Source organism: Peromyscus leucopus, chromosome 13 (genome assembly GCF_004664715.2).
Source record: "Peromyscus leucopus breed LL Stock chromosome 13, UCI_PerLeu_2.1, whole genome shotgun sequence".
In the NCBI taxonomy this organism is placed as follows: domain Eukaryota; kingdom Metazoa; phylum Chordata; class Mammalia; order Rodentia; family Cricetidae; genus Peromyscus; species Peromyscus leucopus.
This window is the reverse complement of record NC_051074.1, coordinates 21,434,069-21,577,611: the sequence shown is the minus strand read 5'-3', so window position 1 is coordinate 21,577,611 and position 143,543 is coordinate 21,434,069. Positions and strand designations below refer to the sequence as shown.

At 45.9% G+C, this 143,543-nt stretch overlaps 3 protein-coding genes across 9 annotated transcripts in view; 2 read left to right on the top strand and 1 right to left on the bottom strand.

Annotated features, from left to right (window-relative positions):
* Window positions 1-43,583, top strand: part of Ralbp1 (ralA binding protein 1) — a 46,928-nt gene extending 3,345 nt beyond the window's left edge. The window contains exons 2-10 of the mRNA XM_028873979.2: window positions 23,560-23,856; window positions 27,031-27,489; window positions 31,041-31,390; window positions 33,005-33,166; window positions 34,253-34,384; window positions 38,278-38,385; window positions 39,441-39,562; window positions 39,786-39,909; window positions 41,982-43,583. Of these exons, the coding sequence (XP_028729812.1) occupies window positions 23,613-23,856; window positions 27,031-27,489; window positions 31,041-31,390; window positions 33,005-33,166; window positions 34,253-34,384; window positions 38,278-38,385; window positions 39,441-39,562; window positions 39,786-39,909; window positions 41,982-42,227 (1,947 nt within the window). The 5' untranslated portion in view covers window positions 23,560-23,612 and the 3' untranslated portion in view covers window positions 42,228-43,583. The remainder of the gene's footprint in view (window positions 1-23,559; window positions 23,857-27,030; window positions 27,490-31,040; window positions 31,391-33,004; window positions 33,167-34,252; window positions 34,385-38,277; window positions 38,386-39,440; window positions 39,563-39,785; window positions 39,910-41,981) is intronic.
* An 8,539-nt stretch (window positions 43,584-52,122) lies between these two features.
* On the bottom strand, window positions 52,123-108,165 carry Ppp4r1 (protein phosphatase 4 regulatory subunit 1). Of its 7 annotated transcripts, none has more exons than XM_037210174.1 (20): window positions 108,133-108,165; window positions 107,164-107,208; window positions 87,070-87,154; window positions 86,321-86,427; window positions 81,448-81,590; window positions 80,791-80,937; window positions 78,704-78,811; window positions 78,510-78,575; window positions 77,633-77,791; window positions 76,171-76,298; window positions 70,755-71,269; window positions 63,687-63,844; window positions 62,198-62,293; window positions 60,046-60,231; window positions 58,322-58,483; window positions 57,176-57,276; window positions 55,474-55,594; window positions 55,251-55,385; window positions 54,452-54,593; window positions 52,123-53,225 (listed from the first exon to the last, which is right to left on the bottom strand). In XM_037210174.1, exons 3-20 carry the CDS (start codon window positions 87,126-87,128, stop codon window positions 53,062-53,064), a joined length of 2,697 nt encoding a protein of 898 aa, XP_037066069.1. In that variant the 5' UTR covers window positions 87,129-87,154; window positions 107,164-107,208; window positions 108,133-108,165; the 3' UTR covers window positions 52,123-53,061. The 7 variants fall into 7 exon arrangements, with proteins under 7 accessions (XP_037066069.1, XP_037066068.1, XP_028729813.1 ...); XM_037210173.1 differs by lacking the exon at window positions 108,133-108,165 and adding an exon at window positions 107,854-107,888; XM_028873980.2 differs by lacking the exon at window positions 108,133-108,165 and adding an exon at window positions 107,382-107,477 and having other exon boundaries at window positions 87,070-87,205.
* An 8,402-nt stretch (window positions 108,166-116,567) lies between these two features.
* The window catches only part of Rab31 (RAB31, member RAS oncogene family), a 129,792-nt gene continuing 102,816 nt past the window's right edge, over window positions 116,568-143,543 (top strand). The window contains exon 1 of the mRNA XM_028873986.2: window positions 116,568-116,727. Within this exon, the coding sequence (XP_028729819.1) occupies window positions 116,689-116,727 (39 nt within the window). The 5' untranslated portion in view covers window positions 116,568-116,688. The remainder of the gene's footprint in view (window positions 116,728-143,543) is intronic.

Genomic DNA, 143,543 nt, shown 5'->3' with positions numbered 1-143,543 from the left:
CTGGGTCCTTGAGAAACAATGATAAGATATCCGAGACAGAGAATTCAGGAAGGGGAGTAAGTGTGAGGAGGAACTGAATGTTGGCTTCTGGCTTATTGAGTGGGTGTTATTTGTGAACCTCCAGGGAGAATCATCTGCTTCAGAGTTTTTCAGTGTGTGTGTGTGTGTGTGTGTGTGTGTGTGTGTGTGTGAGAGAGAGAGAGACAGACAGACAGACAGACAGACAGACAGACAGACAGAATGAGCGGTCAGCACACGGTATCGTCTTTTTAGGTGTGAGCCTTTAGTGGTTGAGCCTTCCCATCAGTCTCCTCCCAGTATACTGTAAGTGGTAGCTGAAGCTTTGTTCAGAGACCACCCACGGGAAGAGTTTGCCGACAGCAATCAGTTCTAAAAATAGACCCCAGAGACCATTTAAATCCAGACAGAGGAGGATGTGTTGGAAAGAGACATTCAAAAATGTTTGATTGGCCAGGTGGTGGTGGCCCATACCTTTAATCCCAGTGTTTGGGAGGCAGAGGCAGGCAGATCTCTGTGAGTTCAAGGCCAGCCTGGTCTACAGAGAAACCCTGTTTTGAAAAGCCAAAAACAAAGAAAGTTTGGTGATGTCGAGGTATCCATAATGAAATGTCATAGAAGCCAAAAGAGGGTCCTTTTTTTTTTTTAAAAAAGTTTTTTTGAGATAGGGTTTCATTCTGTAGTCCAGGCTGGCCTTGACCTCAGAAGGAGTATTCCTTCTGCCTCAGCTGTCTCAATGCTGGGCTTAACGGTGTGAATCACTGTGTCCAGCTGAGAGGGTTGGGAAGGCTACTATCTTCACATCTAACTCCAGAAAAGAAAATAAGAGGAAAGCCCTGTCAGGTGTGGGGTCAGTACCCATAATCCTAGCACCAGGGAGACTCTGCAGGAAGTTTGAGACCAGATAGCAAGACCTATCTCAAAATACAAAATGAAACATCAGCACCAACAAAAAGATGAACGCTTTATTTGAAATTCTCTGAGCAGGGGTTAGAGAGACAGCTCAGCAGTGGAGAACTCTCGCTGCTGTCCAGAGGCCCTGAGGTCGGTTCCCAGCAGCCATATTGAGTGGTTCCTAACTGCCTGTGACTGCAGCTCCAGAGGGAACCAACACCTCTGGCCTCCAGGGGCATCCAAACTAACCGACACCTTTTTTTCTTATTTTGAGACAGGGTCTTTCCGTGTGGTCTTGGCTATTCTGGAACTCACTGTGTAGACCAAGCTGGTCTTGAACTCAAAGAGAATCCCCTGCCTCGGCCTCCTGAGTGCTGGGATTAGAGGTGTGTGCCACCATACCTGGGTACATAATTAAAAAAATAATAAATGCTCTGAGTAGTTGGTCAGAATAAGCATTATCAGAATCTTTTGAGTTTGATAAATAGAAAGTCATTGAATTTGATAAAGATTCTTAGTGTGTTGGGTTAAATTTGTGGCAGTTTGGTAGGATAATTGAAGAAGAAACTTCATTGAGTCAAGAGGTCAGACAGTAGAGAAAGCAGATTGGCACGGCCCCCAGCACTGACTGGAGTGGGCAGCAGGAGGTGGTGAAGGTCAAGGCAGGGATTTTCAACATGCTGAAGACTGGAACCTACTTTAGAAAATAATGCCTTTTCTGAAACATAATTCCTGTGTAATAAAATAACCTTCCTGTGTGTGTATGTGTGCACATGCCTATGGAGGCCGGAGGTTGAGTTTGGATGTCTCCCTCAGTGGCTCTTCACCTTATGTTTTGAGGCAGGGACTCTGTGAACCTGGGGTTCACTGATGCAGCTGGATGGCTGCAGAGGTCCTCCTGACTCCCCAGCAGGGTGCTTAGAGCTTGTGCCGCACCCAGCCTTAGTGGTTCTGGGGGACTGAACTCTGGGTTTCAGCCTTTCACAGCCAGGAGCTTAGGGAACAGGCCATCTTCCCAACTCATTTAGCCTTTTAAAAAGTTACTGTCCAGTGTTTCTTAGTGTGACCATGATAACACGATTACGTTTTAGAACGTTGTCATTACTGCCCCCTCCTTCCTCCGAAGCCTGCCACCTGTCTGCAGTCACTCACTGTTCTGTTTGCCCATTCACCTACTTCTGTGCCTGTTGATCGCCCGTTTCGGGAATTTAATGGCAATGTACTCCGGTGATCGTCCATTACCGCCTTCACCCTTGTACAAGGATCATGGGTATTGTAGCCGGTGTCAACACTTTGAAACATTTCTGAATAAAGCCCCAGATAGACGGCTTGAGCATCCCAGTACCAGAATCCGAACCTTTGGAGAAGCTCAGATTTTCATCATAGGTCTGTCCATTGGGATATTTCCCTCAGTTCAGTGTGTCAGCTGAATATGCTACCTGCCCGTTACTCATTTGTGGTTATGTTAGTTACCTTTCATTGCTGTGATAAAAATACCATGACCAAAAGCAACTTCTGGGACAGTTTCTGACTTACAGTTCCAGAGGGGTAAGAGTTCATCATGGCAGAGAGGTGTGGCCGCAAGTGACATGTATGATGGTCGGAACAGGAAGCTGAGAGATCACATTTCCAGCCACATACAAGGAGCAAAGAGAGTGAACTGAAGTGGGGGTCAGGCCGTAAACTCTGAAAGCCCAGCCCAGTGACACCAGCCGGCACAAGTGTTGAAATGCATGGGCCTGTGGGGACATTTCTCACCCAAACTGTCACAGTGGCCCTCGGTTACTGGCTCTCCTGATACAGTGTCTTGTCATACTTGTTGCCTTTCATCATTACTTACTGTTACTAATCTCAATAAATTTGTAGGTGTGCACAGTAAAATACAGTGGAGGCTTTGGACCTGTTTTTGTTCCAGAAACCCACTGGGGGAGGGGTCTTACCTTGACACATGTTTAACTCTTTCAGTCATGCTAAGTTTCTGTGAATGAAGCAATGATTTGCTCAGAAAGGGGGTAGGGAGCAGGCATAACTTCAGGCTGGGAGCTGTTTGCCAGATGAACCAGCTACATACATGATTTACTGTTGGAATTTTTTGTCCTAGCTGGGAGTAGGGTGAGAAGGGAAAGCTGCAAAAAATTGTGTTTGGTGACCAATGGCCGATGATCATACCTTTGAAACGAGACCTCCATAAAAGCCCTTCAACAGCTGGAGAGAGAGTGCTCAGCAATTAAGAACATACTGCACCTGTCAAAGACCCTAGTTCAATTCCCAGTGCTCATACCAAACAGCTCACATCCTCCTGTATCTCTAGCTCTGAGGATCTGATGCCCTCTTCTGGGATCATTGGGTACTGCACTCATGTGCACAAACTCCTTCCCCCCCAGAGATACACATAATTAAAATCTTAAAACAAACAAACAAAACCCTCAACAGTGGGGTTCGGAGAGATTCTGGGTTGCTGAATACGTCCTTGTACTAGGGGAGTTGTGCATAGGGCAGAGGCCTCTGCACTCGGGGCCTTTCCTTCTCAACCTCGTAGGGACTTCATTTGGCTGTTAATTTATGACATCTACTACCACAAATTGGTAAATGTGAGTGAGGTATTTTTTCAAGATGTATAAAAAGTGTGAAAATATTCTTACAAAATACTAAACCTGGACTGGTGAGATTGGTCATCGGGTAAGGGTGCCTCTGGCCAGGACCGATGACCTGACTTTGATTTCTGAAGCCCACAGGGTAGAAGGAGAGGATGAACTTGTTCTCTGACCTCTAGCATAACATAAGTGCACCTGAGATGGAAGTTGTGAGAACACGGTTGGTTGTATAGCTGCCTAGTCAGATACACAGGAGGTGTATAGGGCTTGTGATCGACATCCCAAGTGAGCGCTGTCTGTGGGACTGAGCATTTAGAATTATGGAGTCTGACACTAACTCTTGACGATACTGTCAGAATTAGATTGAATTACAGAGCATCCAGCTGGTGTCTGGAGAATTGGGAAAAAATAGATTTGATATAAGAAGTGCAGTCAGGAGCCAGATCGCATGGTAACTTAAGCTAGGGTCTCAGGAAACCGCAAACCAGTTCCTCCAGGGCCGCACCATTGTTTACAGCCCAGGCCTCCAGTGTCTGTCATCATGGCCAACACTTGCTGTTTCCTTTCTTTCCTTTGTGGACTTGAGTTACATTTTCCCCGTGGCTAATGCTTTTGAATATCTTTTCTTCATGTGTTTGTTGGTCATTTGTATATCTTTGGAGAAACAGCTGTTCAAATCTCTTGTCTGATGGGTTGTCTGTCTCTTGTTGAATGGTAAGAGTTCTTTGTATATTTTGGATACAAGACCCTTATAAACTATATGATTTACAAACATTCTCTCATTCTCTGGTTGTCTTCAGTTTCTTGAGTCCTCTGAGTCACAAATATTTTGGTTTATAAGTTCCTGTGTTGTTATTTGTTACACTTTTGATGTAATACTTTTGAATATTTATTCTTATAATTGTATTGTTTTAGTTCCTGTATCTGAGTTGGAGTCTTATAATTTACAGTGTGAGATAGGAGTCTCTTTATGGCACGTAGTAATTCAATTGGCCTTGTTCCCTTTTTTGTTCTGATTGGATAGTTATGCCATCCTTATTGAAACCGTTTGACCACAGATGGATGGGTTTATGCCTAGACTGTCAGCTTGAGTCATCAGTCAGCCTGTGTACCCTTACATGGTAACCTGTACTTTTCTTTAAAGACTCAGATGTTTTTATTTTATGTGTGGATGCTTTGCCTGCTCGTATGTTTGTGCACCATATATGTGCTTGGTGCCCTTGGAGGCCAGAGAGGGCGTTGGATCCTCTGGAACTGGAGTTATAGATACGATGGTTATTGATCTGCCGTGGGGTATTGGGAACTGAGCCTGGGTTCTCTGAAGAACAGTCAGTGTTCTTAAGCGCTGAGCTGTCTTTTAGTCCACATGCTGTTTTGATTATTCCAGCTTTATAGTACATTTTAAAAACCAGGAAATAATGAGTTCTTAACTTTGTTCCTTTTTTTTCCTCCAATTTTTGGTTGTTGTTGCTACCATGGGCCCCTTGCAAATTCATATGAAAGTGAGATATCTGCAAAAAAAGGCCATGACATTTTACAATGAAATTCTTTCTGGATAAACCCACATAGAGTTAAAACAAATCTGTGTTTATTAACAGAGACTTCTTTTCATAAACTGTGTATAATTTCTTCCAGCAATGCTTTATAGTTAGCATTGTACAAGCCTTTTACTTCCTTGATTAAATTTATTCCTATTTACTCTTGTATGTTATTGCAAATGAAATTGTTCCTTTTCATTTTTTGTGATGTTCATTGTTAAATGTCTATACTTTACTAATGTACATGAATATACAACTTGTTTCTGTCTTCCTAAGGTTTTGAACTTCATTGCTCCATTCATTGGAGTTTTCTGTCAGGTCCTGCCCTTCTGCAAATAGAGGGGATTTTGCTACTTCCTTTATTTATAATTCTTATTTATTCAGTCTTTTTCTTTCCTAATTCCAGGCAAAAATTTCTAGTGCAGAGTTGAATGACGTTGCAAGAGCAAACCTCCTGGTCTTGTATGTGATCTTGGGAGGAGAGCTTGAGTCTTTCATCGTTAAGTATGATGTCAGCTCTGGGTGTTCAGTGGCATTCTTAGTTTGATGACTGCATGCGTGGCTTGATTTCTATGTAAGTTTTAAGTTTCTACATTCTCAGTGTTTTGTCTGTTACTTATTGGTGAAATTATTAAGGCCACTCCACGTAGTTAAAAGGAAGATTTATTTAGTGGGTAACTTACAAATGAAGGGATAAGTAGGTGGTGGGTTCTGGAAAAGACACAGCGCAGTCGGAGGTGTTCTCTGGAGAACTCCCCTTGGTCTACCTCTAGCGTCCAGGTCCAGGAAACAAGAGAGCGCTGTGCGTCCTGATCTTGGGTCTTCAGGGCCGAGTTACCTGTTACCCACTTATTACATAAATTCAATTCTTTATGTTATCCACTTATTACATAAATTCAGTTCTTTATGTTACGCTGCATTCTGGTCTCCATGGGATCTGATGTGGTCAGATGTCATTGTTTGAGGAATTCCTGTCATTTGATTCGAAGACTGTGCCTGTCCTTTAACTACTGAGGCTGTGTCTTGATGTGGATCTATGCAGGTTTATCCTGTTTGGAGCTGAATGTGTTCATTAAGTTGGGAAGTGTGAGCCATTGTTTCTTAAATATTCTTTCTGTTCCTCTCTTCTTTTAGGATGTCTGTAACTTGTGTTTTGGCAAAAAATCATGATGTTCTTTCATGAATCACTTGGGCTCTGTTCCTTTTTTTTTTTTTTTGAGATGGTTTCTCTGTGAAACAATCTGGACTATCCTGGAACTCCCTCTGTAGACCAGGCTGGCCTCGAGCTCACAGAGCTCTGCCTGCCTCTGCCTCCTGAGTGCTGGGATTAAAGGTGTGCACCAGCACTGCCCGGCTGGGCTGTTACATTTTCATTCTTTTTTCTTTCTGATCAGGAGGCTGCCCTAGCTGTCTCAGTTGATCTACATATTTCCTGGTTCCTTAGTCTGTGCCCAGATCAGTTGTTGGGGCTAATGAACTTTTTGTATTCCTATCCTTTTCAACTTCAGAATTACATAGATTAAAGTGTTGAATCCACGTGGGTGCTGGGAATTGAGCCTGAGTCCTCTGCAGGAGCAGCAGGTTCGCTTACCTGCTGAGCCTTCTCTCCACCTCCAGCGCCTTGAACTTCAGAATTTCTATTTCATCAATTTAAAAAAACAATTTCTGTCGTTTTATTGCTATTATTTGGTGAGGCAGAGTCCTAATGTTTTCCATTAGGCTTTTGTTTCTAACTCGTTTTCTTTAAGTGACATAGTCTTTCTGTATAGTCTGTATAGACAGATCATATTCAGACTTCATCCTCCTGCATCAGCCTGTGGAGTGCTGGGGTTGCAAATGTTCTAGTATACCAGCTTCTTTCTGTCAGGTGTGTTCCACGTGGTTCCTTTTTAGCATGTGAATTTGCATGAGATGTCTGACTGAAAGTTTTTATATAGTCCAGTAACTTGGCTTTCTTATAGATCATTCCTGTGAATGTTGTTTTGTTTGTTTGTTTGTTTTTTTAAGCCATCTGGGCCTAGTGAACTCTTCAGTATTCAGGAACTCAAAGTTCTTACCAAGGCTCAGCTCCTTCTCCTAAGTAAGCCCTGTCTGGGTTGTTGTAAGTTTTTGATTAGTTCCCAAAAGCATGCTGCTCACCAGCTTATATTTAGCAAGCTTTCTTTCTTCCCTCCCTCCCTCCCTTCCTCCTCCCCCCCCCACCCCCCCACAGGGTCTTTCTGCATACCATTGGCTGTCCTGGAACTCACTCTATAGCCCAGGCTGGACTTGAACTCACAGAGATCCACCTGACTCTGCCTCCCAAGTGCTGGGATTAAAGGTGTGCACCACCATGCCCTGCTCTTAGTGAGCTTTCTCATACAGCCCAGGACTACCACCAGCCTAGGGATAGTGCTGTCTACAGTGGGCTGCCAGGCCCTCCATCAGTTAATCTTTAAAACAATCCCCTACAACCTGCCCACTGGACAATCGGACCTCGGTATGTCCTCAGTTGAGGTGACTCTGGCTGTGTCAAGCTGACAAGGCTAACTAGAATACTATCCTTTACTCATTTTTCTGTTTCATTGAAGTTAATTTTCCAGATTGGGGAGACAGCTCAGTCAGTAAGGTGCTTGCTGTCTGAGTGTGAAGACTTGAGTTCAGTCTCCAGAACGCATAAAAAAGTTGGGTGTGGTGGTGTGTACGTGTGATCCCACTGCTGGGGAGCAGAGACAGGATCCCTGGAGTTCACTGGCTAGCCAGCCTGGCCTAATTGCTGAGCTCCAGGCCCCAGGGAGAGACATTACTTTAAAAAAAAAAAAAAAAGGCAGACAGCACCTGAGGATGACACCTGAAGTTGACCTGTAGCTTCTGTGTATATATGTGTACACAAACACACACACACACACACACACACACACACACGAATATACACATAAAATTAATTTTAGCTGACACATGACTGTAATCTCAGCACTTAGGAGTCTGAGGCAAAAGGATCTTGAGTTTGAGGTTAGTCTTCACTATGTAGTGAGAACCATCTTAAAAAAAATAGCTGGTGTCTTAGGTTTCTATTGCTGTGAAGGGACACCATGACCACGGCAGCTTTATAAAGAAAAACATTTAATTAGGGCTGGCTTACAGTTTGAGAGGTTTAGTCCATTATCATCATGATGGGAGAAACATGGCGGTTGCAGGCAGACATGGTGCTGGAGAGGTAGCTAAGAATTCTACATTTGGCATACAGGCAGCAGGAAGAGACTTGGAGCTACTGAGCCTGGCCTGAGTTCCTGAAACCTCAAAGCCCATCCCCAGTGACACACTTCCTCCAACAAAGCCACACCCACTCCAGCAAAGGCCACACCTCCTAATTGTGTTGCTCCCTGTTAGCCTATAGGGCCGTTTTCTTTCAAACTACCACAGCTGGACATGGGGGCATACATTGTGAGGCAGGAGCATCCAGGAGTTCAAGACAAACCTCAGTCACATAGCAAGTTCAAGGCCAGCCTGGGCTACACGAGACCTTGCCTTCTCCCCCTGCCCCCACCTTGTCTTTAAAAAACAATTTAAGACAGTGGTTCTCAACCTTTCTAATGCTTCGACCCTTTAATACAGTTCCTCATGTTGTGGTGACCCCCCCAACCATAAAATTATTTTGCTGCTACTTTATAACTAATTTTGCTACTGTGATGTAACTATCTGATAGGCAGGCTATCTGATATGCGACCCCAAAGGGGTTGTGATCCGTAGGTTGAGAATTGTTTATTTAAGAGAAAAATCAGGGAATGAAAGAACAGTGAAACCCTTTCCTTTTCAAACTTTCAGATGTGGGATCTCTATTTCCAGAGAGTTTAGTATACTTGCTTTGTGTATAGATAAGCGCACAAAGGTTCTGGGACTTGGACCCACTACTGTGCTCGGGGGCTGAGGTTTGAATCCAGACCATGGACTGACAAAATGACTTAATGGATGAATGCTTGCTGCCATTGCTTATGACCACTCGTACATACAGCATGGATGCACACACTTATATACATATACAGATTAAATAAATAAATGTAATGAACCTACATCTTCCAGACTCGAAAGCCTCTTTGTTTACCAGCCTAACTTATCATTTTCCAATTTCTGTATAAATTAGTGGTGGTCTGGTTGAGATGGAAAAATGTAATTTGTATTTTTAATTTAAAGCTTTAGCATTAGTGTATTAATGTTTTCTTAGCACATATTAATTATACACAGTGGGTCTCATTATGACATTTCCATACCATATATTATATGTTTTGACCCCACGTGTACCGGTCACTCTAGTCTCCATCTCTCCTAGTGATCCTCTTCCTCTTTTCAACTATCCCTCCTCGTTTTCCATGTCTCTCCACTGTGACCCAATGGTTCTTATTGGGAGTGCTTGCTGGAACCTGTGAGGAGGTCATTATAGGGGCATGAGCAGGAGACCACTGGTGCCATCACTGCAGAAAATGGAAGAAAGAAATGTTACCATCTGCCAATTATAAGCTGCTGTTTTGGTTGGATCACAACTTTTGCCTTAAGCTCATTCATCAATAGTGGCCTCCCATACTCTGTGATGGGTGCCTTCAGCCAACAACCTTCGTTGTTCAGACCCAGGCTACAGTGAAGTCACAATTCAACATGAGCAAGCGCTAGCAGAAACACTTGGGGTCCTTACCCACTGACTCTGAGTGAACGTTGGGTGGGGTGTCTCAGGGGTTCAGAAGCCTCTGCCTGCTGCAGGTTTTCTAACTCCACAGCCAGTTCCACAGCCCAGTTTAAGGAGCTCTTCTGTAAATCTGACTCACAATACCTAATGCACGTAAACAGTTATATTCTCAAAGACTTACTTTACTTGTACTTATGTCTTCATGAATATGTCTGTCTGTAGGTTTGTGCACATGTGAGTGCAAGTGCCCTCAGAGCCCAGGAGAGGGTATCAGGTCCCCTGGAGCTGGCATTACAGGCATTTTTGAGCTGCCCGATGCGGGTGATGGTAATGGAACCCGGGTCCTTCTGGAAGAGCAATAAACACTCCTAACTGCTGAGTCATTTCTCCAGCCCCATTATGATGTTTTGTTTGGGGAATAATGACAAGAAGCATCTGCTCTCGTTCTACTAACACAGTGTTTTACACCCAGTGGGCTGAATCCACAGATGTGAGACCTGTAAACATAGAGGGGCCAATTGGGTGTAAAACTTCACTGTAGCCTGGGTTCTGAACAACGAAGGTGTTCGTTCATCTTGCCCGCTGTCACACCCTGCAGTGTTAGTGAATGCCCCTTAAAACACCTCTGCTCAGATTTGGGACTACTGTGTGTTATGAACTGCAGTGTTTTTTATTGGATATGCCCAGTTTCTGCTCTTAGAGAGACTTAATGATTTCATTACTGGAAATGAAGACTTTTTTTTTTTTTTTCCCGAGACAGGGTTTCTCTGTGTAGCTTTGCACCTTTCCTGGAACTCACTTGGTAGCCCAGACTGGCCTCGAACTCACAGAGATCCGCCTAGCACTGCCTCCCAAGTGCTGGGATTAAAGGCGTGCGCCACCACCGCCCGGCCGAAATGAAGACTTTTAATGGTTTCCTACCATCATTTTTCTTTCTTTCTTTCTTTTTTTTTTTTTAAAGATTTATTTATTTATTATGCATACAGGAGGGAGTGCCAGATCTCATTACAGATGGTTGTGAGCCACCATGTGGTTGCTGGGAATTGAACTCAGGACCTCTGGAAGAGCAATCGGTGCTCTTAACCTCTGAGCCATCTCTCTAGCCCTCCTACCATCATTTTTCAACATGTAAATATCAAAGCAGTACATCCTTGGATTTTATTGTTTCAGAATATTTGATTTTAAAAATTGGGCCTGGTGAGATGGGTAAAAGTGACTACCATTCAAGACTTCAACCAGAGTTCCACCCCTGGAATCTGTAGGTGGAGTTTTCCTGTCCTGACCACCTGCTCCCAAATAACCAACATGGAGACTTATATCAATTATAAATGCTCAGCCAATACCTCAGGCTCGTTACTAACTAGCTCTTACAACTTAACCCATTTTTATTAATCTGTGTGCTGCCCCGAGGCTTGTGGCTTTTATACCTCTCTCCCATTTTGTGTGTTTGACTCCTCCATCTGGCTGGCCACTCCTCTGATTCCGCCCTTCTTCTTCCCATCATTCTCAGTTTGGCTTTCCCACCTAACTTTATCCTGTTCAACTATTGGCCAGTCATCTTGTTTATTAAACCAGTCATATTGACATATATTCACACAGTGTACAGAAGGATTATTCCACAGCAAGAACCCACTTTGGAAGAAGAGAACCAGTCCCCCAAAATTGTTCACTGACCTCCACACACATGCTATGGCATGTGTGTGCCTGCACTCACACATGCATCACACATACACATATACAATAGTAATTTTTTGAAAAACAACAGTACTTGAGAGTCTTGAGAGATAGCTCAGATGATGGACTGCTTCCTGTGTAAACATGATGACCCAAGTTCAAATCCCTGGCTTCCATGTAAAAGTGGGCATGATGGCATGTGCCTGTACCCCATGCAGGGGCAGGGAGGGCATGGTGACTCAGGCCAGCGCTCTCATGCCGGGGCAACGGACAGGTGGACTGCTGGAGTTTACTGACTGGCCAGTTCAGGGTCAGTGATTGGTTCTGTTTCAGAAACTAAGGTGGAGAGTGACTGTCTTCTAACCGATGTGCACATATGTGCGTGTGTACCTTCATGACACATACATGTACCCTCCACACACAGTTGCTGCAGTTACGACTTGAGTTTCATAAATATCAAATGTTTATTCAAGATTTGATTCTTTTTTTAATAATTTATTTAACTATTTTTACATGCATTGTGGTGAAGGTGTCTGATCCCTTGGAACTGGAGTTACAGACAGTTGTGAGCTGCCATGTGGATGCTGGGAATTGAACCTGGGTCCTCTGGAAGAGCAGCCAGTGTTTTAACCACTGAGCCGTTGCTCCAGCCCCAAGATTTGATTCTTTATGCAAAAATAAACAAACACATCCATCTTGTTAGTGTGTAGAATTGCTTTTGTCTTTAATATGTGGTAAAATTGTGTATACACCCCAAAAAAGCTTGAAAATGATTTGTTGTGTGTGCGAGGGTTGGTGTCTCAGAGAGCCTGTAATATATCACTTTATAAAAAGCACTTGGATACTCTCAGACTTGGATGTCGACAGGATCTTTAGAATCAGATCCTGTGTCTATAACAGGGTCTCAGCACCTTAGTAGCTGCTTGAAAAGTAATATACTTAAGTTGAAGAAAAAACATTTCATTTCATTCTTAATAGCTAAAATTTCTCGTGGCTTGTGTGTGTGTGTGTGGGGGGGGGACTCCCACTTTAATCTGTGAGGTCAGACTGTCTCTAATTTCCGGTTCTGTTAACTTTTACAGAGTATTATTTTTTGTTTTTGTCACACTGCCCCAGAAAACGAGTATTTGCAGAGTCATTAAGAGGCATGTAGACCTGTTGTTGAAAAGGAACTGCTTTTAGCTAGAGGTTTATGCAGTACCCAGCAGACACTGTGATCACTGTTTCCCTCAGACTTGAGATGCCCTTAGCTGCCTCAGATCTTTGCGGCTATCCTTGGGGGTACCTTGATGCACTATTGGGAAACCATAGGGAGATTTTTTTTTTTTTTTTTTTTCCCCGAGACAGGGTTTCTCTGTGTATCTTTGCGCCTTTCCTGGATCTCACTCTGTAGACCAGGCTGGCCTCAAACTCACAAAGATCCGCCTGCCTCTGTGTCCCAAGTGCTGGGATTAAAGGCGTGAGCCACCACCACCCGGCGAGATAATTAAAAAAAAAATTTTTTTAGGGAGATAATTTTATCCAGTTCTAGTCTAACCAGTAATGTGAATTTTATTTTTATTAAAGTGTGTTAGTCCTCTCCTCGTGAAATCTAAATTTCAAGTTTACTTGAGAATATATGCCGGGCGGTGGTGACGCACGCCTTTAATCCCAGCATTCGGGAGGCAGAGGCAGGAGGATCTTTGTGAGTTCGAGGCCAGCCTGGTCTACAGAGTGAGTTCCAGGAAAGGCACAAAGCTACACAGAGAAACCCTGTCTCGAAAAACCAAAAAAAAAAAAAAAAAAAGAGAGAGAGAGAGACTATATGAGATCATGACATTGTGTCAGTAAGAGGTCTCCCATAGAAGGGTATGATATTTCTTCAAAAATGCTTCACCGTGCCAGGCGGCAGTGGCACATGCCTTTATCCCAGCACTTGGGAGGCAGAGCCAGGCAGATTCCTGTGAGTTCCAGGCCAGCCTGGTCTACAGAGTGAGTTCCAGGACAGGCACCAAAACTACACAGAAAAACCCTGTCTCGAAAAACAAAAACAAACAAGCAAGCAAACAAAAAAGCTTTACTGTTTAGTTCCTGGTGATGATAATTATTAGATTTTAAAAACATTATTATTATTTTCTTTTTTGTTTTTTCCAGACAGGGTAGCCCTGTGTAGCCCTGGGCTGTCCTGGAACTCACTCTGTAGCCCAGGCTGGCCTCGAACTCAGAGATCCACCTGCCTCTGCCTCCTGAGTGCTGGGATTAAAGGTGTGCGACACCACTGTCTGGCCTATTTTTTACTATTTTTAATTATGTGTGGGTGTGTTTGCATTAGGTATGTATATGTGAATACAGGTCCCCAAGGAGACCAGAGGCTTCAGATCCCTTGAGCTGGAGTAACAGGTGCGTGAGCCGCCTGGGGCGGGTGCTGGGGACCAAACTGAGTTCTCCTGGAAGAGCAGTAAGTCTTAACTGCTGAGCCATGTCTTCAGCCCCTTGCTTATTACATTTACATATATACGTGTACACACCCCCTTTTCTCCAAAGGAGGCCTTTTAGTCTTCTGTACCGAGCTAGTGATGGAGGCGAGAGCCCAGTGTGGGTTTTTCCTGAGATACTCTTGGCAGCAGTTAGCGGTGCTGCATTTGCTCCCTTGGGCAGGCTGCAGTATGGGGTGCCGCACTTGCTCCTTCTGCAGGCTGCAGTATGGGGTGCTGCACTTGCTCCTTCTGCAGGCTGCAGTATGGGGTGCTGTGCTTGCTCCTTCTGCAGGCTGCAGTATGCAGGGCTGCGTTTGCTCCTTCTGCAGGCTGCAGTATGGGGTGCTGTGTTTGCTCCCTTCTGCAGGCTGCAGTATGCAGGGCTGCATTTGCTCCCTTCTGCAGGCTGCAGTATGCAGGGCTGTGTTTGCTCCCTTCTGCAGGCTGCAGTATGCAGGGCTGTGTTTGCTCCCTTCTGCAGGTGGTAGCTGCAGGTGTCAGGTGCTGTTGGTTTCTCTTGTTGAGTTTTCAACATCTAATATCCGGACTCTCAGCGTTTAAACTTCCACATAGGCCACAGGACATGTGTTCTTTAGATTGTAGCTTCTTGAGGTTAATTTTACACTGAGAACAGTTCTCTCTGCTCGTTAGTCCGTTATTAGTTGCTGTTAATGAGGAGGAAAGTATATGTTGGTACCTGTTGTAATTTTAGAATGTCATATTTGTTGGGATGATTTCTACCTGTGTGGCTTGCTTTAGGCATGTTATTTTACTCTGCCTCAGGATGCTAGGAAGCTGTGCGGGAAACAATTATGTAGCTCAGGGAATTTCTGTGAGTCACATGTGGGGACTCTAATTAAAAGTTTATTTGTTTGGATAAGCACCTGGGGGTAGAGAAAAGCTAAGTAAGAGATTAAGGCTAATGATTTATAAGGAAAAAACTAAATGGGTAAAGTGTCTGTTAGGTCCCACCTAAATGACGTTAACAGATTTGAGAGGATTAACTGTATAGCAGCTCAATTAGATAATAATTGGTCTGTGGGGATGCTCATAAGGAATTATTCCCCTGTAAATGTGTTGTCATATGCTTGACACATGTATGTGATCATGGGAGACTCTTCAATGCTGCTCAGTCTGCAGGATTATTTCTGACCCACTTCAAGGTTAACGAAGTGTTTATATTCTAGAGCACGTTTCACCGATCTTAAAAGATTTATGTTTTTTTTTCTTGTGTGAAACATGGATTTTATTTGTTATGTTTTTAAGTTGAATCCAAGTCATTAGGAAGGGTAGCTAGGAAGTGATGTGTGCTTGTGCAGGAGCTCCTGCAGCAGACCTCAGGCCAACCTCAGGCCTGCTGGAAAGCTGCAGACAGGCTCCTGTCGTGTGTCCCCACCCTGTCAGGTGATAGAAAACATTCCCTGGGGGCCAGAGCGGTGCACTGCGCCTGAACGGAATGGTTTCTGTAGACACCCGCTTTCCTGCAGCAGTTAGCACATGGAGGAGGAGGCGCCTGACCTTGGGCTGGGTCTCTGAGCGCCCCTTGAAAGAAGAAGAGCCTCTGGCCAGAGCTGTCTATGGCTGCAGTCTCCTGGGAAGCTTGGGCCATTTCCTCAGGCAGTCACCCAGTTCACTTCACCTTTGCTGCTTTGTTTATATCCTTTTGCACAATAAATCTAGCGTGAGTACAGCTTACATGGCAGTTACATGACTTCCAGCAAGGACAGCCTGGGACATCTCTGGGACCAGAACACAGAATCAACAGTGTTTCTGCCTCAACCTTGAACCTGCCAGTTGTAGGATTTTTCTTTTAGCTATTTCTTCTGGAATTTTATTCCGTCCTCAATATACTTAAGTTAGTTAGTTTCTTTCTTTCTTTCTTTCTTTCTTTCTTTCTTTCTTTCTTTCTTTCTTTCTTTCTTTCTTTCTTTCTTTCTTTCTTTAGCTATTTCTTCTGGAATTTTATTCCGTCCTCAATATACTTAAGTTAGTTTCTTTCTTTCTTTCTTTCTTTCTTTCTTTCTTTCTTTCTTTCTTTCTTTCTTTCTTTCTTTCTTTCTTTCTTTCTTCCTTCCTTCCTTCCTTCCTTCCTTCCTTCCTTCCTTCCTTCCTTCCTTTCTTCTCTCCTCTCTCTCTCTCTCTCTCTCTCTCTCTCTCTCTCTCTCTCTCTTTCTCTCTCTCTCTTTCTTTTTTGTTGTTGTCGAGACAAGGTCTTGCTGTGTACATAGCCAAAGCTGCTTTGATGCCCTCCCCTCCCCCCAGGGCTGGGAATTACAGGTATGCACCCATGGTCATCTCTTAAACTGCTATTTCTTGAGACGCTGGTTTTACAGATCCCTGGTGGACACTGTCAGGTGGAGATTCCTGTCTCTTTACCTTTGCTCCGGTCTGGTCCCCTACTGTGGCAGATCCCACGTTTGGTTAAGTCAACACTTGTTGTCGTGACTGGACGGCTATTTTACCCAGGCAGGCAGTGGCTGCAGTTTGGTTTCTGTGTTGCCCTGAGGTGATGGTTGTGTCTCACTTCACCTGCTGTATTCGCTCTGTTCTTACCACGTGGTTACCTGCAGCCCAGCGTCTCTTTGACATGTCAGCACATGTATGCCACATCCCTAGTTCTCATGTGTCTGTGGACTAGGTGGGCTCAGGCTTGCTTTCCCGCTGCCTCCCCTGGGGGCTCTCCATGGACTCACCAGTCTCCTCCTGCTCAGTCTGTGGCCTGGGTTTTTTGGGCTTCTTGGGAAGCATGTGGGAAGCAGGTTCTTGAGGTCCTGCTTGAATACAGCTCCGTTTACCGGTATTCTGGGATGACTTTTGGAACCGACCAGAGGTTTTAAGATACTGCTCTAGTGTCCTTAAGCTGCAGTGCTGTTAGCAAGGTGGACCTGGTGTTTGTGTCTTAGCTGCTCCCACAGCTCCCCTGCCCACAGGAAACTTGCCTATCTGTGCTCAGAAGTTTCATGAAAGGCTTTGCTGGGGTGCATGTGTGTGCGTGTTGTTAGAAACACTTTAACGGCTTTACCATTTAGACTGTCTTGTTCTGGGACAGTCTCCTTTCTTTATTTGAAAATAGACATTCCTGAGAAGGGTGACCCAAGGCTTTGGCAGGTTGATTGGCAGGAATGAAGATCAACCTGTGCTCCAGGCCAGGGTGGGCCACAGAACAAGATCCAGAAAAGCAACAACCAAACCCCCACAAAAAGTGCCCCAATAATACTCTGAAACATGAGTCATATTAGTTAATGTTTAATATACAAGGCCTTGGCAAACCAATGTTTAGATCCCTGGTAGATAGGTTAGATACTTCTAATTTATAGATTTATTTTATTTATTATATATATGTACAGTGTTCTGTCTGTATATTTACCTGCAGGCCAAAAGAGGGCATCAGATTTCATTTTAGATGGTTGTGAGCCATCACGTGGTTGCTGGGAATTGAACTCGGGACCTCTGGAAGAACAGTCAGTGCTCTTAACCTCTGAGCCATCTCTCCAGCCCCATAGATTATTTTCAAGAACCATGAAAATGAAAAAAAGTGAGCAGGAGAGATGACTTGGTTAAGAATATGTGCTGCACCTGTGGAGGACCTGAGCTTGGTTCCCAGCTCCTCTGCCAGGGGCCTCATGGTTGGTTGCCTAAGTCACTCTAGCTCTAGGGGGTCTGATGCTTCTGACCCCCCCTTCCTCTCCTAGACCTCTCTCACTCTCACAAACACACCTAATCATTCATTTAGAAAGGGAAACCTTTAAAGAGAAAAGCTGCTTCTAGTGTATTTAAGGGTAATACTTACTAATAACGGACTTCTATGAAAAATTGAATCAGTTAACTTGTAGTTGGCTGAGCAAACTGTTGATTCTCCCCAACAGGGTTTCTCTGTTTTAGCTCTGGCTGTCCTGAAATTCACTCTGTAGACCAGGCTGGCCCAGACACAGAGATCCTCCTGCCTCTGCCTCCTGAGTGCTGGGATTAAAGGTGTGCTCCACCACCGCCTGGCACCATCTTTTTAATAACTCATCAAATACTTACGGTCTTTTTATTTCTTCTTTACAGTTTATATTCAATGAAATACAACATTTGATAACTTTTAGCAGTTGCATACTCTAGTCCATGTGCCTGTCAGAACAGAATGTTCTCTCATGCTCCTGTTTACACAGTCCCCACGTCTTCTAAATTCTCAGTACCTGGATGACGGCTTGTTTTAGAACCTCACCTACGTACAGGTTGATCCTACGTTTGGCTTTAGCGCAGAGATTGGGAAGTAATAATGAAATATGTAGGGTGTCATTTATCTGAAATGCTTAGGACAGAAGTTTTTTTTCTTTCAGATTTTGGAAAATTTGCATAACTGCAGTGAGATGTCTTCAGGATTGTGCTCAAGACAATGTGTTTCTTATTTACCTCAAAGCATAATGCTGTTTTCAGTGTCTGGTTCTGACTGACCTCTCAGAGATCAGACCAGAATCTGTTAGTTAGGATGTTGTCAGTGTTCAAAGTTTCTTGTAATGTTTCTAGTTTTGACTGTTGTTTTTTGTTTTTCAAGACAAGGTTTCTCTGTGTAGCCTTGACTGTCCTGGAACTCAGAGCGATATCCCCCCCCCCCCCAAAGTGCTGGGCTTAAAGGCTAGTTTTGGCTCTTAACAGTATCTCAGTATCTACTCTGATCATTTTTGTCTTTTGTCTCTAATTCCCATGGGTGGATATTATTCATGAGTGGAATTGTTGGGTCATGTGGGAAGGTATGTTGACCCAGATACTGGCAGCTATCCAAAGTGGTTAAACTATACAGTCCCAGCCAGGCGGTGGTAGCGCAGGCGCTTAATCCCAACACTCGGGAGGCAGAGCCAGGTGGATCTCTGTGAGTTTGAGGACAGCCTGGGCTACAGAGGGAGATCTAGGACAGGCACCAAAAAAACAAAACAAAACAAAAACCCTTTACATTCCCACACTACATCATTAGTATTTAGACTTTTGGATGCTCCAAATCCACATCAGTATTAGAAATTGTCATTCCTTTAAAATGTTAGCCATTCTAGATGATGACTATGATAGCTTAAGATATTTTAATTTGCATTTCTTGGATGGTTAGTGATATAGAGCTTTTTTCCTTGAATTTATTGACCACTGGTATACTTTCGTTGGTGAACTGTACAACTCAGTATGTTTTTGGTTTGGATTATGCTATAATTTAGATTTTTGAGGGTTCCTCAGAAAGCCATTTCCTAAAGGTTTGGTTCCTAGGTTGGCATTATTCGGGAGGTGTTAAAGCCTTTAAGAGATGGTGTTTAGTGAGAAGTTGGGTTGTCCCAAGGGGTAGGGAGTAGGACCGCAGCCACTCCTGCCTCTCCTGATTTCTGGCCATGGTGTGAGTGAGTGTCTTTACCCCGTACATAGTCTCTTTACATGGTGTACCGCCTCACAGAAGGCCTGAAAGAACACAGCCAAATCCCTTGCAACCCCGAGACACAGTAAGCTGCTTCTGTAAGGAATACCTCAAGAATTTGTTATAATGTGGTCTTCGAGTTTCTGTTGCTGCTGTAAAACACCATGACCAAAGCAGCTTGGGGAGGAAGGGGTTGATTTCAGTTCACACTTGCAGGTACTAGTCCATCACTGAAGGAAGTCAGGGCAGAATTTAAGACAGGAACCCAGAAGCAGGAGCTGATGCAGAGGCCATGGAGGGGCAATGCTACTGGCTTGTTCCCCATAGCTTGCTCTGCTTGCTTCCTCTAACCCAGGACCGCCTGTGCAGGGTGGAACCGCCCTCAGTGGGGTGGGCCCTCGGAGCAGTCACTAATGGAGACAGTGCGCTGCAGACTTGCCCAGGGGCAGGTCTTACGACAGCATCTTACCAATGGAGAGTCTCTCTTCCCAGCCAAATGGGGTACATTCTGTACACACACACACACACACACACACACACACACACACACACACACACACACACACACACACGGGCGGTGCCCACCATGGGGAGAAGAGGAGGAAAGGGGGGAGGATGGAAGAAGGGACAAAAGCTTGGGAAAGTCACCCCAGGTCTCATCTGTCTTTAGGTTCGTAACCGGCCTGTCTTCCTTCCATTTTCTTTTCTTTCTGAAAAATCTGCTTTCTGGAATTTTTAATTGTCTTACTAGGAGGAATATGTATAAATTCTATTCAAATTAAGAAAAATACCAGATTTCCTTTTGCATTAGAAATAGGAATTTCTGGGGTCTGTTATTTATTATCTTGCCTTTGGATATTTATACTTAAATTACTGCACAGAGACCATTTGAATTCTTTCTCTTCTACTCAGCTGTGGAGTTCCAGTTTGCTGCGGCTCTCTTCTGAAGAAGCACGTTGTTCTTCTTTCCTTCGCATCTGCTTGTGACTGCAGCTCTTTCCAGCTGCATTTGAGTCGGGATGTCTTGTCATATGCTAACAGAGGCCAGGCTGGTGCTGCTCATTGCTGTGGAGGCCGGGCAGTCTGGGAGCCAGTTCTGGCTTCCCAGTCAGTGTCTTGGGTCTGCCTGCTGGGTTCTGCAGCGAACAGTGAGCCTGAGCTCTTCAGTCCTTGAAGATTCGGATTGCCCTTGGTGAGGGCCCTAATGACATAGGCCCCTGCAAAGCATTGCAGCTCCTAATTAATGCTTTCACTTTGGAGGTGATATTTCTATGGAGGGGTTTGGAGAAGACATACTTAGTCCATAGTACAAATTAATTCTTCTTTGGGATAGCTTTACAAGGTAGCTGTGGTTTTATGAACAAAACTCTTATTTTTGTCAGTTTAGTATGGAAACTTAATAAAAATAACAGTAAGCCAGGATTATATGTAAATGTAGGTATAATTTTAAAATACTTCAGGAGCACAGGGGATTGAATGTCAAAATCTGGCATTGTATGGGACTGGAGGGCTCAGTGGTTAAGAGCACTTGATGCTCTTGCAGACAACCCACGTTTGGTTTCCAGCAAGCACATTGGGTAATTCATAGTTGCCTGTAACTCCAGTTCCAGGGGATCTGATGGACTCTCCTGGCCTCCATGGGGATTAACATGCATTTCATGCAAATGCATAGACACTTTTCTCACACAGGTATACATCAAATAAATAAATCTTCCAAAAAAAGAAAAAAAAAAAAAAAGCTGGCATTGTCTTCCTGCCCTTCGGCTGTGCTCATACATTTGTGCTTCTTAGCTTTTGCATTAATTGGTTACCTGGAGCTTGCTGCCCTGCAGCCCTGGCCTCTTGAGTTTGGGAGTCACAGGTTACTACCTCCTCCCCATCTTGTGCTTCAGGAGCTGCTGCGTTTGGAACAGTGTCCTCATCTTCTCCCGAGTCCCATAGACTCCTGTTTGTGTCTTTTCTTCTCATTCTGGCTTTTGTAAGTGTATATGAGGGCGGTGTGGTGGAAAGACTGTGTCTTTTATCTTTATCTAGCTGTGGGATTTAGGAAGTTACCTAAACTTTCTGAGCCTTAGTTTTTCTCTTTGTAAATAACAACTGATTTCCCCGTAGGCTAAGTGTATTAAGTATATGATTTCCCAAAGCCTGAGGAACTCCTGTAAAGGCCCCCACGCACACATCTTTTTCTTTTTCTTTCTGAACTGGAATTGAAAACCAAGGGCAAGGTTTGTGGCTTCTTCATTTTATCAGCAGTACACATGTTGGGTACAGATAATAGTTTATTAAGTAGACGTTTGAATATTTGGGTGCTTTGGGTTCTACTAAGTAAGCAAGGCCAATAGATACATGAATATAATTCAAATAGGTATATTCAAGTTGCCACGGCCTGTGGATGGAGTGGCTTACTAGGGAAGAGACTACTGACTTACCCAGGGAAGGGCTATTGATGCTTTGTTTTTTTTTTTTTAAGTTTTTTTTTTAAGCTTTACTAAGATCTAATTTACATACCATAAAAATTACCAAGAGCCAGGTCTGGTGGCCCATGCCTATAACCCCAGCACTGGGGAGGTAGAGGCAGGAGGGCTAGAAGTTCAGGGTTATCCTTGGCCACATAAAGAATTTGAGGCCAGCCTGGACTACATGAGGCTGTGTTAAAAACAAAATGAAAGAAAACCAAGCCAGGCATGGTTGGACATGCCTTTAATTCCAGCACTCATGAGGCAGAGGCAGGAACTCTGTGAGTTCAAGGCCAGCCTGGTCTACATAACAAGTTCCAGGCCAGCCAGGGATACATAGTGAGACTCTGTCTTTAAAAAAAAAAAAAAAAAAAAATCAAAGGACTTGGTTGTTGTTTGTTTTTAAGGGCAGTGTGTCACTGTACAGCCCACGTTGGCCTTGAACTTGCTTCTCTGTAACCCAGACTGGCCTTAACCTTGGGATCTCCTTGGCTCTGACTTCGGAGGATTAGGGTGACAGGTGTGCATCACAGCATTTGAACAAAGTACTTTGTGTGTACTCCGTCTAGGAGAGGAGAAGCAGCCAACTTGAGCGTTTCTTACGCTTGTCTCTCGTAGTGAAACCACTTCCTGTGGGGGTTGATAAGTGAACCTGTTGTTTCTTTCAGTGTAACTGCCGTACAGAATAGATCAGCAATGCGTCTTACTAAATGGTCTTATTAATAAAAATCCCGAGCCAGACAGTGGGGTGAAAACTGAGATCAGAGAAGCAGAAAGAAGCCATCCACCTTCTTACCACTTGGAAATCCTCAGCCGAGAGAGCTACTTCCTGTATACCCATGCTTTTGTACACACACACACACACACACACACACACACAAACACACACACACACACCCCTTTCTGTGTTCTGCCATCTTACGTCCTTTTTCTGCCCAACTACATCACTTCCTGTCTATACAGACCTCCAGATCTCTGGTTAGTGATGGGATTAAAGGTGTGTGTTCCCAGTGTGGCCTTGAACTTACAGAGATCTGGATGGGTTTCTGCCTCCCGAATGCTAGGATTAAAGGCGTGTGCTACCACTGCCTAACCTCTACATTTAATATAGTGGCTGGCTCTGTCCTCTGATCTCTAAATAAACTTTGTTGGGGTGCACAAATAAAATATCACCACACCTGACACAAGAACTATCTGATTACACACAACATAGAATTATAGTTAGTGAGCTGCTATTATGTGAGCCATTAAACATTGTTTTAGCCATTGTAAATGATAATGACATATATGAACTGTTCTTGTGTATTGGTTATTGATGGTTGCTTGGATAGAGTGCAGTTTAAAAATAAAGGTCTATGTTGAATAACAATTAAAATGAAGAACATTGATGAGTTCTTTCTAAAAAATAATTATTTTTTAAAGACAGGGTCTCTCTACATAACCCTGGCTGTCCTGGAACTAACTATATAGACCAGGCTGTCCTCAAACAGACCTGCCTGTCTCATCCTCCTGAGTGCTGGGCTTACAGATGTGCATCACTACATCCTGAGATGAGGTTTTTTTTTTTTTTTTTTTTTTTTTAAGGAAACTCATTATTGTATTATTATTACTGTTCTGTCTGAGACAGGGTCTTACTCTATAGCCCAAGATAGCCTGAAACTCGCTGTGTTGCTCAAGTTGGCCTTAGACTTGTAGCTTGGCTTCTGACTGCTTGGATTACAGGCACCTGTGTGCGTCTCCCTAGAGACTCTCGGTTTTCACCTGCTGTGCCTAAGCTCCGAGAACCTGGGATGTAGCTTGTGATAGAAGACCAGGGTTCTTGGTGTCTGTGATGTTCTGATTCTTGGGCAGTGTGTGCTGATGCTTTTTTTTTCTTTCTTTCTTCCATGCAGGTGATGGATAGGTAACAGAGAAGACCGCGTCCCTTTCTTGTCAGGGCATCAGCATGACCGAGTGCTTCCTGCCCCCCACCAGCAGCCCTAGTGAACACCGCAGGGTGGAGCATGGCAGCGGGCTGACCCGGACCCCCAGCTCTGAGGAGATCAGCCCTACAAAATTTCCTGGATTGTACCGGACGGGCGAGCCCTCGCCTCCTCATGACATCCTCCATGAGCCTCCTGATATAGTGTCGGATGATGAGAAAGATCATGGGAAGAAAAAAGGAAAATTTAAGAAAAAGGAAAAAAGGAGTAAGTACTGGTTTTCATTTTGTTTATTTAAAAAAATTGTAACAGTTTTTATTGAATCTTTGGGAATTTCACAATCTGCATCCCAATCCTACTTTTTTCCAGGCCTTCCATGTCCACCCTCCACCCTTGTAGCCTCCCCTCAAAAGTAAATAAAAAAATGAAGTAAGGGGCTGGAGAGATGGCTCAGAGGTTATTAGCACTGTCTGCTCTTCCAGAGGACCTGAGTTCAATTTCCAGCAACCACATGGTGGCTCACAACCATCTGTAATGAGATCTGGTGCCCTCTTCTGGTGTGCAGGCATACATGCAGGCAGAACACTGCATAGTAATAAATAAATATATCTTTAAAAAAACAAACAAACAAAAAAACCAAAAACCAAAAAACCAAAAAACCCAAAGCATCTGTGGACTCCTGGGCAATGACCTGCTCCCCGTCAACCGCAGTGTTCTGTGATGTCCCGTTCTGCTTCTCCACCACATTCTCATTTGGTCATTGTAGGGTTGTTGGGAGTTGTGGTGTATCACACAGTATATATACCCTTTTGCCCAAACAGCTTTACTTGTGAATGTTCACTGCAGTCAGGCAAGTCAAAGCCTCTGGCTTCTGCAATGGCGTCAATACTGGACCCTCATGGAGATCAGATATCCTGCTCTTGCCCTGATTCATGAGGATCCTGCAGCCGTGGACCCAGAGGGCCGGCTTTCCCTGGCTCCAGCAGCTCCTAGATGGGGAGGATGTTAGGGTGGGCCAACTCGAAGCCCGGAGCTAGGCCTGGGCGGCAGCGAGTTGGTCCACCTGCCAGCTTTCCCACAGTTCACGTCATCAGAACCAGCTCACTACAGGTTTTCTTTATGCTTTTGCTATACTGATGTTTTGCCTCAGCCTTTTGAAGGAACAGACACATGCCAACATATCCAGCTTGGTATTTTAGATACGCTTCTGCCCTAGTCACCTGCTCCCGTTGTCTTCTGGAAATAGTCTAGGCGGACACTCCTATTTGCCATTTCTGTTCTCTGTGTTTCAGGGTCTTCATTTTTCTTAGTGTCACAAATAAAGACACCAAATTTCCAGAAATGGTGAAAGTTTTCCAGTCTATATTTTAAAAGTGGTGGCTCAAAATAATGCATAAAAAGTAGAAATTGGAATTTTACCCAGACCCTTTAAGATTTGTGGTCATGTGGGCACTCATATTGGAACTGTGAAAAAAGCCATTGGTCCTAGCATTTCATTCCAGGTGCCTCTTCCTAGGGAGGATCAGTTGCCTAATTTTGGCTGTTTGGTATCTTAAAAGCAAATAGTTATTTAAATATTACTTTAAAAAATCCATAGTGTTTTAAAATTATTGCCTGGGAAGCATAACACAGATTTATGAATGCTGTGCAACTTAATGGTGAATTGGACTGTGTAAACACCACAGGGACCTGGAAATCAAGATGATTGGAATGTCCTGTCCTTTCACGGCCAGCCTGGTCTACACAGAGAGTTCCAGGACAGCCTGGTCTACACAGAGTTTTAGTTTTCAGCTACTGGGTGTAGGGCTTCTGTGAACATTATTGTTGGCTTTGGTTTATATGTGCTGGATTTTGTTATGTGGTACCTGGGTGTAGAATTGTGCTGGGCCTTTCAGCTTCAGTAAATCCTGCAAAAGAATTTTCCAGAGTGGTGGTACCAGTTTTCACTTTCCCATTGATGCTGTTTCCCTGAATAGCCCTGGCTGTCCTGGAACAACTACATAGACCAGGCTGGCCTCCAACTCAGAGATCCACCTGCCTCTGCCTCCCGAGTGCTGTGGTCAAAGGCCTGTGCCACCACCGCCTGACTTGCCCTTACGATTTCTGCCATTCTGATTAGTAGTGCAAGGTTCGTGGTGTTTGAGTTAAAAGGTAACCTGTGAATTGCTTTTACTCCGTTATAAAGTAACTTGTAAAGTGGTTGGCTACTGAGAAGAAGAGTTGTGGCTGTTAAAAAGAACAGTCCAGTAGGGCTGGGGTGGCTCAGCAGTGCAGAGTGCTCTCTGCTCTTCCGGAGGACCTGCGTTTGGTTCCCAGCACCCTTGACCTTGTAACCGCCCATGTAGCTCCTGGGACCTGATGCCCTCCTCTGCCTTCCACGGGCACATGTAGCACACACTGATGTGGACACACACATAAAATAATAATATGAAAAAGTTTGCCGGGTGTGGTGACGCAGGCCTTTAATCCCAGCACTCAAAGGCAGAGGCAGGTGCATTCATTTGAGTTGGAGGCCAGCCTGGTCTACAGAGTGAGTTCCAGGACAGTCAGAGCTATGTAGAGCTATAAAAAAGCCAGGCGCAGTGGTACATACATGCCTGTAGTTGAACTATTCTGGAGGCTGATGCAGGAGCATTATCTGTGCCCAGTTTAAGCCAGCCTAGGTAACTTAGTGAGATTCCATCCTAAACAAACAAAAACAAAGCAAACTGGCAGTTCTGAAGTGGTGTTAAGGTAACTATAGTGTCTTTGTCAGAACGCAAATATTCCTTCTAATGTGTCAGCCAAAGTGAGGGAATAATCCCATTCAGGCTCCAGCCAGGCTGGGAACGGGAGGAGGGAGAGCAAAGGGTGATAGAGGAGTAACGGGAGCACCTAAAAGCTGTGCGGTCTGTGCTGTGCTTCACGAGTGCCTCCAGTTAAGGGACCAACAGGCAGGATTCTTCTGTCAGTGCTCTCTGCTCGGTGCTCCCTGGGTGTCCATGCTTGTTTCCCAGTGCTCTCTGCTTGGTGCTCCCTGGGTGTCCATGCTTGTTTCCCAGTGCTCTCTGCTCGGTGCTCCCTGGGTGTCCATGCTTGTTTCCCAGTGCTCTCTGCTCGGTGCTCCCTGGGTGTCCATGCTTGTTTCCCAGTGCTCTCTGCTCGGTGCTCCCTGGGTGTCCATGCTTGTTTCCCAGAACTCTGCCTGCACGCATGCATTCGTGGTGAGATACACAGCTGCTTTCCTCTCCCCAGTGCTTTTGCAAGGACAACTGCCGTCTGTTGCCCTCTTGTGGTCATTAGGTGCCACCACACCATTGTTTCTTGGCTGGTTTTCTGGAGGCCCCAAGGTGAAAAGCAAGGTGCCCAGCTGCTGCCAGGTGGCACCTGTTGGTTCTTTTTAGGAGCATGTGGACGTTGACATTAGAAATGTAACTTCTATCTACTGCATTTCTTTGGCAGCTGAAGGCTATGCTGCCTTCCAGGAAGACAGCTCTGGGGATGAAGCCGAAAGTCCGTCCAAGATGAAGAGGTCCAAGGGAATCCATGTGTTCAAGAAGCCCAGCTTCTCTAAAAAGAAGGAGAAGGATTTTAAAATCAAAGAAAAACCCAAAGAAGAAAAGCATAAAGAGGAAAAGCACAAAGAGGAAAAGCATAAAGAGAAGAAATCTAAAGACTTGACGGCAGCTGACGTTGTTAAACAGTGGAAAGAGAAGAAGAAAAAGAAAAAGCCAATCCAGGAGCCGGAGGTGCCTCAGGTCGACGTGCCGAGTCTCAGACCCATTTTTGGTGTTCCCTTGGCTGACGCGGTCGAGAGGACCATGATGTACGATGGCGTCCGTTTGCCCGCTGTCTTCCGGGAGTGCATCGACTACATGGAGAAGCACGGCATGAAGTGTGAAGGCATCTACAGAGTTTCAGGTATCGGGGACACACGGTTTGCTTGGTGGTTTAAAAAAATTAACCTCATTGTTAAGTAAGGAAAGAATGTTAACTTTTGGTGAGGGACATTTTGGCTTGGATCCTAAACCTTATCACGTCCTTGGTCCTTCCAGTTGCCTAACCCCGTCTGCCATATTTGGTTTTCACGCTGTCTCCTTCCATTAGGATTAATCCGAGGTCATTCCAGCTCCCAGCAGCTGGGCAGAATGAGGCGTAGGGGCTGTATCACCTGTCAGGATGGCGCGCCAAGCCTTGTCTTGACTTCTTTCTAAGCCTAGGTCTAGATGGGGAGGCTGAGATCTGTGTGAAGGAAGCTTCTCAGCCAAGAGATACAGACACAGCCATGTTCTGTTTCCTTAGCCTGACTAAAGATGTGAAGTGCTATTTCTAAGTAGCCGGGCCCTAAATGTGAATGCTTTGTCAGCTACGAACAGCTACTGTACGCCAGTGAAACTGATGACCCGTTCATCTCCATAGAGTTTATGTGGACCATCGTGGTCGTCCTTGGTCAGAATGTGTTTCATATTGCATCTCTAAAATCAAGCAGCGTATAATTATTCAGAAGTTCTCCAAAGCAGCATGAGTTTCGTGCTCACATGGGATTCAGGTCCCAAGCTGGACAGTGGCTGTACATCAGTCACTGTGTTCCCATAGAGGGCTATTTTTATGAAGTCCTTTGACCACACCTCTCTTCGTGTGTGTGTGTGTGTGTGTGTGTGTGTGTGTGTGTGTGTGTGTGTAAGTCATACACATTTAGAACAAGGAGAATGATTGAGCAAGTTTTGTACTTAATTGGTTCATATTCTTTTCAGCTGATAGAGTTGATATTTATGATAACATTGATATGACCCAGTAGATAAACATCTGCGTTGCTACTGTTTTATAGAAAGTAAAGCACACAGTGTATTGAAATGTATAATTTCTTGCTTCCATATAAAATTAAACACAGACTTGCAAATTTGATTTTTGAGCATTTGTTATGTATTGAAATGTTTTGAAGGTTTCAACAGTGATAGAAGCTGTTTCCCACATGATCTTGATAAGCATGGAGACATTTGGAGGGTGGGGTGCAAGTTTCTCCAAAGATTTTCTGTAGCTTTCTTCAAAAAACCCTTTGGTTTCTGACCTGTTTTTGATATTTGCGTCTTTTGGATAATCACATCGTTCCTAATAGATAGTCTCCTGTTTGTGAGAGCAGTCAGTGGTTCCTACACTGACTCCGTGATGGAACAGTGGAGCTGTGTCTCCTCTCTGCCCTCCTTGTCTGTACGAGGGATTCCGCCCAGGGCCCTTGTACACGCTAAGCCACGGCTCTGCCACTCAGCTGCATCCACAGCCCCTAACCCTGGCTTTGCCGTTTGAATGCCTATCCTGTAATGGTTTTTTGCTGGAGATTTTTGGTTCTCATAAGTTAGTTCCAATTAAAAACTAATGTGAAAGGGCCTGGAGAGAGAGCTCAGCTGTTAAGATCACTGGCTGCTTTCCAGAGGACCCTGCTTCAATTCCCAGCACCTGTATGGCAATTCACAACTCTGTAACTCCAGTTTCAGGGGATTTGACACCCCCTTCAGGCCTCTGGGCACCAGACATGCACTTGATGCATAGACTTAGGAGGCAAAGCACCCATACACATATAAACAAACAAGTAAATGCTAACATGAAATACAATTTCAATAATTTTCTGTATTTTATTATTTTATAAATTATTATATAATAACTAAATTATTTTATAATTTTCTTCATTATACTTTCTAGATTAAAGTGTACCTTTATACACCAGGCAGTGGTGGCTCACACCTTTAATCTCAGCACTCAGGAGGCAGAGGCAGGCGGATCTCTGTGAGTTCGAGGCCATCCTGGTCTACAGAGCGAGTTCCAGGACAGACAAGGCTACACAGAGTAACCCTGTCTTGGGGGAAAAATATACTTTATACTACTGTATTTCTCAATGGAATTCCTTATTTGAAGTTTCCAGTTTTTAAAAGACAAACGTTTTTATAAAATTGTCTATGGGGAGGAATAAATGAAAAGTGTGTGTGGTGGAGCATGCTGGTGAACCTGGTATCAAGAGGTAGATGCAGGAGGGCTGTGAGTTGTTTAAGGCCAGCTTGGGCCACAACCTAGTGAGACCTTCTCTCCCCCAACCATGGCCAGCAACGTAATACACGAGAGGGAGAGGTGCGCTCTGGCTAGTCGCGGTGAAAGTTGCTCTTAATCTTGTGTTATCCAGATTGTTATAAAAATAAGAAAAATGGGGCTGGAGAGATGGCTCAGTGGTTAAGAGCACTGGCTGTTCTTCCAGAAGTCCTGAGTTCAATTCCCAGCAACCACATGGTGGCTCACAACCATCTGTAATGAGATCTGGTGCCCTCTTCTGGCCTGAAAGGATACACGCAAGCAGAACACTGTATACATAATAAATAAATCTTTAAAAAAAAAAATAAGAAAAATGGAAATTCTTTTCTATCTCAAAATAAAGACCGTCGAAATAAGACATGCTGCTATCTTCATATTTAGTGCCATTGATTTAGTCTTGTCAATCTAGGTAAGGAACAGACTTATTATAATGCCGTTGAAGGTCTCTGCACATACGGTGGAAATGTCAAGTCCAAATGTGAGCATCAGATTGATTAAAGTGTTGGGATTAGATGACAGTCTGCACTTGACACTGTCAGCTCTAATCTGTAGCTTGCTCTGTGTAGTTGGTTTTAAGTGTTAAAAGAACACAAAGCTGTTATCACCATCACTGAATTATGTCACTTAATACAATGGGACTGAAGTCATAAACTCTGAAATAGATGTTACTTTTTCAGTGCAATATGAAGAACCAAACGGTTGTGTTCTAGAAGCCCTGACTATTTTCTTGTTCTAGCTTGGTTCAGATTAAGAAAACACTTAAAGAATTCAAACTTTAAAATGGAAATTCGGTGGGTGTTACATGGTGGAGACAGTTTCCAGTGAGTCCGTTAAGCTAGGAAACTTTGTTTTACATTACAGAATAACTCTTATTTACAAAGAAGCAGCTGGTCTGCTGACCTGGGGATAAGCTACACGTGAGAGAGCTTAGCTTCATTTTACATTGTCTGTCTCGTGAGGATGTAGAAAGTTGGCTTTCTATGTACAGTGTATATGCTTGGATTATAGCTTCATTTCCCCCTGAATTTTTATCTAATTGCCATTATTATTTAAATTTTTCCTGGAAAGCATAATTTCTTAATATACCATGACTTCTGCGAGTATTAAGTTTTGCAGTTCGGGTTTTATGTGCTTGTGTTTGTTGGGAGGTCCTCATGTGCAGTCCTGATTCCTCCCAGGAGGGCTCTTCCTTAGTTCTGAGCAAGGTCTTGCTAGGAGCCCAGACTGGCCTTGAACTGGCACAGTCCTCATGCCTCAGTGCTGAGATTGCGGGGTAAGCCACCACACCGGCTCCCAGAGGTGGTTACTGGCAGTCCCAGAGTCTCTGCGGCAGGTGTGTGTAGTGATGAAGAAAGCAGTCTGATTTCTCTCTCGTCTCAATTTCATTTTTTAAGGAATCAAATCAAAGGTAGATGAGCTAAAAGCAGCGTATGACCGAGAGGAGTCTCCAAACTTGGAAGAATATGAGCCTAACACTGTAGCCAGTTTGCTGAAGCAGTATTTGCGAGACCTTCCAGAGAATTTGCTTACCAAAGAGCTTATGCCCCGTTTTGAAGAGGCTTGTGGGAGGACCACGGAGATGGAGAAAGTGCAGGAATTCCAGCGCTTGCTCAAGGAACTGCCAGAGTGTAACCACCTTCTGATTTCCTGGCTCATTGTGCACATGGACCATGTCATCGCAAAGGAGCTAGAAACGAAGATGAACATCCAGAACATCTCCATAGTGCTTAGCCCAACCGTCCAGGTATGGGAAGGAGTCAGCTGCTGAGCTGTGTGTGAGACAGTGAATCCAAGGAGGTGAATAATGGATAAGCCTGACAGAGCATCTCTGGTTTCTGTGTGTGTGTGTGTGTGTGTGTGTGTGTGTGTGTGTGTGTGTGTGTGTGTGTGTTCGTTCGTTCGTTCGTGTGTTCAGGCCTGACAGCATCTCTGGTTTCCCTTTGTGTATGTGTATTCAAGTTCGTAGGTGGGAATTGCATGTGTGTGTGTCTGCACATGTGGGTACATGCATACTTACCTGGAGGTTGTAGGACAAACTGAGGTATTGTTCCTTTGACACCAACCATCTCCCCTTTTTTTCTCCTTTAGACAGTTTCTCACTGGCCTCAACTGACAAACAGGCTAAGCGGGCTGGGCAGCTGTTCTGCCCTGCCTCCCACTGGGATTGCAAGTGTGTGCCCCATGTGGATTAGGGAGGCTGCACTCAGGCCTTGGTGTCTGCATGATGGGTTTCTGACTAAGCTGTCTTCCTGGCCTCCTGTCCCTCCTCATTACTCAAGGATGTTGTCAGAGACTGTGTTTGCCTTTACAGTAAAGGATATTGTACTGTGTCAAAAAAAAAAAAAAAAAAAAGACAATAGGTCGAATTTTTTTGTTCGTTTGTTTTTGTTTTCTGAGACAGGGTTTCTCTGTGTAGCCCTGGCTGTCCTGGAACTCGCTCTGTAGACCAGGCTGGCCTTGAACTCACAGAGATCTTCTGCCTCTGTCTCCCAAGTGTTGGGATTTAAGGTGTGTGCCATCACTACCTGGCTCTAATCTTTAACTGAAGCCCCTTTTTCGGTTGGTATGTGAGATCCTGACTGTGTGTCATTGTTACTATTATAAGAGGCTATTTTCTCTGATTAAAGATTTTTCATTAGTTAGTGGTTTTGAAAACAAACTGTTTCTTTTTCTTTTTCTTTTTCTTTTTTTTTGTTTTCAAGTCAGGTTCTCTGTGTAGCCCTGGCTGTCCTGGAACTCACAGAGATCCGCATGCCTCTGCCTTCTGGGATTAAAGGCATACACCATTACCGCCCAGGGAAACAGTTGTTAAATTTATCAGCTAAAATTTTTGTTAGCCTGGGTTTCAGAATTTGGGTTTCATAATGTGATGCTTTTACCACAGAAGCTCCAGGAGGATTTTAAGAGAAAGTTTGAGCAGGAAAAACCTGCCTTCTCTTAGTTGTCCAGCCATCCTGCAGCCCTGGCTTCCGAGTCTGGGAACATCCTGGAACACTGGTGCCTGTGTTACGAGAGGCTGCCAGCTCTGTGCATACCCTGAAGGTGCTCCACCCACCTGGGTGTAGAAAGGTCTCAAAACAATGGAAATGCTCACTAGAGAGTTAAAGCCTGTCAACGGGTGACTGGAGAGTGCAGATGGGTGGTAATGTGTGTCGTGTCCTTTATGGTTCTTGAGTACATTAAGTCAGGCTTTCGTATTGCCTTCTTAAATTGATCATGAATTCGGAAAGCCCCTGTTGTCCCTCCTGTGGAGAATTCCCTCTTCTGTGTCCAGGATTAGAGGATGCGCCTGTGACTGATGCAGGGGAGTGAAAGATGGCTTCTGCAGTTTTCTGCAACTCTGATCTATTTTCTGCAGATCAGCAACCGTGTCCTGTATGTGCTTTTCACACATGTGCAAGAACTCTTTGGCGCTGTGGTCCTAAAGCAAGTAACAAGGCCTCTGCGTTGGTCCAACATGGCTACCATGCCCACGCTGCCAGAGACCCAGGCAGGCATCAAGGAAGAGATCAGGAGACAGGTGTGTACTTGGCCCTGCCCTTCCGCCGCCCTGACCCCGCCCTCTCTTTACCCTTCCCTGCCTGCTTCTTCGCTGGCCCTCCTTACGCCGTATGAGTAAACAACCATGGTGGAAAGGCCATAGGATTTTAAACTGTAAGAATTGGTTTTAAGTTCCTGTGCTCATTCCTGACATGCCAATTTTAGGCAAATTGTTCAACTTTCTTAAGCCTTGGAAATGCTTAAGAAATGAATGAGCTCTGGAATTAATGTGGGAGATAATGCATGGGAAGGACTTAGTCCCACAGCCAGGATCTCAAAAATGTTTGCTTTTCAGCCGGGTGGTGGTGGTGGTGAATGCCTTTAATCCCAGCACTTGGGAGGCAGAAGCAGGCAGATCTCTGTGAGTTCGAGGCCAGCCTGGGCTACAGAGTGAGTTCCAGGAAAGACTCCAAAGCTACACAGAGAAACTCTTGTCTCGAAAAACCAAAAAAGGAAAAAAAAATTGTTTTTCTAGACAAGGTGCTGTTATCCATAATATTTTACAGCTAAAATACTGGAAAGGGGATTTTAGTAATTTACTCTGTGGCATAATTTCTAGACTGTGTAACTAAGATTTAGTTCAAAACCTGAGTTTTCCCATAATGCTACTTTGATGTCTAAAAGAAACCCAGTAAGTGTGTGTGTGTGTGTGTGTGTGTGTGTGTGTGTGTGTGTGTGTGTGTAGGGGGAGGTGGAGAGACTGAGGCTACCTTGGTAAGAAATTCAGGACTGAATAAAAAGCTTGCATACATTGTGTTTGCATGGACATTATCGCATGCCTGTTTTTCTTCTGTCTACTGAGTTCTCCTTCTCAGTTGCTATGAGGGGGAAACAGAGTCAAGGACGTGAATTAATTGCTTATTGGACCACTAGGAACAAATGAATGAGGGTCTAGTTCCCAGGTAAAGCAAATGAGGATGGGTTTGTAGGTCAGCGGAGTCCTTGTGGGAAGAATAATTGTCGCTGCTATTTCTCTTCAGAGAGCTGGTTCTTCATCATAGAAGCTGCATGTGCTGCTTTTCCGTAAGACACTGAACAGCATTCCATGTGTCCTTTTGTTTTCTAGGAGTTTCTTTTGAATTGTTTACATCGAGATCTGCAGGGCGGGATAAAGGACTTATCTAAAGAAGAAAGATTGTGGGAAGTACAAAGGATTCTGACTGCCCTCAAGAGAAAACTGAGGGAAGCTAAAAGACAGGTGAGTTACTTACTGTCTTACAGCCTGTGTCTAGTAAAGGTGCCGAGTGTGGGGAGTCCTCTTGACACTGCTGTGTGGCAGGCAGGCTTTCTCGGACTGACAGCCCCCAAGTCGTGACACGGAGATCTAATAGTAGTTACGAATGCTCGGCCTCGTCTTATGCTGTCCCACTAGCTCTTATAACTTAATTTAACCTGTTTCTTCATCTGTGGTTTGCCTTGGCTTGGGGCTGTTTACCTTTCTTTCATTCTGTCTGTCCTACTTTCCTGCTCCCTCTGTGTCTATCTGGCAGCTGCCTGGCTGGCCCTGGATGTCTCCCTCTCTTTCTCCCTCATTCTCTCTCCAGCCTAGATTTCTCCTACTTATTCTCTCTGCCCGCCTGTCCCACCTATCCCTCTACTGCCTGGCTATTGGCTGTTTAGCTTTTTATTAGACCAATCAGTGCCTTGGGCAGGCAAGGTGCAACAGCAACACATCTTTACCTAGTTAAACAAATGCAGCATAAACAAGTAAACACCTTTACATAGTTAAAGTAATATTATGCAACCTAAACAAATGTAGGATATTTTTACATAGTTAAAATAATATTCTTTTAAAAGTAATAGATACATACTTGTTGATGTTAAATTCTGTGGTGGGAAATTTATTCACATAAATGTTCTTATTCTGTGTTGTTCACATTTTAGCTTGGTATAAATCAAGTGTTTCATTAAGTTTAGAAGGATTTTTTTTTTTTAATTAAGAAGGTGTTTTGTTGTTTTTTATTTCCTGTCTGTAAACAGCTTTCTAAGGGTGAGAAGCAGGCTGGGTGTGAGACCTTGGGGACTTCAGGGGAGTTTGAGTCTTGATGGGAGTTCAGGGATGAAGGCCCAGGAGGATTCTGCACAGCAGGGGGAGAACTGTGTGCAGCTGCTGCTGCGTAAGGAAGACACAAGTCACTCTCTGGGTTTTGTCCTAGTTTAGTGCTTTTGTGAGGCTTGGTTCTGGACTCTGTTTCCTGGGCACACCCAAGCTAAAATACACATCCCTGGAAGATCCTGCAGTCTGCATGCAGATCCCACAAGAAGATTTAAGTGGCTCATTCCACAGACACTAGTTAAGATCTCAGACCTGGAGAGTGGAGTAGTGGATGGCTGCGATGGTTCCATTTCAGGACAGCCACCGATGTCCTTTGCTCCAAGGTCACAGGCTCTGTTGCGAGTAGGTTGTACTGCGCTCAAACTCGACTTTAACCTGCCCTTCGTGTGTCAGGACGTGTGGGCTAGTAGGAGCCTTTGCGTAGCCTGTTCTCTCCAGCTCACTAGATGGCCTGTCTCTTGTTTCCCGTGTCCTGTGGCCTCTTGTTTTTAAGTAGGATCTCATGTGGCCTGTGATATTGTCAGGATTGTTGTACAGCCAGGATGACCTTGAACTCTTGATCCTGCTGCCTCTGCCTCCCCAGTGCTAGATTCCAGGCGTGGGTCACCCTGGGTCACCTGCTTGGCTTTGGGCTCAGGTCTTAGTGACCAGCTGCCCAAGTGTCACAGGGCAGTTGCAGCTGTTGGTCGTAGGGCACCATCCAGCAGCCCTTGTGTGATGAGTCCTTGACTTAGACTTTGGCTTTTGTGTCTTAGTTGTGCATCTGTTTTGAGTAGAAGAACATGGCTTCTTTTATTCCTAACAAGGGCTGTGAGACGGCTCAGTTGGTGAAGCGCTTGCTTTTGCAAAACCAACGACTAGAATTCAGTCGGCAGCACCCACGTAAAAGCCAGACGCAGCACTTATGCTGTGATCCCAGCACCCATGTAGAATCCATATGCAGTACTTATGCTGTGATCTCAGCACCCACGTAGAATCCATATGCAGTACTTATGCTGTGATCTCAGCACCCACGTAGAATCCATATGCAGTATTTATGCTTGTGATCCCAGCACCCACATAGAAGCCACATGCAATGCTTATGCTTGTGATCCTGCTCTGGGGAGGTGGAGACAGGAGACTCCCTGAACTTGAAGGCCAGCTACTCGAGATGAACCTGTGAGTTCCAGGTTCAGTCCGAGACATTAGCTCAAATAAATAAGGTAGAGAACTGATTGAGGAATGACACCCAACAAATGACTTCCAGCCTCTACACACTGCACCCCAATACACAAATACACACATTTGTGCGTGTGCACACATAGCACACACAGAACTTTGGATTGAAACCAGAGGCAGTATGGAGTATGAAAAGGAATGGATAGCTTCCTTCTGTCAGCTTCTGTTCCCTACCCACCATTCCCTCTTCTCGCTTTCTTCTTCTTTTTTGTTTATTTTGTAGCTATGCACCCAGGTCTAACATGTTGACTTCACCTTTGAGGGAGAAATGACTTAAAGACAGAAGTAGCATCATTCAGTGGATTAATGTCTAAAATTAAGAAAAAGTAGTATCAGTTTAAACCACGATATCATCTTGGCACTTTCTTATAAAATGAAACATGATTATTTATCATATAACCCAGAAATTTATCTTCTAAGAGAGCACCAACCCATAAGCCTTCACAAAACATGTGTCAAGCGTTCATAACAGCTAAAAGCAATGGAGCCCTTCTGGTGAGTAGATAAGTAAGTTGAGGTGCACCCATGCCTTGGCCATCACTCAGCAACTCCTCACATCAACATAGTAGCCAGAAGCATCTAAAAGCCGAGTATGCAGCTAGAGAGCATACTTACTGACCGAGTCAGTTCATCTGAGTGGAGAGAGACTGTAGGATAGAAAGCAGGTCTGTACTTGCTGGGCATCAACAGAGAGTGGAGCGAAGGGGATGCTTCCTAACAAAGGGTGGTGGTGTGGTTCCTTGATTGTAAAATCAGGCACTTAGAATTTTGACAGTCCTAGAAGATCCCTTCAAGGTATCACACATGGTCCCGAAGTCGTGAGTCGTGAGCATATTCATCAGAACTGAGCATTTTTCATAGTGCAGCCACAGACCAAGGTAACCATGTTATGTTCTTTTCTTACTTAAAGACAAATTTTTTTTTGGCCAGGTGTGGTGGCTCATGCCTTTAGTCCCAGCACTTTCGAGGCAGAGGCAGGTGGATCTCTGAGTTCAAGGCCAGCCTGGTCTACAGAGTGAGTTCCAGGACAGGCTCCAAACGACCCAGAGAAACACTATATTGAAAAACCAAAAAAAAAAAAAAAAAAATTAAGATTTATTAATTTGTGTATTTTATGTGTCTGAGTGCTCTATTTGCATGTACACCTGCCTGCCAGAAGAGGACATCAGATCTCATTATAGATGGCTGTGAGCCACCATGTGGTTGCTGGGAATTGAACTCAAGTTCTCTGGAAGAGCAGCCAGTGCTCTTAACCACTGAGCCATCTCTCCAGCCCCCTACTTTAAAATTTTTAATTATTTGTGTGTTTGTGTGCATGTGGGTATGGACATGCCACAACATACATGCAGATGACAAAGGACAGCTTTCAGGAGTCGGTGCTGTCCATCATGTGGTCCTGGGGAGGGGATGAGCTCAGGTTGTCAGGCTTCCTGACAGCCAGTGTCTTTACCATTGAGCCACCTTGCCATCTCTATCCATATTATACTCTTTTTGTTTGGTTTTGTGTTTGTGTTTTTTGAGACGGTATTTCTATATCATCCTGGCTGTTCTTGGAACTCATTCTGTAGCCCAGGCTGGCCTCAGACTCACAGAGTTCCTCCTGCTTCTGCCTCCCAAGTGCTAGGGTTAAAAGGGTGTGCCACCATGCCTGATTCTACCCACATTGTATTCTAAGCCCAGTTAGCAGATGTCCATCCATCATGTTGGATAGCACCTGACTACCACTAGGGTTTTCTTTAAGTTTGGTAAGTTAGAGGGACGTTTGTTGACTGTTTTGCACATGGGCTGAACAGTTCACCATTTATTGTCTTGGACAGGAGTGTGAAACCAAGATCGCACAGGAGATAGCCAGTCTTTCGAAGGAGGATGTTTCCAAAGAAGAAATGAACGAAAATGAGGAAGTTATAAACATCCTCCTTGCCCAGGTAAGCGAAACTCTTAGTTTCCGAGGTCATCTATTGATCCTTTTTCCAATAGAAGCCGAACTATAGACTTTTTAAACCAGATATGTCAGTTGACTCCTATGGCCCTACCCTGGGCTGTGTTTGCTGAAACGTTGTGTGGACGAGACGCTACCTTCCGTCTAGTGTCTTAGTCTACACCTAAGTTTATGTTGTAGGTATTTTCCTTGATTCACACCTTCATGTCAACGACAGCAGGAGAGCATAAGTTCCAGATTATTTTCTCCAAGGTTTCTTGGAATATTAACCACATCTGTAGGTACCCTGAGGCGAGGGGAAAATGTCTGTGTGTTTAAACACGGAGGAGAAGTGTCTGTCTTGATAGCTTTTCAGTGCTTACTAGAGCGTGACCTGGTGGCCTCCCCCTTCTCTGGAAGGATGCTGAAGCTTTTGCCTCCAGCTCCTCATTCCCCATGACGGCTTTCTTCAGGCTGGAGGACCGTGGATGCGCTCAGATAGCGGTTCTCTCCGTGTGATTCTCTGCCAGGCAGTTTAGGAATGGTTAGCCTGTCAAGTGGAGTTTTTCTTCTGTCTGGAGGGCATGGTGGAGTGCAGTGAGGAAGTGATCTGTAACCTCCCTTTCCTGCTCTGCCTTACACTTAACACTGGTACCAGCCACAGCTGCCGAGGCCCAGTGAAGGTCTTGGGTCCCCTGAGGCTGGGCTTATATATATGGTTGTGGGTACCCCAGTGTGAGTGCTGGGAGCTGAGCTGCGCTCTCTGGAGGAAGAGCAAGTCCTCCTAACTGCTGAAGCAGAGTTGACATTGGATCCTTGGTCTTGGGTGGGAGGTTCACAGGGAGCCTTGCAAAGGGCCCACAGCAGGTCCTTGCATACATTCTGTTGTTGAGAAGAGTCCAGGCACTCTCAAAATAACTGTGTGTAACTTTTCTTGATTCTGAGGAAATAGTGTAGTTTTGGTTGTAGTAACTTGTGTTCAGCACTGAGCAGAGTGGGCGACCCTGGAAAGGTGACATTTCCTCTACCAGAGCTTGGAAAGATGTTCTCCAATCGTTTCAGGAGAATGAGATCCTGACTGAGCAGGAAGAGCTCCTGGCCATGGAGCAGTTTCTGCGGCGTCAGATCGCCTCGGAGAAGGAAGAGATTGAGCGCCTCCGCGCTGAGATTGCGGAGATCCAGAGGTAAAGGAGAGCCGGAGGGTTGGAAGTCCCCAGCCATGCTGTGTTTAAATCTGAACAGAACTGTTTACACTCCTGTAAAGGAGCTGGGCATCTGAAGTCAGTCCCTCCAAGCTTCTTAGCAGGTTTTAAAAGAGCATTGGATCAGGTCGATTCCTGAGTGTGGGTGGACCTCAGTGAACTGGCCAGCAAGCCACAGTGGGATTCCTGTTATCTCCCCTCACAGTCGCCAGCAGCACGGGCGGAGCGAGACTGAGGAGTACTCCTCCGAGAGCGAGAGCGAGAGCGAGGACGAGGAGGAGCTGCAGATCATTCTGGAAGACTTGCAGAGACAGAATGAAGAGCTGGAGGTGAGTTTGGGAGCGCGAGAGCCAGACATCAGAGACTTCCAAAATGTGCTCTAGACTACCTGTTCCCTGCTGCAGACTTGGAGAGAGGAGTCCAAGGGCCTTCTTACCCAGCGTGAAAGTGTGTGCTTGGCTGCTTGAGTTGTGCTAGCTGTGACCTTAGTGTCCAAATGGACCTTTCTCTTTTGAGTCTTTAAAAGGTGAGTGTGCTTGTCCGTGATCCCCAGCAGCCTGGCATGGTGAGAGCCAGTGGTAAAGTGAGGGACAGTTGTCTTCTAGTCCTTGAGCCTCAGAGTAGAAGGTGTGACAGAAAGCGCTGGGCGGCTGGGCAGCTGCTGTGCTGGGGAGGGACAGGCTGATCTACGTGGCCTCCCTTCTCATCCCAGATAAAACGCTGTCTTGTGTAGGACTCAGTGAACAGAGGGACAGCTTCTTCATTCATGGGCATCGAGCTGCCAAGAGAGGGAAGCCATGCCCACGTGGAAGTCAAGAGTGGCACAGACCTGGGCCTAGTGGCTCCAGCCTATAATCCCAGCACTAAGGAGGCAGAGGCAGGTGGATTTCTGAGTTGGAGGCCAACTTGGTCTACAGAGTGAATTAACAACAAGAGATATGAAAACTATTATTTCAGGGGCTGGAGAGATGGCTCAGTGGTTAAGAGCACTGACTGTTCTTCCAGAGGACCCGGGTTCAATTCCCAGCACCCACATGGCAGCTCATAACTATCTGTAACTCCAGTCCTGGGATCTGACATTCACATATACATCCATGCAGGCAAAACACCAATGCACAAAAAATAAAAGTAAATAAAATTTAAAAAATAATATTAAGAATTGCCCAGGACCTCTGCCCATCCATTGCCTGTGTGGAGGGTGGGCAGTGTGAGGGGAGGCTGCTGATGTTGATAACGCCTGTCGCTGCGGGCGTCCATCCTGGGGAGAGAGGCACAGGGAACCAGGGAGATGGCCCAGCAGCTGAGTGTGCTGCTCTGTAGCCCGAGGACCTGGGTCAGAAGAAGACAAGTTGTCCTCTGATCTCCATATGTATGCACCTGTGTATACATACCTGGACCCGCTAGTGATCGCAGCACTCAGGAAGGCAGAGGCAGATGGGTCTCTGAGTCTGAGGCCAGCCTAGTCTATAGAGTGAGACCTTGTTTAAAAACAAAAACAGAAAAGGAAGTAAGCAGGAGTGAGATGTGGGTCGCTGGGGATTCTGTTGTTTAGAAGACCACATTGGCACCTAGTTTGATCTCTTCATTTTACTCAGCAGGAGGACAAATGGCAGAATTAGTGTGGTGTTTTATTGTGGATTGTGTAGGCCCATTATTCACACAGCTTTCCCACTTGGGGCCAGAGTTGCTGCCCTGAGTCTTGCCACGTTCTTAGTAGAGGAAGAAGGGTCCAGGCACACCCAATGTCATGACAAGGTGTGCAGGTGGGGCTTATCCTCATGTTCACCCCATTTGAACAAAGGCCTAGTCACCTGGCATACCCAGCAGCTCAGCATGCTGGGAAATACTAAGGCAGAGAGAGGGCTCTGATGGATGGGGGCAATTGCTGCCAGAAACAAAGGCTGCCAAGAGCCTGGGATTCGCGACTCTCGAATTACCAAACGCTGCTGAATGAGTGTACATCCTTTAGAAGTGATGGTGGTTTCCCACGGATTTAAGTAGCGCATTTCAGATGTAGTCATAAAGACAGACTTTGACATGGAAAGCAATCTCAGCGTTTATCGCAGTTCCCTCTCCTAATTGCTGCTAAAATTACCTTTGTACTCTCCTTGCAGGCTGTTCAGAAACCAGTGTAAGGGAAAAAAGCCTATTTAAACACTAAAATACTTCCTAAAACAACTGCTTCTGCGTCCAGGCAGAGTTTACATTCTCACCCATTCAGAGCTGTATTTATATGGTCATTTGCATGTTCCTGTGCTTGTCTTCTGTTGCTCCAGCCAGGCTGGCTAAAATAGAACTAGATCCTTCTGTGGCATGGCTTGCAGCCTGTGCTCTGCCCTGATTCCTTGTCCTTCTGACCTTACTTGAGAGGTAACCGTCCCCCCTTTTGCCACTCTCTAAGATAAAGAACAACCACCTGAACCAGGCAGTCCACGAGGAGCGGGAGGCCATCATCGAGCTGCGTGTACAGCTCCGACTGCTCCAGATGCAGCGAGCCAAGTCTGAGCAGCAGCTACAGGAGGACGAGGAGCCTGAGAGGCGAGGGGGCGTAGGACCCCCGCCCTGTGACGGTGTCCTCGAGGTCAAAGCAGCTAAGGAGCAGGTGAAGCCCTCCCCCAGCAAAGACCGGAAGGAGACGCCCATCTGAACTGCCTCGGGCCCTGGGCGTCTTACTGTAAGCGAGAGCCAGCTGACTCGGCTGCCGTACCTGCTGCAGAGGTTCTCAGAGATGCTTCCTCTTGCACACGCCTGGCTCCTTGTCAGGCTCAGGCCCTGGGAGGGTGAAGCAGTGGACAGCCGGGGCTTACAGGGAACACATGAGTTTCCAGATAGTGTCAGCTTATTCGAAAATTAATTTTCTCTGTTCAAAATAACTATTTTAACCCTTGAGTGGCTTCTTTTTAAACCAAAAATTGTCTTTCTTTGCTTTTTTTTTTTTGTTTTTGTTTTTTTTTAAATCACAGCAGAATCAGGATCTCTTATCAAAGGGTGGGAACCAAACCAGGTCACTTCTGCACCTGCCTTGTGGACGCTCGTGGTCTCGCCAGCCCCACAGGGTCTCTGGCCACTCTTGATTGTGCCTTCCACACCTTCTGGTGCAGATTGTTCAGTGGGGAGCTGCCTCCTTCCTATTTTCTGACTGGCCAAAAACGGCTCTCGCTGGGTGTTCCTTTCCGCGGCTGTACTGCTTTGCTTTTACAGTTCCGAATCAGGTCTGTCAGTGAGTCATCACCATGGCCCTGTGTGGTTGCAGGTAGAGGGTACGGTGGAGCCTGCCACCACCGTACAGGCCCAGTCACTCACTGCCAGGGATCAGCAAAGGCCTTTCCACCGAGGTGGTCAGAGGTGACCACCTTGACCCTGAGGCATTAACACAAAGGATGCTTCTCAAACCAGAAACCTTTACTCAACAGACCTCCCAGGAAAACCAGAATGATTGAGTTGCTTGCTTGGGCTGGGGTGTGCACACCTGCCAGGATAAGCCATGTAGATGTTCTCACACAGAAGTTTTTACTCAAATCATCTCAAGGAAGTGCTTACGGATCCCTCTGACCATCGAGCAGCGGGAAAGTGACAGCTGCAGCTGACCCCTCCTGATTGTGCTAGCTCGGGCGGCTCCAAGGTGTCTGGGAGGCCTGACTCTTAGGCAGCTGGCCAGACTGGGTTGGACTGCCAGATGGGTGGTCCCGGTGGGAGCTCCCCTGTGGCTCTGAAGACCAACTCCACACAGTACAGTGAGAAACACACCCACACGAGGGCTCTAGTCCCCCCGGTTAGTATTTATTTCAGCACCTGTTTGATGCAGTTTTTGTTTTTTTTTTAACCCTCTACCTATTGCACTGTTGTGACTTGTTGGCCATTATTTGATTTTTGTACGGAAAAAAAGCTTTGTTATAGAAATCAGCATACTATTTTTTTAAATCTGGAGAGAAGATATTATGGTGACTGGAAATATGATCAGGTGTCAAATATAAATGTATAAACGCCTTGCTGCGTCCTGTCAGACATACTACATTCATTTTATATTTGCTGGCAATATTGAAGACTTCTTTTTTGTTTGTGTAAACTCTAATTTCTATCAAGGTATCATGGGTTTTTAAAATTAGTATTTCATTACAAATGTCTCAATGTTGGGTAACTAACTTTTGCCAGGGTCATTATTGATCAAGGAAATAAATTCAACAGCCATTTGAGAAAAAAAAAAAAAAAGCTTTTTCTTGTGCACCGTTTCTTTGAAATAGTTGCATGCCCAGCAGCTGGCACAGAGTTGGTGTGGGTACTTGAGGTGGAGAGTGGATAAGACGTTAGTTCACCTTGTGCTCCTCCCTAGTACACATGCAGACCCAGACCGTGTGGTCCTGCTATGGGCTCCTGACTGAAACTGTTTACCCACAGGCTTGGCCTGCAGTTCCTGAACTCTGACAGTTTCCTGGTGCTGTTGGGAAAGTAAGCATCATCTTCCAGGGCAAGTCCAGGCCCATCTTGGCCTGGTTGCTGGCCTTTACAGTGGTTTGCATTTTAAATGTGAAATGAAGACTTAGAACATTTAGAATGCTAGGGATGCACTGGTCTAGAATAAAAGAGCTTTCTCATTTCGGTTTTGGGGGTACTTAATCTCACAATTAAAATATCTAATATTTAAAGCACAACAAATACTGGATTCTCTATTTTGTATAGTTAAACTTGGTTTATAGAAGGTCCCAGACATCCTGATGTGACAGCTAACTTCAGGGATCTGGAGAGAGCGGTGAGGATGTGGATTAACCCCACCAGGGCCCATGCACGCATGAAGTCCTGAATATAGACCCCCTAGTATCCACATCAGAAGCCAGGAGTGGTGGGGAGCACCTGTAATTCTGCCTCTGCAGCGTGCAAATAGGAGGACCCCTCAAGTTTGGTAGCTAGCTAGTCTAGGCAGTGAGCTTTGGGTTCAGCGAGAGACCCTGTCTCAAAAAATGAAGCGGAGAGTGATTAAGTAAGATACCCAGTGCTGACTAGCCTCCACTCACAAATACATACTCACGCACACCCCTCAAAACAAACATGCCCTGGCCGGTGGGGCCAGCTGCAGCCTGGGCTTTCTCGAGCTTTCTCCAGGGCATTTTGCTGATGTTTCTGTAGTATCGCCCCGGGGTGTGATGCAGGCTTAGTCAATACTCCTCAGTGGAGGCACAAATCAAAGACCCACATCTGCTGGGTGAAGAGTTCCTAATAAGGTTACGTGCTTGTAAGGTGAGCCTTGTCTCTGGGATGCAGAATTAGTGAATGGTTCTAGACTAGCGTTAGGAGACTCGGGTAGGAAGGACCAAGTGCAGGGTCTTTACATCCCATTTGTGGGCTCCCTTTGCAGAGCAGGAAGAGGGTGCTGCTGTATTCATGCCCCCCACTCTCCAATGCCAGCCTGCAGTTAGATTCTTGTTCCTGTAGTCTGGGGGGGCCTGGCCACCACTGGACTAAGATGACTCAGGAGGAGGTCTTCTCAGGATCACGTCCTCTGGTGAGGGCTTCTGCAAGACAGCGTTCGTTGCCTTTTCTCTGCTCCCGGTATGTAGTTCAGGCCAAGACCAGCTTGGTATCTCTGGTAGTGCCAGTCTCCTGTTAACACTGGCTTTCAGGGAGGCACAGGAAATACGTAGCTTGCATGCCTTTCCTCGCCTCTAGTAATCAATTTTGTTCTGTTCATTTCTCATTGACAAAACAAAGCCCTAATTTCAAAAAGATTTATTATATTAAGTCCCTAGTGTAGGGCTTTAAGCCTTAGACTCATTTCTCCACTCAGGACATGATCTGCAAATTGTCATTTTATTAAATTTCCTGGTGAGGTGCCAGGTGACAGTCAGTACAGCTCCGGCATTTTGTGTGTGTGTGTCATCTTTTGTGTGGATGGTGTGTGGAGACCAGAGGTTGACATGTCTTTTCCCAGTTGTTTGCCCCATTTATTATTATTAAATAGCCTTTGACATAGCAAGTAGATTATATATTTATTGAATGAATAGGGTTCCTTTGAGGATTAGATTATATATACAGTTTTCAAAAATTATATTTTATTATTAGGGGATTTCATATATATCTTGATCATATTCACCCCGTCTCTCTCTGTGTCCTTTTGTTTCAGAAGACACTATCTTATAGCAGGTGTCCTGGTCCTCTGGCTCTTAGAATCTTCCTGCACTCTCCTTCATGATGTTCCCTGAGCCTTAAGTATGGAGGACTTGCTGTGTTGTGTTGTATTGATTGGAACAAACACAGTCAGTCGTCTCTGCATTCTGACCAGTTGTGGCTTTCTGTAGTCTCCACGTGCTGCAAAAAGAAGCTTCTTTGATGATCTGTGGGCAGAGGACAATACGTAGAATGGCCCTGGTTAGGAAATGGTCGTAGGAGGTTCCTCTAGATTGAATGTTCTCATCAGGCATAGTTGGCTAAGTTTCTACTGCTAGGCTGGGTGACCACTGGTGACCCCAGGAAGCACAATGCCACTGTTGCACCTTTCGGAGTACTTGCCCTGTTGGTCACTGTTGGGCTTCACTGGTGTGTTAGCTAGATGGGACTGTTGATAGCTTTACTCTGTTGGCGGCTGATGATGCTGACTCCATCCCAGACGATTGAGAGCCAGGCCTGTGAGGCGGCTTCCAGGTCAAATCGGGTGAGTTCCTGCAGATAGATCCTGGGTTGGAAGTGTGCGATGCCTTCAGCAATAGGTTCTTAACTCTCTTCTAGGAGAGGTCAAGGGTGACAGCAAGGCCTGTATTGTTTGGGGACCTCTTGGACTCCTTGATTGCCAACTCAAGAGGAGGTTCCCCGTGCCTGCACTGGGGCTTTTGTTAGTTATTCTGTGGTTTGGGGATGTGTTGTCACTCTAAATGACAAAACTTCCTTTATACTATAAAGTGTATATGAACTTACATGCATGGAAACATATAGACATACATGTGTGTTTCTCACAGTCTGTAGCCTTGGCTGTCCTAGACTCAGTATGTAGACCAGGTTGGCCTTGAACTCACGGAGATCTGCCTCTGCTTCCCAAGTGCTGGGATATAAAGGTTTGTGTCACCGTGCCTGACTCTGTATGTAATTTTGAGTAGTCTAAAATAATATTCCCTATGGCTTTTCCAACATCCTCAGTGTTGTTATCCCTCCCAGTCCCAGGCAGGTCTCTACCGGTTCTCCTCATAGCGACTGTTTTACTGTCCCCTCCGGTGCTCCCCAAAAAACATGGTCTCATTTTCCTGATGTCGGAACACTCCAGGTATATATATATATATATATATATATATATATATATATATATATATATATATTTGGTTTTTCAAGACAGGGTTTCTCTGTGTAGCTTTGCGCCTTTCCTGGGACTCACTTGGTAGCCCAGGCTGGCCTCGAACTCACAGAGATCTGCCTGGCTCTGCCTCCCGAGTGCTGGGATGAAAGGCGTGCGCCACCACCGCCCGGCCAAACTCCAGGTATATTTACATCTAGTGATTCAGAGCTAGTATCCATAAGAGGAAATAAGAGGAAAACGTGATGTTTGCTTTTCCGGGCCTGGGCTACCTCACTTGGGATAATATTTTCTAGTTCCATCCCTTGCCTGCAGACTTAATGATTTCATTCTTTACAGTGAAGAGTATTCCGCTGTATATATGGACTGTATTATTTCTTGAGATGAAATCTCATGACTCTTACTGATTCATGTGGACTGGCTGGTCAGTGAGCTTCTGGGGGTCTGCTTGTTTGCTTCCCACAGGGCTCAGCACTGGGATTATAGTAAACTTAAGTCCTTATGCTGTGTGGCAGGCATGCCACTAACCACAAGGCCAACCTGATACCTGTCCACCCTTTTCCAAATGGCGGCATCTATGGTCAGTATAGCTTGAGATAAGAAACCAGTGTGTTTTCCACTCACCTTGGGCCCAGGGGTTCCATCAGGGTCAGAACAGGTGGATATGGAGGGAACAGAGTGGTTCTTCCCTGCGCTGAATGCTCGGACTTCTGGCTGCTGTCTGGGGCTGTAGCCTGTAGATTCCAGGCAAGGTAGTGCTGTGGAATGGAGGCACGCAGGCCAAAACAGGGAAAAAGTTTAAGTACCTGTTTCCCAAGTTCACACTGTGCTGGACCGAGTTTGTAGACATGAAAGTCCATGTGCCCTGTGAAACACTTGACTACATTGAAGCCAACTATGGTAAGACCTGGACGATTCCTGTCAAGACATGGGACTGGAAGACCTCACCCCCAAATGTGCAGCCTAATGGAGTCTGGCCTATTTCTGAGTGGGATGAGGTTATCCAGCTGTACTGAGAATACAAAGTTATGGAGGGACATTTCCCAAAAAGAAGGCGGGTAGCTGTTTAAAACATGTGAGAGCCAAAGAAGACAAATGAAAAGTTTGAAGACAGAAATGTTCTAACTCGTGGGCCGTCTAATCAGCTCTGCCATTCAGCATTTACTGAGCCGTTTCTACACCAGGTAAAACACTAGGTTCTGGTGGCCAGGCAGAGATGAATGAGCAAATGCCTGCCTCCCCCTTTTTGTCTAAATATTGGAGAAATTATTTTGGCCACTCCACGTAGTTAAAAGGATATTTATTTAATGGCGAAACTCACAAATTAAGTAATGGGTAGGTCGCAGGGTCTGGGGAAGGTGTAATGCAGTCCAACGGTGTTCTCCGGAGCTCTACACAGTCAATCTGCACTGGTCAGCGTCCCGGCACCGAGAGAGCGCCCAGAGAGAGCACTGGCCCATCCAGCTCTCGGGTCCCCCGGCGCCTCCCCTCGCCCCGCCTCGTAGGCGTGACAGTTGCCAGAGTCTCAATGGGGGTTGGAACTTCCAGAACCAAGTTGGAATGGCTACCCACTACATAGTGCTGAACATCCTAACTCTACATAGAGAAAGTAAGAATCCTTCTGTGGGAGGTGTCTTTAGCTGCAGAATCCACTGGATGCCTTGAATTTCTCACATAGAGATTTTAAATTTTGCATCACTGCCCTTTGCTGTCAGACTGAGCATGGAAAGGCTGTTTATAGAAGGAATGGTTACAACATCTGTGCAGGATAGGGCCCTCCATAACCCCTCTGCCTGGCTGTCACCCGGACGTCTCCCTAGGAGGAGGGGTTCCCTGGAGTGTGCTGTGTGGCATCCCTGGCCTTCATTCTGTTCTCTCCGGTTTACCCTGCTGCAGGGTTGCCTGGTAAAACAGCGCCTCCTTAGGTTTGAATGTTTTCAGGGCGTGCCCGTAGGACTCCAGGACGTATCCTTATTTTGATTTGCTGCATCTGGCCACCCTGCTGCAGTGTCTCCACTCCAGAGGTTCCTGGGCCTGAGCACCGCTTAACAGTGGGCTAAGTGGAGTGAGCGGTCTGGGCAGTCAGTGGTGTCCCTGGAACCTGAATAGCTCGCTCTTTGCTGTTCCCAAGGTACCTTCAGGCCTGTCTCCAGCTGGTTATGCCAGCCTGATGACTGCCAAGTGGGCTGTGGACCTGGGCACAGTGCTTTTGAAAACACTATTTGGGGGGCTAGAGATAGGACTCAGGGGTCACACTAGCTGTTCTTCCAGAAGATCTGGGTTCAATGTCCAGCACCCATAGGCAGCTGCCTACTATCTGTAAGTAATTCCAAGGGATCCAGCACCCTCTTGTGGCCTCTGCCGGCTCTGACACAGTGGGTCACATACATGCCGTCCAAACATGTACAGGGAAGATAAAATGAAAATGAAAACACTGATTTAAGAAAACAGAGTAAATGCTTACTAAATATTTTTTTGAGCACTGCAGGATTCCAGAATTCGAGGCTTGTGTGGAGTCTCAGCACAGGCTTCCTGTGGCCCACTCCCCTGGCCTTCTGTCTGCTGGAACAGCTGGGACTGAGGTGCAGACTTACACTGGTGCCCCCTTCAGTTACCAAGTCCTCACGAATTAAAGCCACAGGAACATCCCAGGAGAATCTCAGTAGACAAGAGCCAAGATGGGCAGCAGCCTTCCCACCCCCACCCCCTTGGGATTTATGGGCTCCCCGCTCTTCCTTCCTTTTTCTTCACCTTGTCTGGGGGGGCAGTTCTCATGGAACTCCCCCTCTGCTCCAGTTCCTCAGAGCCACACAGGTGCTGGGGTGTGTTCTCTGCTGCCTAAGGACGAAAACTGCTGTGGAAATTCTGGCAGGTGTCCGAGGGCTGGGCCACTCCTCACCTTCACCTTCGGATCAGGATTTAGTCTTGGGGAGGAGGGACACGTGACCTCTGTAGGTTCTGACTCAGGCAGGCCACTCTAAACTCATCAGAGTCCCTGTGGGAGGCCCTCCCGCCCCCTCCACCCGGCCCCTGGTTTGTATGTATAGCTAGCTACAAAGGACTAAGACGGGAGCTGTAAATGCAATAGAAACCAGGCTTGTATACACAATTTCCAGGTAGTTTCTTTTCTAGTATGCACAGAAGACAGATTTTAAAGAAGTCATCTCCACTTAGAGGTGACAGGAGTTTATTTTTTCTTTTCTTTTTTTTTTTTTTGTTTTGTTTTGTTTTTGTTTTCCTAGACAGGGTTTCTCTGTGTAGCTTTGTGTTTTTGTGTTTTGTTCAGCTAGGGCTGAAAACGAGCTGTGATTAACAAGAGGACCGGCACCAGAGTGAAACCTTCCCTTTACTGAGACAATTGATGCTGGTTAGCTTGGGCTGAAAAACCGGCTGTGATTAATAAGGAAGCAGCATCATTGAGGGGAAGCCTCTGGGAAGTATTTCCTACGGGTCAGCCCACAGCTGTGGTCTAGGGAGGGAAAAGCTGCTGCATCCTCAAAGTTGGGTAGCTCAGCTCAGCAATGGTCAGTCTTCCACCTGGGCCTGGTTTTGAAGGTGTGAGAGGGTGAGTCACAGAGAGCAGCTGAGGGACCAGGAGGCCCGGCTGGAGTTCCTGCAGAGCCAGGAGGCCACTGGTGAAGGTGCTGAGACTCCTTGGTAGTGGAAGCTCCAGTATTGAAGGGGTCCTGGGGAGAAAGAAGCTCAGGCTTGCCATGGCAAGGTAGGGTCAGAGTCCTGGAGAACCAGGAAAGGCTGTACTTGCGGCCTTGGATACAGTGACGACCAGAGGCCAGGACCATTCCTGGGTCATAAGGACACAGCAGTGTAGAGCAGAGCACACCTGAGTGTGTGAGACAAGTTTGTGTGTGCAGGTGACAGAGCCGGAGAACTCGGGGCACAAGCCCGCGGAGCCCAGAAGGTTGTGAGCTCAAGATTTCAGACATGGAGCTATTTACATTGTTGGGAGTTTGCTTTTGATCTGATCTGTTAACTGGGTACTGTTCTTCCTCTTGGAATAAGAAATCATATACGTTGTTTATCATAAGAGCCCACAATTACGAGACAAGCGATCTTGGACTTGTGAAAGTGTCAGGCATATAGACAGGGCTTTGAAGCTCTGTTTTAAAGGTTAGGGGTGAATAGTGATGTGCCTCAACAGAGGGCTAATTGTATGGATTTTTAAGTTTTTGTCCACTTGACACAAACTGGAGTCGCCTGGGAAGGGGGAACCTCGTCATATATGTGGGGGCATTTTCCTGATTGACTGTACCAGAAGGGCTCAGCAGTGTCTGTGATGCTGCCCTGTGGGCAAGTGGTCCTTGGCTGCGTGGGCAAGTGTTCCTCCGTGGTTCCTGCTCTGACTTCCCTTAGTGATGGACTGTAATTAAGCCAAGTATTTTCTTTCTCAAGTTGTTTTTGGTCATGGTGTTTATCCAGCAATGGAGATCCTTTTTCTTATTTTGAATTCACCAGATAGTAATCAAACCAGGAAGGCTTTTGCATGCCCTATGTTAAGGTTGCTGAACAACCCAGGGTCTGTTTTCACTGACCACACTGAGCTCTAAAGTAATATAGGGTAGAGGAATGCCCCAGTAGGGTACCGAGCAGCGGGAAGCTGCACCTTTTACACCGTGCTCACATCACAGAGGGAGCTTCCTTACCCTAAAGTACTGTTTTCAAAAGCTGCAGCTGTCAGCATTATTTACAGAACTGAAGTTCTGAGGGGCAAAAGTGGATTCCTGTAGAACATGAACTTCTGAAGTTGGGGCTACCCTCCTCCCCCAAATACAGCTGCCACTGTCTTCACAAGTGTGAGACCCAACACCCAGAGCATCACTGCCCTGGCTCACCCACTCCCCACGCAGCGTGTCCACGTGGATTTCTTGGCCATTTCGACACCTTGACAGTGTGGCACTCTGAGTTGACATGGACGTAGCCTGTCAGGATACCATTTCCTGGCAGCGTGAGTAGCCAGCACTCGGGAGGAGGCACCACAAGGCTGACCGACCGGGATCGCACACCAAAACACCTCCATCTGCATGGAAGCACTCAGTGCCTTTGCACGATCTCCTGCAATCGCAGTCCTGTGGGAAACGGGTTTTTACTAGTTCCCATCTTAACATATGAGGAAATCGAGACTCGGAGATGTTTGTCCATGGTTCAGGAGCAGCTTGCTGACCATAGTCTCCCTGGTCTTCAGGCTGCTGCTGTTTGCCAAGAGTAGGACTGACTGATGGACACCTGGCGGGTTCCAAAGAGACTACTGAGCTAGGTAAAGACAAATATTTTAATCTTTCCCCCATCTTATGCTAAGTAATACAGGCCACATATTACATTTATTTGTAGACATTTAGAAAACAAAGTGGTGGTATCTCTTTATAGATCCTATTAATAAATTTTATTTGGAACTTGTACCACAACAGTTCTAACAGCATGATTAAGGCTGCACGCCCCAGAGTGGTCACAGGTGTGTGCAGCATGGGACGAAAAGGTTGCACCTCAGAGCTGACCATGATCAAGTTAAAACACCTGACACAATCTCCGTGCTGAGAAATTTCCTTCAGGTCATGACCAGCATGAAAACAATCAGGAGAGAGACTCTGCAAACATTCTGTAAGTGTGTACAGCAATGTGCTGCAAGAGGAGTCAGAAGCAGGTTCTATTTAGTGTTAACATCAAGCCCTTAGGAGAAAAACATCTCCGTTGTCATTTATATATGCCAAGAACTATTCACACTTAGGCTGGGCAGGGCAGCCAAGGAGCTTGACGAGGCTCCGCACCTGTAAGGAATGCTTAGGTTAATACTGAAGGTCTTTCCCATCCGGTGCACATCCACCTTCTGGCCGTGAGAATCTCATTTATCAGCCATTAAATAAAACCAGGAGAAAGCAGTGCAGTCTCTGGGAACCTCCTCCTTTCCGAAGGGAAAAGGCTCTGCCAATTCAAGTCATTCAGTCAGAAGATGAAGGAACGAGTTAAGGCTTTGGTGACAGTTATAATCCTCTGAGAAATCACTTCCCTAAGTCAAGATAAGAGAATAGTGTTTACTTTCTCTTGACTCTTAGAACCACTGCAATGGGAGTAGGCAACTTGCACCTGCGAGTGAGCTGGCAGGAGGAAGGTCCCCCCACAGCTGTCCCAGACTGGTGCAGGGCAGTCAGGCCTGGCTCTGGTAGAAGCAGGAAGGACGCCACGGTTCCGGTGGGTCTCAGTATGTTGAGGAAGCTGTGCTCACTGCATCTTCAGAGATTTTGGTGCTGGACGGGTGGATGCTTGCAAAGTACTTGACGTCACTGTCTCGATCCATCTGAAGGGCCATGATTGTCTGTTCCACGGCCTCCTGATGACAGCTGGCAGAGGCTAAGAAGTATTCTGAAAATGACATGTGCAGCATGCAAGGTTAGTCTTGACATTTTGGAGCAAGTGTAGTCTCATCAGGTATAAAAAGCTCACTGTCTAATAAATAATATGCAGCTCTTTGCAAGGATAAACATAACCATCATGTGACTCAGTTTGCAAGCTCATTTGTTGCAGAAAAAAAGCACTAGAATCCAAAGAGATTGAGATTTATTGTTTTTATGATAGACAAATCTCTTGGTAGTGAATAAGCTCATGCTTATTAAAGTGACAAATGTTAGCTATTACCTCAGAAAAGGAAAACTATATGCACACTTTTTCTGGGGGGAAAAAAAGCACCAATTTTCTCTAGTCATTTTAAAAATGTACACAAATAGCAAAGAAAAGCAGAACTGATTTGTTCTTATTCTGTGAGGTTTATTACAAGTTTCTTCCGTACTTCAGTCATGAATTCACACACTCAACTTCATGTGGCATTTGGAGAAGGCAGTCCCAAGTACCCAAACCAACAAAACAAATCCTACAGGGTGCCTGTGTCTTCTGCCTAATGAAGGAAGGAAAGAGACGAACTTCCTCCATCGGCAGCTCACTCCAGGCAGTGTCTTCAGAGTCGTGTGTGCGTGTGCAAGCCTTGGCATATATGGAGGTCAGAGAACAACTTTTGGGAGTTGATGCTCTTTTATCCTGTGGGTAATGGGGGCTGAACTCAGGTCGTCAGGTTCGGCAGCAACCTGGGGAACTAGTCTGACTGCCTCCCATTATTCAAATTATTAATACATTCATACATAGGCAAAATTCTTGTGTCGGTGTGGGTATGTACAGGTGCATGTGTGTGCAGGTCAGAAGGTGGAGCTGAATGTTTTTCCTTCGTTGCATTCCACCCCTTGTATTTTGAGACAGGTTCTCACTGAACCTTAAGCTTGTCTAGACTGGGTGGACAGCAAGTTCCAGAGAACTGCCTGTCTTTACCTTGCTCATCTGCCCACACCCGGCTCTACCCAGGCTCTGGAATCCAATGCAGATCCTCAGGCCTGCAGAGCGAAGCAGACTGAACCACCTCCCCAAACACCATCTTTACCAAACCTTTACAACTCTTAAGTTACAAAAACACCCTATGTCCAGGATCAAAGAAATTTCCACCACACACCAGTATCTTAAAGGCCTTTTAGTGTCTGTACCCTGGAGAAAACCATCATGAACTCTTCCTCCTGCCCACACATGGCCCATCGGCCGCCACCCACCTTTCTCTAGTAGAGTCTGTCGAAGTGTTTTTGCAAGCAGCACCCTAACATTTGGAACCCTGTCGTTGGCCAAGGTCAGCAAGTGTGGCATCAGGTGCACAGCAAACTGGTCCATGGGGAGGCAGTCATCTTCAATGACAGTCTGGTGGAAAGAAGTGAGTGCCCAAACCATCATACAGGAAGAACCCCGAGTGACAACTCAAGTGTTACAGACTTTAGGGTCCGTGCTTAGACCAGGAGGATTCCAGGTACACGGGAACTCAGAATCCAAACCAACCATACATGTATATACACACGTTAGGTAAGATGCCATCTCATGCTTCAGGACCTTTATGACGTTCCAATCGGGAAATGCTGCCCCTGCCCTTGGTGCTGGTAAAAGCAGTCAGAACCTTTCCTTTATCTTGAGTTTCGGGCTTCTCACCAGTGACTTTGTCCCTCAGCTACCTTCCCCCACTTCGTGTGGGTCACTAAGAGCTCATTATCCTCCTGCATCTAGTTCTCAAGTGCTGAGACTACAGGTAGTGTGCCATCCACCATGCTTGACTGCAGAGACCAAGGACAGCCAGTCTACCTTGATTTTCAACCTGCATTCTGGTGTGCACTGTGAGGTGTGTATAGAGTGCTGTGGCCCACCCGGGTATGCCAGCTGGCTGAATGAGCCAGACAGATGCCTGACTTTGAGAAGCATGCAACCTCATGACAGAGAGTGACTTCAGTTCCTTGTGACTGAGGGGGGAGGCTGGAGAGAGGTGGGACAGAGAACTTGGAGTAGGCGTGCCTGCCGGGCCTTTCTTACCTGGCAGACAAAGACAAAGGCCTGCCGACCTGACCATTTTGGACACCTGCCGAAATTCTCTACCAGCTCATTGATGAGATCAACTCCAAATGTTGGGGGTGTGGCTGTGTGGAGTTTCTTCACCATTTCACTGACCTAAAGGAAGCAGAGGTAAGGCCGGCTTCCATCCATCAGTCCTGTGACTGGACAGCAATGATGGGAAGGCCAGCAAAATCAAACATACCAACTTGTAGGAAATCCATCGGACAGAAGAAACTTTGTCTGCACACAGATTCAGAGCAATGGGACGCAAGTAATCATAAACATCTCTGGGACTATATAATTCTAGAAGTAAAATCAGCTGTCTACAAAGATACAAATGACAAAAAAAAAATTAAAATCCAACCAAGGTTTAGAAATAAGACAACAGGCTAACTGTGCTGTAACTCTGATCAAGTAGGCTTCTTTCTGTGCAGAGCAGCCTCTAGGCTCTCGTATACACAGAAGGGGACTGTAACACGTCCAGAAAATCTGGGCTTTTTTTCTCCTGTGTTGGGGACCGAAGCAGTAGATTATTTCCACTTCCAGGACCAGCATTGTATGCCAAACAAGCAGTTTCTTGTACATCTTACCCAGCGTCAGGTATTTTGTTATAGCATCAACAAAATAAAAAGCATTCAGCAATGAAGATAGAGCAAAGCATTTTCCTTGTCTGTTCACTGGAACATTATGCATGGTTTCCCCATTTCATTGGGTTAGAACTGCAATTCTCAACCTGTGGGTTTGTGACCCCTCTGGGGGGCGGGTAGACCAACCCTTTCACAGGGGTTGCCTAAGACCATCCTGCATCTCAGATATTTACATTACGATTCCTAACAGTAGCAAAATCAGTTATGAAGCAGGAACGAAGGTACTTCTATGGTTGGGGGTCGTTACAACACGAGGGACTGTATTAAAGGGCTGCGGCATCAGGAAGGTGAGAACCGCTGCTACATTGATCCTGCCAGTAGCATATGCTTGTCTCAAAGATTAAACCATGCATGTCTAAGTACGCACGGCTGGTACAGTGAAACTGCGACTGGCTCATTAAATCAGTTATGGTTCCTTTGGTGGCTCACTCGCTCGCTCGCTCCTCTCCGGGAGGCTGAGACAGGAGGATCTGGGTCTGAGACTACCCAGAGGCACGAGGGAGCTCCGTGGAGGACTGCAGCAGTGCTTGCCCACACATGGCTCAGGACAGGACCTTATCAATCTTCAGGGCACTTGCTGTGGGCAACGGGATTCACAAGTCCTCTCCTGACATTAATTCCCACAGAGGCAAGTCCCAAGGGGACACAAGGTGTCATCTCAGGGGACAGAGTGTGTGTGCCAAGCAATTTAGAAAACCAGCTCAGGTTGCAGCCAGTGACCAGACAGCTCACAACCACCTGTAACTCCAGCTGGCACACGTGTGGTGCACAGATACCACATGAAGATGAAAGGCCGACGTGCATAAAATGAAACGCTGAAATTAAGGCCGCCTTCTGATACCAAACAAACATCCTGCTACTGGAGAAAACCTGTCCAAGACTCAACACAGGCACAGACTAGGCTGGGTGCCAGGGGAGGGGACAGCCCCTGAGAAAGCCTAGATGCCAAAGGTCTGACTAAGGCAGAGCGGGAGGAGTGGCTGTCCATGAGGACAGGGACAGCGGGGAGCTGAGGCTGCACCAGAACACTACAAAAGTCGGCTGGCACCAGCCTAGCCTGAGCAAAGGCACCGTGTCCCGAGTGACAACGGCAGGCCACGGCGCACAGACAGCACCCTGTGAACGGGAGTGAGCAGGCCAGGGAGGCAGGCATGATGAGAGTGATGAAGGCCCAGAACCTGAGACAAGCTCCCAGGGGCACGAGGCCAGTGGAGATAAACCTACCTCTGCAGGACAACGTCAACAGGTAAAACTTACTCTGCCAGTTCTGCACGAAAACGCCAATTCCTGCTGTTATCTGTCACCAAGAACTCCTGGAGTTGATAAAGGTACTCTCTCCTCTTGTCAATGTGAAGAAGCTGCCGTAACGAAAGGAAGCACTTTCACTAACCAGGACAAGGCACAGGCGCGATTTCTTTATTAGACTGAATACCCTGGTGACTACAGTGAAGAAGAATGTGCGTGCAGGCACAGACACATTTGGGGGTCAGAAGAGAACATCATGGGTCATTAACTGCCCTAGTTTTTCCTTTCTTCTAGTTTATTGATGACAGTGTCTCTCACCAAACCTGCCTTTTAGGCTAGGCCGGCTGGCCATTCACCACCTGTGACCTGCCCATCTCCATAACCCATCATGCAGTTACAGACGTGGGTGCCTGGAGTTTAAGCTCGGTCTTTTGCTTTTACAGCAAGTGCAGCGGCCATCTCCTGCCCTTGTTTTAAAATGGGTCTTGGGGGCCAGAGAGAAGACAGCTCAGTGGTTAGAAGGAGTACTCAGGGCCCTGTCACGGACAGCCTAGGTTGTTTCCAGCAGCCACATGATGGTGACTCTGGTTCCGGGGCATCAGAGCTCCTTCTGACCACCACAGGCTCTGCACGTATGTGCGGTGCACACACACATCAGACTCCTCTGTGGCTGTAGGAATAATAGACTAGGGAAAGACACCCACAGAACTCAAAGCTTGTCTCTCCAATTTCTCACTAACTCCCATGGAATGGCCAATTCTCAAAGAAACTGAGTAGACCCCATGTGAAGTGATCAACTTAATACCACAATGGAAGGTGTCAACGTCATGTTATCCCTGAGTGCAACACATTTGGAATATGTTACGATCCAACAGAAATTTCATGGCTGTATCTCTTTAGTAAGAAACAGAAACAGCCAGGCAGTCATGGCACATGCCTTTAGTCTCAGTACTTGGGAGGCTGAAGCAGGCAAATCCTGTGAGTTCAAGGTCAGCCTGGTCTACAGAATGAGTTCTAGGACAGCCAAGGCTACACAGAGAAACTGTCTTAAAAGAAACAAAAATATTGCTAACACAGAAGAAGAAAGAAAAGCAAGAGAGAAAGAAAAAGGAATGTAGACTTCCAGTACATTTTTATGCAAAAGGATTTAAGAGTTACCTTCAGAAAGTCATGCAAGTGTTTAAGAACACCTATCCTGACTTCATCAAGGTCTTTTAAAAACCCATTAAAAATTGGAACCAGATCTGCAGCTGTCAGCTGATCTCCAAGAATAACCGCAAGCTCATGGATAGAGAATGCTAACGTTCTTCGAACTTTCCACTGTAGAAATAAAAACCGTGTTAGAAATGGAAGAAACAGAAACAACGTGATTTGTAATTTAAATGTCATTAACCTCAAAAAATTCAACCAGGGCCCGTGAGGTGGCTCAGCAGCAGGCAGATGCACTTGTGCCCAGCAAGGTGAGCTGTGTATGATTCATGGATCCCACAGTTGGCAAGAGAGCTAAACCCAGTGTCCTCTGCTCTACACACACACACATACACGCACAGAACCACAAAAAAAATCACGCCTTTAATCCCAGCACTTGGGAGGCAGAGGCAGTTAGAGCTCTGTATGTAGACCAGATTGGCCTAGAATTCACAGAGACCCAAATCACCCAGGGCTACATAGTGAGACCTTGTCTCAAAAACAAAATAACCCCCTCCCCCCTGCACCAAAACAACAAATTACATCAGAATAGAATTAACAGATACTACTATGTCAAAAGTTGTGATGATAAACATTTCAGATCTCTTTATGGCACTTCTGTTTCCCTTTCACTTATGAAGAAAAAAATGTTTGGGAATCACTAATAAAACTTCCCTAGTTCTTTGAACACTAGGTCCCTGATCTGTTGATGTCCACTTGTACAACATTCCCATCTGCTGCCCTACACATGCTTCCCTTCAGAGTCTGTGCTATGTTATCTCGGATAAAACCCAAAACTTGTTTGTGCACAACTGGCAACTTGAGAAACACAAGGATAAAAGATTTCTGTGTGTGTAGCACATGTACACACACAGTGAACCTGTGCACTCAGGCTCACCATATGAAAGAGACGAAGGCAGAGATGCCCTGTGGAGGACAGGGACAGAAAGAAAAGGCCATGTAAGGGCACCCTAGAATTCTGCAGACTAGAGATTGAAAACTGTGGATGGGAGAATTCTTGTGATGGAAAATGGGGCTCCGTGATTCCGACCAGAGCTGCTGTAACAAGCTTGGAGGGCCTGTGTCACAGGAGGTTTTGTCCTGCTGAGTCAACGGCACTTGAGCCTTGAATGGGCACAGCCACTGTACTTCCTGTGTGTGGGAACTAGTCCAACAGCTGTTCTCTTCCTAAGAAATGAGAACTGCACTAAAAGAGCAGGCTTTTCAGTATTGGCTTTTTGGTTTTGGTTTGTTTCTTGGGATGGATAAGGGGCAAGAGGTCAAATTTTTGGCACACAGAAATCAGACTGAACAAGAGGAAATGAAGTCAAAGCCTAGAAAGAGATGTCCACACACAACCCCCTAGGTCAAGAATTTAACCCATGTGCTCTGGGCACCCAAGCACCAAAACTTAGGTATAGTATACAGTTCTATTAAGGTGTGAAAAATCAAGTTAGTGTAAGAACCAAAGCAGCAGAGAACTTAGAGGGCGAGGTGCCATCTGTTAGTCTCAAGTGAATCTGTTATAGAATAGACAACACAAGTCTGACTAGGAGATGAGCTCCTACTGCTTTAGGCCTTTGTGGGTGGAACACAGGCCCATGTTAGGACGACACACAATTCTTGAGACTCGGGAAGCCAAGCACGACACCACCTCCACTCCCACACACTCACTCTCAGTCACACCCACTCACCTGCATGTCTGATGCCAGGGTCTCGTACGTCTCTCTCAAGCAGTGCCAGTTCTGCCTGCCGAGAGTCAGGGCCACACCTGGCAGACTGTACGCACAGTGCTTCGCGATCTCGGTGTCAACTGTCTGTGCTCGGGAGGGGTCGGTCATTGACAAGTACTGGTCTAACAGTGCCTGTGGTACCACATCCTAACCGAGAAGAGAGGTGACAGCACATTTGAACACTTAGATACGTTTCTAGCAGGTTAGACAGAAATGTGACAGGTTAACTTTGAAATATAGCAATATTAATGTCAAAAAATGAAATATGTAGTGACCGAGATTAAGAACTATGATCCATGAGGCTGAGGAGCCAGCTAGGCTGGTAAAATGCTGAGGAGATGGAAGGGAAGGATTCCTGCAGCTTGCTGGCCGGATTGCTGAGCTCCAGGTTCAGCAAAAGGCCTTGTCTCAAAAAATAAAGTTGGGGGGCTGGAGAGATGGTCCAGTGGTTAAAGGCACTGGTTGCTCTTGCAGGACCCGGGCTCAGACCCCAGCACCCACATGGTGACTCACAAACACGTATAACTTCAGCTTCAGGGATCAGATGTCCTCTTCTGGCCTCCTTGGGCACCAGGCACACACATGGTGCGCACATGGACATGCAGGCAAAACACCCATACACGTGAAATAATAAAATAAAAAGGCTGGGAGTGGCTGAGAAGATACCAACATTAGCCTGTGACCTCCATACACATGCACACAAACACCACATGTCACAAACATATACCCCCAAAAAGGGCAAATGTACATATGTATGCACACACACACAAACAGGCAAGCTTAAAACAGGTTAAAGCCAGAGTTAATTACTAAGTTGAAAAGTCACATCACAAGCAAGGCTGTGGCAGCTTATGAGCTTCTGCCGTGACCACATGATTCCCAACATGCTTCCTAGCAAGGGCATGGCACTGAATGCCTGTAACCGACAACTCCGGGGGCTGAGGCAGGAGAATCAATTCCGAAGCCAGCCTGGGCTATATGTATGTATCAGAACTATGTCCAAATAAACGGAAAAATGTTAAAGCCACATTCCTTCTATGGAAATTTAAGACATATTGGAGCTGGGCATGGCCATGCACATCTTTAATCCCAGCACCCAGGAGGCAAAAGCAGGCAGACCTGAGTTTGAGGCCAGCCAGAGCTACATTGTGAGACCTTGTCTCAAGAAAACAAACTGAAAAAAATTAATTAATTTTAAAAAAGCCACATTCCTTCTACAGAAATTAAAAAAAAACAGAGCGCACACATCTGGAGATTTTGAGAAAAGATGTATATACATTCTTTCCCTTTCAACTATGTTGCATGTAAACATAAGAAATTTACTAAGAGTAGGATGGTCTATGTGAACTGACTTTAAAATATTTTTGCAGTTTAGGTGTGAAACAGGATGCATATGATTCTATTTTAAATAAAAAACACAATGATGACCATAGACTGTTTGACCTAAGAGTCTACTTGTAATAACACCTCCCAGAGGCCAACAGCACACAGATGTTACAATAAGACTCCTGGGAGTCTGTGGTCTGCAGGGACCCACAGGTACCTATGGAGACTGGGTGGCACCGTCATGCTGGGGTTCCAACCTGCTCCCGGGAAGACTGCCAAGGTCCATTTCCACTCAGGAAAGAAAGACAAGGCAAGACACACCCTGTATTTACACATCTGTGACGTTATGAGGTGTAAGTATGAGGGTAGCCTGGGCTATACAGTGAGACTCTGACTACAGAACCAAAACAAAGCAAGGCCAATAAAATCTCTAGAGCTGGAATGCAACTTAGTATCAATAATAGTTCCTATTGGCTCTGGGCAGATCTTCCCATTCAATCTCCTCCATGGAAATAGACTGTGTAATTCTTAGCAACTCAGCCATGAGGAAACACCTAAGGAGCAGGAGATGATTGTATTTATCTCAAGATAAAAAGGACACAGACCTTCGTTTCTACACCCCTACGAACACCAGGACTTAGCAGAAGATGTGACCGGGGAAGTACATGCTTTGTGTTAGCTCTGCCAGTCACACGTGATGGACAGCACCCATCACACAGGAAGACGAGGGAGGTCAGAAGCGGGCAGGAGGTGAGTAAGAGCTCAACAGCACACGTCTGCCACTCACTTGCACTTTGGATCTCCTCTCTTCATCAGGGCTGAAGCCACCACTGGCGATCACGTCCGAACCTCCATGGACATAGTGAGGAGTGGCGTCCATACTCTGTTAGGAGAAAAATCTACTTCAAGAACTGCCCTGCCCGGAACCTTCCTCTCTCACTAGGTTACTTACCACTCACAACTGTCAAAAGATATGGTACAGAGAAAGTCTTTAGGCTTTACATGTTTATAAACGTGCTTAAGGCCTCCTAAGAAGTCCTCTGCTTTAAACCAAGCTTGTGGAATACCTGTGAAATGTGCACCAATGAGCTTTAGAGAAATCAAACTTTATAGAGCTCAATGGTCGAGAGCACTTATTCCTGCAGAGGATCTGGATTCAATCCCCAGCACCCACGTGGTGACTCACAACCCTCTGTAACTCCAGTTCTAGGAGAGCCGATGCCCTCTTCTGACCTCTGTGGACACCAGGCATGCACATGGTGCACACATATACAAGCAGGCAGAACACTCATACACATTAAATAAATCTAAAAAAATAATTTATAAGAAAGGAAAAATTAATCAGCTCATTTATATTGGGAGGGTTCTTTCAGTCTATTATTTTTATTCATGGTTTTTAATAACTGACTTTACCAGTAGCTGCTTTTAACAGCTACACCCCGACACAAACAAACACAAAACCCGCTCTACAATGCATATGTATCACAGCAGTCGAATCTCCACTACATGGTCAGGGTTTCTCTCCAAAGCACAAGTACGATACATATTTCCAACTGCATCAGATGCCATCAACACAACCGGAAATGCACTAAAGCGCTAAGAACTCACTCGCCCCCCTGCCCCTGTGCGACACTCCCTGGAGGGCTAACACGTAAGCTGCTAGGGTTGCACACCGCATTCTGGCAACGAGTGCCGCTCCTTCTCTGTGTCTATAAACAAGAGAGGAGAAACAGGCGACGTGACTCTGGCCTGAGGGAAATGCAGGACACCAGGGCAGGATCATGTGAACAGCTACATGGATGCAGCAAAGACGATGCTAGAACAGTACCCACCCTCACACTCGAGTCCAGACAATGCCACAGCCCTCCGCAACATGGCCTCAAGTCCCGATCTTCCGCTCAGAATACTGTGTTGCTTGCTGCAGTGAAATGGTCCGATCAGAAACAAAGCGCCTCTCCAAAAAGAAAAGGGAAGAGTTAATTATTCTTGATAAAGGGCTTTGTTTCCAGTAAGACTATTTCACTGCAGTGAGCTACATTAACATCCACTCGACTGAAATGGTGGTAGAGACAGGCCTGGGACGGGCTGTTTTGAGCCTTTAAAATGACACTGAGGTCACGAGCACAGGATGTGGTGAGAATAATTACTTTTATTTTATGCCAAAGAAAAAGCCAGAAAATGAACCACAGACTAGAACTCACTAGACAGTGGTTACAACTGTCCCCAAGCAGACTGCATGTTCACACAGCTCACTTTGAACACCACGAGCTGCTTACCTCCTCAGCAGCGCTGATTAAAGGCACAGAGGTGTCCTGGTCCGCGTGGCAGTCTGGCAACTCATCTTGGGGCTCACTGCGGTGTTCCCCACTGCTGGCCTCTTCGTGGGCGTCCAGGCTGGAAGCTCGCAGTGCTGCTGATAACACCTCCACCTGTGCTGTGGGCAAAGGAGACCGTGAGGGGGGGAGCAGCGAGCCGGGCCGGCCTGGGCCGCCACACCGGCCTGCGCCGCCACACCGGCCTGCGCCGCCACGCCGGCTGGCCTGCTTCTCTGTTACCGTGCACCGTGGCTTCTGACGCTGCCGTCAAAGAGCCGAGGAGACTCTACTGTGGCAGACCGTCGGTCTGTCAAGAGCACAAGCAGAAAACCGTGGGCATTATGCTTGCTGTCTAGGTGCTGGGGGCCCCTCCAGGTTACCACGGGGGTCAGTTTTGGTAGTTTACAGACCAAGCTGACCAGGCCTACTCATTAACCTACTCTAGCAGAAAGGCAGCTACACAAACCTGCCAACCTAAAGGGATAGCAGTAAATCCAAACATCCATTTTATCCCAGTTCACTATGCCTTTGATACTGAAATCACTACAGTTTGTTCCAAACACTGGGATCCCAAGAATATTGTCTGACTTGAACAAAGCCAAAACGACAACTTAGCAAAGCACTAGTCACCAAATTTGACAATTAATATTGCTTTCCCTATACAGAAAATTCAAATTAAAAAGGAATTCTTGGGGCTGGAGAGATGGCTCAGTGGCTAAGAGCACTGACTGCTCTTCCAGAGGACCCAGGTTCAAATCCCAGCACCCATATGGCAGCTCACACCTGACTTTAACACCAACATCTGACACCCTGACAAAGACACACATGCAGGCAAAATACCAATGCAAATAAAAAAATTAATTTAAAAAAAAAAGAATTCTCTTCCTCACCCAATGAGAAATTTACACACACACACACACACACACACACACACACACACACACACACACACACACACAGAGAGAGAGAGCTAACATTTATTTCAAGCAACATTCCCCTTGCACATATAAAATATGACATTTAAAATTCAAATTTATTGCTTAAAATAACCTATGCGTATGTGACAGCATTTATAGAATTTCCTGCCTTGGACAGAGACGTTTCTTTTTGCAGAGGTCAATGCCAACTCTCGTGGCTGCTGGCTGCTCAACCTTACACTGGCCATTTATGCTAGCCTCCCACACCAGGGCAGGGGTGTGAGGAGCCAAAGGACAGGGAAGGGTGCTATGGAACAGTCACCCAGATACGGATGGCTACTGTAACTGAACACAGCAGGGACCCTGAACATTCCATCATGGACAGAAGGATGCTCATGAGACCACACCTCTCCTGGACGAGGGTTGTCATCTTTCGTTAATGGTGGGGCCACTGGGGGACTAGGTGGAAAGACAGGGTACAGGGGGACCAGTAAGGGGGACAGTAGGCAGTAATGGGGCGTGGTAAATATAATCACAATGCTGTATATATGTAAGAAACTGCCAAAAAATAGAAAGCTTTAAAAAGACGACATCTTTCCCGCCCTGGGCTACATGGACAAACAGCAAGTTCGAGAAGCAGGTACCACGTAAAGGACCTAAAAAGAGTGATGAGCCTTAGGGCAGACCACTTGGCTTGTGAGCTGAGCTGACCCGGCTTACTAGCCAGCTCTTATTCTTATTAATAAACTATATTCTACTTGGGGGCGGGCGGGCGGGCAGGCGGGGGTGGAGGGGCACTCCTCTAAATGCATTTAAGCCCCCGGCCATGGACACACAAGACTTCTATTATCAGTGGGTCATCAGTACCTAAATAAAGCCAATGGTGGTGTTTATTCATGGGCAGTCTGGCGATTTTCATTGTTCTCAAAAATTCAGCTATAATTTGTAATTATTACAATCACTTTAGTTCTCTTTGGGGTCTTTCAAATCTCCAAAGCTGAAGAGAACTGTGCTCGAAGCTGACTGTGCAAATGTCATGTGTAAACTGGTTCATGCCGCTGAAGCGCACGTGGGGATGTGATCACAAACCAAACCTGTAATTGCTGCTTGAGAAGAAACTATTGACTCAGAGCATTAAAACACAGGGAGGCCCCTGGTCTCTCGGGGTCTACCTGAAGGCCTATGTGCCTCCAGACAGTCAGGACTGCAGGTCAACAGCCACCTCCTAGAAGGGGGTCTTCTACCCTCTCTGCGTCTGCCCTGCAGGATCTGTTCTGTCGACCTCTCTTTGGGAACCTACTGTGCCCACAGCTAACAAAGGGGTTTTCCCTTTTCCTACTGTAGTCTAATGCAAGCTTTGAACTTATGACCAAAAATCCAAGGAGGAAAAAGAACACCAATGACCATGGGAGGGTTCAGACTGCACCTAACAAAGCTGTCTTGTTCCCATGACGACTCCTACGGGAAGACAAGGGAACAAGCGACAGGGTGTAGCTGGGACCTGGTGTGCACATGGCAAATCCCTCAGAGCAGCCAGCATGCTTCCTCCCTGCTGTCTTACGGTCCAGAGACTTTGTTTACGAGGCAGCATGGCATCTGTCTCCTCAGCTCATCAGACCTCTGTTTCTAGTCGGAGGTCAAGAGTCTGCCTTTATAAAAGCACAGATGCTTCCTGACTAATTAAAGGGAATCACTGCTCTACAGCACAGCATTAGAAGCCAGGTGGTGGAGCCATACGCCTTTAATCCCAGCGCTCGGGAGGCAGAGGCAGGCGGATCTCTGTGAGTTCGAGGCCAACCTGGGCTACAGAGTGAGTTCCAGGACAGCCAGGACTGTTGCACAGAGACACCGTCTCTAAAAACCAAAAAAATAAAATAAAACAAAATGCTAGGGGCTGGAGAGATGGCTCAGCTGTTAAGAGCACTGGCTGCTCTTTCAGAGGACCTGAGTTTAATTCCCAGCAACCATGTGGTGTCTCACAACCATCTATAGTGACATCTGATGCCCTCATACTCATACACATAAAATAAATAAATAAATCTTAGAAGTGGAAAGCAACAAAGATATTAAACACTTGACTATGACTGGCTGTGGACATGCCTAGTCTCTTCTCCTCTGGGGCTGAGGAGAAGAGAAGGGAAGAAGGGACAGTAAGGTACGGGGCTCTGCTGAAAACCCTGGCTCATCAACCCTCAGGAGTACTCTATCACTGAGCTGTCTTCAGATGCAGGAGAGGGCAGGGGTGTTCTCACCTCAACTGCAGCACCAGTCACTTGGCTAGTTAGTTCTCAGATCTCACAGGACTGTTCACTCAAAAGGGCGATGACTTCTATTGGTAGGAGCTGCACCCCAGTGAGTCTTAAAGATTAAGGTCAGAACTAGACATAATGGTGTGCAAAATAAGCCAAACTCAGACAAATATAGTAAGTTCTGTCATTTGTGGGACCTAGATTTAAAAGTATATCTATCGCCGGGCAGTGGTGGTGCACGCCTTTAATCCCAGCACTGGGGAGGCAGAGCCAGGCGGATCTCGGTGAGTTCGAGGCCAGCCTGGGCTACCAAGTGAGCTCCAGGAAAGGCGCAAAGCTATGCAGAGAAACCCTGTCTCGGGGGAGAAAAAAAAAAAAAAAAAAAAAAAGTATATCTATCTATACAGATATTTTAAAGTCAGTCAAACTAAAATAATATTAATGATCAAAGATGTAATAAAATTTAATTCTTTCCAGATATAAAATTACAACAGGAGATCTTTACAAATCACAATAAATGGAAGCAAATGAAGATGCCTGCTACCTTACCAGGCAGGTGGGAGTTTTAAGAGCTAAAACAAGGTTTAGCTGGGTGTGCTATCTCACACCTCTAATCCCTGTTCTCAGGATAAGGCGGGAAGATTGCCGCAAGCTTGGGCTAGCGATGGCTACAGAATGAGAGCACATCTTCCCCACAAAGAAACCCAAAGAAAGGTTTTTGTTTTAAAAGGATTACTTAAGATTTTACTTTATTTGCATTAAAATGGGGGATTTCTCAATACTGAGCAAACTGATAGTTTAGAAATTTTAGTTTTTGTAACATTGGGGAAAAATCCAAAAAGTGATATTGGATCTTAAGATTTGCAGTTATGGGATTTACAATTTTTTGTTGTTTTGTTTTGTTTCCTTAAGACAAGTTCTCCCTTGCTGGCCTAGAACTCACAGAGAGATCTGTCTTTGCCTCCTAATGCTGGGATTAAAGTTGTGTGCCATCATGCTTACACTTCAGAACATTTCAGTGGGCAGCCACAAGTCACCAAGGGGCAGGAAAGCACCATCTTAACTGTGTCCGGCTCCACAACTCTAACAAGGAGAGCTTTGGAACATCCCATTTCCCACTCTTAAGGACTTACTACATCTTCCACTGGGTATTCGGCAACGTTTTATTTAGAACTGACAATCATTAAAACTGTTGTTCACAATGGAGGGGAGGAACCTTGAGGTGAATGAAAGCCTTCTAGCCTCAGGACACAGGGGTCCTGGGTGGACAGGCCAGTTACAGGAGGCACAGACAGACTGGGACTGTGAAAGCTGAGTGGAGCCAGGAGCCAGAAGCCATGCAGTTTCTGTTTGCTGGCTGTAAGAAGGTCTCTTTTGAGAGGACTCTGCACCAGCCAGCTAACAGCTTTAGCCCTGGAGCAAACCACCTTAGGGGAAGGCTAAGGCTACGGTAGCGGAGAGTGAAAGTGTCAGAGATGCGTGTTTGAACTGAATTGTTGATTCAGGGGAACTGCAAAAAGTTTTTGGTTGTGGGTTTCTTCGTATTTGGAACTTTCAGAAAGCTTTCAGTGGAACTTTAAGACTGGTATCAGAAATGATTTTTGGGAGCTGGAGAGATAGATGGCTCAGAGGTTAAGAGCCCTGGCTGCTCTTCCAGAGGTCTTGAGTTTAATTCCCAGCAACCACATGGTGGCTCACAAACATCTGTAATGCGAAAGAAATGATTTTTTGAACTTTTCAGACTTAAGCAATGGGATGGACAGGAGTGATTCAACTGTAGTGGGACAATTATGACTTATGCATATAGACTATCAACTGTGATGACTTATGAACTGTTTTGTGTATGCATATAAACTTTATTAACTGTGGTGATTCACGAACTGTTTTGTGTAAAAAAATGGAACTGTCTTTTTTGTGTAGAAATGGAGAAATTTGTTTTTTTCTACCCAGGCTCAAGATGCAGTTTTAAAAAATTGTAAAGAAAAGGGGGGAGTTAATATTCCTCAGTCTCTTTAATTAAAAAAAATTTTTTCTTGTGGATTAATGTTAACTTGTGTTAATGTACCCTATGTTTTGTATAGTTCTATTAAGAAGTTGCTTTTGAGCCAGGTGGTGGTGGTGGTGGCGGCAGCCGCCGCCTTTAATCCCAGCACTTGGGAGGCAGAGGCAGGCAGATCTCTGTGAGTTCGAGGCCAGCCTGGTCTCCAAAGCGAATTGGGGGGGGGGGGGGAGAAGTTGCTTTTGGATGTTTGTTAAAGTTGATGAAGTGTAAAGAGTAAAGAGTTTGCTTTTGGATATAAGTTTGTAAGAATTGTAATTGTGTATGTTAGAATTATGTCAACCTGTTGATATTGATGAACCATGGTATGGTGATGCTAAGTAGTTACTTAGGTTTGATACAGTTGCATCATGAGTTTATTGATTTTTAAAAAAGGACTTGGTGCAGCTAAAGCTGCTAAAGACATCTTACACCCATTCCAAAAGGCCATTCTAGCTTTATCATCCTCTACTCCTTTACTAGGAGGCCTAGCAGCCATAAGGAGCAGGAGTATTGCTAGAATTATTCCAGCAATTTGCAAGTTCTTAGTGGAAGAGTGGCTTCTGAGCTGCATAGAGTTAAACTCTGCACCCTCTTCTGCCAGAGGCTGGTAGTCAGAGATGGGTAAGTCCTTCTTGCTAGCTGTCAACCTAAGACAGAGTACAGTTGGTGCAAAGTGTATCTCAATGATGGGTAAGGCTGTCTAGTGAAGAAGGTAACCTAAGACAGGCATAGTCCGTCTGAGGGGTCTGAGGGGCCCTTTATATTATTATTAAGAAGGGGAGGGTTGGGGATTTAGCTCAGTGGTAGAGCGCTTGCCTATCAAGTGCAAGGTCCTGGGTTTGGTCCTCAGCTCTGGAAAGAGAAAAAAAGAAAAAAATCGAAAAAGAGAAAAAGAAAAAAAAAAAAGGAAAAGAAAAAGGGAAAAAAAAGAAGGGGGACCTGTGGGAGCCCACAGAGGCTTCCTAGTGAGAACTTACTTAGGGTCAGAGAATCTGAGCTTGCTTTACCCAACAAGGCTGTGTAAGGAGATGATTTTACCACAGGTGTGTTTACCAGATGTTTCAAAGTGTCTGTACTTGGCTGTACAGTGTGCTTTGATCTTGCAAGGGGGAGGTCATTTGCCTCTCCCCTTGGCATGTTATAAAAAGCCCTTTTCAATAAAGGATGAGGCTGTTGGTATTGACCCAGGCCCTCCTGAAGTGATCCTGTGTCTCTTTCTTCTCATTGTCTAGGTCTCTTTTTCTATCTGATATTTCCTCATTCCTCTCTTCTCTACCTAAGAACCCTTCTAAAGTTGGCAGCTGGACCCCCACAGGAGGACATGAGCCATGCATGTATAATCCCCAAAACAAAACAAACAAAACACAAAAGTGAAAAATAAGTCATTCTTGTCAAAGTCTACAGCTCCTAAAACAACATATATGTGGGAAAATAGAAACCTATGCCAACCATATAGACTATACTTCTTCCTTTAAAATGAGACCCAAGCATGGCAGTGGTGGTGCACACCTTTAATCAAGCACTCTGGAGGCAGAGGCAGAGGCAGGTAGATCTCTGAGGTCAGTCTGGTCTACAGAGTGAGTTCCAGGACAGCCAGGGCTACAACAGAGAAACCCTGTCTTCTATATACACATATACAATATACACTTCAAAATGTGAAACACTGAATAACTGCAAAAAAGTAATTTCTGAATTAACACGTTTACACAATAAACAATAGAAAGGACCCAACATAATTTCCTACAAATCAGATTAGTGATGTTAGAATGTATTTTTTAATCACCTTTAGAATAAAGAAAGAATATAATGGACTCTTCCATACCTTTAACATCTGGGTCATCCATGTGTGGCTCTAGGTTCTCTATCATTTCTTCTAGTTCCTTCCTAGTAGCCATGGTGATATTAGGAGAACCTGGTCCAGGGACTCCAGATGCATCTCCTGATCCCTCTGGGCTGAGTGGCTCCCCAGAGTCCTGCTGGAGCTCTTTATCAAGATCTATTTCAAGTATAGGAGTCCTCCAGAAATGGAAGGAGTTGAACAATTCCTGATCTAAGAGAGTGGAATCTGGGGAGCTGGTGTCAACCTCTGGCCGGAAGGCAGACTTGCAGTTAGCAGGCTTTTTATCATTCTCATCGATAGCTGCTTCCTGATGAGACTCTGAGGACAAAGTACAGAGTGAGGAGCTGTCCTCTGGAACACTTATGTCACCTGCAGAGTTCCCAAAAGTCTCAGCAGCACAGTCTTGGAGTGCACTCTCCGGGCCCGTACTGAAGTCTGCAGGAGCATCATCCTCTGGCCCGATCTGCTCCTCTTCCTCAGCATCATGATCGGCGATCCTTTGATTCATTTGGAGGGAAAAAAAAACATGGAATCACAGAAATAATTACTGGGGAAAATAACGAGAAGTGTGATATACAGCATTTAGACTGGCTTAAGTGCTTTTGAGTACAGATTATCCATAGGAAGTGAATAACAGTCTTATATGTTACACACCGCTTCTTCCCATCAGCTGTTCTGCATTCAGAGATGTAAACACCTGTCAAACTTGTCTAAACAGTCAAGCATTATTAACAGCTGCAGATGGTGACACTTAAGAATCCTGGATGCTACAATCCTACTGTACTATCAGAACCAGCAGGAAGCAATCAATACAGTGGAGTCTAAGATACATACAAATATGAAATTATTTATTGGGGGTTATTTGTATTGCCACTGTTCCAATGACAAGTGAAAGCTGAGAATCAAAACATTTTTGCTTATAAAAGAGGGATAAGAAAAAAAAACCTTGAGAGGGCAGGAGAGAAGATACTTATTAACTATCTCATAAAATATATTAAAATCTACTTAAGTGTAAATAAAGGATTACTTTTATTTCTTCATCTCTCATGCTACTTCAAAAACTGATTTTTCCAAAAGGAAATCATGATGTACCAGATAAGGACAAACAGTGCGAGCTCCTGATGAATGTCGTTCTGGCTAATGCCATCTGTCACCTCAACTACAGCTTCAGTCTTACTATTCCTCTCCTATCTTTTATTAACAAGTAGTGACTGGGCACCTACTAGGATCCAGGAATCAATCTGGTTTCAGAACTTGGTGTGTAGGGCTAGGTAAAGTGCCTCTGTGCAAATGTAAGACCCAAGTTCAATCCCCCAGCATCACTGCTGAAGAAGCCAAGAGGAGCCACACACCTATAACCCCAGTACTGGGGGATGGGACAAAAGCCGTCTGGGGCTTGCTCGTCTCCTAGCATGGCTGAACGGGCAAGCTCCAGGTTCAGAGGAGACCCTGTCTCAACAAACAGGGGGGAAAACAACTGAGAAAGGTGCCTAAAGTGGCCTCTGTCTGGCTTTTACACACACACACACACACACACACACACACACACACACACACACCGTCAAGCACATACACAAATAAATAACAATAAACAAAAGGAAACAAGCTGTTGTGGTGGTGCACACCACTAAACCCAGCCCTTGAGAGCCTGATGCTGGAGGATCAACAATTTGAAAGCAACCTGGCCCTGCATAGCTAAAAAACAAAACAAAAATCCTCATCAAACCCCTAAAACTGGATGTAAGTTGTAGCTCTTACCCTTGACATTATAATTACAGATAAACAAATAGTAAACTCCAAAAGCAAATTACCACCCATAACAAATGCAGTCAGAAGTGGTGGCTTACACATTTAGTCCTAACAGAGGAAGTAAGAGGCAGGGGGACTTCTGTGAGTTCCAGGACAGCCAGGCTATACAGGGAGACAGTGTCTGAAAAAATAAATGTCTACCCCATCCCCAAATTAGCGAGTGACTCCAAGCAACGCAGTATACACATCGAGCAAAGGATGCAGGGAAGCAAGTGGGACCACAAGGCCTAGCAGGAAATGATGTGACTTATTTGGAAGAACCAGAAAGTGCTCATGAGGCAAGTGGAAGAAAATTATTCAAGAAGAAATAGCAATCAAAAGGCAAGTGCTGACATAAGAGACAGCAAAATCAGAGTGCCACCGTGGCTTTCTGGAGCTGAGGGGACGGCCAACAGACGGGTGAGACGGATGACAGTCTTCGAAGAGCCACACTGCATCTCAGCCAGATACTTCTGAGTTTCTCCCGTGGGCTCTCAGAAATAATGAAGCAACTGGAAACCTATCAGCTAGATCTGCTTTTCCCAAGACCTTCCTTTGTAGCAGCAGTGCAGAAAACCAACTGGAGAGAAAGCAGGCTGTAAGAACAGGAATGTCAACAATAGAGATGGTGCCTGCAGGCTGCAGGGGCACATCTGACCAGGGATCCAAAGCAGCAGTATGCAGCCACTCTTTCATGCTGGCAGTCAGAAACAAATGAAGAACCTGGTGATACCCAGATTCTGGCTAGGGCATCTGAACAGACGACTGTGACACTAATTAGAAGTTAACAACCTGCTGGACGTGGTGGCACATACCTTTAATCCCAGAGGCAGGTGGATCTCCGTGAGTTCCAGGCCAGCCTGGTCTACAAAACTAAGCTATATTCACCTCTAAGATATGTGCATATAAGAGCACCAGAGGTAGATCAGCAGTTTCTCTCAGAAAGAACCCTAAGGGGGCCGGGTGTGGTGGTGCCAGCCTGTAAGCCCAGTACTTGGCAGGTAGGAGCAGGAAGATCAGGAGTTCAAGACCAGCACTGGCTTCATGAAACCCTCTCAGCCTTGCTTCCTACTCCCATGTATGTAAGTAACTGATACCCTCAGGCTTCCTTAGCAGAGGCCATGGAGCCCAGCAAACCTAGTACAATTACTTCAAAGAGAAACTGACTCACAGAACATCTGGTTAAAGAGAACCAAGCCAACCCAAAGCAAACCCCAGGGCACAACTGCCAAGAACTACCCCAGGAAGTAATCAAATGAAGTTCTGATGTTAGCTGAGTATATAAATCCAAAGATGAAATGCTCTTAACTTCTGGGAGGTATGGGTATGGAGAGAGTGGACACACTGACAGGATTTTGTTACCAGACAACAGATATGGAATGAACTGGTTCCTGACAGAGAGCAGTGGGCAGAAAAGGCAGGGGAGCCCAAAGCCCATGGTGCATGCCGAACAGAGAACAATGCAACTGTTTCAACAGAGACAGGAGTGTCCATTTTGCATACTTACTTTTGTTCTGATAGGAATCAAATCCAGGGCACATTCTAGGCAAGTGCTCCATCACTGAGCTATAGCCCCAGACCTTAGTATTTTAAACTATAACTTTACAAAGCAAATCTCGAAGCTTTACTCTGTCTCTGAAAGCAGAAGTACTGATAGCCTGACAGATCAGATAAAGACAAGATTCCATAATAAATAAATCTTTCTAAGAATGCTAAGTGACAGTAAAACACTTTCAGGACAGATAAACACTACACACAAAATAAACAGGAGTGGAAACCTAGAAGCAAAACTTTACTCAGGGGCTGGAGGGATGGTTCAGCCATGAAGATTTAATGCTCTTCTTAAGACCACAAGTGTGGGTCTCAGCAGCCACATTGGGTGGCTTACAACAGCCTGTAGCGCGCACACATACACACATACACACACACACACACACACACACACACACACACACACACACACACACACACACACACACACACACACACACCATAGTCTATAAAAATAAAAACAAAATTCCCTTACTTGGTCTGATATTGAACAATGAATTCTAGGGAACTGAGAAAACCCTGAGGACAGAAACCAAATTCTAGGTTCCTATTGGGTTCTCAGCTTTTTTCCTAGCTTGAAAACATGCCAGTGCTACTTAAGGCAAAGCAATCAAAGCTCTGGTTCTAAGGCAGCACACAGACTAGGATGTAGACGTGCGCCCCAGCTTTTAGAGCATTGAAGACAGATTCTTCCCTACTCAGGAGTTCCCTTTCCTTTACTAAATCATTGACACAATTCAGTGGCAACTATATATAGTCCAGTGCTACAGATAACAGAGACTTGATCCCAAGACAGAGCTCAACTATAATGCCAAGTCACTGAGAAACCAAACTACTGTTAAGTAGCTGTTCCATAAAGCCAGCCATCTCCAGTCATGAGTATAGCCCGACAGGCCAGCCACTGCTTTCATTACTAACACCTTCCTGAAGCACAGCAGAGCGTCATTTCCCTACCGTGCTGGCGGGGTGTTATACCACCAGAGCAGAGCCTAGCGTCTGCGACAGAAGGGAAAGGCTCAGATCATTCTCTGCGTCTACTAAGTCTCTAGGCTGTCTCCCACACTTCCTGTGTATTCAGACACATTCACTCATCGACCCTTTCCCGACGAAGACCAAGTTAGCTGTGTGCCATCTTCAGTTCTACTTAAATTGACCTTTAAAAAAACTGCAAGCTGACTTCAAAGCAGGTGACACCCCGCCCACCCCACCATTTTTATAAAATTCCTTCCAGCATCTGTTTTCAAAAGCACGGAGAGCGTGCCTGCTAGGGAAACCGAGTTAGAAGCCATTTTCTTCCTTTACAAAAAACAGTACCTCAGGTGTGTTTGGCGGGACAGTAGGAGAACAGGCAAAAAGGTAAAACAAGGCAGCAGAGGAGAAAGGAAGAACTGTCAAATCAAAACACCAAGAAAGCAAATACCACAGTATCAAGACCTACAGAAGAAAACGGTCATTAGCATCATGGCAAGGGGCTGTCTCAAGAACACGTAAGTAACTGCAGAAGCTTATGCACACTTCCCATGTAAGTTAGACCCAAGGAGCTCTCTAAATATGTAACCATAATAAATCCTAGGAACTAAAATGTCAACTGAAATTCTTTAATGGAAAATCTTAAGACTTTCAACCTTTACTAAAACTTTGGTTATCCTTAAGTTATGCTTCTATTTCATAAGCACATTCATTTAGAACTAACTATTAAAATGCTTCCTTCAATTGAAGGATTACAGTGATCACTTTGTAGACAGAGAATCCAAGATCCACATTACATTAACTGACTGTGGAAAAACAAGAGTCAGAGTGGACGACATACAAAAGCAAACAGAATATTAAAGGAGGTCTGAGAGACAAAGTTTAAACTGTACTTAAATTATATAAGCATTAGCTTGTGTGTTCTGAGCATCAACAATTTCCTAGGCAAATAATCCATTAAATACTCAAAAACTATCAAATTTGTCCTAGTTTTGTCTGTTTGAAGCTTCAAGCTAAACGTGCTCCATGCATTTTCCCGTTCAATCCGTCACTAACAGAAGAGTAACAAGCCACAGAGTGGACACTATACCTGCTTCTCTCTTCTGCTGGCACATCTTCTGAACTCCTGCCCTCCTCTCTGAAGCACTGGCCTGAGCTAGATGGATTAGCAAAAGTCGATATGAAAGGCCCCAGAGACTGAAAGGCTGCTTGGCGGACCTAAGGAGAAATGAGGACAATAACAAAACAATAAACAAAAATCAAATAATAATGCACACATAGTCAATGATTTACTCTGCATATACCAAAGATAGGATAGTAGAAAAGCCTTGTAAAAGAAACCTCCATCTTTCTTCACTCGGGAATTAAAAAGCATTATAATTTTTTTTTTTTTAACTTTCAGTTTTCATTCTGACTTGGCTATTCAAACAATGAAAGCCTGATGAGACAGACTCTAAAACACGCCAGAACAACTCCTTAGAAGGTCTTCTTGTAAGAGAACCGAGACTGTCCAAGAGAGAGCACACTTAGCATTTTCAATGAGGAGAAACTATTAGCCATAAAGAGGAAGACAAATCCTGCAACACTAGATCTAGAGGATCCAACACCAGCTTCTAACCCAAGGGCACACACATGGAGTGTACACACACACACACACACACACACACTTACTCGAGAGTGAGAAAGGGTCTCACTATGTAGCTTTGGCTGGCCTAGAACCGATTACGTAGACCTGGCTGGCCTCCAACTACCTGCCTCTACCTCTTGAGTACTGAGATTAAAGGTATATACCCTCAGCTCTTGGTAAAAATACACATTTAAAAAACAAACAAACAAACAAACAAACAAAGAAAAGAAAGAGAGAAAAGAGAGAAAAGAAAGAAAGAAAGAAAGAAAGAAAGAAAGAAAGAAAGAAAGAAAGAAAAAGAAAAGAAAGAAAAAGAAAAAAGAAAAAAGCCAATGAACATTAAACATCAAGTCAAAATAAAACCAACATGATTTGTATTGGGGAAAACAAAAACTCTCCAAGTACCAAAAGACAACCTTTAATAACCTTCTATTTTCTCCTCTTACATGTATGACTCCCATATATTGTAAATTCTTTCCTTTTTGCAGGGGGAGGCAGGGGAGTTGAAGACAGGGTTTCTCTGTGTAGCCCTGGCTGTCTTGGAACTCACTCTGTACACCAGGCTGGCAGAGAACCACCTGCCTCTGCCTCCCAAGTACTAGGATTAAAGGCTTGTGCCACCACCACCTGACATTTTTAAATTAGAGAGATGGCTGAGTGGTTAAGAGCATTGACTGCTCTTCCAAAGGACCTGGGTTCAGTTCCCAGCACCCACGAGGTAGCTCATAACTGTCTGTAACTCCTGTTCCAGGGGATCCAACGCCCTCTTCTGGCCTCTGTGGGCCCCAGACACGCATGTGGTGCACATACATACACTCAGGCAAACACCCACAGACCTAAGAGAATAAAATATTACAGCTCATCTTTCCAAACATGACATTTCGTTTGAAATAGACTGAAAACGTTTTAAGGTAGGCAGTGGTACCCAGCGTGAAGGATCGCTGATCAAGTTAATGAAGAGCGCTGACAACTTTGTCCGTCGGATCTCTTGGCACGTTGCGCAGGAGACAGCCATGAAGCACTCGGCACAGGCCTTCCGCACTCCCCACACGTTATCAGAGCACAGCTGGAAAAACCTGGGCAGCTGGGGGAGCGCAGACAGGTGAGCAGTTACCCTCCATGTTCTGTTCTAAATAGTGGACACTCTTAACAAGTGAAAATGTATTGAATAATGGTACTCAGAAAATCTCAATGAATTATATCCAACTTAGAATTCACTCTAGAAATGCAAAAGCCCCAACAACACAGCCTGACTTTACCCAAGAGCTCACACCTGCACTTAGTTTGATGAAGAATACCTACAGATTCTAACTTGTACATGGGGTACATACATGCTACAACTTAACTACTCTGCTACAAGATTTGAGTGCCAAAGTGAGTATCTTAGCAAGAGTAAAGATTCAGTTGAGTAAATCAGAATTGGTTTACTGCCAGGTGGCGGTGGCACAGCCTTTAACCCCAGTACTCAGGAGGCAGTCAGGCCGGATCTCTGTGAGTTCGAGGCCAGCCTGGTCTACAGAGCGAGATCCGGGACAGGCACCAAAACTACAAAGAATCCCTGTCTCGAAAAAAACCAAAGAATTAACTTACTAAGTAGAAATGGGGAAGCTAATTTAGTGTTTCTCACATATTTTAATTTTTAATGAACCATTCTATCAAGCCACATTTCAAAGGCCACCTTGCAGAAAGTTAAAGTACTAAACTTACAAACATAATTCTGGTTTGCAGTCATGGAGCCATGTTAATAAACCCTCTGTTACTTTGCAATATCTTGTTTATTCTTTAATATCTGAGATACTTACCAACATTTCCTCTGTAGCTTGCTGGCCAACTACACTGCAAATATCTCCAAAATTGGCAGCACAGACCTATAACAAAACCATTACGAACATTTTAGTATCACAGGTCGAGTTCCTTAGAGACGATCTATTAAATCTCACCATCAGCACAGTACAGCAGCGTGTATTCTTACAGAGACCACTGGGTGCAAACACACCTTCCGGACGTGAAACATCCTACAGTCGCAGCACATCTCGCAAAACCTAGGGAGGATGAGACGCTCTGTGATGTCCTTCCCTACCATGGGAGCCATCTTGCACATTATCTAGAACAAGTGAAAAGGAAATCCACATTGAAAACAGCTCTCTAAGGCCTTCAGGAATTTAAAGAAATATGTATTAACCAATACACAGCAAATGTACTAAATGTAGAAAAAAATCCCATTTTATTATTTAATTATTACTTAATGACATAATCACTTTGCTAGTAACTTGAAAGAAATAAAGAGAAAAAAGAAAATTCTACTTTTAATCCTAGCATTTGGGAAGTAGAGGCAGGCAGACTGTGAGTTCAAGGCCAGTCTGGTATACAGAGTGAGTTCCAGGACAGCCAGGGCTACACAGAGAAACCTTGTCTCAAAAAACAAAACAAAACAAAACAACAACAACAAAAAAAACCAAACCAAAAAACCACCACCACCACCACCACCACCACCACCACCACCACCACCACCACCACCACCACCACCACCAAGAGGGCTGAGTATATCTATGTTACTGAGGAAAAGCTCTATACCAGACACTGTCAGCTTGGAACGGAGTTAACTTAAGCTGATGTGGGATCCAGGGTCTGTCTTTGCAGAGTTCAGGTTCAGAACACAGTCCCATTACCTAGATTTTCCAGCTAATAATTAGCTCTTATTGTAAGTCCATTGTAAATTTGTACAGGAGGAAATGTGAGCCTGTCATCATTTTCCAAATACAACTATTCCCAGATTGCAAAAATGACAAGAAGTAATAAAAGGCACACAGATCGGAAAGAAACTTCAGTCATGTATGGCAAGACTGTCTGCACAGAAAACTCCAATGACACTACAAAGAAGCCACCAGAATAAATAAGCAGATTAAAGAAAGTTACAGGACATCAGAATGAAAAAGAATTCTATTTCTATAAATTAACAATGACCTAGAAAAAGCTTTAAAAATACATAATTTATAATTTTAAACTATGAAATCTAACAGAAATATAAGATCTTTCTGATAAAACCTACAAACATAACTGTGTAATCACATACTTAATTAAGTCCCAAAGTCCATCATGTTCACGGGCTGTTAGGCTGGCAATTCCTAACTGACCTGCAGGTTCAATGTGGTCCCCACCAACAAGCCCAGTTTCACCCGACTGCAGACAGGGCCTGCACCCCACAACTCCCACAGTCAGCTCTGTTCCACAGAAGCACAGCTGAAAATCTGAAGCTCTGTCAGCTCACTGGTCTAGGCAACATAGTAGAGTCAGTTTTTCCATAACAAACATAAACCAGTGTGTGTGGGGGAACCACAAGCTTCCTACCAGCGCTGGACATAACTGTTTTTAGGCTAGGCTCTCCTTATTATGAACAGCATTATGCCTAAACTGATTTTTTTTTTTTTTTTTTTGGTTTTTCGAGATAGGGTTTCTCTGTGTAGCCTTGGCTGTCCTAGATCTCACTCTGTAGACCAGGCTGGCCTCAAACTTACAGAGATCCACCTGCCTCTACCTCCCGAGTACTGGCATTAAAGGCGTGCGCCGCCACCACCACCACCCGGCTAAACTGATTTTCTTGACTGAGGAATTTCTGAAATTAAAAGCAAGTGTTTTGGAGCTAGGTAGGGTGATGACTGTGTGTTGTGATTATACTAAATGCCACTGAACACTATACTTTAAATGGTTAATATCATATGAGCTTCACATCAATAAAAGTATTACTGAGAAAAAAAAGCACCTATATTTATTACTAACTGGTATTTGAGTAAGAAATAATTAAAAGGGAATTTTTCAAGGAACAGAAACTAGAGATCATCTATGTTCTCATAGATGATCTGGAAGAACTGGCAACTTCTGTTCAATTTTTTTTTTTATATCAACAAAAGATCAATGCTTTAGGTGTAAGAACAAATGCTAAGTATCCAACTGAATGTGAATAAAACCTCAGGTTAATTCAGTGCTTTCCTATCTTGCTATCCAGACCCCAGATCTGAATGACAACACACAGTACTAAGTTTCAGACTTTCCTTTAGGTTTGCCTAAATGGAAAAACAGACTTACAGCCACAGCCTCTGTCTTCACATCATCATTGCTGTCTGGGGCAGTCAGCTCTATGAGGACAGGGCACACCTTGGTCTCCACATCAAACCGCTCAATCAGCTCCTGCTCCAGCAGGGCCAGCAAAGCTGCCTGACTGGTTTTCCTCACCTGCCAAGAGAAACACCACAGTATAAACAGCACAGACATGACTTCAGAAAAATGGACAACATGGGGCAGTAATGGCACAAACCTTTAGTCCCAGCACTTGGGAGGCAGAGGCAGGCAGATCTCTGAGTTCAACGCCAGGGCTACACAGAGAAACCCTGTCTCAAAAAACCAAACCAAACCAAATAAAGAACTCTAGAACATGATTTTTGCAAACGTACAACAAAATGTAGGAACCCGTAACTTGCAAACCCTAGCAGACATTTGTGGGTATTCCCTCAGTTCTTAGAGACAGAGCCTGGCAAACAGGACTGGGGGACTGGCAAATGGGCACCCTTTAGGATGGCACTGAAGGGCTCGGACAAATGTTAGCCTCTCAGCATGCCTTAATCTAAGACGAGTAGTCACTTCTGGAAAATTAATAATGAAATTAGACCGAAAAAATATTCCAATTATATCACGTATATTATGCTACAGAAAGTTCCTTTAGGAACAAGTAAAGGTGACCCTTACCTGGTTATTCTGGTCTGCGAGATATCTAACCACGATGGGTAGCAAGTACTTGGAAAAGGCATAGGGTATGGAAGGCCGGTTCTCTTGACAGAACAGTGCAATATGTGGGACTTGTTCCATCAGCTCTGCTCTCACGGTTGGTTCTAGTGAAACAAGAGCAACATGAACAAACATCCTCTCAGGAGACAACGCCTCTCTCTGGGCCTGAGGCTACTCAGGAACCAGCATGGTAAGCACTCACTGGTCGTGTTCTCTAACCCTACACTGCTTTCCTTAAGTCAAAGGAGGAAGTCACTCCCAACCCAACTTCTACGGGTCACAATACACACTGGGTAAAGAACCTCTTACAATGAATACATTTATCAAGCCTCTACAACGAGCCACACTGAACTGGGGACTAAACACCTTCCCTGGTATTTCTATCAATTCTATGGCACGATAGTATTTGTAAACTATGTAATACTAGAATAGGACACCATCTGCAAACTCCAGAATTTAGGAACGTCCAAGGACAAGTTCTAAGGACCAGTGGCTCCTCCTCTAAATACCATCTATGCAAGACTTATAACTAGACTTAAAACAACTAATTCCACTGCATAAAGACATCATACACAGGTATCACAGACCACAGGTCTCACATCAGTAAAAAGGTAAAACAGCCTAGGAGAAAATAAACATTAACAGTTAAATGTATTCGTGTTACTACTAAAGGGACGGAAGAAAAAAAGCTGCACGTTTGAAAACAACAAACATGTGCTGAATGAAAGAGACAGTCACCATCATCACAGGAGACAGGGGGATCACTGTCATCAATCACACCAGACCTCACTGAAGGAGGCACAGTCACCGTCATCACAGGAGACAGGGGGATCACTGTTATTAATCACACCAGACCTCACTGAAGGAGACACAGTCACCGTCACCAGGAGTCAAAAGGGAGCTTACTTTGAGGGAGAGGGATGACGGTAATCTATGTGCTGGTTCCACTTCTTCTCATATGGCTGGACCTTCACTGTGTGAATGTGGTAAGTTTGTACACTTACTCAAGTCCTATAGCAGTGCGTTATACTCAGTATTAAAATAGCAACAGCAGCAAAACTAAAACCAAACCAAATCAAAACAAAACCTGCTCCATGTTTTCTGAAAAGCTGGATGAGTGTTGGACTGAACAGAGTCCAGAACTGAACAGAGAACTATCCGGCATAGTCAAAGGGCTACCATGACACCGGCATGAGACCACTACCACTGCTACACCTCCAAGTTACCGTGGGCATTCATGACCGAGACCGAGCAATACAAAGTTCCTGAGCACCCACTAAATGACCTCACAATTCCTAAGGGACATGAAAATAAGCCCTTGGCAGCAAAAAGATTAAACCCCAACAGAAGGACTGGCATACCAAGACCTTAGCAATCAGACAGGGCTGAATCACTTCAAGAGGACACTCTACTTCAAAGACACATCAGGAGACACACTGAGAAAAGATCACAATAGCAAGAAAAGCAAGACCACAGAAACAGAGCCCGAAGCTCCCGAAACATAAGTGTCATTAACAGTAAGAAAAAAAACCTCAATGACCAGGTGGCAGGCTGGACGTTCACAGCAGGCACTTTGCCGAGAGAAATTATCAAAATGCCCATGGAAAATAAAAGCAGTGAGAAGTCATGGAGATCTAGTAGTATTATTATACACTTGTTTAACAGCTCCACATTCTCACCATGTTAAAAAGATCTACTCAGACTGGGCTGCAGCTCAGCTGGAATGCTTGCCTAGCAAGCACTAGGCCCCAGGTCCAGTGCTCAGCGCTGCAGAGAACTAAACCTGGCAGAGCATGCCTGTAATCCCAGCACCTGGGAGGCGAAGGCAGGAGGATCGGAAATTCAATAAGCCGGATTCTTTAAGCTGTATGATTTCTTCTTCAAGAAATCAAGATTATTCTGAGTTATATAGTAAGTTCAAGGCCAACTGGACTATGTGAAATCCTATCTCAAATACATACATAGACACACAACCAAAACTGAACTTAAAAAAGATTTTAAGGTAGAGGAAAAACAATACTCCAAAAGTTAATGGTTGAAATTTCCTGACAGACACCTTCAAATTCAAGAACCATGACAAATTTGAGTAGAATCCATTCACACCAAAACACAGCATAGTAACACTAGAGCTCACCATGGAAGGGCTTTGAAAGGCAAGAAAAGGCAGAAAAGGAAGAAACGAGGACAAAATTAGACAAGCTAATTTCTCCACAGGAACTACTGGATTTCTCCACAGCCTCTTTCTGGACACTGCAGTCAGGCCAGACCAACCAGGGAACCTCAGGGTCAACCCGAGTCTTCCCACTCTCCCTGCTCAAGGCTTCAGAATGGCCCTCGGCACCTCAACTGTCTGCCAACAGTTTTCCTGTCACCCACATCTCATCAAGCCAGTTCACACTGCTAAGCTGGTCTAAGCCAGCCTTCCCGGCCTCCTTTTCCTAAGTCGATGACACCCACACACACACCTGTGGCCAAAGCGGCCACCTGGAGCTTCCCAGCTTCTGCCTTCCCTTTTCCTCCGGCATGCCCTTCCCTCTGCGCTGTCAGTCTAACAAACCCAACACAGCCCGTCACATGACTAAGAGCTAACTTACCTCAAACCAAAACTACAAATTTACAGTCCATTAGACCTTCTTAAAGCCACCTCAGAGTAAGTAAACACAAGAACAGTTGTGTAGCAGGAATCTTAAAAGTTCTTATTAATAAAATCAAACCCGAGCCGAGTTATTGGGGTCCATGCTGGTAGATCAGAGAGACAGGACAAGCCACAGCTATCTCACCTGGCCAGATCCTCAGCTGGTCTTGTCTCCTCAGACTGGAGGCCTCTGAGTCCTCATCCGGAATGGGTCTCAGCTGAATTACTGCTCAAAAGCCTGAATGCTTAACCAGCCACATGCTTAACCAGCCAAATGCTTCTAGTTTCTGGTCCTCACGCCTTATATATCTTCCTGCTTTCTACCACCACTCCCTGGGATTAAAGGCTGGCTTTCTGGGATTAAAGGCGTGTGTCACCATGCTTGGCTATTTCCAATGTGGCCTTGAACTCACAGAGATCCAGAGGGATTTCTATCTCTGGAATGCTAGGATTAAAGGTGTGAGTTATCACTGACTAACTAGTGGCTTGTCTGTTCTCTGACCCCAGGTAAGTTTATTAAGGTACACAATATTTTGGTGAACACAATACCACCACACAGTTGTGTGACAAAGATTAATTAGTAGACTTAGGACTGTTCTTTCCACTCTGAAAAACAATTTAAAATTTTTACCTTAACACTTGAAGGCTAATAAATGAACTGCTCATCAAATGGTTAATCTCAGGTTTAAAAATGAGCCTTGTTAAGAATCCAACAAGTTTGTGAGAAACTAAAAACATTTGAATAAGGAGACTTAGGGAGAAGGAGATGTCATTTATTTTTGTATTACTTGTAAATTCAAGTATAAATATGAGCTTGAAACTTGCTCCTGGGGCTGGGGAGACGGCTCAATGGGTAAGCGCTCGCTGTGTGGACGGACAGGAGACCAGACCTCCAGGCAGTCACTCCTGTGAACGTGGGTGGGCGGGACCCCGCAGCCCAGCACTGGGAGGCGGAGGAACAGGCAGGTCCTGGAACTTGCTGGGCAGCCATCTTGGCCAAACAGCCAGCTCCAGGTCCAAGGAGAAAGCCTGTCTCGGGGCATAAGGCAGAGTCACACAGCAGGACAGCGACAGCCTTCTCTGGCCTGTGCGTGCACACACCACAGACACATTTGTCTTCAAATGTCATGTTTTACATTACATTCATTTTACCACAATCAAACAAAATCTTAAAAAAACAAAAACCAACATCACATCATTATTATCTAATTTCAAATCAAGTTCACCCCCTCCCTCTCGACAGGGTCTCATTCTAGAACCCAGACTAGCTGGAACTTATTATGCAGCCCAGGCTGGTTTCCAACTAGAGTAACCCCACCTCTGTCTTCTGAGAGTTAGGATCACCGACATGAATCACCATGCCACACTTCAGTTAAGAAAGCTCTCCTGTCTTTGTTTTAACAATAAGCCAATTTCCTTCTTACAAATAATGATTAGAGATGGTCATGGTGGCACACCCCTTTAATCTCAGCACTCAACAGGTAGAGGCTGGTTGGTCTCTGTGAGTTCAAGGCCAGCCAGGGCTACATAAGAGAATTCCAGAACAGCCAGGGCTACACAGAGAGACCCTGACTCTTAACAACAAAAGCAAAACTGAACAATTAATTTGTTTCATATAAATCAGATAAAGTATTATTTTCCTAAAAAATATTTAAAGCCCTTTCTACCTCTTTTACTTAGAAGTTATTGATCCTAAAATATTAAAATAAATGATAGAAGCAATTTCTTAGATTTATTAAGTAAATGGGTGTACTATAAACTGTCAAAGATTTTTTCCCTATGACTAATGGGTTTAATAATTTCTTTAAAAAATCTTTTTTTTTTCTTTTCTTTAAGACAGGGTCTCCCTGTGTAGTACAAGAAAGCTCTGAACTCGAGGTCTTCCAGAGTGATAGGTCAGAGTGTGGGTCACTTGCCAAACTCTCGGGAAATCTTAAAGACACTCTCACAGACATGTCTATATAATCAAAATAAGTATTTTTTAGTAGTTTTTAATGATGGGTTGTGTGGTGGGAACGTGTGCACATGCGTGCAGCATCCAAGGAGGGGCCAGAAGAGGGTGGTGGGGTCTGACCCCTCTGGAGCTGGCGTTAAAAGCAGGTGTCAGCTGCCCAAGGTGGATGCTGGAAAGTGAACACGTAATCTCTCCAACAAAGTCAGAAGTGACAACACACTTGTGTTCTCTGTGTGGACACACACCCGAGTCATCAGCTAATCTGCCAATTCTTTCCAACACAGCCACGCAGTCTCCTTCATCATCGCAGACTTCCCTCAGGGTATCCAGCAGACTCCGGGCCACCATTTGTCTACAAAGAAAGAAATTAATGGAGTTCAGTGCCACCAATACTGGTTAGATGTTTACAATACAGAATCTTTATGTTCCATAAAGACACGTTTTTTTATTGCAAGTCACACACACTAAACTTGTAATTTCCTAGGTAGAAAAGCCAGTACCGATAAGATTATCTATTACCATTTTTTTTATCTTTATCCAAATAATTGGGGGAATTTCTAGTCACTGAATTTTCATTTCACCCACCCTGTCACCACAGTGGTGGTAAAATACATTCACTCTTCAGTACATCAAATGGTATATTCACTATTAGGAGGTTTTTTATATACTCAAAAGAATTTCAATTGAGACTTGAGATTCTAGGAAAATCTGGTGCAGAGACCTCAGCTTCAGCACCAGTGTGGCAGGAAGGGCTCTAGCTCTTGGTCACTGCTGTGCCCTGTGCGCTGGCACACACGAAGTGTGCCAAGTCATCTGGCAGAGGAGTGATACACTCCCCAATAAGCAATTAAATCAACGGCAAAATTCGCCAACGACTAACAAAAGCAGTGACTGGCGGCACTGGCTCACCTGCCAACCTCCTCTGGTGGGTGACTGTCCATCCTCCCGGGCTAAGACCCCCTTCTCCCCTTGCATGTTAATAAAGAACACACACCTGTTAAATATGTTCTCACTTGCAGCATACTTGTCCAGTCTCCCGAGCGGTGTCAACATTTCATCTTGTGAGACGAAGTCCAGGGCTGAAGGTATAATAATCACGTCAGACTCTGAGCTGCAGTCATCCACACCAACTAGCAGAGACATCACAAACACTCCTTGTAACACTGAAACTGGAACGGACCCCTGCCTGCCCAAGCAGCCCGTGCTTCTGGAGACTTAAAATCAGCCTTGGTGCTAGACGTGGCTCAGGGACAACCCTGCTTCTCCACCCCAGTTTAACAGCCTCCAGCAGCGTGCAGTCAGTGGTTACACAAACTCAGCAGAAAGGCTCGGTGACTCTCAAGAATTTACATGGTTTTGTCAGGGGTGGTGGCTCACACCTTTAATCCCAGACTTGGGAGGCAGAGGCAGGCAGATCTCTGTGAGTTCCAGGCCAGCCTGGTCTACAGAGCAAGATCCAGGACAGCTACAGCTACATGGTGAGATTCTGACTCAAAAAAATAAAAATTTTTTATGTGCTCAGCGAGAACAGCTTGTGAAAAAAGGCAAACAATGACTTAGTCAATTCTATAATAAAGACACGAAAGCTGAAAAGTGCCTGACTTCACTTACTAGAAAAGAACTAAAAACTATAATTAGTATTTATACTCATTACACAAATATTAAATACTCCTGAGTCAACTACTTGGCTTATGTTGGGGAAACAATCATGAACATACTTATGTCTTCTAAGGGTTGACATTCTGTTGAGAAGAGAGTCTATGTTAAACCCATCATTATGGTTACGCGTACATACACAGCCCAAGGCAGAGCTGCGGCAGCTGTGGCAGGCAGGGAAGGCCAAGCCGGGCCTGAAAGCTAAAAGAAAGGTGTGATTTCAAGGGAGTGAAGCAAAGGGTTGAAAGGCAGGACTAAACAGGACTGACCACCAAGAGAGGAAGAGAAGAGTGGAAGATGTCCGCTATGCTTGTGAGTTTGTCACACTTACGCCGCCACCTAACAAGGGAATGTCTCCATGTATACTGACTGAGGGGGCAGAGAGAGAAGTGAGGCCATTAGTTCAAAACATGCTTTCCAGAACTGCAGCTGGGAAAGAATCAATCGGCTCAGACTATTAATGGGCAAGGTGAATGCTGCTGCTGCTGCTGCTGCTGTTAGAAGTGTGCTAGTTAGTGTTCACTAACACGACACAAGCTAGTGCTATTTGGGAAGAGGGAATGTCAACTGAGGAACTGCCTCCATCAGACCGGCCTACGGGCAGCTCTGAGGGGCACCACAGTGGGTGCCAACCCTGGCCAGGCGGTCTTGGGAGGAGTGAGAAAAGCAGCTGAACAGAAGCCCAAGAATAAGCTGTTGGCAAGCAGCTTTTCCATGGGCTCTGCCTCTGCTCCTGCCCCTCGCAAAGACAGACTGTGATCAGAACACGTAAGCCAAACAGACCTTCAGCTATAATACATACATAAAAAAATAGATAAATGAACGAACATAATAAACAAAGAAATAGATAAAAATAAGTAAATGCTTTTGGTCACGGTGTTTATCACAGAAATAGAAAGCAAATTAGCACACAGGGTCTCACTATGTAGTCCTGCTGGCCTGGGATTCACAGAGATCCACCCACACCTCTGCTTTCTGAGTGCTGGGATTAAAGGCCTGAGCCACCATGTCCAGCAAGACTATTTTTAAATTTTATATTTTGCTTTAATTTTCTAATAGTTAAAGAAGCTGGGTGTGGTGGTGCACACGTGTAATCACAGCACTCAGGAAGCTGAAGGAGGAGGAGACTACAAAGAGTTTGTAGTCTACACAGGCTACAGGACAAGCAGCAGGCCACCCAGGGATACACAGGAAGATCCTGTCATGAGGAAGGAAAAACGAAAGAAGAAGTGGGACTGGAGAGATGGCTCAGTGGTTAAGAGCACTGGCTGCTCTTCCAGAGGACCCAGGTTCAATTCCCAGCACCCACTGGCAGCTCACACCTGCCTGTGACTGCAGTCCCAGGGGACCTGACACGCTCTCTGGCCACTGTCACACCAGACAAGCGATGCACAGACACACATGCAGGCAAAACTCCTATCCACATAAAGGAAAGACCAGGAAGGAAGAAGAACTGGGCACTGTTCCACGTGCAGTGACAGTCAACAGGAAGCATGGTGGTGAACAGAACGGAACTGACGGGGAAGCCTGGGCTAAGGGAGCTGAATACGTTCAGGGCATTTCCACAACCCTAACAACTTTCAGTGTTTGCTATGTAGCCAGCCTGATCTGGGACTCACGACATAGCTTAGGCTAGCCTCAAGCTCATGCAATCCTCCTGTCTCAACCTCCCCAGAGCTACACTTAGAGGCATCTACCCCAGGTCGAGGCATTTCCCTCTCTTCTTAACTTATGGCACTCCCGCCCCTCGCTCCAGCTGGCTGCCTTTCCTCACCAGTGCCTGTCACTGTCCTCCCATCCCATACAGACACATGATTAAAAGCAGCAGCTTATAAAAACCTCCCAAACACTGCATGAATAATACAAAAGACTGACTTCCCAATCAAATCCCCAGTGCTATCGCTTATTTAAAAGGGTTTTAAATGTCTTAAGTGAGTGTGTAGCATGGGCCTATCTTGTAAAACTGGCTAAACAAACAATATTCCCATGGAATAGTATCAAAGTAACTACATGAGATACATAACACAGCTACTTCCAAATATCTTCACTTGTTAAAGTAAAAATACTTTAAAAAGAAAAGTAAACCACTTAAACATGTTCTTCCATTTCTATCAAAGATGACCAAATTAATTCTCATTAACTAGGTAGTTAATGAAACAAATGAAACGGGCCGCACTCTGCCACAGTTGACAGCCTGGAAAGACAGGCCTTACCACCAGGCAGATCCTCAAACATCCTGAGTTGAGAATCCAGGGAAGCCAAAGCTGTGAAATTTGCAGGGCTGAAAATCCTGCAAGGAGAGGGCTTTAGAGAGTCCCCTTTCACTTTGGTTTCTAAAACAGGGCCTCCATGTGGTTCAGGTGGACTCTAAACTCACAATTCTTCGGCCTCAGCCTCTGAAGTGCTGAGATTGTAGGCTACACCACCACACATCCATCTTAGAAGGTCCACTGAGTCTTAGATAAATATTGGCACAACATACATTTACATGTATGTAATGTCTGAGGCAATACCTACTTGAGATCAGGGGACAGATCTCTATCATAAAGTCCTTGTCTCCACCACTATAGTGACAAATAACCTCTGCAACACACAGGGTCACTAGCACGGTACTCAGGGTGGCCAAGTCTGACACTGGGGGCTGCTCTAGTTCTCCTTAACAGCTTCACAGGTGAGCACATAAGGATCAGACTCCCCAGGTAACTAAACAAACAAACAAACAAACAAACAAAACAAACAAACAAAAAACCCTGGCACTCATGAAGGGTAAAATCTTCAATGTCTAGTATACAACAAGAAAATCAATAAACAGTCATGGAAAAGTCAGTAAAAAAGCAAGCCACAAATAGGGGAGATCCAGAGCACACAGACTCACAATTAACCAAGCCAGCAGAACTAGCAGATACGGATGAGAAACGATCTACCTACACTGCAGTTACGATGAGCACCATGGCCTGGGCACCGAGTGCACACCTAGAAGACTCAGGAAGGCACACGGAGGAAAGGAGTATGGATATGCAAAAGTCTCTGACCTCCTAGTGAAGGAAAAAATAAGAAGAAAATCACAGTAGGTCAAACCAACAGTTAATACAAAAGAAATGAATAGGGAACTTGAAGAAACAGCATTAAAAAATGAAACAGAAAACAAACACAACAGAATAGAGTATCACTCAGCCAGAGGAAAACGTCAGGCATTCTAATATGCATACATTCCAAGTCTCCAAAGGAGGAAGGGGAACGTAAGAGTATTTGAAGAAATAATGAACTCCAGAAAATTCAAATTTAATGAAAACTATTAATTCATAGGCTCAAAGGATTCAATGAATCCCATTAGCAAAAACCATAAAGAAATTAAAAAACAAAAACTACACCTCTCATGTAGAACTGAATGGTATTATAAAATAAAATAAAAGGAAAAAAAACTACACCTCTCTACACTAAAACTGTTTAACACTAGTCACGGATCCTTTCCAACTAGAGATCTCACATACAAACAGAGTGAGACTTCCAGAGGCCCGAAGACAGCGGAGCAACAACTGAGAAGTCCCGACAAAGACAGGGCTGGGAATGACTATGCTTAAGAGTACTCACTACTCTTACAGAGAACTCAGCTTCTAACTCCAGTTCAGGGACTCTGACCTCTCCTCTGCACTCTGCCACCAAGGCATCCATGTAGACATACACATCCATGCAGACAAATCACTCACACACATAAACAATTTTTAAAAAGAAAATAAGGCCAGGCGGATCTCTGTGAGTTCGAGGCCAGCCTGGGCTACCAAGTGAGCTCCAGGAAAGGCGCAAAGCTACACAGAGAAACCCTGTCTCGAAAAACCAAAAAAAAAAAAAAAAAAAAAGAAAGAAAAGAAAAGAAAATAAGATCAGCCTACCACTCCATAAAGCCAGAAACTTTTCAAGTAAAGGCTTTTTCAGACATGCAAAAGCTGATGTCAGCAGGCACTCAGTAGAGGATGAGAATCTACATCTACACAAAGGAATAAAGACTATCAGGAATGGCGAATAAATAAACAAAAAGTCTATTAGCTTTGAAATGTAAAGCAAAACAAAGTACAGTAAACGAGTACTATTTACAGTGTGTATAGATACACAAACAACCAAGGCAGAGTGTGCTGCTGCAGGACGAGACACTACGTGACGTCAGTCACAGCTGTAATTCAAACACACCTCAATTAGAAACCTGAATTAGAAACCATTATTTTTAAAATCAATGAATAAATAATAGAGCCCATAAATAACACAATGAAGGGAGGGGGATAACGGGAGTAAAATAGCGATAGGACCCAGAGGTAGAAAAAAAGCCAGAGAAGAAATTTAAACCCAACCATATCATAATTGGGAACATTAATTGTAAATGGCCTAAATACACCTATTAAAAGGACAGAGACTTTAAACTGTGTTTAAAGAAACATTAAACCATGTACATAATTACTCAGTGCAGAAAATTTTTACATAATTTCTAATGTATAATTCATAAAATACCTCATTCATTATGAACTAAGAGCTCTGGAAGTCACTGGACCCTCATTTGCCATCAGTTTTCTCTTTCATAATGAAGGCTGCTGAACTAGCATGGTCTCCTCAGGCCCCTTTATGCAGGCTCTAGAATTCTATGACTATGACCAAACTGTTTCATCAGAGCCACACATGTGCTCACCTTAAAGATAAACATAATTCTGGTTCATACAAGGTGAGGGGGAACAGGAAAGCTATTGTTAACCACACTGCTGTGTTTGAGACCAGTGTGGAGATGTATCTAAAACGCAGATTCCTAGAGCACATACTCAGATACTGATTATGCAGGTCTAGAATGGGGCCTACGGATATCTCTGTTTGATAATGTCCTCACAAATTTAAATGTTTAACAAATACCTGAAAAAGATGCTCTTAAACGATAACAAAACCATAGTCTGTTCTGTTTCCTATCAAGCATGGCTGACACTCTACACAAAAAGCACATCCCAGCCTGGCACAGACACTAGCAACAGGCTCCTTTCTCTAGTTCTAGACTTGCTGCCTCAGTCAGGATTCATGGGCTCACTCTGGCCTCAGTCATCTTCCCTAGTCTACTTAGAAGACCACCCCTTTCAAACAGGATCTCACCATGTGCCCACGTTCACCTAAACTCACGGTCCTCCTGCCTCAGCATTCTCAACATGCCACCACATCTGCTTTTTCATCCATTCCTGACTGCACTTAATAGAATATAGATTTCACCTTGATGAAGGCCATGAAGTCTTGACCACAGATGACGACAGGCCAAGTCTTACCTAGCCTACACTGCAAACGCCTGCACAGGTTATAACAAGAAACTTAGAAATAATCCACAAGGCCAGGCATGGTGGTGTACACGTTTAATCCCAGCACTTGGAAGACAGAGATAGGTGGATCTCTGAATTCAAGGCTAGCCTGGTCTACAACATGGTAGGGCCAGAGAGAAACCCTGCCTAAAAAACCAAAACAAACAAACAAACTAAAAACCCCCATCATAGTACAAGCGAAGAGCAATGAAATAGATGTACATATAATATCAGATATAGGGGGCTGGAGAGATGGCTCAGTGGTTAAGAGCACTGACTGCTCTTCCAGAGGTCCTGAGTTCAATTCCCAGCAACCACATGGTAGCTCACAACCATCTGTATTGAGATCTGGTGCCCTCTTCTGGCCTGCAGGGACACATGCAGGCAGAGTACTGTATAAATAATATATACATAATAAATAAATCTTTAAAAAAAAAAAAGAGTTCAGCCGGGCAGTGGTGGCGCACGCCTTTAATCCCAGCACTCGGGAGGCAGAGCCAGGCGGATCTCTGTGAGTTCGAGGCCAGCCTGGTCTACCAAGTGAGTTCCAGGAAAGGCGCAAAGCTACACAGAGAAACCCTGTCTCGAAAAACCAAAAAAAAAAAAAAAAAAGAGCTCATGTTGTAACCTTTAAAAAATATCAGATATAATACACACATATGAAAATGTCACTAAAACCTACCACTACTACTGTGTAAGAGTCCTTTGTCCCATCCCCAGACCTGCAAAGAATAATTATAGTATATCCTGTAGCATATTATAAGGTTTGATTCCACTATTTTGAGTGGTTCTTAGCATAGAGTACAAGATCTTTATATATGCTTGCTGTTATTAACATGACAAAACCAAGTCTAGTTCCTCCATAACAACCTTGTACTTCCATGGTGGGAGGGGCCAAGAGAAACTGCTGGTACAAGCTAACAATCATTTGAAAATTCTAACCAACTTCTTCACTCCAGCCTTGTTTGTTTGTTGTTTTAATCTCTCTGCCCTCGGCTGCTGCAGGAGGAGAGGAGTTGATTGACAGCTTAGCTGTTTAAAATCAATATGAGAAGCACTTGAGATTAAAGCAATGTGAGCAAGGTACTTGCTACAGTTGGGAGCTAAAACTGCTCTTGAAGGAAGCAACAAAGTAGATGAAGAAAGTGGATCAGAAACAGCGTAAAACTGTGTGAGTGGAGGTGAGATTACAACAATAGAGCAGTGAGACTTTGCCTTCAAAGACTGTTTCTTTTTATAAAAAATAAAATAGAATCCAAAGCCCTAATCTCAAAAAAAAAAAGAGTCCTGTGTCACATATACCCTGAAGGATCGCACAGCGAGTGGGATCTTTCCATAACACAGCATCAGGTCTTACGGGCAAATGCAAACCGACAGGTTTCCGACACAGTCTCCACAGTCTTCTTCTGAAATAGTGCATTAACTTTAAACTTTTAAACACTGATTCACTTCTTATGTGCATGAGGGTGTATGTGTGCAGGTATATATGCATGTGTGTGAGGCCAGAGGACAACTGGTAAGAGCCAGTTCTCTCCCTCCACCAAGCTTGGCAGCAAGTGCCTTTACCCACTTACACCCCACTGTGTGCAGTGCTGGAAGGCGAACATACGACAACACTAAGAACATTAACTAGAAATTAATTCTCCGCCTAGAACACTAACTGTAAATAGGTGGTAATACAAATTAAAGATGAAAATTATAATCTGGAAATAATCTTTAAAACATACAAAAAGGTGCCAGGTGGTGGTGGCACACGCCTTTAGTCCCAGCACTTGGGAGGCAGAGGCAGGCGGATCTCTGTGAGTTCGAGGCCAGCCTGGTCTACAGAGCGCGATCCAGGACAGGAACCAAAACTATACAGAGAAACGCTGTCTCAAGAAAAAAAAAAAAAAAAAAAAAGACTACCAGGCAAAAGGAACACTGAGCTACTGTCCGTCAACAAAACCTCTTTCTTTTCTTCTTTTTTTTTGAGACAGTGTAAGTCAGGCTGGCCTCAAACTTACTATGTACAGCCCTGGTGATCCCTGCCTGCACTTGGGAGGCTGAGGCAGGAGGGTCATGATTTGGAGGCCTTTATTGGCTACAAGTGTCCTAATCAAATAGAATGGACTCCCAATAGGAGCCTAGACATTCCCATCTCCAAGCCCATTGAAAACCGCTGTCAGTGTTAGACTGAACACATACATCCCTCCAATTCTGGAGCATGAGAAAAATAGTTTGTTATCATTTTAAAACCCAGGAAAGAAGATGACAAAGCAAAGAAATAACAAGAATATTTATGTTAACAATGGAGTACTTCTCTGTATAAAAAAAAAAAATCATAAACTCACCCTTGCTGTTCATACAAAGAGCACCCCTAAGCCACACCCACCTCCTGGCACTTAACAGAAATCCAAGTAGTTGGAAACATCCCAATTTTTAGTCTTTTAAAAGAAAGTATGACCAAAAATGTAGAAGTGTAAAAGCTAGAAAGCAGTAGTATAAAAATCTAAACCGGGTCCAGGTTTAGCTCTCAGGGTCCTGCCACTTATGAACTATCTGGTTGAACTTGACCAATTACTTACTTAGAGATTTTATCATTTACAAAGGACTTGTTTATGCTTTTTTTTCAGACAAGGTCTAGTCATATAATAAATAAGAACTTACTATGTACAACTGTGCCTTGAACTTGTAACAATGCCCCTGCCGCTGCCTCCTCCATCTCTACGCTGGTGTGCTCACTACACTGAGGGGCCATCAAGACTTTGAAGGCCTACAACAACAATGTCGGCTATAAAGTATCTGATAGAGCCCATAAATATCAGACCTCTCCACTCCCACAACTCTGCATTTAAAACTGTTACTAGAGACACAAAATTTCAATGTACCTTCTGTGTTTTCATTAATCCTGCAAGACCAGTAAGTAGGATAGCACCTGAGCAGCAGTAGTGGCAGGGATGGACCAAATGATTAAAAAAAAAGGCTAAAGGTCAACCTCAGGAGGTAATATCTGAGACCGCACATGTGTATGTGGGTACATACAACCTACTTTTAGTTGGCCCGATCAGGAAATGAAACCAGTTTTTTTTTTTTTGGGGGGGGGGGTGATTGGAGCTTGAGGAACAGAACAAAAAGAGGTTCTTTTAAGCAAAAATCCAAAAGGTGGTGCTCCCCTTTAAAGCCAGCACTTGTGAAGCAGAGGCAGGTGGATCTTTTAGGTTGGAGGCCAGCCTGGTCTAGTGAGTTCCAGGACAGCCAGGGCTATGCAGAGACCCTGTCCAAAACCAAAAACAAAATGATGGCTCAAATCTCTGTTTCAGTGCAGGGCTTTTGAAGGACAAAGCCTGAGATGCCAAACCTGAGGTCTATTTTCATGACAGATGTGAGAGATGCATTTTTCACTTGTCTAAAGAAACGAGTACGGGCTGGAGAGATGGCCATGAGGTTAAGAGCATTGACTGCTATCCCAGAGGACCCAAGTTCAATTCCCAGGACCCGCATGGCAGCTCACAACTGTCTGTAACTCTAGTTCCAGGGGACCTGACAACCATGGCAAAACACCAATGAACATAAAATAGAAGTAAGTAAATAAAAAAAAAAAAAGAAAGAAACTAAGAAATCCACTAAACTGGGAATTTTACATTCTTTTTCCTTCCTGATCACTTTCCATTTTTACCACATAATTTTGTCCCAATATACGTTTATGCTTGAGATTGTTTCTCTGTACCAGAGAGGAGGAATGTGAATTTCCAGGCTGGGAGATGACGCAGTGAGTGAAGCCTTGCTGTACAACAGGGGGACCCAAGTTTGGATCCCAGCAACCCCATGAAGAGCCAAGTGAGGTCAGTCTCTGTACTCTCAATGCCAGTCTAGTCAAAGCCAGCTCCAGATTCTGTGGGAAACCTCATCTCAGAAATAAGGCAAGGAGTGACAGAGAAAGAAACGGCCCTCTGATCTCCACACATGCTGTACATGTGCAAACACGCACATAACACACACAGATTTTCTTCAACCGTACAACTTCAATGTTTGTTTTCATGATTGCTCTTCCTGTTGACCATCTAGAATATATCACAAATTATGACAAACAGTAAACAAACAAGTTTTTACTGAAAAGGCGTCAGCTTTTGTCAACATAGCACAAACTAGAGTTAGCTGAGAGGAAGGACTCTACACAAGAGCGTCTCTCTGATAGGGTGTGGATGATTAGATGTGGAACACTTTTTAATGACTGCTTACATTGCAGTGTAAGACTACAGAACCCAAGAGCACTGGCGGCCCTCCCTGAGGTCCCGAGTTCAATTCCTAACACCCACATGGTGGCTCACAACCATCTACAACGAGATCTGGCGCCCTCTTCTGGCCCAGAGGCATACATGCAGGCAGAACACTGTGTACATAATAAATAAATAAATCTTAAAAAAAAAAAAAAAAGCCAGGTGGCCCTGGTGCATTCCTTTAGTCCCAGCACTCGAGAGGCAGAGCCAGGCGGATCTCTGTGAGTTCTAGGCCAGCCTGGTCTACAGAGCAAGATCCAGAACAGGCACCAAAACTACACAGAGAAACTCTGTCTCCAAAAAACAAACAAAAAAGAATAAATACAGAACCGGGGCTGGAGAGGGGACCAGCAGCAAAGAGCAATTGGTTCTTCCAGAGAACTCACAATCAGGTCCCGGTACCCTTATCAGATGAATGACAACCATCTTTAATTCCAGTCCAGGCACGGCACCGGTTTTGGTCTTGATGAAGGCGAGGAGTGTTGCAGAATGCTTTCATCAGACATGACACAGCCATTTCACTCATGAACTCACAGTAGCTGTGCTCACACCAACACAAGACCGGGCCTGTCAACATTCTGTTAGGGAAGGTGGAGCTCACAGGTCACACCCTTCCCTGAGGAGTTTACAAGCAGTTAACAGTAGCTGGGTGGTGAGGGACTCCTGAGCCTCAATCCACCTGGAGCTACTGGCAGTTAATGGTTCCTGGGGGAGGCGGGCCACACCCCTCACCCTTGCTCACAGAAGCAGCCTTAAGGCAAGTCAATGGCTGCCGCCCCAAAGGCATAAAGCAGACTAGTATAACATGTATGAAATTATTACAAAAGTATTAAGACGTAGAGCTTTAATATGTTTTAACAAATAAACATAGCAAGAAACAATCAGGGAAGTCAGGCTCCCTTGCAGAGCATGCAGAGTCCCAGTTAGTCAGTATGACCGACTCAGGACAGCCAACAGTACACTCCAACACCTCCAGGGGAAAGTCAGCCCTGGGTGAAGAGTGCCAGACATCCATCACTCCTCCACTCACCACAAGAAGGAAGCCTGCATCTTTACAGTGCGGAAATCTGGCTCTAGCTGGAGAGCTTCTCTCCTGGTCCCACCAACCCCGCCCCCCACAGTCCCACGACCTACGTATAAAATAATCACTCAGACCCTTATATTATTTAAACTGCTCGGCCATTAGGCCTACTCTTACTCTTATACTTATACTCAGCCCATTTCTGTTAATCTATATGTTGCCACGTGTTCCCTGGCTTTACCTGTTGTCTCTACATGATGTTCCCTGAAGGGCAGCTGGTGTCTCCTTCCTCTGTCTTCCTCTCCTTTTCCTCTCTCTTCTCTGCTAGTCCCGCCTATACTTCCTGCCTGGCTACTGGCCAATCAGTGTTTTATTTATACAGAGTGATATCCACAACATCTGGCAGCCATTACTTCACCTCCAACAAAAACAGAGAGGCCGCAGTGCTGAGAAAACAAATTACCACACCAGTCTTGCCAAAAAGCAAACAACTAGACCGAAGTCAGGGGAGGTATAGACAACTAGACGGAGTCAGGGGAGGTATAGACAACTAGACGGAGTCAGGGGAGGTATGGACAACTAGACGGAGTCAGGGGAGGTATAGACAACTAGACGGAGTCAGGGGAGGCGTGGACAACTAGATGGAGTCAGGGGAGGCGTGGACACCTAGCATAGACTCCTAAATGCCGGTGTCTCTGGGCACAGTATCACACACACCTTAATCAGATTCTCAGAACCAAAGGCTGGAAGATGGCAAGTCTGAGGTCAACGTGGGCTACAGCAGTTCTGGTCAGCTTACATACATAGGAAACACTTGACTAAAATAAAAATAAAATAGCTAAACTCAACTGAAAAATAAAGCGTATGTGCCATCACAGGAAGTGAGCTCTGAGAAAACAGAAACAAGACAAGTGCAGTGTGGACTTCAATTAGCCCGTTACCATGAAGGATGGATAAGATTGGACAATGGATGCATTTCAATACGGACTACACACACCAGGATTCTATCAATGCCACATTTTTCAGAGCGAAGAGCCTATGTCTAGTAGAGAACGCCTTTGCTCTTAGGAGATGAGGACTAAAGGTAACCATTTATTCCTGAAAGGCTCACCCCAGAAATTAGAGTAACACCTAGACTGTATGTTGTCTGTTTGTGTAATTATGTGGGAGAAGGCAGAGCCGCCGAGGAGTGTTACTGATGGCTGGACACAGGCGGGGTTCAGTCCACAAAGTCCTGTGTTTGTGCCGCTTCTGTGTCAGAGTAAAGACCCAGAACTATGGAGTTTAATTTTAAAATAAATCATATGAAACAAATCAGGATTTTGTCCTAATTTAGCTTGCTCAGAAAAGTAAAGGTCTACCTCAGTGGATCTATCAAAGTTATATAAAGATAGCTGGGCGGTGGTGGCCCACGCCTTTAATCTCAGCACTTGGGAGGGAGAGCCAGGCGGATCTCTGTGAGTTCAAGGCCAGCCTGGGCTAAAGAGTGAGTTCTAGGAAAGGTGCAAAGCTACACGGAGAAACCCTGTCTCAAAAAAACAAAACAAAACAAAAGTTATATAAAGATACCAAAAGCTGGGACTGGAGAGATGGCTGATTTATTAAAAGCACTGGTTGCTCTTCCAGAGGTTCTGAGTTCAATTTCCAGCAACCACATGGTGGCTCACAACCATCTGCATGAGATCTGATACCCTCTTCTGGCATGCAGGCAGAGCATTATATACATAATAGATAACCTTAAAATAAAAAAGACACCAGGCTCACCCTTTGAACCCAGCACTCAGGAGACAAAAGGAGGCGGATCTTTGTGAGTTCAAGCCCAGCCTGGGCTACAGCGTAAGTTTCAGGAAAGGTGCAAAGCTACACAGAGAAACCCTGTCTCGAAAACAAAACAAAAAAAAGGTACCAAAGGCCTACTATGTGCTGGGGGCTTAGCTATGGATAAAAATGTGGGGCTGGAGAGATGGCTCAGAGGTTAAGAGCACTGACTGCTCTTCACTGCTCTTCCAGAGGTCCTGAGTTCAACTCCCAGCAACCACATGGCTCACAACCATCTGTAATGAGTTCTGATACCCTCTTCTGGCCTGCAGGGATACATGCAGACAGAACACTGTATACATAATAAATAATCTTTAAAAATAAAAAAATAAAAAATAAATGTGTCAGACCCTGGATTTTACAAAAAAGGAGTCAGTAAACCATGGCCAGCAAGCCGAAACAGTTCCATCTTCAACTTTTGTAAATAATGTTTTATTGGGAAACATCTATGTGTATGCATTTATACAGGCACTTTTACTATTTCATGGTAGATCTGAGCAGCTACAAAAGCAGCCATAAGTTAACAAAACCTACTGCTTAGACTATCTGACAAATTATAGACTAGCTTAGTGATGTAGCAAAAACATAATAAGTCACTTTTGGGGGGAAAATACTAATTTTTTGAGGCAGGGAATCTATTATGTAGCTTTGGCTGTGTTAGAACTCACTATATAGACTAGACTGGCCTCAAACTCAGAGCTCCACCTGCCTCTGCCTGGGATTAAAGGGGTGTGCTATCATGCCTGTCTTTTGTTTGTTTGTTTGTTTTGTTTTTGGTGCTGGGGATGGAACCCAGAGCCTGACACACGCTAGGTGAGTGCTCTACCACGGAGCTACAACCCCTGCCCAAACACTGATTTAAAGAGACAGATCTGAAAAGCACGTGATTCAGTCCTTACATACAGCCTCTGGCAACGAAGTCCAATTGTCAAATCTGAATTTGAACTTTGCAGTAACATGCAAGATGTTTATTAGAACATATTAAAGTTAGTGAAGTACTGACTGCCACTATGTCTTTAGAAATGTTTTTTATGAGTAATTGAAACACTATCCACCCAGGTGGTGGTGACACATGCCTTTAATCCCAATTCTTGGGATCTCTGTGAGCCAGCCTGGTCCACAGAGTGAGTTCTAGGACAGCCAGTGCTACACAGAAAAAAACTGGTCTCAAACAAACAAAAACCACACAAACAAAACCACCACATCAAACCACTATCCTAGAGCACAGTTCACAGGTGAACTTGAGGCAAGAGGTTTTTGATTTTTTTTTACATTTACTGATGTATTTTGTATGTGCATACCCACTCAAGTCCAGTGGTCAGAGGACAGACAGCCTATGGGAGCTGGTTCTCCTCTTCTACCCAGTGGTCCTGGACCCTGCACCCAGGCAGTCAGGCTCAGGGCAGCTGCCTCTTCACCACTGACGCATCTCACCAGACCACACTGTCAGGTTGTGAGACAAAGGCCAGGTCTAGAATTTTCTGTTGTGTAGCCTAGACGGCCTCAAACTCAGTATCCTCCAGCCTCAGCCTCCCTTGCTCTGGGACCACGGTATGCATCTCCACACTTGGTAAGGCTACGAATAACCTATGGCACTACGGACCTTCCACGTCCACAGACTTAGTTGGCATCCATGAATAATGAATGGGGTAGGGAGCTTGCTTCTATATTGAACACATACAAATTTTTTTTGTCATTATTCCTGAAATAACACAACCCAACAACTATCTGTATTAGATATTATAAGACACGTAGAGATGATTCAAAGTATGCACAAGTTATAAGCAAAGGTGTCATTTGGTAAAGAGACTTCCTCACATGCTAAGGGTAAACCAACCCTCTTGGGGTACTGATCGAGGACTGTAACTAGGTACACAGAAAGCGAGTTACCATGATCATGCCTTCTAACTGCTGCTTGATAGAGAAACACATGGCAACCAAACAAGGACTCTCAGGTGTGTGTCACCATGGGTTCCCCTCAGTGAGAAGACATTCCCCTTATAGTGTTATTAGCCCAATTACTTTGGTTACTAATCCTTTTATCCATGGGCAGTTCATAAAAAATGTGAACAAACCCAGATCCAAATCACCATAAACTCCCATCAAGTCAGTGTTAAACAAATGAGTTATTTCCACCACAACACAGCTGACATATTCAAATGTAAGCATGCTCTACATTAAACCTGGCTGTGACCATACAGATGCAGGTCAGCATTAACACTCGTATCTCCTGCTTCCTCCTCCCCCTCCCTCAGAACGCACATTAAAAGGGAGGAGCGAAACCTAGATTGAGTGGAGGGAACATAATAGATAGTTCATCTGCTTCTGGGTATGTCTAAATTTTCACCCTAAAATAAGTTTTTAAATCAAAAAACCATATTGAAAACGAAAAATGTGCAATCTTCTTATTATTTGACAAAAATCTAACACTTATTCCTAGTTTCCAAAAGACTCTCAGCAAACTTTAGGGACCTCCAGCCTGATACAGGGAGGACATCAGCGAGAAGCCAGAGGAACGGGCTCAGAAAGGAATACAGCTCGCTCCAGATGAATCACTTCTGTCCTCTGCTTTAACACCCCCACAACCCCCCCAAAAAAGAACATAAAAGGATTCTAAAACCTTACCAATGGAAAAACCTGTGAAATGTCACACTCCACACCCGGCTCCAAAAGCTCAACCTCGTGCTTTGTTACTGTTAAAACAAGAGTAGAATCTCAGCTAGACTCCCTGGCTCCACAGCATCCCTCTGGAAACTAATCCCAAGTAGCATCCTAGATTAATGCTATAACTAGGCAATTTAAATCACAGTATTTTATTTATTTTAAATTTTTTAAAATTATGTGCCTGGGGCCTGGCAGTGGTGGCGCACACCTTTAATCCCAGCACTCGGGAGGCAGAGGCAGATGGCTCTCTGTGAGTTCGAGGCCAGCATGGTCCAGGACCGGCTCCAAAGCTACAGAGAAACCCTGTCTCAAAAAACAAAACAAACAAAAAAAAATTATGTGCCTGGGTGTTTTGCCAGGATGTGTCTGTGTGCTACCATGCCTAGTGCCCATGGAGGCCTAAAGAGGGTGTTGGATTTCCTGGAACTGGAGTTACAGCTGGTTCTGAGTCACCATGTGGGTGCTAGGCATTGAACCTGGGTCCTCTGGTCGCTCCAGCCCCCAAATAAGGTGTTTTAAGAAAGAAGTCCTAGGTTAAAGTTCCACGTGAATTTAGGGAGTTTGGCCCCAGGAGTGTCTATGGACTTCATCAGCAGCAGAGGACCAGCAGAGGACCATGGCACTGTAGGAAGATCATCTCCTTGGACTACTGTAATCTACCGTGTTTACTTCAGTGTGTTACTTTTTTGTTTGTTTGTTTTTCGAGACAGGGTTTGTCTGTGTAGTTTTGGTGCCTGTTCTGGATCTCGCACTGTAGACCAGGCTGGCCTCGAACTCACAGAGATCCACCTGGCTCTGCCTCCCGAGTGTTGGGATTAAAGGCATGCGCCACCACCGTCCGGCCAGTGTGCTACTTTTATAAGTCTAAATTTTAATCAAGCTCCTACAGTCAATTTCTAGCCACATTAACAACCTTTACTGCACCTGTAAGTCCTAGAGCTCATCCATTTCAGGAACTTAGCAACATCAAATTGTACCTTTGGAAAACTGACAATAAACTGCCTAAGCATTTCTCTAAAAATCTATAATTATGTATTGATTCCATTATTCAAGAAAGATAATCTTAAATTTTTTACTCTGAAATCTGCTGAGGCATCCTCTATTCAAATGGAGTCAATTGTTTGACTTCCCTTTGAAACTGAAAGTGTTTTACACAATATAGTACTGAAAAGTTTCCAACATAAAAATGCATTTTTATTATATTATTTCCCTAAAATTAATTGTAATATAGTCTAATAATGACTGTATTTACCTTTATGGCCTTTTCATAAATGATACAATACATACATTTTTCAGTTATTATGACTGAAGTAACTTTTTTTTGCCAAAGGTTGCAGCTAAATCTGCCTTTGATAAACTTTCTCCCACTCTAACAATTTTCTACAGACTTAGGGACCTGAAACCAATGATAAGACCTGGTTCCCACCTGGGTCCTCTCTCGGTCTCCTCCAACATGCCTAGGCCATGCATCTAGAGAGACAACCAAGATTCTTGGGCCTGACCACAGAATAATTTTCTCCCATCACAAGGGCAGCTCAGCCGGCTGCTGGAGGACTCGAGGTACTGGAGGCTGCCCTCCACAAAAGAGAAATCCATGCGCGCAAGCCTCTACTACCCCGTTCTCAACCTGTGGGTCGGGTTGCACATGACCGTTTGTCAGGAGTTGAGAAAACAGAGGTATTTACATCATAATTCACAACAGTAGCAAAATTACAGTTATGAAGTGGCAACAAAAATAATTTTATGGCTGGGGGTCATTACAACATGAGGAACTGTATTAAAGGGTCACAGCATTAGGAAGGCTGAGAACCACCACCGCTCTCTGGGAAAAGCCTTTTTAATTATCTCTTTACCAGCCATCTCCTCTCTATGTGGGCACTATAGTCAGATTCTCCTCACTCTTTCTCCCTTCACAAGAGATCACAGTGGTCAAAGACACTCTGTTCTGAACATCCTGGGAAAAGGTATTAACTTGTAAAGACTTTAGCAACCAAGAAAACCCAGCAATTTCTCTACGAACGTCTTCAACCAAATTATAAATAGCTAGTAAACCACTTGTACCTTCAAATACGTAATGTTTTATCTTAAATAGAGAACTAAACCTTAAAAAGGCAAACTGCAAGCATTTAGCATCATTTTTGATTTATAACATTTTATGATTTTATAACATCATGTTATGAATGATGATGTAAGGTAGGGGGCTTTTTTTATACCCGTCCCAATGACAAGACCCAAAGTGCCCCTTGCCAAGACTGCAACAAGGCACGCGGCTGGCACCTTCCTGGCAGCAAGCACTCTTGAGAGCCTCCCACAGACCACTAGAGGGCTCGAGGTGTGCCCATCCCTTCTACAGCTCCCTTTCAGACCCAGCAGCCCCCCAGCCTACTGCTGAATACTTCCTCCAGACTGTGCTCCCCAACAGCCACGGAGAAAGTGCACTGTGCCTCTTCAGGGTGGGTGGAGCCTAACTTAAAGAGGATGAACCCTCAGATGCTCCTGCTCCAGACAGCCACGAAGACCTACACTTCATAGGAACAAGAAGCCCCTGCCTCAAGATAACATAATCAAGGCCACATCTCCAATCCTAACCCTGCAAGAGATCTAAAATCAATAGGTGCTTTGATTAATAGCTGAAGCATGCTACTAGGCCAATAAGTGACCTAAGTGGGAAAAAATTAAACATAGAAGCCGCTTTTTACTGTGTGTACTTCCTCTTAAGAGAGCTACTTTAGAAAACAGTACCCTGTACCCCCAAACAGATTCAGCAACAGGTAAGGCTGATGTGACTCACTGGCTTTATAGACACTCTTCCGAGAAGCCTTCTGTGCAGGTTAGTTTTACGTCAAGGTAGAGAAATCCCAGACAAGGGCACCCACCCCCTTATCTGGCAGCAGGCAAGCCTGTAGGGCACTTTCTTAGTGACAGATGTAGGCGGACCCAGTCTAAGGTAGTATCATCGCTGGGTCCTGGTGCTATAAGAAAGGAGGCTGAGCAAGCCAGAAGGAATAAGCCAGTAAGCAGCACTCCTTCAAGGCTTTTGCATCATCTCCCCACTCCAGGTTCCTGCCCTGACTTCTTTCTGTGATGAACTGTGATGTGGAAGCATAAGCCAAACAAACCCTTTCCTGCCCAAGTTGCTTTTGGTCATGGTGTTCCATCACAACGATAGACACCCCAACTGAGACCTTTCTCAACAATACATCTCCCTTTGCTCAGAACAGGAATTTAAATTGGGCAAAGAAAACCATACCAGACAACGATAAGGACTATCTACATAGTATCTGGAAGAACAATTCCAACTATGGCATCTCTGGATTACCTGCGCAGGTATTAAACCACACTTCCGGGTCTGGGCAAGATTTCCTCTAACTAGACAGAGCTTGTTCCACAGTAATCAGCTCAACTCTGCATAGTTTTCTGTCCCCTTAAGTCTCCCCACGATCTACGCTTAATACATTTTCAGCAGTCTTTATTCCTAAAATGTATTTCAAAATCTAGTGATTTAATTTTTCATAAGTCACTATCTGCATTAGCAGTAGAAATCATTTTTAGTTAAGTGTAATTTACAACTTCTTCCCACATCAACTTAGCTAACTCGTCGTCGTCTTTTCTGTCTCCAACCCATAGCATTTTCCGCTTAGAAAAATACATTCAAAATGAAAGATATCTTTCTAAATAATTCATTTCCTTCACTACAATGGAAACAATGTCCAAAAGTTGAGCACCTTTTTTTAAAAAAAAAAATGTACAAAAGAATCAACTCTTTAAAAACTTCAGTATCTCAACGAAACCTGCAATTTTAGCATTTAAGTATGCGGGTGAGCTTTGAAGATCCCGAATTAAAGAAATCTGCTCTCTGAACCTAAGTCACCGCAGCCTGCCAAGGCCACACCTTCTAACCACCCCGAAATCCCCAAATCCAATGTGTGAGTGGCGGTGAGGGGTGGGGGGGACCTAAGACGGCCCAGGGCTCAAGTAAAAGACCGGTCACTAATCTGCACACACTCGGGCGAGGGAACCCCAAGAGGGCGGGCCGGCAACACGGCACCGCCAGGGCGCAGCAGCCCCGGAGCGCTGCGGAAACACCTCCCGGCGCCGGCCGCCTCCTTCCTCGGGGCGAGGGTGCGGAAGACACTCAGGAAAAACACACCCATGTCCCCTCTCCGGCCTCCGCCCCACGGCTTCTGCTTCCCCAACAGCCGCCCCGCGGCCCGAGCCTGCGGGCGGGCGGCGGCCGGAGTCGGGCCACGCGGGCGTCCCCGGCTCGCCGGGGTCCCGAGTCGCTCGCCCGCCGCCCTCCGGGGCTGCCGGCCCGGGCCGCCCGCCCGTCCGCCGCCCGCCCGCCAGCCACTCACGTCCGTCCGCGTCCTCCGGCAGGTCCTCCTGGAGCAGCGAGAGGTCTGCGCCGGGGAGAGAAGAAAGGCCGGGTCAGCGTCCTGGGCCGGCGCCGCGCCCCAGCCGCCCGCCGCCCGCCCGGCGGCGTCTCCCCGCGCCGGCCTGTCCCGGGAGCCTCCGAGCGCGGGGAGCCGCCGCCGCCGTCGCCGCCGCCGCCCGGGGAACTGGGGCCACGTACCCGCCATCTTGTGCTCGCCCCCGCCTCCTCGTCTCCCGGGATCCCGCTCGGCGAGCCGCGCGAGCCGGGAGCCGGTGGGCGCGCGCGGGCCGGCGGGGCGCGCGCGGGGCGGGCCGAGGCCCGGGCCTGCGGCGGCAGCAGCGGCAGCGGCGGCGGCGGCGGCGGCTGTTCCCGGCCGCCCGCCCCGCGCCCCGCCCGTCGCCCGGCCGCCCACCCGCCTCCCGCGCCCGCCCGGCCGGCCCGGCCCGGCCCGGCCCCGAGGCGCGCTCCACCCGCGGCTAGAGGCGCCCTGGCGCCGTGCGTGCGGAGCGCGGCGCGAGCTGCCCGCCCGGGGACCTGCGGCGTGTGCCCGAGCCCCGGCGGGCGGGTCCCCGCGGCCCGCAGCTCTGTTGGGTCACCGGCCTCGCCCACCGCCGGCCGGCCGCCGCCCGCTCCGCCGCGCGCCGCCTAGCCGCCCGCGCCCCTCCCAGACCTGCTCGTGCGTCGCCGGCGGTCCGCGGCCGAGGCTCCCGCCTCCGGGTGGAGGAAGCGCCGCCTCCGCCCGCCCGCGCGGCCAGGCCTCGCGAGTGACTGAACAAAGCCCAGGCCCCGGCCGGACGACAGTTGAGTGACAAAAGTTCCGCCGCCGGCTCGCCCGCCCGATCGGCCGCCGCCCGGCCGCGGGCCTTTCCCGTGGCGGCTCGTTAAAGCCGCGGCACCCGCTTCGGAGCCCGCGCGCCGCTCGCCCGCCCGCCCGCTCGCCCGCGCTGACCCTGAGCGGCCGCGGGCGCGCGGGCCAGGCCGAGGCCAGCCACTCGGAGGTTCTTAGCCTTGTGGCCGCGGGGAGGATCGGCGAGGATACCTGCCCCCTCCGCCTCCCCGGGGAATGGCAGACTATCAGCGATCGAGCCCAGTGCTTGCTACCTTAGGGAATCGGGTGGCGGGGTGCCTGGGATTGGCGTGTCTTTATTTTATTTTTTATTTTTTGGTAATTGAGCGGCGCTTTTCTCGAGTGAAGTCTGTACCACGGATCTTACTCTTCCCTTTGTTTGAAGAGAGTTAAGTGGTTCTCTAGGGGTCCCACGTACAAAGTAGGGCAAAATCCAGGTTTTCTGACTCCCGCTCATTGTCCCATTTTTGAGAGTCTCAAGACTAGATCTAGCACCAGCAAGGTCTCCAAATGGTATTCCCCTAAAGCGGGACCACAAAACACCCATTTTCGTACCTGATGCCAGTTTGCGAGTCTGATATGAAAAGGGGGAGAATTTTTAAGTGTTCAGCATGTTCCTTTCTGTGCTGCCGTCCTAACTAAAGACAACATATTGGCATTTTAAAACATTGGAGGATCAGACCACGTAATCAGGTCCTCCGGAATGCATAAATCTGCTTAGGGAGAAAGTTACGCGTAGTTACCCCAACATCTCCCTTTTGGATATCACTTAACAGATAAAACACATTGTATAGCATGAATTGAAACTCCAAGAGACTAAAAAATAGACTCTGTAGCTCCAAAATATGTCGAATTTCTCAAATATGGAGTAATTAAAGACCAAAATTCCACATGCATTTCTTTCCTAGCAGAATTTACTTTGGTGAATTCAAATGACAGGAATTACAGATTAGAATGAGAAACCTTAGGTGCTTTTCAGGTTCTCTCTCTCTCTCTCTCTCTCTCTCTCTCTCTCTCTCTCTCTCTCTCTCTCTCTCTCTCTCCCTCCCTCCCTCCCTCCCTCCCTCTTCCTCTTTCTTTTCCTCTCCTTCCCCTCCCCACCCCTCCTCCCTCCCTCTTCCTCTTTCCTCTCTCTCCACACAGGGCCTCTGAAGTCAAGTGGGCCAGGCTTCCTAGACGGCCCCGCCAGGGATCTGCCTCCCCGGGACTGAGACCACAAAGAGTTTTGGGGCTTGAATTTAGATCCTGGTGCTGGCAAAGCAAACGCTTCACCAACTGAACTATCCCCTCAGCCCTTGTTTTCTCTCTTTAAGAAGGGTAGGGGACAGGGGTTTATTTGAGACAGGGACTCAGTACTTGCTGTGGCTGACCTAGAACTTACTAAGTAGATCATGCTGACCTTCAGATTTAGAGATTGGCCTGCATCTGTCTTCAAATGCTTGGAAGGTGTGCACCACCATGCCTGGCCCTTATTTTAAAAAGTCTTATTACTGTATCACCATCATACAAAATGGTAGGTCTCATTATGGTGTTTCATTCATATTTATTATACATTTTGGTCATAAACACTCATTACTGTTTCTAATGATTTTTTTTATCGGAAAATGAGAATAAATACATGATAAAAGTGCTTTTTAAAACAATGTCCTAGGATTTGTTTCTGGCCCGGTGGTAGTGGCACACTCCTTTAATCCAGCACTCAGGAGGCAGAGGCAGGTGGATCTCTGTGAGTTCGGGGCCAGCCTGGGCTACAGAATGAGTTCCAGGACATTCAAAACTGTTACACAGAGAAACCCTGTCTCCAAAAAAACCAAAAATAAATAAGTAAAAAGATTTGTTTCTGTTTGAGTCTGTGTCTGAAATCAGGTTGCCATGCTGTCCTCCGTCAAAGCCATTCCCAAGGAATGGAACTGTCTTGTGTGAAGGCAAATGTTTGAAATTGTTCTCATCCTTCAGACATTTTGCTTAATCCATTCAAGGCTGCCCCTAGAACCCTGTTAAATCTCCAAGTCAAGGGGGCATTTCCCAGTGTGAAATCTTAGCTTTTCCTTGTGTTTCCATAGTGTAGTTTTGTTTCCCAAAGGCCCAGGATCTCTTTACCTCAACTGAAGATGTGTTTTCTCATCCCAAAAAGAAAGAAGGGAGTGTTGCTAGAAGTCCTTTCCAGGGAGAGCCTTAAGCAATTCTCCCCCTCCTCTTCAGGTCCAAGGTCAAAGGGAGGCAGGATTCTGCCAAAGTTCACTTTGAGGAATCCATGAGTTTATTGGGCTTCTTTACAGAACGTGGGTGGTGCCTTACTTACAGGGTGTGGCTGCTCCTTGACAGGTCACACTTGGGAAGCCTTTACCCTGAGGGAGGAGGGCTTCTCCATAGGTGCATCTATGGGCCCCTCCTTCCCTAGCTGTCCCTGACCTAAACATTCTAGGCCCTTCCCAAGACCATGAGCAATTAAGGCCAGCTGCAAGCTCAGGTGAGGCCCCGTGGCCCTCCTTTACCCCTTAACGTGCATGCGAGTGTAAACAGTCAACCAGCCCAGCTGGCATGATGTTCGCAAGGGAACACAGCTCAACTCCGGAAACTGCTGGCTTTGGGGAAAAGGAAAGAACCAAGAGTGTCAGAAATGGGTAAAGAAAATTAACATTGTTGCTTAATCCACTACAATGCTGTTTACACACCCTGGTTTCTCTAATGGAATTAAATGTTTACAAAGAATGTGTGAGATGCCACAGCTCCGTGGGAATAACTACAGACTTCTTCAGTAGAGTCGATAAGAAACAGTTGGGAGGGGTGTTCATTGGGAGTATATAAAGTTCAGTCGTGGAATGCTTGCCTGTCAGTGCCGGGGCCCTGGGTTCCACCCTAGATACTGCAGCTAAAAAAGATGGGCCGGAGGCGGCAGCAGAAAAGACGAAGGTCCTGGAACTGAGCCCTGTCCAGAATGAGTCCTGTTAACTTTCAGGCTGTTCTTTCTCTGATTACAGGAGCTGGGTTATCAGAGAATAAGACCTGCCCTAAATGTGGGTGGGCACCATTCCTTGGTCCTGAGCTAAACATTGGCGGTTCCATTTCTCTTCTTCCTGATATGCCCACATGTGAGCAAAATCCCATTATCACAGCTTTGCTAAAGTGTTTTTTATGCGCTGTATTTGTGCACAGATGAACTTTAATATTTTTAGGTTTATTGTGTGTGTGCGCGCGCGCATGCGTACATACATGTGTGCGATGGTATGCACATGGAAGTCAGAGGACAACTTCCAGGAGTCTCTTCTGTCTTTCTACCAGGGGGTTCCAGCGATTGAATAAGGTTACCAAATTTGGCAGTAAGTGCCCTTAACTGCTTTGATGGTCCCAGTGGACAGGCTTTGTCTACTTTTGTCTTTGGTATGATCCAAACAAGATTTTTTTGTTTTTGTTTTTGTTTTTTGTTTTTTTTTTTTTGGTTTTTCGAGACAGGGTTTCTCTGCGTAGCTTTGCGCCTTTCCTGGAACTCACTCTGTAGCCCAGGCTGGCCTCGAACTCACAGAGATCCACCTGGCTCTGCCTCCCGAGTGCTGGGATTAAAGGCATGCGCCACCACCGCCCGGCCTCAAGAACACAGAGAAACCCTGTCTCAAAAAAACAAAAAAAACAAAACAAAACAAAAAAAACAAAAAAAAAAAACCCTCTGAAATCAGAGGTTTTCTTAACTTCTCATATGGACAGATAAGTACATGTGTGTCTGTTTAGCCCCAGACTCATTGAAAAAGGACTCAGTGTTAGGACTTCATTCATACTGAGTTATGAGCAGGAGGCTTTATGATAGAGATGGAATTTGAGTAGTTCCTTAAATGATAAGGTCCTACATGATGGGCTGAGAAAAGGCAAGTGTGAGGAGGGTGTCCTGTTGTTGGTTGTTTTGCTCTTTTGGAGACCCGCCACCCAGCTCCCAAATAAATCACACTTGGAGGCTTATTCCTAATTATACATGACTGGCCTTAGCTTGGCTTGTTTCTAGCCAGCTTTCCTTAAATTAGCCCGTCTATCTTTTGCCTCTAGGCTTTTCCTTTTCTATTCCTGTATACCTTTCTTTGTTTCTTACTCCGTGACTTGCTGTATAGCTGGGTCCTTCACCTTCTCTGGCTACTTCCTCTTCTAGATCTCTTCTCTCCCAGGTTTATCCTTCTATATAGTCTCTCTGCCTACTGGTCCAGCCTATTTCTCTCTCCTGCTTCACCATTGGCCGTCCAGCTCTTTGTTAGACCAATCAGGTGTTTTAGACAGGCACAGTAACACAGCTTCACACAGTTAAACAAATGCAACATAAACAAAAGTAACACATCTTAAAATAATATTCCCCAACAGTGTCAGAAGGCCTGCTAGGGAGTTTCGATTTCATCCTGTAGGTGAGTTATAACATCCTGTTATGAGTCAGCTCACGGCTCTTCGGCTCAGTTTAAATGAGAAATTATCAAGAAGCAAGCAGTGCCAACCAAGCCAAGAGTTCCTGGAGTGAAGAAGGGCTGTTGTCTGGTCTGTGCTCCTATACACTGGTGCAGAGTACGGAACAAGGTTCTTTTCACAACCTGCCTGGTCTCTGCTCTCAGCATTGAGTTCCATGCTGGGCTATCTGCTCATGTGCCCTTAGGTTCTCTGTGCATGGTGCACAGAAAGATGGCACATCCATGGTTCATTGCTGCCACCTGAGGACTGGCCTATGGCAGCCATCGGGCATTCTGCACACGGAGAGACTGAGGAAGAGGCCACAAGCTTGGCAGGAAGCCACTACCACCTGGACCTGGTTATCTGTGACTTATGTCCTGTGAAAATAGCTCCCATCCGGGAGGAAGGCCTTGGGGAGGGGTTCCCAGAGACCTTGAGACAGCACAAAAGTGGCAGCCATTTTTAGCACCCATTTTAAGCACATTTTATAAAGTACTTAAGAGAAAAGCTTGTCTGGCTGTTGGGTACCTTGTCGGTTATATACCACCGCTTTTTAAAAAGACGGACAGGGTTTCTCTCTGTAGCCCAGGCCTGGCTGTCCTGGAACTAGATCTGTAGTTCTGTAGACCAGACTGGCCTAGAACTTAGAGATCCTCCTGCCTCTGCCTCCTGAGTGCTGGGATTAACGATGTATGCCACCACCGCCTGGCTAGACTTTCAGCTTTTCAAACTGTGAACTAAACAAACTTCCTTTTTAAGGTTTGGGAGCCTCGGTGACAAGACACTGACTAATATAATGAACTTGTCACGAAGTAAGCAGAAAATAATAAAGAACATTTGCCCTTAAAAACCTGGAAGCTGCTTAGGATCCATCGTTCCAGAACATCCTGCTTCACAGCAGCCGTCCATCTTCCTTCGGGCTACAGCTTTATGCGTGTCCGCTGAGTGATCACAGAGATCTGGTTTTTTATGAGGTCATGTCAAAGTCTCCAGGTGGAGATGTGGATGAGGAAGAGAATAAACCCCTGAACATTTCTGGTTGACAGACTAGTGTTGCCATGAGGCAGAGAGGGAGACTTCACTATAATGAAGCCAGGTGTGGCAGTACATGTCCGTCATTCTAGCACCTGGGAGGCTGAGGCAAGACGAGTTCAAGAGCAGCCTCAGTTACACAGCGAGTCTGAGGCCACCCTGGGCTGCTCAAGATCCTGTCTTCAAAACAACCACCACAACAAAAACCTGAGCCCCAAACCATACCCACCCCTCAAGAAACTCGACTGCAGTGAGTTAGGAATGAGATAGTTTTGGGTGGGTCCTGGAGTTGAGAGGACAATCGGGTTGGAGGCATTCTCAGTGAGGAAAAGCCTGCACAGGGGACCTTGAAGGGAAACCTAGAAAACACCCGTGCATTTCAGACACCCAAAGGAGTGGAGAAGAGCAGAAATGAGAGATGTGCTAAAAAGATGAAGGCCGCAGGAGGGTGTCTTGTCTGCACCTGTCCTGGACACGGCCCTCTCACCTCGTACTGCAGTTTCCTGAGCCACACCCACTCCACAGGAAGTAATAAACAGAGAACACACCTTGGCTTTAGAAGGTGTACACACTTCAGTACGGAAGGTCAAATCCTACTCGTTACAGAACACGTAGGTGCCAGCAAAAGCAGGACAGAGCCCTGGCCAAAGGGTCTGAAGTTGCGCCTAACAGATGCTCTCAGCTGAGCAAACCTGAGCATCAGGGAGGTATTGTGCCCCAGCTGGACACCGTAGCCTGCCTTCAACCTGCCCACACAGAACTGGTTGTCCTTGGATGCTGAATCAAGGAGAGATATTGACACAAAAGAGACATTGAATAGGACCCGTGACATGACCTGTCCACGTGGGCTACCTTTTGATCAATTCAGTCCAGACAAGTAGGCTTCTACTAGCCTGCACCTCCTCGAAGCAAATTTGGTTCCTGCTACTCTGGGGAACTTGATTCATTGCAAGTTTGCTTGGGGCCTGTTTGGACTCCAGGGTTCTAGAACTGTTCTGTTTGTGGGTCTTGCTTTGGAATCCTCACCACGAGGGGCCACTTCAGGGCCAAAGTAGCTTCTTCCATCTGGTTTCAGTAGAAGCAAAGCCAGATGATAACCAAGGTCTCCTGTTAAAATGGAAAGAGCCATTGGTCAGATGTGAAAAGTTATGGAAGAGGCCAGAGGACTGGGGATGCTGAATGACTTGTTAAAACTGGCTTTGGGGGCCTAGAGAGATGGCTCAGCAGTTAAGAGTACTGGCTGATCTTCCAGAGATACTGAGTTCAAATCCCAGCTCCCACATTCCAGCCTCCCACATGGCAGCTCACAACCATCTATAACTGTAGTCCATGGGATACAATGCCCTCTTCTGGTGTGCAGCTGTACATGCAGACAAAACATCCATATATATAAAATATCTAAATACATCTTAAAACTGGCTTTTGGGCTGGTGGTGGTACGCAACTTTAATCCCAGCACTCGGGAGGCAGAGGTAGGTGGATCTCTGTGAGTTCCAGGCCAGCCTGGTCTACAGAGCGAGTTCCAGGACAGCCAGGGCTACACAGAGAAATCCTGCCTTGAAAAAGGAAAACATCAACAACAACAAAACCGTGGCTTTTGTTTTGTTTATTTGAAATAAAGTCTCTTGTAACCCAGGCTGGCCTGGAAGTTTCTAGGTAGCTCAGGATAATCTTGAACTTCTGATCTCCTGCCTAGAATTAAGGGCATATGCCACTGAAGGGTTAATGACCTACCATAAGGAACTTCAAAGGAGCTGAGAAACTCCAGACTCAGCATACTGATAAGAACACCTGCCTGACAAGAAAGCCAATACAGTAATGAGAACATCTGCTGGCATTACTGGGCCTTGAAACTACAAAGTACACGTCTACAGAAAAAAAAAAAAAAAACTTCCCTCTCCCAACGATCGCTCTTTTGCCTATAAAGCCCAAAGCCTCCTGTGCTTGGGTTCAGCCTCCACTTCCTCTGAGAGACTGCTTCCCTGCATTGTTCTGATTAAAGCATAATTCTGCTTCTGTAGAGGTGTGTATCTTTATTTCCATGTCTCCTGGATCAATTCGGATCTAACACCCACCATGTACGGGAGCGCGGGGTATGCGGGGTGAGGGTGGGGGAGTATGCAGGGGGCGGCGAGGGGTGGAGTGGGGGTGGGTGGGTGTCATCAAACCCAGGGCTTCAGGCATGCTGGGCAAGCACTCTACCAGTTGAAGCCACATCCCAGTCCAAACCGGGTTGTTGTTTAAAATAAACGTTTATAATTAGAAGTACCAGATTACTCCCCAAAAGCTGACATTTCTATGCGTCAACAAATGAAGCCATCCCAGAGGCTTGAGGTCCACCGAGTCACAACGAGAAGACGACATTCACACACACACACACACACACACACACACACACACACACACACACACACGTGAAGCCGCAGCCTCAGTTTCCTAGTAGGAGTCTGGAGAAGGGCCGCCAGATCCCATTCTCGCTTTACTTTGGGCTGAGCTCCTGCCCACACAGCTGTAGGATTTTCTATGTGGAGGAAGGAGGAAGGGGGCTTCCTCTCCAGAATGCACCCTTCCTCTCCCAGGCTCTGGCACGCCAGTTTTGGAAGCAGAAACAAACGACTGTTCCTCGGATCATCTTTCGCTACCTACAGAAAAAAAGGCACTGTAGGGCAAAGTGAAGCCCGGGCAGTAGATGAGGCAAGTTAACCCTTTCCTCTACTCATCCCGGTCCTCGCGGTTGTGTCTCGCCCGCTTCAGTGTCACTTAACGCTAGGACTACCCAGCGACTTGGAAGAGCCCTCTTAGGACCACAGCCAACAGCATAAACTATATGAATGGCTCTTTAGGACCCGACGGGTCCTGGGTTCAGGTCTCCCAAGGCAGAAGGTGGCCGACCGGGCTCAGATCTGATTGCGGGAAGGGACGGGTCTGCCCGCAAGTCCGGTGTTGGGTGGCCACCGGAGGCCGACGCCAGCCGGACCCGGGCGGAGCCGAAGCCCGGCGGCTAGGCTAGGCTAGGCTAGGCTCGACGCGTCGGGAGGAGCCGGCCGGCGGCACGTGACCGACCGCGGAGGCCGCGGCCCAGAAATAGCCGCGGCGACGGTTCCGCCCCGCGGCGGGCGAGAGCGCTGGGAGACGGCTGGACGCAGGCTGGGCGCGGTGCGGCCCGGACGATGCTGCTGAGCCCCGGCCCGGCCCGGCCCAGAGCACATGATGGCGATACGGGAGCTCAAAGTGTGTCTTCTCGGGGTGAGTCCTGGCCCCAGCCTACGGGGATCCCAGCTCCTGCGCGCCTTTGTCCCGGCGCTACCCGGCTCCGGCGCGCTCCTTCCCGCGCCCGGCACCGGCCGCCGGGTCCCAGCTGCTCCCGAGCGTCTCCGATCGCTCCGTCTGCGCCCGCGCGTCTGGGAACCTTGGGCCTCGCCAGGTTGCGGGGCCGGCAGGGTAGGGGGGGGGGGCTGTCGAGGACCCGATGACAGAGGGTCCTGCAGCTCCCCGGGCCCCTAGGGCTCTCGCTTCCACCACCGAAGGAACATTCCCTCCCTGAGGAATGTTGAAGTTACTCCGGGGAGGCACTGGTTTTCCTCTGCCTCCTGCGGGCGGGGGTGGGTGGGTGGCTGGCTGGTGGCAGTTGCTTTATTCACTCAGAAAACGAACCAACAAATCAATCCTTCCTACCGAGGGTGGGAGAACCGGGGGCTTGGACTGACTGCAAAGCAAGAGAGAACGAACTGTGTGTGAACTGTGTGTCCAGCACACTTTCCGTGCAGTGGATGAAAAGAAGCTGGACGATCTCCCCACTCCCTCCTCCTCATCACTCTTCCCCTTCCAAAATGAGTCTTTCTTAGTCCCAAGAAACAGAAGCAGTCAGAAACAAAGAGAGAAACAGCATTCAACCCATGGGACCCACGGACCAGGACCGAAGTCTCACCTCCTAGGGCTGTCCCTTGAAAATCGCCCCAGGGGATTCAGTGTTTGGGGTCATTTCCTTGGGGCTACCCACATCAAATTCAGGAAATCTTCCAAAATTAGAACGGGTGTTAAGCCATGTTTTCTGTAGCCTTTGGCATCAGCACCGGGTGTACTGCCCTTGAAGTTGGCGCATCTGGCCCTGCAAGGAAAGTATTTCCTAAATAAAGAAGCAGGGCAGGGTAGCCCCTCATTCATTCTTCTCAAAGAAATGCTAACGGGACTGTCAAGATGGATGTGGAAGTGTATACAGCCCATGATTGTAGATGCGTTTGTGGCTTCACCTGGGCTCTGATGGACCCTTTGGTGAAAGAAGTCTTGGGGAATTACCTCCACACTGTCCTCACCACTTACAACCAGTTGCTGTGATTTGCGGAGAATCCTAGGGGGTCTACCCCAAGCCCTTTCTTCCAGGGTCTAGGGAGGCCTCTCCAGGGCTCCTCACCCACGGAGGCCGGGCAGGATGCTGTTCTCACTTTTCTCTCTTGAACTTCTGGTGTTACAGCAGCAAACTTCATTTCTTCCAGGCTGGCCAGTATAGTCTAGACCTAAATTCCAAGAATCCATGGGAGAAAGGTCTTTGAAGATTTAAAAGGAATGTCAGGCCCCAAAGGAGGAAGAGGAAGCTTGGGTGCATGGGGCATGTCACAATGAACCTTGGGAAAAGATGAACTAGAAAACATTTTTAGCTCTTGGGGGTGGGTGACACCTTCTTCTTTGCAACCTACCTTGGGGCACACTCATGGTCCCAAGACATCACCCCTAATTTTTAGTTTCAATGATTGTATGTCCTACCAGGACAGTGACCAGGTGTCAAGGGCTCAGAACCAGATGTCAGGGGGCCTGGCCAGTCTTCTGCACCAGGGTGTGGAAGGCGGAATGAGTGGCTGGCTTAATTGTAGAGTGGACATATCATCCCCTTCTCTTTGAAGGCAGAGAACTAGACTGGATGGTCTCTTTAAGATATATGTGTGATAGTATTTCCTGATGGTCTGTGATGCTGGAGTAGACCATACCAAGCCTGGGTGAGCTGAGGACAACTAGAGAATCAATCTCTCTCTCTCTCTCTCTCTCTCTCTCTCTCTCTCTCTCTCTCTCTCTCTCTCTCTCTCTCCCCACTTAATCTCCACAAACAGTTTCCATGGGTTTCCTGGAGACGGTGCCTTATTTTGATTGCTGTTTCTTTGTGATGGCCCTACAGGTTAGGGATTTGAACTGGGGGTGGAGGATTCTGTAACAGAGAAAGAAGTAACTTCTGGAAATTTTGAAATTTCATTCATATCATACCACATCAGTGTCATCCTGTTTTTGAAGGTAGCTACACATTTTAGTCTTATTGAGATCAGAAGATATTTTATTGCAAAGAGCAAAAGAGCTTGTCCATACTGAGTACGAGTCTTGAGGCTCCCTGGCTTGGCTAGTTCTTTTCTGGAACAGGCTGCATTCCTAGCTGCTTATCTAAATAGGCTGGTTCTCTCTCTGAGATGGCCTTCGAAGGAGGTCTATGCCCTGGTGTACTGTCTGGATTTGAGAGATCCTCTGGGCCTGAAGATAGAAGAGGGAGTCAATGATGAACCCTATGGTCCTTTTAGGATTTTAGCAGGAACCTCAGGGCTCCTCTGTTGTTATGGTGAGGGTCATCTGTTCCGAGTGAAGTAGTGCATGTAGATGGCACTCAGCTTTCTGTTTGCAAAGCTATGTCACGACTCCCCGAAATCTTAGGATGATCAAGACCCTGCCAGCTTTACCCTCAGTTTCGTAGAAGGTGACAGAGTGTATTTACCATAGAGCAAAGCCTTGTCCTTGCTGGAGAGGCTTGGTGGCTAGTCTATGCTTGGTCACTTGTTGGAAGACATGCTCCCTGCTCAAGGTACAGGCTGTTTTTAGGATGAGTCCTTGCTGGTGACTCTTTGCTATAGTCTCAGGCTCCTGCCCTTGGGTTGGAGGATTTGTCTTCTGACAGTAGGGTCATTTTGACGGGTAGAGGTATGAGTGGGCCAGGTGACATGGTCTCTTTACCTGTCCCTATGTCTTCTAGAACTTTGATGCTGCTACTGTTTACTTGGTGTGTGTGACTTTGTTTCTTTTGATGAGTGCTCCAGATTGAATTGGCATTGGCCTGCGGGGCATTCTCTGATAGCTTAGTGTATTGGCTGGTTTTATGTCGGCTTGACACAAGCTAGAGTCATCAGAGAGGCAGGAGCCTCTATTGAGAAAATGTCTTTGTAAGATTCAGCTATAAGGCATTTTCTTAGTGATGGATGGGGGAGGACCCAGTCCATTGTGAGTGGTACCAACCCTGGGCTAGTGGTCCTGGGTTCTAGAAGAAAGCAGGCTGAGCAAGCCATGTAGAGCAAGCCAGTAAGCAGCACCCCTTCATGGCCTCTGCATCAGCTCCTGCCTCCAGGTTCCTGCCCTGTTTGAGTTCTTGTCCTGACTTCCTTTGGTGATGAACAGTGATGTGGAAGTATAAGCCATATAAACCCTTTCCTCCCCAACTTACTTTTTGATTATGGTGCTTTGTTTTGGCAATAGAAACCCTAATCCTAAGTCAAGGGCTCAGGAACATCAAGTGTATTTATGCTACCTGTTGTACATTTGTGGGCTTTCTCATGTTTGTGCCACATGGGACAGTGCAGCCAGCCTTAGTGAGTGCTCTTCCCTGGGGTCAGTGGGCACACCGTGGAAGCCAGCCATGATTAGGGGCACGTTTGACCACGCTAGGGAGGGGTCAGTGGACATCCGGACCCAATAAGTCACAGTTTCGCCGCTCATGTGCCAGGCTATCACACTATGGAATCTGTGCTAGTATTACAAAACAGGATACTTAAAAAAACAACCTCCCCCCGAATCGTACATTTTCAAATGTGAACAAAAACAGTGTTGCAGCAGCTGTCTTAACCTCAAAGGTGGAAAGCTTCCCAGGACGAATTTTTTCACACACATCGCCATGTGACAAGAGCAGGAGATGGAGACAGAGAGGAGGGGGAAGGGTAGCCTATTTCTTCTGGGCATGTGTGCTTGTGTGCTTAAAAAACTGCTTCCGGATGGGATCCCGACGAGGTTTGTATTTGTGCTTTGGTTGTCTTGACAACAGTTTAGAGATCTCTGCTACTTCCCTAGCAGCCGAGTGAGTAGTTAAAATACAGTTGTGGGCTTCCCTGCTTCCGGTGAGGAGCTCTGGAAACCTCTCCCTGAGGCCTTTGTTAGCATCTATATGGTGTCTCACTCACCAAAGAACACGCACACACCCAGGGTTTTGTGAGCCGTCTGGATGGTGGGAATGCAGATTTGTGCAGGACTCGTACACAGGGTAGGGCTCTGGGAATCCAAGGGCATTAGGACCTAGCATGGGCAGCCTTCTTTAACCACAAAGCTCAGCAATGGGAGTTGTGTGAGCTCTCTGCTACTGGGAGCCTCTGATAGGGCTATATGAGTTTGTTGGGAGTTACTGGGAATTGATGCATAGAACTGTAGCTTAGGCTGGGTAGTTACAGTCTCAGTCCCAGTCTGTTTTCTGTTTCTATGTAACAAAGTACTCAAGACTGGAAACTTTGGGAAACAAAGATCTGGTTTATTGCTCTGGTAACTGCAGAGTCCCAACACTACAGCTCTGTTCCTCCGACTGCATCAAATGTGCGGGGATGAGAAATTAAAGGTGGTAGAGACCCGGTGTGGTCAGTGGAAGAGAGGTTGTATTGGGAGTGGAGTCCCCATTTTTTCTCTGTCAAAGCCTTACAGTAAGGGACTGCTCAACTCCCTTCCAATCAGAGCGTGTCTAGATTCCTTTTCCCCAGCTTCTGTTATCTCATTTCACTCACACTATCTCTCGGTACATCGTGTGACAATTCTAGCATCGCACCGTCAGTGTGGTCTACGGATGCCACTTTCTGTGCACACAGCTGTCCTTGCTGCCTAATGAGTGACCTCTCCACCTTGGATAGAGACAGAATTTACCTTACCTACTTCCTCACCTAGAGCTGGTGCAGCACTCTGCCTCAATAGGTCAAAACAGACCTCAGCAAACAGCCTCTTCTCATGTCCTCATGTCTAGGGAGATAATAGTCAGCATCCATCGTCACCCTGCCACTGGCCCCCTTCCTTATCTCCCTGTTCCAGTCCATTCTGTTGCCGTGATACACAGCACCCTGATCAAAAGCAGAAAGGTATTTTTTGGCTTACCTTTCTAGGTCAATCCATTATTGTCTCTTTAAAAAAATCCAAAATCTCTAACCTGTGTGCTAATGTAAAACGAAAAAATAAAAACAAAAACAAACAAACAAACCAAATAAACACAAAAATAAATACTTCTGATCCCAAAATGGAAGAACCAAAGGGCATAATAACAATCACATCAAAGCTAAAGCCAGGTGTGGTGGCACATGCCTTTAATCCCAATACTCAGGAGGCAGGGGATCAGAATCTTGGGGATCTCTGTGAATTTGAGGTCAGCCTGATCTGCATAGTGAGTTCTAGGACAGCCAGGGCTATGTAGAGAGACCCTATCTCCAAAAACAAAACAAAACAAACGTAAAAGTGATACCCAAATCCATGTTCTGTAGTTCAGCGTCGAGCATCTGGAACTCACTTACAATCTTCTGGGCTCCAAAAGGCTCTGGCAATCCTGCATCTCCTGCTCTGTCATCTAGCATAGTAAATGGCTTGTGTCATAGGCTTAGGTTGGCTCCACTCACAAAACCTGATGTTGTCCTTGGTAGTCTTTCCCTGGCCACGACAGCTCCAGTGTCCTGGGGTCTCCACTACAACCAAGGCTGTGTCTTACTTCGGGTTTCTACTGCCGTGATAAAACACCATGACCAAAAGGGACTTGCAGGGAGGAAAGGGTTTATTTCATCTTACACTTCCGTATCACAGTCCATCACTGAGGGAAGTCAGGGCAGGAACTCAAGGCAGGAAACTGAGGTAGAAGCTATGGAGGAGTGTTGTTTACTGGTTTGCCCTTCATGCCTTGCTCAGCTGCTTTCTTATACAGCCCAGAACCACCTGCCCAGAGGTGGCTAGGGAGAGCTAGGCTCTCCCACATCAATTACTGATCGAGGCAATGCCCCACAAACTTGCCTATAGGCCAGTCTTTTTTTTTTTTTCCTTAGCATACATTATTCTATATTCCCTATTAAGTATTTTAACATTAACATTGTTAAAATGTTTTGACAAAACAGAAAATGTTGGGTGTGCATCATCTATACATAGAATTGTACTTAGGAGACCAAAACATGAGTATTATGAGTTCCAACATATCCTTGACTAATTACTGATGTCCAAGCCAGGCTGGATAACAAACAGCATTTCAAGGTAATTTATGAAAAAATATGAAAAATAAAACAAGGAACAAATACCTACCACCCTTTCACAGACACCCTTACTTGAAAATTATGGTCACATACTGCCTGATATTTAAATACAAATAGACCACTTCGATGATGGTATAGGCCAGTCTTACGGAGACGGTTTCTCAGTTGAGAGAGAGTGCCTCTTCCCAAATGACTCTAGCCTGTGCCAAGTTGACGGAAAGCTAGCCAGCACAATTGATCCTTTGTCAGTTGACACACACGCAAATCACTATTCATCTGGAACCTTTTCTTTCTTGTTTGTCCCCAAGATGGCATGTTAATATTGATATCACAATATAAAACATTGAACTTTTCAAAGTCCTATAGTCTTTAAAAATTCAAACACTTTAAAAGTTCAGTCTCTCCAAAACATCCAAAGTCTCAAGTCTTCCTAAAATATTCAGTCTTTGTAAAATTCCAAAGTCTCTTTTAAAAAGTTTCATTTCTTTTCTTATCTTTCCTCCCCCCCCCCTCAAGATAGAGTTTCTCTGTGTGTATCCCTGAGTGTCCTGGAACTCACTCTGTAGACCAGGCTGGATCAAGGGCATGAGTCGCCACCACCACATTAGATTTAAAAAGTTTCTTTAACTGTGGGTGCCTATAAAATAAAAAAATAAGTCGTAAGCTTTTGTACAGTCTCCAAGGGGGATGAATCACGGCACAGTTATAAGCAAGTCAAAACAAAACCGAGGCCCCACGGTGTAAAAGGCTCAGTGGAGGACATGGAGGATGCACTTGTGGTCTTCTGGCCTCAGAGGGCTCCATTTCCCCTGCTCTGCCGTCAGTAACACACACACAGCTCATCTCATAGGCTCAGGCTGGCTCCACACCACAGCTCCTGCATGGCAGTCATCCCAGGACCCTGGCATCTCCAACCCGCTGGCAAAGGACATTCATGCACCGAATCACAATATCATTATCTGACCTCCCACACTGGTTACAGCTGCAATAGTACCATCAAACATGTGGTCCGTGCTCAGGTATTTCCAGTGGGCTCACTGTTTAAAAACATCCAAGATCAAAGCCGGGCGGTGGTGGTGCACGCCTTTAATCCCAGCACTCGGGAGGCAGAGCCAGGCGGATCGCTGTGAGTTCCAGGCCAGCCTGGGCTACCAAGTGAGCTCCAGGAAAGGCGCAAAACTACGCAGAGAAACCAACCCTGTCTCGAAAAACAAAACAAAACAAAACAAAAAACATCCAAGATCAAGTCAGAGCAACTTGATTGCTGAGGCTCGTTAGTCAGTTTTTTTTTGTGTAAAAAAAGATCCCCTCCCTTTTCCTCAGTGACACCAGCATGCGGTTTTGGTTTATTTATTTTGAGATGGGGGTTTCTCTGTGTAGTTCTGCCTGTCCTGGAACTGGCTCTGTAGACCAGGCTGGCCTTGAACTCACAGAGATCCGCCTGCCTCTGGCTCCTGAGTGCTGGGATCAAAGGCGCGCGCCGATATGCCTAGTGACGTTAGGACTTTTGCAGAACCCAGGCTGGGTGTCTTGTACAAAGTCCCAACACCTGGATCTGTTGGATCACCTCCTTATTGCTGCCTGTTTGGGCGAGTTTAACTAAGTGATGTTGCCTGGTCTTATATTTTTGGTCATGAATGACGTCATATCAGACTTTCCTCGTTACTTCTACGGTATTCATTGAAAAATATTTCTTAGTTTCATGTGCTAGGCAGTGGTGTGCCTGAACAAAATAGACACAAGAATTTGGTAATGTGTATTAGTGTTCTCAGCTTTCCTAATACTGCGACCCTTTAATATAGTTCCTTATGTTGCAGTGACCCCCAACCATAAAATTATTTTCGTTGCTGCTTCATAGCTGTAATTTTGCTACTGTTATGAATCATAATGTAAATATCTGTGTTTTCTCATGGTCTTGTCAGATCATTCCATCCCAAAGGGTTGCAACCCACAGATTGAGAAACACTGCTCTAGGGCACAGACCCAGTGGAATGACAATGTATCAAAAGATGGTTTCTTAGATTGGTTGCGTGGCCTAGATAGTCCGATTATGACTGTCTCACACTGGAGAGGGTCGGGGAACTTGGTCGTTGTTTGGTCCACGAGGTTGTGTGCCCCAGCAGTCCCAATCTGTGTCAGAGGCCCGAAGGATCCTGGAGAGATGCTGGTCTTCAGTCCATGCTGGAAACCTACAGAGCCTGATTCTAAGTCAGCAGTGGAAACAACTGAGTAGTTGAACCTGAAGGGAAGGCCGAGGGAACAGAGGAAGAGTCTACCCTGGGCTGCTCACAGAAAGTGCCGTTAGATTTATTGGGGGGGGGGAGTCATCCTGCATCAATTAAGGCAACGAAGACACCCCCCCACAGGCACACCTACTGAAGGCTTTCTTCTAACGTGATTCTAGGTTGTGCCAAGTCAACAAAGCCAACCATCACAAGAGGCATACATTTTATTCAGGAAGAGGGAAACATAAATTACAGGTTCGGTATCATTTGCCTAACATGCTTGGGGACAAAGTAGTTCCTATTCTGGTGTTTTTCAGATTTTGGACTGCTTACGTAGCCCCTCCTTTCCTTCCGTCTGTTCCTTATCTTCTCTTTGTGCCCTTGTGAGTGTTTCTACGTGCGGGAGTGCGTGTGCCACCGAGGGGGTGTGAGATCAGAAGACAGCTTCCTGGAGTTGGTTCTTTGCGTCCACCATGAGTTGGAGGGATTGAATTCAGGCTGGAATAGCAAGTACCCTCACCTGTTGAGCCCCCTTGCTGGCCTGGCCCTCCGTAGACTTTTAAAAATTGATCACCTCTAATCCAAACATCCCGAATCAGAGGCACTTTCAAGATCTGAAACTTTCAGAGTGTCATCATTAGTTCTCAAAAAGTTTGAGATTTTGGACCATTTCAGATAAACGCTTTTTGGATCAGGGATGCTCCGCTTATGGTCTGTTCAAAGGCGATAAGTAGCTTATGGTCTATTCAAAGTATTGTGTATCAAAACAGGTAAGATGAGTGATTGAAGCAGGACCCCACCGAGTCCTGGGAAAGTGGGAGGAGGTGTCGGGGTCAGGGGCCAATGTGGAAGGGTTGGTCCTTGCTTTTGCTGGAGTTGGCTTTGAGTCTGCTGCTCTTGCCACATGGCTGCTGAGCTGCCAAGAGGGATGTATATCTATGGCGACCACTGCCTTTCTCAGCGCTTAACTTGGTACTAGGAATAAAGAAAAGGAGTAACTGAACGGTAGAATTGTATAAAATGTATCAGATTTTACCTCAGAAATTTCTGTGCTCACCATGCATCAGCCTGCTGGACTTAACCTGAACTATAGCTTCCTCTCCTGCCGGTTCCCCTGAAGGTAGGTGGGAGACTTGGGTTATCAGCAAATTGAGGGCCAGCAGGAGTCGGGGACTGAAGATAAGGTGTGTCACTTAGACTTTAGACGCGGTAACAAAATACTTGAGAGAAACAACTTCGGGAGGCAGGAGTGGTCTTGGCACACTGCTTCCAAGCCGGAAGGGCCTCAGTGAGCCAAGCTGTTCACTTCAGAGCGGACACCAAGCGGAGAGGGACAGATGCGGAGGGAGGTGGGCGGCCAAGCGGAGCCTCCAGAGACCGCCTGCGAAGGAACCGGATGCCATGTAACAACTGTTTGGTTCTTAGTGGAGCTGACAGGTAACGCGATGACACCAAGAGGTGAACTTGGGTCAGAGGGCCTCGGTGTTTGAGTTTCTGCCTTTGTGTGGTGTGAAAGGACAGCGTTGGCATCAACGGGACAAAGGCCCTCTGTGGTAACAGCAGGCAGGTATCTGTGCAGGCCTTGCCAGGCCACTGTTCCATGGCTGGACCATCCTCAAAGTTCAAAGTGGGGTCTAGCCAAGACGTTAGTCCGTGGTCATGATCTCACAGTTAGGCAGGTTTGTGTACATGACATGCTCTTTCTGTTTTCTGTGTGCCTTTTCGTTCCCTCCCTCCCTCCCTCCCTCCCTCCCTCCCTCCCTCCCTCCCTTCCTTCCTCCCTCCCTCCCTTTCTCCCTCCTCCTCCTTCAGTAGTAGTGGACCCAGGGCCTTGTGCATGATGAACTCTCCCCCTGAGCTCCACCGGCAACTCCAATGTGGTGACTTGTGAAAAAGATAATAAAATCCCATCCTGGATCTTCTAGGTTATCATCTTTTAACAGAACTCTGTGCTGCAGCCTTCAAGGCCTGTTTAAACTGGCATTTGAAAAGAAGAGGCAGAGTTAGTGTGGATCAAGAGTCTCTCTGGCAGGCGCCACAGGTATTGGCCGAGGGCCTGCTGTGTGCTGTGAACCATTCCCCAGAGATGACAAAAGGTATCGTGACCTCTGCCTCACAGAGCTGACCGCCTAGGAGTCGGAATGCCAACCAGGACTGCTGGAGAAAAAGGAGGCAAGGGAAGCCCTTGAGGGTGGCCTGAGGGAGCAGGGAGGATGTGGTCTTAGAAGCCAGTAACAGGTTTGCAGCCAGATTTCGAGCGTGTGTGTGTGTGTGTGTGTGTGTGTGTGTGTGTGTGTGTGTGTGTGAACTGTTGAATGTTTTCGCAGTGAGCAGTGCCACAGTTGGACTCACCCTTAATGAGGGTCATCTCTGTAGTCTCATGTCGGGTGCAGGTATGCAAGAGTCTGGGAGGTGACAGCGACTTCCGAGTGGGATAGCCAGGCAGTATCCCGCTCCAGTGAGTTTTGAAATCGATGGCAAGTGTCTTGGATGGACTGTTGAGGATGGGCACACATGACACCAGAGACAGGTCAACTTTGGAATGCAGCCATGGCAGAGCAATGTCACTCATTGCGGGGGGGGGGGGGGGGGGGGGAACTGATATTCATGGAATATCATTGGCTTCGTAGCTTAATCTGCAGCATTTAATCACATTAGACTCCACACGAGGCCGTCTCAGAGTGATGGTCAATGTGCACTCTTATCATCGGTGCCCGGTTTCATTTTCACAACCAAGTAGTTAATGTTTACCCTGGGCTCCACGTTTCTCCCTTTAAGAAAGTCAAGAATTGAAAGGGCCGGATAAATCCTGTTGGGACTGCGAGGCTGGGCTGTGGGTCCAGGAGTGCATCTGCTTCCTCTCTCGGGCCTGTGGACAGGGCAGGCTGTGCTTCTGTGGTGCGTAGGTGGAAGGTGAGGTCTGTTCCGAAGATGCTCAGCGTCTAGCAGGTCAGGGAGCTGTTGGAGGTTTTCAGACTGAGAAGTGACAGAGTTGAACTCACCTTTTGAGAGTCATCTCAGCAGTCACGTTTAGGGCCCACCAAAGGAGGCTTGGAACCATCCCATGGAAGCGGACTCTGACTGTGCCATGCCACTACCTTTTCTGGTGTTATCTCCAAAGACAGCCTGGAGGATCCTAGATGTACACGTTGGTCTCCATGGACTTCTGAGCGGGGTCTCACTACTGACTGCCATATAACCTCCCTGCCCAGGGAGCCTCATCAGCAGCCCTGTTATGCATGTTACGTGGAGCCAGCTGCTTCCTTTGTCAAAGATGACGTGGAGAAATAAAGCGAAAAGCACATTAGGCTTCACTTATAAAAAGCGTTTTCATAAGATATAAATAAATTAAAGGTGTTCCAGAGCAATTCATTTTTATAAGGAACTATTAATAAATATGACATATCAATTTTTAAAAGTCCCCTTAAAAGACTAATTGGATTATTTTTATACCCCCAACTTGGGCTATTCTTAATAAGAGGACGTAAGGTATAATAATATACATTGAAACTAATGTTAATTTTACATCTTTTTTTTTTTTTTTTTTTTTTTTTTTTTGGTTTTTCGAGACAGGGTTTCTCTGTGTAGCTTTGCGCCTTTCCTGGAACTCACTTGGTAGCCCAGGCTGGCCTCGAACTCACAGAGATCCGCCTGGCTCTGCCTCCCAAGTGCTGGGATTAAAGGCGTGCGCCACCACCGCCCGGCTTAATGTTAATTTTAATGTTGTTAGATTTGTAACCAAAATGTAAATGTTTTAACAATAGAACTGTCATGCCCTATGATTGCTACCCATGTGAATTACACACATAACTTGCTTTGGGGCTTTGTTTCTTTCTGAGTTACTGTGCACATCCTTATTCATGGCTGTGGACAAAGTTAGTACACATAGGGTGTACTCTGTGTACTGATTTTGCCCATGATGTCTTCCTTAACAAAAACATCTGTGGGTGATGCAGGCCTGAGCAGGAGATAACAAAGTCAAGGTCTGACCGTAAGTTTAGAGCCAGCCTGGACAACTTAGAGAGACCCTGTCTCAAAATGAAAGGTAACACAAAAGGCTTGGGGATGTAGCTCAGTGGTAGAGCACATGCCTACAGCGTGGGAGGCCCTGGGTTTGGTCCCCAGGACTGCCCCTTCCCCGTAAGAAGTCACTGGGTGAAAGAAACCCAGCAATTATAAACCGGTAAGCATGATCACAGCCTGCCGTGGCTCTCACACGGGTCTTGGCAGCGAAGGCACCACACACAGCCTTGGGTGGAAGCCAGAAGTCGTTCCTTTCTTTCCCACTCACAGAAACTCTCAGGAATGTAATTAAGAAGGATATACCCTTAATGAGCTTGTAATTGCTGCAGACTATGAAAAAAAGTAAGATGCCCAGAGCAGTAGCGGTGGGCACATGCTGAGTGTAACTCGGGTTCTGTGTGAGTTTGGGTGGCCTGTTACTGCATAACACCTTGGGCTCCCGTGGGCTGAGTGCACTCAGATGGGCCATTCTGACTTACAGTTTCTGTGTGCCAATGGCTGTGGCCAGAGCCACACAGAAGCTTTGTCACACACATTCCTGATGTCCAGGCTGGACTAGTGAATCAGGCATCTTTCCTCTTATAACTTTTTTTTTTTTTCTATCCGGGTCATCAGTTGTGTGTTGCCTGGCTGCTTCCACAAAAACGTGTTCTGAGAGCCACCAGCTGGGTAGTAGCTAAAGAGCTGCTGTGTTCTGCCTCACAGATCCCAGGCTGCCATTTCCTTTTCCTGATCAACACTGTCATTAAGGCCAGTCTAGAAGCAAAGCAGGAAAAGTAGACTCACATCCCTGAGTGGAAAAACAGCAAGAATTTGTGGTCTGTGGTTACCTTAAAAAAAAAAAAAAAAAAAAAAGAAAAGAAAGAAAGAAAGAAAGAAAAAAAGCCTGGCAGCAGTGGCGCACGCCTTTAATCCCAGCACTCGGGAGGCAGAGCCAGGCAGATCTCTGTGAATTCGAGGCCAGCCTAGTCTACAGAGAGAGATCCAGGACAGGTTCCAAAGCTACACAGAGAAACTCAGTCTTGAAAAAAATCCTTGAAAAAGAAAGAGAAAAAAAAAAAAAAAAAAAAGACATAGTGAGTGCAGTCTTGGATGGTCTAGAACTTGAACTCATTATATTCCTGCCTCAGCCTTGCAAGTGGTTGGACTGTGGGCATGACCACACACCTCGTGGCCATGTTGAATTTCTCCTGAGGAGGTGCTGTATGTATCTAACAACAGGTGACTGTGGGAGCAATTTCTGTTATCATGCCCACTTTACATTTAAAAAATAAAGTTTTTAAAAATAATCTGATTGAATGAGTGGACCAGGTTTGAAGCCTTCTGTGGGAGGAAGAGTGATGAATCCCCATGTCAGGGCAATGCCTTCTGTTTTTTAAGATTTATTTTATTTGTCTGTTTGTGTGTTCGTACATGTGTGTATGTGTCTGTCTGTCCAGATACCTGAGGAGGCCAGAACAGATGTCAGGTCCCTAGGAGCTGGAGTTAGAGGTACTTGTGGGCCGCCCAATGTATGTGCTGAGGTCCTCTGAAAGAGCAATAAGAGTTCTTAGCCACCGGACAACCTCTCCAGCCCCCCGGTCAGTTTTGTTCTGTGAGAGGTCAAGATAATAGTTCCTCAATTCTGAGCATGTGTGAGAAGTGAAGAGGCCAAGGCCATTATTGGGAACAGTCTAACCTTGAGAATAGTTAAGAGGATCTAGTGTGTTTTGTAAGAGGTCTGACCTCAGCGGCGGGGCTAGCCACAGTCCCCAGGTCACCTTGGGCTGCTCACACCACCTTGGGCTGTCTTCATCCCGCCCACTGTGGTAGGCCTTGTCTCTGGTCGGCAGGCGTGAGAGACGGAGAGACAGAGAGACGGAGAGATGGAGGCTGTGCTGGGGAGTGAGTGACAGTGGTCTTTTGGGCAGTTCCCTGTTTCACAGCTCCCTTACTAAGAAGTAACCCCGTGACTCTAACGCCTCTCCCTTCAGCTCCTCATCGGCTACACAGAAGCACTGTTATTGGGTTCAGGAAACATCAGCTTGCAAAACTTAGATCAAGCAGGAGGACGGGACAGCTGCGGCAGGGCCCGTTAGATTTAGAAGTTACTTGATCTTCTGTGGCAGCCTTCTAAGCTTAGCTACCCCTGGGTGGTCAGTGAGGGGGTGGATAAGCTGGGGCGGGGCGTGGGGGGGGGTAGGGAGGGAAGGAAGGCTGACCGTCTACTGACTGGCAAACGTCACTTCTGGGGAACTCAGTTTCCTTATCTGTGAAATGCTGACACTTTGCACAGACAACCCCCTTCTGTGTTAGTTTCTTCTCTCTGTGACGGAATGAATAGTGGAAGCAGTGTGCAAGGGGGGGGCAGGGTTGATTTTCACTCACCCGAGAGAGGGTTCAGTCCATCGTGTTGGGGAAAGCGTGGCGACTGGAGTGGCTGGATCTTCCACAGCTGGAGTTTGCAGTGGCTGGTCACATCCCAGGCGTCCACAGAGAGCAGAGACGATTGACTAGAAGCTGCTGTGAATCTGTGGCTCAAGCCCAGTCCTCAGTGGTCCGCTTCTCAGCCTGGCCTTACCTTTTAGGGATTCTACAGCCTCCCCAAACAGTGCCCCTAGCTGGGGAATCACATGTTAGCATATGAACCTCTAGGGGATGTATTCTACACTCATGCTAACGGGAACCTTGTCTGGCATGCCACTTCCCAAAACTTTTCCGACCAGCTTCTTCCCCTAAGTCTATTTTACAGTCCGGTAGTCTGAGGTTTAAAGGATTTTTAAATGGTCTCTTTCCATAAGAGGACCCCCTGATGGAGAAGAGCAAGGAATAACTTTTGGTTGTATATGGACACTGCAGGGTTTCATGACCAAGTTTATGACACGTTCTTTATGTTTTTAGAATGAAGCCTAGCAGCAAAGTGCAAAGATTAAGTTGAACCACAAACGATCTTGCACAAAGGTAACTGGCCTATGTAGACACTTGGATTAAGAGGTTGACTATTATCAGTTCCCCACTCTGCCTTCCAGGCATTACCTTTCATAAAGAAGTAACTCCAACCTGGAAATTTTACTTTGGCTTGTTTTAAAGTTGAACTATGTGCATATTATAGGATCTTCCTTATTTTTATTTTTTCGGTTTCTCTATGTAGTCCTGGCTGTCCTGGAACTCACTCTGTAGACCAAGCTGGCCTCGAACTCACAGAGATCTGCCTGCCTCTGCCTCCCGAGTGCTGGGATTAAAGGCGTGCGCCACCACCCAGTGAGGACCCCAGCTTGCTTCAGTTCCCAGCACTCATGCCAAACGGTTTGAAACATTAGCACCAGGCAGTCCGCCGCCGCCGGCCTCTGCTGATGCCTCCAGTCTCTGTTGGCACGTGTACTCCAGTGCGTATACCCACACACAGCCACACACACACAGCCACACACAGACACACAGCCACACACAGCCACACACAGCCACACACACACACACACACATGCACACAATTAAAAATAAGACAAATCAGTTAATTAAAGCGAGGAACTCTGTCACTGTTTATAACAGCTTTTCAATTGCTTTCAAGAGTGTTCAAAACAGTTCTGTCAAGTATTGAAAGTATGTCTTGGATTGTTGAGACAGAGTATTGATTTATAGCCCATGCTGACCTAAAATTCACTCTCTGTTACCTCAGTCTCCCGAGTGCTGGGATTACAGGTGTGGGTGGCACCGGATATGGCTCCTGTTTCTTCTCTTTTCTTTCTTCTTTCTTTCTTTCTTTTTTTTTTTTTTTTTAGGTTCTTTCAAGGGCAGGGTTTCTCTGTGTAACCTCACCGTCCTGAAACTTGGTCTGTAGACCACGATGACCTCAAACTCCAATCCACCTACCTCTGCCTCTCAAATGCTGGGATAAAAGGCGTGCGCCACCACCGCTGGGCTTGTTATACCTGGATCCTAATGGACATGTATGAACTGTATTTGCAGCACGATTTCTAGAAATACAACATCACATCAAAATTATCTTTAAAAGATACTGCAAAAGTAACCATTAAATATTACGCCAATTGACACTTCCCATAAGTGTCCAAGGGCATGCTTTTCTGTACTTTAAACAATATAGCGTATTACCAGACTTTAAAACTGTTTATAATAAACGTTAAAAAATATAATATGTATTTTTTCATGTATTTATTGAGCTATATTTTTTTCCTCTATATATACTCTGCAATATATATTTGGCCTTTTCTTCCTGGCTCCCAGAAGCCAGTTCCTTGGGATTTTCAGAGTGACAAACGCCTTGTACAGGAGGTGACTGGTGGCTGGCAGCTTCTAGATGGCTTCAGGATAGGGGCTGATCATCCAGAAGGCCGGGCGAGCGCCTTCAATTGTTCCCCTCGGCTCCACCTCAGCCTCCCCTGAGAGGAGAACTGAAGTTTTAGGCTGACCACCAATGATTGAGTTAATTATGCTCGCATGATGAAGCTACTTCCAAAATCAAAAGCAGCTCAGGGTTCAGTGTCTGGAGAGGCCTTCAGGGAAGGCCTGGAACTGCCGTAAGCTTTCCTCACTCCTCACCCTGGACATCTCACGTGAACCTTATGATAAGCCAATAAGCACATTTCCCCACGTCCTGTGAACTACTCAAGTAAATTCATCAAAGCTGAGCAAGAGCCTGGGGAACCTTGCTCCATAGCCCTCCAATCAGAATATAGGTTAAAAACAAACAACATCGACCCAACCTGGGACTCTTGGCTGGCACCTGAGGTGTGTGTGCTGGGGACAGTCTTGGAGCCTGACCTTCCACTTATGGGATCCCTGTGAGATCTGAGAATGAACAGCCAATGCCCACTGCAGTGCTCGGCTGCCTTGGGTGGGAGGAAACCCCACAACCTAATATCTTAAGTGTGTTGAGAGGCCACAGTAGGCGGAAATGAGTTAAAAATTATTTGATCTTGTAAAGTGTGAGGTAAAGAACCAGAAAATAGAAAGGGAATTAGCTTTTTGGTCTCCACCCCGCCCCCCAGTCCAAATATCTAGCTAGCTTTAGTAGCAGATATTGATTAATTGAACCTCATGTCCCAATCTGATGGGGACCCTTCTCCTAAGTATGTTCTCTTGTGTATGTGGATCTATTTCTGGGTTTTACACTGAACTATTCAAAATTTACTTATTTCTGAATTTTAAAAAATGCAGAGTCATAGGCCTGGCAGTGGTGGCGCACACCTTTAATCCTAGCACTCGGGAGGCAGAGCCAGGTGGATCTCTGTGAGTTTGAGGCCAGCCTGGTCTACAGAGTGAGATCCAGGCATCAAAAACACACAGAGAAACCCTGTCTTGAAAAAAACAAAAAACAAAACAAAACAAAAAAACCCAAAAAATGCAGAGTCATTAGTCTGGTTGAATTTTTCTTCACATACGCCTCCTATTTCCTTATGTTGTACAAAAGGAAGTAACCATGGGGTGGCGGATGTACAGAAGGGCGTTTGTCTGTGTAACAGTTGTGTAGTAGATCCTCCGGCTTTTCATGAACGGCAGGAGAAATGACCCCAGCAGGTATCCCTCTGAGCAATGCAGACACATAGACCAGATCTGTCCCTCCATGTCACCTGTGTGCACGCAGCCAGTGGATGGGTGTAGGTTGGAAAACAGAACTTGTGAATGCTTCATGAAAATAGTGTTTTGCTTAGTTCCTCAGCCAGCCCCGAACTGAATGGGCAAATTTGAGACTTTGTTTCTTCCTTCCTTCTTCCCTTCTTTCCTTCCTTCCTTCCTTCCTTCCTTCCTTCTTTCCTTCCTTCCTTCCTTCCTTCCTTCCTTCCTTCCTTCCTTCCTTCCTTCCTTCTTCCCTCCCTCCCTCCCTCCCCTCCCTCCCTCCCTCCCTCCCTCCCTCCCTCCCTCCCTCTCTCTCTCTCTCTCTCTCTCTTTCCCCCCTTTGGTTTTTTGAGACAGGGCTGCTCTTTGTAATCTCCCTAGCTGTCCTGGAACTCACTCTGTAGACCAGGCTGGCCTCACAGAGATCTGCCTGGCTCTGCTTCTCGAGTGCTGGGATTAAAGGTGTGCACCACCACCACCACCACCACCACCACCACCACCACCACCACCACCGCCCGGCTAGTTTCTTAAAGTAGTATTTTTAGAGACACAGCATTGCACAGAGTGCTTTGAACTTCATTCTGTTGTAGACAACATGGTTACAGAATTTTGGAAACTGGAAATGTGACTCCCGCTTCCTGATAACCAACATTCTCCAGGGGAAGAGCGGATGAAGTGACACACAGGTGATGTCCAAAGGTTCAGGGTCGGCGCGTCTTGTGTCTAAGATGCCCAGGGAGATGGTATTGTCGCTCAGTCGCTGAGTCTTGTTGGAGAGAAGGAAGAAGTCTCCATCCTTCGTATCTGTGGGCTGAGTCTGTGAGCCCCGAGATAACAGCACCAGAATCTGAGACCGCCACTTGACCTCACCGGAAATGAGATCAGAACCACAGGGAGGGTGGACGCCTGCCAGTCCGGAATCTGTTGTCTTTGTGTTGATATCTGCCGGGTCCCGCAGCAGTAGCTCCCAGGGGCAGTTCCCAGCTGGCATGACTCTTTTTCTCTCTGGGCAGATTCACCACTCAGCATTGTCAGGTGATCCCAAACGCTGTCTTTCTCTGATTTTTCTTCCATTTGAGAAATTCTTTTGACAAAGAATAATTTATCCCCTTTACTGAAACACCAGAAGAAGGAAAATTCCTTACTTCTTTGCTTTTTATTTGTCTGCGCCGGGCTTGCTAGTGGCTAGCGTGGCTGGTGACTGACTGTCTCAGTAATCTGCCCTTTCTGAAGTTTCTCATGAAGTGGCCTCTGTGGGGCCATGTAAAGATGAGGTCCTTCCTGGGAGGTTTTTTTTTTCCTTTTTATGTTTTTATTTTCAGCATTAGGGATTGAGCCCAGGGGTTTGCCCACGCCAGGCAAGCATCCCATTTCCCATCTACCCCAGCCATGTTTATGTGTATGTATAAATGTATGTCTTTAATCTGCAATATGGTTTCATCGTATGACTCAGGTTAGCCTCAGACTTGGTACTCTCCTACGCTGGTCCCTGAGTGGCTGGAATTACATGTGTGTGTCACCACCCCCAGCAGAGTTTGTATTTCAATATGTAATGACGAGCTCCTCCCCTAAGCATGATGTGATTTTAAATCAAACACGTTTTAAAATAGGCACCTTCATAAAGAATTCCCTCTTCTATAGATGCTCCTCGGCCTATGATGAGAATGCCTCCTTAATAAGCCCATCATCATAGGCTGAACATATCGTTGTCAAAAATGTAGGCACCACTCGCCTAGAAGACTACTTTCTAGGGTATAGCAATATGGTCCTTTTCTCGAGGCCCTCTCTTCCCTAATGCCCGTGTTTGTTTGTTTGTTTGTTTTGAGACAGGGTTTCATGTAGCTCCGGCTGGCCCCGAACTTACCATGTAGCTGAGGATGACTTTGAACTTCTGATCCTGCTATCATTACCCCCTGAATGCTGGGTAAAAGGCAGTGAGTGCCATCATGCCTGACTTATATGGTCCTGGGGACTGAACCCAGGGCTTTGTGTGTGTTAGCCAAGCGTTCTACCACTGAGTTACATCTGTACCAATCCCTAAAATGGTTTCGTTTCTTTTCTTTTCTTTTCTTTTCTTTTCCTTTCTTTTCTATTCTATTCTTTTCTTTTGAGACTGGATTTCTCTGTGTGGTTTTGGTGCTTGTCCTGGATCTCGCTGGCCTCGAACTCACAGAGATCCCCCTGGTTTTACCTCCTGAGTGCTGGGATTAAAGGCGTGTGGCACCACCGCCTGGCTGAAATGGTTTCTTAATGAGCTCTAACATTGCTTCATTTAATAAAATAAAAGGGAATTCATTCACTCTGTCTAACCTACTGAACATCCTGGATGAGTGGGTAGCATCCTTGCATTTCCAGGGCTGCCTCTGCCCTGACTTGTGAGAGGGGATTAGATGGGCTATTGCCAGGTCAGAGAAAGATTCAAATTCAAAGCCCCAAGTTTCTGCTGAATGGATGTGGTGTGTGTGTGTGTGTGTGTGTGTGTGTGTGTGTGTGTGTGTGTGTGTGCAGGTGTGTATGCTGTGGGAAGCCTGTGGTCACTGTTGGTGTCTTCCTCCACCTCTCTCTCTTATTTTCCTAGTCAGGCTCTCTCACTGAACCTGGAGTGCACAGATGTGACTAGACTGCTTGGCCATCGAACTCCAGGGATCATTCCTGTCTCTGCCTCCCAAGTGCTGGGGTCACTACTGTGCCCATCACTGTGCCTGGCAGCTATTTTTGTGTGTGGGACTGCTAAGGATCCAAACTCAGGTCCTCTCGCTTGTGCATCAGGCACTCTCCTGACCGAGCCATTTCCCCATCCTCCACATACTGCTCTGAAATCATCATAATATGAAAAACCAGAAGCCAGGCCCACCTGTGTTTAGTGTCTAGAGTACAGGATGCTGAAGATCCGTAATCGCACCGATAGCCACAGTCCTTATCCCTTACCATCCACAACTGCACCGATGCCCCAGTCCTTGTCTCTCGCTTCCTTTAGCTCCCGTCTCGTGGAGAACCAGCTTGTCTGGTTTCTTCCGAGCTCTCCCAGCTCACCTGACTCGGGTTCTGGCCTGTCCAGGTTGGTACTGTGTTTCAGGAGATGAGAAGCTGTGCTGAGGCAGGCAGCCGGAAGGAGCAACCACCACCTGGAAGGTTTGGCCAGCTGGGGGCTGAAATGTCACTAACCCTAAGTCTGTCCTCTGTCCAGAGTGCTTCCTCTGGGGTAGAGACCCGGTGTCTGTGTCCCGGTAGGACAGGACTGTCGCTGTAAACAGATGGCCTGGTCCAGCCCTGGAAAGACAGTAGTGACCAGCTGGCAGGCTCCCCCACTGAGCATGCTCAGTAATGATATCAGTCTTGTGAGCAAGGTCAGGTGCTGGCAGTTGGTGCTTGGTGGATGGAGCCGGGCTTCGCATCCAAGCCTGTAGTGGGCGCAGCGCTGGAGGGGCTAACACCGAGTGCTGGCTGGGGTGGTTCCGGGTTCTGAAATGTGCTGGTCATTGGTCAGTGATGGGAAAGCCTGCCGAGTGGCAAGCTGCACTGCTGCCCATGCCAGACGTCTCTCAGTGTGATTTGGACGCCCCTCCCATGCAGCGAGTTCAGAACTTGTAAGTCAGAAGGGCTGAGTCTAAAGTTGGGAACCAACTGGCCTTCCTGACAGAACATTCTATTTCAGAGGACTAAGTCTGTTGTTTTCCTAGAATGCTAGGCAGAGGGGAGTCACTGCTGACCCCAGGACAGAACCTTAAATGCATGGTGGATGACTGTGGTGCCGGGTTGCCACTCCAGGAGGACAGCCCGTGCCACTCGTCAGCATTAACAGGAATTCCAGAAGCCCAGGCCCTCTTGATTCATTGCTCAGCCTAGAATTCTGATTCTTTATTAAGATTTATTTTCAAGCTGGGCGGTGGTGGCGCACGCCTTTAATCCCAGCACCCGGGAGGCAGAGGCAGGCAGATCTTTGCGAGTTTGAGGCCAGCCTGATCTACAGAGTGAGATCCAGGAAAGGTGCAAAGCTACACAGAGAAACCCTGTCTCGAAAAACAAAAACAAAACAAAACAAAAAAAAAGATTTATTTTCATTTTATGTGTATTGGTGTCTCCCCGGTTTGTGTGAGGGTGTTGGATCCCTTGGAACCAGAGTAACAGAGAGCTGCCATGTGGGTGCTGGGAATCGAACCCAGGTCCTCTGGAAGAGCAGCTGAGCCATCTCTCCAGCTAGAGTTCCAATTCTTACTCTCTTCATGGAGTGTCAACTGAAATCTCAAGTCCGGCTCCATTGTCCTGTGTCCCAAAGGTGTGTGTGGACAACACTCCTGGGATCACCAGCTGCTGTCCACCTTGTCTTGTTTCTCTGCTCTGTTGGCTGCTTCCTGCACCCTCGGGCACCGTCTCTGTCGGTTTGTCCTCAGGCTTAGGCCCATCCTTCTCTTACGGACAGAGGGCCTTCAGGTGTATTTCCAGAGTTCCTCTGGGGAGATAAGGCCACCAAAGTTTGAAGCAATGATTATTTGAAAGAATAAGCTAGAAAAGAGGCAAAACCTAGTTTGGAGGAGGGGGGTTTAATAAAGTGAAGCTGTTATTAAAAATTAGATAAACATGTCAATAAAAGCAAATTTCTGCTCAGGTTCAGGATGTAACAATATGTTTGAGCCCCATCTTATAAAAACAACAACAACCACAATAAAATTCAATAAAATTTTAATACTCCTGTTGACAAAGTTAATTTTGCTGGTTTGGGCCTAATTCTTTTTTTTTTTTGGAGACAGGGTTTCTCTGTATTACAGCCCTGCCTGTCCTGGAACTCACTTTGTAGGCTGGCCTCGAACTCACAGAGATCCACCTGCCTCTGACTCCTGAGTGCTGGGACTAAAGGCATTCGCCACCACTGCCGGACTGCCATTATAACTGAAAAGAGAATTATCTGAAAGCGTGGAGCGGGAAGAGATGTGCTGTTAGATGGGAGCAGATTGGTGTGTTGCCGGGTTAGCGAGCAGCCCGCTGGGGCCCTCAGACAGTCGTAAGAAACCCGCTCTTTGTGTGCAGGCATCGCGTGGACGTCCCTGCACCGTCTTACCATGAGCCAATGAAGCGGGCATGAAGAGGGCTCATTGCTCTCTCAGTGGAGGAAACTTACTTTAGCTGGAAAGGAAGCATTGGTTGTCGTCTCTAATCCTGAACAATCGTGAAGGGAAGGCTTCCTGGCTGGTTTCCCGATCCACACAGAGAGCTGTTCACAGAGTGCCTCAGAAGTGTCCTGGGAGAGGGCACTCCTTCCAGCCGGCTAACCCCATCTTGTCCAGAGAGACCGAGCTGGCGCAGCACGGCATCTGCATCCCACAGACCATCAAATTGGTGTGACAAGTGTGAACGTGTTTGCCTTTGATTTCCTGTGATACTCACTTCAGAGGGAAGCGGGTCTTGCTTCCTTCAGACCCCTGCTGACCAGAAGCCAAAAGACCAAACCTTTCTTTTGCATCTGCGATTTGGGCAGATGACCAGAGGCTCTGGATGTTCCTTGGGAACAGCCCCTGAGGAGCTGAAACGGAGGGGGTGCATTTGTACGGGATAGGCAGTGACCCCAGTGAGGCCAGGTAGCATGTGTTGGGCAGACCTCCCTTGACAGCCTGATAATGTCGTGTGTGTGGTTTTGGCTATGACCATGGTTCATGCAGGCAGCCCAATGCTCCGGTTCCCTGGATATCTTATGAGAATCTCTCTCTTTTGCTTCCGAGGCGCTGGGACGGAGCCCAGAGCCTTACATCTGCCGGACAGCTTCTCTACATTGAGCCACACTCCAGTGCCATCTCTTCTCACTCACTTAGTGAGTCTTAGTTTTGTCTTGGGTCGCTGTGATAACATAGACCAACAAAGGCAACTTCTGCCACCTGGTGCTGCAGCCCTGACCCCTCTCTGATGACCAGGAGGGAATCCTTACCTTACCTCGTCCCTTCTGTTCCCTTCCTGATGGGTGGAACTAAAACTGGTCAGTGAGTGAATTTGATTTTGTTGGGTACTCAGCACATCGAAATCATGGCATTGTCCTGGTTAGGTTTCTACCGCTGTGATAAAGACTGTGACCCAAAGTGACTTGGGGATGAAACAGTTTATTTGGCTTACATGTCCCAGGGTAGAGTCCATCGAAGAAAGCCAAGTGGGGAAGCCAAGCAGGACCGTAAGGCAGGAACTGGTGCAGAGGCCATGGAGGAGCACTACTTACTGGCTTGCTACCTGATGGTTTGCTCAGCCTACCTTTCTTATACAACCCAGGACCACCTGCCCAGGGGTGGTACTAGCCCATAGTGGGCTGGGCCTTCCCAAATCAATCATGAACCAAGAAAATGTCCCACAGACGTGCCAGTATAGTGGAGGTATTTTCCTCAACTGGAACTCCCTCCTTACCGATGGCCCTTGCGTATGTTAAGTTGCCAAAATCCTAACCAAGACAGACATCTTGGGGGTTGGGGTAAATATTTCTCAGTTGTGTTGCTATAGCCTGTGTCCAAAGCTAACTCAGTGAATGCTTGTTACTAATGAGATTGACCAAAGGCCAGCGGGGTTTTAACTGAGCTGCCAAGCCTTCAGACTACAGCAGTCCTGATTTACTGAAGTATGGTACTCCCATGGTAAATTTACAGCTTTTGTCTACTAATGCTTGAAAATGTTGTAGTGCCAAATGGGTAAAAAAAGACACAGGACTCATTATTTTTGTTTCAAAATATGTAGTATCTCTAGTTTCTTCTTTATAATAGCTATTTGAATGTATTACATATTTACCTGTAGATGGTTTAGGTCCTCATTTTTAAGACCACATCCACAGATTTGCATGTCCAGCAGAGAATGGGTTAATTAGTTTTGGAATTGGGTACCAAGGTGACTTTCTCGGCTTTGTGACTCTGCGGAGATGAGGTGTCCTGCTACCATGACGAGGTCAAGCACATAAAAATTCAAATCAAATGCCATAAAAAGCACAGTTCCATATGTCAGTTCAATTCTGTAGCAATCCTTTCTGTCAGTGGGGGACTCGATCTGTTTTAGCTTAAGACTAGCAGCACCAGTCACGTCTCTGAAGTGGGTGGTATACACATACATAGAACGCAATATGTGGCATATGATAATATGTAATATAAAGCCATAAATCCGTTTACTTAGGTTGAATGAAGGAAGTAAGGTGTCTGTAATTCAATGTACAATGTTTTTGTTTGTGAAATATATTTGTTTCCATTAGGCACTTGGTTTGGGACAGGTAAATAATACCAATACTTACCTGTTACTACTAATAAGCACATTACTGTCATATCCATTATAGCTCCTTGCAGAAATGTGGCTCCAAGGGGAAGCACATGTATTTGTTATTCTGGTCATGGTTTAGCACCAGGTGTTACAGACAATCATTCATGGGTTGGTAATAGGTTGTCACAAAGGCAGAAAATTGCAGGCGAAAACAAATTGTCCTATGCTGATTATACAGTCTCAAGTAATTATGGCTGGTGATGTTCGGAGGGCCAGAAACACTCTGCAATGCAGGAACGTGGTCTCTAAGTGGGTCAGAGGGTTCTAAGAGATGCCCTGCCCCCTCCTGCTTCCTTTACTAAAAAGCTCTTGTTCCTGAATGGTCCTAAAAAGAGTTTTGTCTAACGGACAGGACAGGATTACCAAGAGCATGGTCCTGGCAGGCACCTAGCCTGCTAGTATTTAAATGATGAGTGCTGTTGTGACAACCTGTGTGTGTGTGTGTGTGTGTGTGTGTGTGTGTGTGTGTGTCTGTCTGTGTGTGTGTGTGTGTGTGTGTGTGTGTCTGTCTCTGTGTGTGTGTGTGTGTGTGTGTGTGTCTGTCTGTCTGTCTGTCTGTCTGTATCTGTGTCTGTGTCTGTGTCTGTGTGTGTGTGTCTTTCATAAAAGGAGGCGCAGCTGCCTAGGGAGGTACAAGTGTGGTTCCTGGAATGTGGTAGCCAGGAACACTTCCCTGGTCCAGTCATGTGAGGACAGTCTACTGGGCAGCCAACTGTGGGTGGGTGATATGGTGTCCGGAAATGGACATTTGGTCTTAATCTTTGTGTCCTGACGCAACCAGAGTTTAGGGCTCTTAAAACTCCTGTAGTCTCCAGAATGTTCTCCACCCGTGAGATGACCAGCTAGTTGCTAGTCACCTTTCGCAGCAAAGACCAAGGCATGATGAGGAGATTTCTCAGCCCCACCCACAGCCTCTGGGGGGAGGACCTGAAGGTTGATTTGGTTACCAGTGGCTAATGGTCTAATCAAGCATGTCTGAGCACCGTGCAGTGAAGTCTCGGGGAAGGTTCAAAAGGGCAGGATTGAAGTGCTTGAAGACAGACAGACGAACCTGTGGAGATTCCTGGGGGTGGGGCATTCAGAGAGAGTAATGGCTATTGTAGGGGACTGGAAAACTTATTTAAATTTTGCTGGCAGGTGAATCAAATTTGAGGAGGGGGTCATGGGAACCCCATAGATTTGTAGCTAGTTGGTCAGAAGTACACTTTTTTTTTTTTTTAAAGATTTATTTATTTATTATGTATACAGAAGTGGGTGCCAGATCTCATTACAGATGGTTGTGAGCCACCATGTGGGTACTGGGAATTGAACTCAGGACCTCTGGAAGAACAGTCAGTGCTCTTAACCTCTGAGCCATCTCTCTAGCCCCAGAAGTACATCTTAAACAGAGGGGCACTCTCTGGATTGATCCCTCAGCCTGAGGGTGTGGCAAGGTCTCTAGGTAGACAGCATCAGAACAGAGCTGAATTGCTGGAAACCAACTAGTCGTTACCTGGTGTCTTGAGGAATTATTAGAAACAATCCTGTAGAGTGCTTGGTGTCTGGGGGGAGAATCATACATGTGTGGCCACAAAAGTGGTCTATGTCGGGGCAATATTTATATAGTAGGAAAATTAAGAAAGAAATAAAAACCTTTTCTAATCTACTGAGGTGGCATTTTCTTTTTTTTCCTTCTTCTTCTCCTCCTCCTCCTCCTTCTTCTTCTTTTTCAAGA

Excerpts from the sequence above, each read along its gene's own strand:
- Ppp4r1 (XM_028873980.2), bottom strand. Across the intron at positions 86,428-87,069 it reads AGTGAGAACATATTTAACAG|ACAAATGGTGGCCCGGAGTC; the intron begins GTGTGTGTTCTT and ends CTTTCTTTGTAG. Across the intron at positions 62,294-63,686 it reads TAATCAGCGCTGCTGAGGAG|AGTATGGACGCCACTCCTCA; the intron begins GTAAGCAGCTCG and ends TTCTCCTAACAG.